Here is a 144,179-nt window from a genome sequence, read left to right as displayed (position 1 = left end):
TCAGACGCTCCCCCACTCTGCCCCACCTCAGGAAGAGCCTCAAGACCTGGCTCTTTGGTCGACCCGGAGCTGCACCCCCCCAGCGACTTGAGACCCTCACGGGTGAGTTACCACGTCACGATCCCTTAATGATTGATTGATTGAGGGTTCATGTGAACCATGCACAACTACGGTTGTGCATGGTTCACATGACCTAAACCAACCAAAACCAGGCAAAGAGAAAGATTTGCAACTAAATACATTGGACAAAACTTGCACAATCTACAACAAAGAGCTTCTTACAAACACCACCGGTAGATGGAACAAAAGTGGTCACTTCGTAAGCGATTTACCCCGGGGCAGGTAGGTGTAAGCATGAATTAATATTCTTATATTTAGGATAGCTTGTAAACATCACTGTCCTTCTCTGTGAAACATATTCAATTTCTCTTGTAGGGAAGGATAAAAGTACAAGTCTATTCATGTGGATAATGAAATGTCACAAACAAGATTTAGTCCGAGGCCTAACTTTTCTAAGTTAGGCAGAGTTTGAGTTTTCATTAATGACCAGTGGCGGCCCCTCCATATTGGCGGAGGAGTGTCGCCTCACTCCGTGCAGTATAAAAACAACCTATCATACAATTTTATGATCATTTTATTTTTCACTCGGCCAATGCTGCCGAGTCTAGGGTGGGCGGGGCCAGGCAATTCATTGCTGACAGGGCAGGGATTGGGCACTTGTAAAGGCGCATGTCGATTTGCTCGCCATCCTCGTCCGGCCAAGCAGACATGTGTCCTTTTAGGTTTCTCCAGCCCAGATGTATTCCACAGCCGGGTTGGAGAAAGAGCCCACACCTGATGGAGTGTCAAACCAGCCCGCTTTGGCCAATCCCCATGCTGCTGTTACTTCCCAGTGTAAGAATTGGCTTGGTAGTTTGGTTTGCCCTGTTCCCATCATGCACTGGGACAGGAACAGACTAATTTGCATATAGCCAGGTTCTGAACTGGGATGGTGCAGTGAGCTAAAAAACGGTGTTGGATCTAGCCCTGATCTCTTGACTGGGTGAGAGTATTCTGCTTAATTCAGAAACTCTGTCCATCACCACCCCTTGTTGTTAAATATTTTGTCCACCCTAAGCGTGGAAGGGTATACTCAGATGTGAATCCCTTGCTCATTGCACCATCAGGATTCAAGCAAGCCGGGCCGACGACGCCTGAAATGGCAGAAACCGGTCCCCGGAAGCTTGTTTCCTTCCCAGTGTAAGAATTGGCTTGGTAGTTTGGTTTGCCCTGTTCCCATCATGCACTGGGACAGGAACAGACTAATTTGCATATAGCCAGGTTCTGAACTGGGATGGTGCAGTGAGCTAAAAAACGGTGTTGGATCTAGCCCTGATCTTTTGACTGGGTGAGAGTATTCTGCTTAATTCAGAAACTCTGTCCATCACCACCCCTTGTTGTTAAATGTTATAGCATGAGAGCAGCCTCTGGATTGGATGGGGAGTCCGTGATGGGAATGCTGGAAGCAGGAAGAACAGAAGAGCACAGAGGCGCGAGGTGGCCGGCCGGTCCGCATCAGGTACTTAAAAAAAATATTAATCTCCCCACCGCTGCTGGCCCGGTGTCCCCCCACAGGACATTGGCAGCAGCCGCGAGTATTAATGACAAGCATTGCATACCAGGGACGCAGCTGCACCACAAGTCCCTCTGAGCTGCTGATGCCCGCGTGCAATCCAACACTGTGGGGAGATGGTGATAGTCTGGGCCGGCGGGGCGGGGCTGGAGTCACTGCTGCAGGCAGGGGCGTAACACAGGCCCCTACAATCCCTCGCAGTGAAGGAGCCCCCACCCTTCCGGACCCCCCCAGTCTAAGGCCTGTGGATATCTGCAAGATATGAAAGCCAGAGGAGGCTCCGATCACATATTCCACCCGCCTCATGGTTTCACAGTACGCAACGCAACTCAGATTGGCTAACGTTAGAGGCGGGAACTCAAGCGACGCAATCAGACAGGACAGCACGCAATCAAGGGCGGGCGTAACTCTGGTAAATCCATGTAGCGTAATCACAGGGAATTGCCTAAGAATTCCATGAGATTACGCTGAACCACGCGAGATTTAGCACGATTTATTACTGAAACAAATTACAACCCAAAGCCAAAATGGATGAGAGGAAATAGCACTGAATGCAGCAGAACACGACTGGTGGCACAAGTGCAGCTCGCCTAATGTGCTCTCGCGACAGGAATATTCCCCCAAATTACACAGGCAGGAATAGTGTGTAATTATCAGTTAATCTGTCTCATAGGGTAATGCAGAACTAACAGAATAACTCTGTTTACTCCAGCTATATTTAAAATTTCACCTAGTCCTAGAAGCAAAGCACTAAAAACTACAGCAAAGAGCAAAGGAAAGTTCAAACAAGCGCATCACTTAAGGACATTCACAGCAAAACTCCTGACGGAAACTGCAAAATGAGCGTACTGGGACGGAAACTGCAAAATGAGCGTAATGGGACGGAAACTGCAAAATGAGTGTAATGGGACGGAAACTACAAAATGAGCATAATGTGACGGAAACTGCAAAATGAGCGTAATGGGACGGAAACTGCAAAATGAGCATAATAGGTCGGAAACTGCAAAATGAGCGTAATGTGACGGAAACTGCAAAATGAGCGTAATGGGACAGAAACTGCAAAATGAGCGTAATGGGACGGAAACTACAAAATTAGCGTAATGTGACGGAAACTGCAAAATGAGCGTAATGGGACGGAAACTGCAAAATGAGCATAATGGGACAGAAACTGCAAAATGAGCATAATGGGACAGTAACTGCAAAATGAGCGCAATGGTTCGGAAGCTGCAAAATGAGCTTAATGGAACAGAAACTGCAAAATGAGCGTAATGTGACGGAAACTGTAAAATGAGCGTAATGAGACAGGAACTACAAAGTGAGCGTAATGTGTGACCGAAACTGAAAAATGAGCGCAGTGGGACGGAAACTGCAAAATGAGCAAAATGGGACGGACACTCTCAATTAGCAAAATGGGATAGAAACTGCAAAATGAGCGTAATGGGAAGGAAAGTGCAAAAATTGGGGTAATGGGATGGAAACTACAAAATGGGCATAATAGGACTGAAACTGCAAAACGAGAGTAATGGGACAGAAAGTGCAAACATTGAGGTAATGGGGTGGAAACTACAAAGCGGGTGTATTGGGACAGAAACTGCAAAATGAGCGTAATGTGATGGAAACTGCAAAATGAGTGTAAAGGGACAGAAATTGCAAAATGAGCGTAATGGGATGGAAACTGCAAAATGAGCGCAGTGGGACAGAAACTGCCAAATGAGCATAATGGGACAGAAACTGCAAAATGAGCGTAATGGGACGGAAACTGCAAAATGAGCTCAGTGGGACAGAAACTGCCAAATGAGCAAAATGGGACGGAAAGTGCAAAAATGTGGGTAATGAGATGGAAACTACAAAATGGACGTAAAAGGACAGAAACTGCAAAAGGACCGTAATGATATGGAAACTGCAAAATGAGCGTAGTGGGACCGAAACCCAAAATGAGTGTAATGGGACGGCAACTGCAAAAATTGGGGTAATGGGATGGAAACTATAAAAAGAGCATAATGTGACGGAAATTGCAAAATTAGCGTAATGGGAGGGAAACTGCAAAATTAGCGTAATGGAACGGAAACTGCAAAACGAAATTAGTAGGACAGAAAGTGCAAACATTGGGGTAATGGGATGGAAACTACAAAATGGGCATCATGTGACGGAAAATGCAAAATGAGCGTAATGGGATGGAAACCGCAAAATGAGCGTAATGGGACGGAAACTGCAAAATGAGCATAATGGGATGGAAACTGCAAAATGAGCCTATGGGGATGGAAACTGCTAAATGAGTAGGCCCGGGCGGTAAATTTCATTCCGCTCGCGGATTGCTGAATTTGGGTAATTTTTCATTCTGTGGACAATGCGTAATTGCCAAAAATTCCATGATCCACAGCTTCGCAGAATATTTTGCCTGTTAGCGCTTTCAAAATGCGTGTTCATGAGATATTCAGTCAATCAATCAATCAAGGAATTTATAGAGCACGCTACGTACCCGTGAGGATCTCAAGGCGCTGGGGGGGCTGCTACTGATCGAAGAACCAGGTCTTGAGAAGTCTTCTGAAGGTCAGCAGGTCTTGGGTCTGTCGTAGGTTGGTGGGGAGGGTGTTCCAGGTCTTGGCAACGAGGTGGGAGAAGGATCTGCCACCGGCGGTTGTTTTCCGGATGCGTGGGACCGCGGCGAGGGCAAGGCTGGCTGAGCGGAGACTGCGGGTGGGGGTGTAGAAGCTGACTCGTCCCTTGAGGTATGCTGGTCTGGTGTTGTGTAGGGCTTTCTGTGCGTGGATGAGGCGTTTGAAGGTTATCCTCTTGTTGATGGGGAGCCAGTGTAGTTTTCTCAGGTGGGGGGTGATGTGGCTGCGTCGGGGGATGTCGAGAACCAGTCGTGCTGAGGCGTTCTTGATGCGTTTCAGTCGTCTCAGGAGCTTGGTTGTTGTTCATGGGTAGAGGGCGTTTCCGTAGTCCAGCCTGCTGGTGACGAGGGCCTGGGTGACAATTTTTCTCATTTCGGAGGGGATCCACTTGAAGATCCTGCGGAGCATTCGGAGGGTGTTGAAGCAGGATGTGGAGACAGCATTGACCTGCTTGGTCATGGAGAGGGTGGAGTCAAGGATGACCTCCAGGTTGCGTGCGTGGTTGGTGGGTACTGGGGCTGTTCCCAGCGAGGTAGGCCACCAGGAGTCGTCCCAGGCTGAGGGGGTGGAGCAGACAATGAGGACATCCGTCTTGTCAGAATTTAGCTTCAGCCTGCTATCCTTCATCCATTCCGCGATGGCCTTCATTCCCCTATGGAGGTTGGCTTTGGCGGTTAGAGGGTCTTTTGTGAGGGAGATGATCAGCTGGGTGTCGTCGACATAGGAGATGATGTTGAGGCTGTGCTGACGGGCGACGTGGGCGAGTGGAGCCATGAATATATTGAACAGCGTTGGGCTGAGAGCGGATGCTTGAGGTACGGCGCAGATGATCTCGGTGGTCTAGGAGCGGAACGGTGAGAAGCGGACCCTCTGGGTTCTGCTGGAGAGGAAGAATGTGGTCCAGGCCAGGGCCTCCTCTTGGATTCCAGCATCGTGGAGGCGTGCTGTTAGGGTGCGGTGGCAGACCGTGTCAAAGGCAGCTGAAAGGTCCAGAAGGATGAGGGCGGCTGTTTCTTCTTTGTCCATCAGGGTCCTGATGTCGTCGGTGGCGGCGATGAGGGTGGTTTCGGTGCTGTGGTTGCTGCGGAAGCCGGACTGGGATGGGTCCAGGATGTTGTTGTCTTCGAGGTATCGGGTCAGTTGTCTGTTGACAATTTTCTCTGTGACTTTCGCTGGGAACGGGAGCAGGGAGATGGGCCGGAAATTCTTGAGGTCCGCCTTGGGTTTCTTCAGTAAGGCGTTGATCTCGGCGTGCTTCCAGCTTTCCGGGAAGGTTGCTGTCTTGAAGGAGATGTTGATCGTTTTCCGGAGGTAGAGGGTGGTGGCTGTGCTGGCTTTGTTGAAGACGTGGTGTGGTCATGGGTCAGACGGGGATCTGGAGTGGATGGAGTTCATGGTCTTTATGGTGTCTTCATAGCTGACGTTGGATCAGGCGGTCAGGCGGTTGGTGCGGATGTTGGTAGCAGGGGTGGTGGGCTAAGCGGTGGATGTGGGGTGTCATGGCATTGAAGCTTTTGTGGATGTCGGCGATCTTGGGGTGGAAGAAGGTGGCCAGCGAGTCGCTCAGGTTTTGAGAAGGGGGAATGTCGTTGGTGTCGGCGCTGGTGTTGGAGAGTTCTTTCACGATAGTGAAGAGCTCTTTGCTGTTGTGTGCGTTGTTGTCCAGTCGGTCCATGAAAGCGGTCCTCTTGGGGGTCCTCATGAGATATTTCTCCCCGAGCATGCAAACAGCATACGCGAACAGGAAAAAGGGATTTTGAATGGGTGGAACAAGCAATTCCGCGTGTTCGCTGAACTTTTGCGTGCTTGCAGAGATTCTTTAGAGTTTTGCAGAGGCTTTTTGTAGTGCGACTACGCAAATTCTGCCCGCCCCTGAAAATGAGCATAGTGGGACGAGTCCCAAAATGAGCGTAATGGGATGGAAACTGCAAACTTTAGGGTAATGGGATGGAAACTAAAAAATGGGCGTAATGGGAAGGAAACTGCAAAATGACCGTAATGGGACAGAAACGGCAAAATGAGCGCAATGGGACGGAAACTGCAAAATGAGCATAATGGGATGTGAACTGCAAAATGAGCCTAATGGGATGGAAACTGCAAAATGAATAGGACTGGGCGGAAAATTCCATTCCGCTCGCGGATTGCGGAATTCGGGTAATTTTGCATTGCGCGGAGAACACGGATTTGCCAAACATTTTGCGATCCAGAGCTTCGCTGAAAATTTGGCTTGTTAGTGCTTTCAAAATGGGTGTTCGCGAGATATTTCTCCCCGAGCATGAAAACAGCATACGGGAACAGGAAAAAAGCAATTTTAACGGGTGGAACAAGCAATTCTGCTTGTTCGCTGAACTTTTGCGTACTTGCAGAGATTTTTTACTGTTTCGCAGAGCTTTTCGCAGTGCTTTTACGCAAATTCCGACCAACCCTAAAAATGAGCATAGTGGGACGGAAACCCAAAATGAGCATAATGTGACGGAAACTGCAAAATGAGCGCAGTGGGACGAAAACTGCAATATGAGCATAGTGGGACGGAAACTCAAAATGAGCAAAATGGAATGGAAACTGCAAAATGAGCTTTGTGGGACAGAAACTGCAAAATGAGCGTGATGGTACGGAAACTGCAAAATGGGCGTAATGGGAAGGAAACTGCAAAAATGGGGGTAATGGGGTGGAAACTACAAAATGGGTGTAATGGGATAGAAACTGCAAAATGAGCGTAATGTGACAGAAAGTGCAAAAATTGAGGTAACGGGATGGAAACTACAAAATGGGTGTAATGGGATGGAAACTGCAAAATGAGCATAAAGGGATGGAAACTGCAAAAAAAACGTAATGGTATGGAAACTGCAAAATGAACGTAGTGGGACAGAACCCGAAAATTAGCTTAATGGGACGGCAACTGCAAAAATTGGTGTAATGGGATGGAAACTACAAAATGGGCGTAATGTGAGGGATACTGCAAAATGAGCGTAATGGAACGGAAACTGCAAAATGAGCATAATGGGACGAAAACTGCAAAATGAGCCTAATGGATGGAAACTGCAAAATGAGTAGGCCTGGGTGGTTAAGTCCATTCCGCTCGCGGATTGCGGAATTTGGGTGATTTTGCGCTGCGTGGTGAACGTGGAATTGCCAAAAATACTGCGATCTGCAGCTGCGCAGAATATTTTGCTTGTTAGCGCTTTCCAAATGCAAATTCCGCCCAACCCTATAAATAAGCGTTGTGGGACGGAAACCCAAAATGAGCGTAATGGGGTGTAAACTGTAAAATAAGCGTAATGGGACGAAAAATGCAAAATGAGCGTAATGTGACGGAAACTGCAAAATGAGCGCAGTGGGACGAAAACTGCAAAACGAGCAAAATGGGACGGAAACTCAAAACGAGCAAAATGGGATAGAAACTGCAAAATGAGAGTTGTGGGACAGAAACTGCAAAATGAGCGTAATGGTAGGGAAACTGCAAAATGGGCGTAATGGGAAGGAAGCTGCAAAAATTGGGGTAATGGGGTGGAAACTACAAAATGGGTGTAATGGGACAGAAACTGCAAAATGAGCATAATGTGACAGAAAGTGCAAAAATTGAGGTAACGGGATGGAAACTTACAAAATGGGTGTAATGGGATGGAAACTGCAAAATGAGCATAAAGGGGTGGAAACTTCAAAAAAAACGTAAAGGTATGGAAACTGCAAAATGAACGTAGTGGGACAGAACCCGAAAATTAGCTTAATGGGAAGGCAACTGCAAAAATTGGTGTAATGGGATGGAAACTACAAAATGGGCATAATGTGAGGGATACTGCAAAATGAGCGTAATGGAACGGAAACTGCAAAATGAGCATAATGGGACGAAAACTGCAAAATGAGCCTAATGGATGGAAACTGCAAAATTATTAGGCCTGGGTGGTTAAGTCCATTTCGCTCGCGGATTGCGGAATTTGGGTGATTTTGCGCTGCGTGGAGAACGTGGAATTGCCAAAAATACTGCGATCTGCAGCTGCGCAGAATATTTTGCTTGTTAGCGCTTTCCAAATGCAAATTCCGCCCAACCCTATAAATAAGCCTAGTGGGACGGAAACCCAAAATGAGCGTAATGGTATGTAAACTGTAAAATAAGCGTAATGGGACGAAAACTGCAAAATGAGCGTAATGTGATGGAAACTGCAAAATGAGCGCAGTGGGACGAAAACTGCAAAATGAGAAAAATGGGACGGAAACTCAAAACGAGCAAAATGGGATGGAAACTGCAAAATGAGCGTTGTGGGACAGAAACTGCAAAATGAGCGTAATGGTACGGAAACTGCAAAATGGGCGTAATGGGAAGGAAACTGCAAAAATTGGGGTAATGGGGTGGAAACTACAAAATGGGTGTAATTGGACAGAAACTGCAAAATGAGCATAATGGGACGGCAACTGCAAAAATTGGGGTAACGGGATGGAAACTACAAAATGGGTGTAATGGGATGGAAACTGCAAAATGAGCATAAAGGGATGGAAACTGCAAAAAAACGTAATGGTATGGAAACTGCAAAATGAACGTAGTGTGACAGAAACCGAAAATGAGCGTAGTGGGACAGAACCCGAAAATGAGCTTAATGGGACGGCAACTGCAAAAATTGGGGTAATGGGATGGAAACTACAAAATGAGCATAATGTGAGGGATACTGCAAAATAAGCGTAATGGAACGGAAACTGCAAAATGAGCGTAATGGGACGAAAACTGCAAAATGAGCATAAATGGACGGAAACTGCAAAAGGACCGTAATGGTATGGAAACTGCAAAATGAGCGTAGTGGGACAGAAACCCAAAATGAGCGCATTGAGAGGGTAACTGCAAAATGAGTAGCTATGGTTGGTTAAGTCCATTTTGCTCGCAGATTGTGGAATTTGGGTGATGTTGCGCTGCGCGGAGAACGTGGAATTACCAAAAAATCTGCGATCTGCAGCTGCGCAGAATATTTTGCTTGTTAGCGCTTTCCAAATGCTTGTTCACAAGATATTTCTCCCTGAGCATGTAAACAGCATTTGCGAACAGGAAACAAGCATTTTGAATGGGTTGAACAAGCAATTCCGTGTGTTCGTGGAACTTTTGCACGCTTGCAGAGATTTTTTACTGTTTTGCAGAGCTTTTCGTATCGCAAATATGCAAATTCCGCCCACCCCTAAAAATGAGCGTAGTGAGACGGAAACCCAAAATGAACGTAATGGGATGGAAACTGCAAACATTGGGGTAATGGGATGGAAACGACAAAATGGGCATAATGGGAACGAAACTGCAAAATGAGCGTAATGGGATGGAAACTGCTAAATTAGCGTAATGGGACGGAAACTGCCAAATGAGATTAATGGGACAGAAAGTGCAAACATTGGGGTAATGGTATGGAAACTACAAAATTAGCGTAATGGGAAGGAAACTGCAAAATGAGCGTAATGGGATGGAAACTGCAAAATGAGCGTAATTGGCCGGAAACTGCAAAATTAGCATAATGGGATGGAAACTGCAAAATTAGCCTAATGGGATGGAAACTGCAAAATGAGTAGGCCTGGATGGTAAATTTCATTCCGCTCGCAGATTGCGGAATTTGGGTAATTTTTCATTCCGCGGAGAACATGTAATTGCCCAAAATTACGCGATCCACAGCTTCTCAGAATATTTTGCCTGTTAGCGCTTTCAAAATGCGTGTTCGCGAGATATTTCTCCCCCAGCATGCCAACAGCATACGCGGACAGGAAAAAAGCATTTTGAACGGGTGGAACAAGCAATTCCATGTATTCGCTGAATTTTTGCGTGCTTGCAGAGATTTTTTATTGTTTCGCAGAGCTTTTCGTAGCGAGACTACGAAAATTCCGTCCTCCCCTGAAAATGAGCATGGTGGGACGAAAACCCAAAATGAGCGTAATGGGATGGAAACTGCAAACATTGGGGTAATGGGATGGAAACTACAAAATGGGCGTATTGGGAAGGAAACTGCAAAATGAGCGTAATGGGACAGAAACTGCAAAATATGCCTGATGGAATGGAAACTGCAAAATGAGTAGGCCTGGGCGGTAAATTCCATTCCGCTTGCGGATTACAGAATTTGAATAATTTTGCATTGCGCGGAGAAGGCATAATTGCCAAAAAGTCAGCGATCAACAGCTTTGCAGAATATTTTGCCTGTTAGCGCTTTCAAAATGCGTGTTCACAAGATATTTCTCCCCGAGCATGCAAACAGCATACGCGAACAGGAAAAAAGCATTTTGAACGGGTGGAACAAGCAATTACGCGTGTTCGCTGAACTTTTGCGTGCTTGCAGAGATTTTTTACTGTTTCGCAGAGGTTTTTGTAGCGCGACTACGCAAATTCAGCCCACCCCTAAAAATGAGCGTAGTGGGACGGAAACCCAAAATGAGCGTAATGGGATGGAAACTGCAAACATTGCGGTAATGGGATGGAAACTCCAAAATGAGCGTAATGAGAAGGAAAGTGCAAACATTGGGGTAATAGGATGGGACTTCCCCTCTTGTGGGGGTTTCTCTCTTTGAAGAGTGTCTCTTTGGGTGAGTGTCCCTTGTGAGGAGCCTTCCTCTTGTTGGCAATGTCTCCCTCCTGTGGGGAGTGCCTCTCTAGTAGGCAGTGTCTTTCTTGTGAAGAGTGTCCCTCTTGTATGTAGTTTCCCTCTTTTAGGGAGTGTCCCTCTTGTGGAGAGTGTCACAATCTTATGAGGACTGTCCCTCTTGTGAGGAGTTTCCTTCTTGTGAGTAGTGTCCCTCGTGTGGAGAGTTCCCCTCTTGTGGGGACTGTCCCTCTTGTGAGCAGTGTCCCTGGGAGACATGACCCTCTTGTGAGTAGTGTCGCTCTTGTGAAGAGTGTCCTTATTTGGGGGGGTGTCCATCATTAGGACGGTCCCTTTTGTGGTGCATTTATCTTTTGTTTGAAATGCTCCTCTTGTGAGGAGTGTCCCTCTTGTGGGGAAAGTGTCCCTCTTGTGGGGAGTCTCCCTCCTGTGGGGAGTGTACCTCACATGGGGAGTGTTCTTGTGAGGAGTGTGTCTTTTGTGGGGAGTGTCCCTTTTGTGAGTGGTGTCCCTCTTGAGAAGAGTTTCCCTCCTGTGTGGGTTGTCCCTCTTGTGGGGAATGTCTCTCTTGTTAGAGTGTATCTCTTTTTGCGAGAAGTGCCCTCTTGTGGGGAGTGTCCCTCTTTTGAGGAATTTACCTCTTGGGAAGATGTCCATCTTGTAGGAAGTGTCCTTCTTCTGAGGAGTGTACCCCACATACGAATTGTCCCTCACATGTGGAATGTCCCCTTTGTGAGTAGTGTCCCTCTTGTGAGGAGTGTCCCTCTTGTGAAGAGTGTCACTGTTCTGGAGAAGTGTCCTCTTGTGAGTAGTGTCCCTCTTATGAGGAGTGTCCCTCTTGTGAAGAGTGTCACTCTTGTGGGTAAGTCCTCTTGTAAGGAGTGTCCCTCTTGTGAAGAGTGTCCCTCTTGTGAGGACTGTCCCTCTTTTGAGTAGTTACCTCTGGTGGGAGGTGTCTCTCTTGTGGGGAGTGTCCTCTTGTGAGTAGTGTCCCTCTTGTGAATAGTGTAACTCTTGTGGATACGTCCTCTTGTAAGGAGTGTCCCTCTTGTGAAGAGTGTATCTCTTGTGGGGAGTGTCCTCTTGTGAGTAGTGTCCCTCTTGTGAAGAGTGTCCCTCTTATGGAAAGTGCACCTCTTGTGAAGAGTGTCCCTCTTGTGAATAGTGTCACTCTTGAGGGTAAGTCCTCTTTTAAGGAGTGTCCCTCTTGAGAAGAGTGTATCTCTTGTGGGGAATCTCCTCTTGTGAGTAGTGTCCCTCTTGTGAAGAGTGTCCCTCTTATGGGTTAGTGCACCTCTTGTGAAGAGTGTCCCTCTTGTGAAGAGTGTCACTCTTGTGGGTAAGTCCTCTTTTAAGGAGTGTCCCTCTTGTGAAGAGTGTCCCTCTTGTGAGGACTGTCCCTCTTTTGAGTAGTTACCTCTGGTGGGAGGTGTCTCTCTTGTGGGGAGAGTCCTCTTGTGAGTGGTGTCTCTCTTCTGAAGAGTGTCACTCTTGTGGGGAAGTGTCCCTCTTGTGAGTAGTGTCCCTCTTGTGAAGAGTATCTCTCTTGTGGGGAGTGTCCTCTTGTGAGTAGTGTCCCTCTTGTGAAGAGTGTCACTCTTGTGGGGAAGTGTCCTCTTGTGAGTAGTGTCCCTCTTATGAGGAGTGTCCCTCTTGTGAAGAGTGTCACTCTTGTGGGTAAGTCCTCTTGTAAGGAGTGTCCCTCTTGTGAAGAGTGTCCCTCTTGTGAGGACTGTCCCTCTTTTGAGTAGTTACCTCTGGTGGGAGGTGTCTCTCTTGTGGGGAGTGTCCTCTTGTGAGTAGTGTCCCTCTTGTGAATAGTGTAACTCTTGTGGGTAAGTCCTCTTGTAAGGAGTGTCCCTCTTGTGAAGAGTGTATCTCTTGTGGGGAGTGTCCTCTTGTGAGTAGTGTCCCTCTTGTGAAGAGTGTCCCTCTTATGGAAAGTGCACCTCTTGTGAAGAGTGTCCCTCTTGTGAATAGTGTCACTCTTGAGGGTAAGTCCTCTTTTAAGGAGTGTCCCTCTTGAGAAGAGTGTATCTCTTGTGGGGAATGTCCTCTTGTGAGTAGTGTCCCTCTTGTGAAGAGTGTCCCTCTTATGGGTTAGTGCACCTCTTGTGAAGAGTGTCCCTCTTGTGAAGAGTGTCACTCTTGTGGGTAAGTCCTCTTTTAAGGAGTGTCCCTCTTGTGAAGAGTGTCCCTCTTGTGAGGACTGTCCCTCTTTTGAGTAGTTACCTCTGGTGGGAGGTGTCTCTCTTGTGGGGAGAGTCCTCTTGTGAGTGGTGTCTCTCTTCTGAAGAGTGTCACTCTTGTGGGGAAGTGTCCCTCTTGTGAGTAGTGTCCCTCTTGTGAAGAGTATCTCTCTTGTGGGGAGTGTCCTCTTGTGAGTAGTGTCCCTCTTGTGAAGAGTGTCACTCTTGTGGGGAAGTGTCCCTCTTGTGAGAGTGTCCCTCTTTTGAAGAGTGTCACTCTTGTGGGTAAGTCCTCTTGTAAGGAGTGTCCCTCTTGTGAAGAGTGTCCCTCTTGTGAGGACTGTCCCTCTTTTGAGTAGTTACCTCTGGTGGGAGGTGTCTCTCTTGTGGGGAGTGTCCTCTTGTGAGTAGTGTCCCTCTTGTGAATAGTGTAACTCTTGTGGGTAAGTCCTCTTGTAAGGAGTGTCCCTCCTGTGAAGAGTGTATCTCTTGTGGGGAGTGTCCTCTTGTGAGAAGTGTCCCTCTTGTGAATAGTGTCCCGCTTATGGAAAGTGCACCTCTTGTGAAGAGTGTCCCTCTTGTGAGTAGTGTCACTCTTGTGGGTAAGTCCTCTTTTAAGGAGTGTCCCTCTTGAGAAGAGTGTATCTCTTGTGGGGAATGTCCTCTTGTGAGTAGTGTCCCTCTTGTGAAGAGTGTCCCTCTTATGGGTTAGTGCACCTCTTGTGAAGAGTGTCCCTCTTGTGAAGAGTGTCACTCTTGTGGGTAAGTCCTTGTTAGACGGACCGGGAGGGTCGGCCGAGGATAAGGGGAGAGGTCTCCGGGGAGAGCCGTCTCCAGTGAATCGTACAGACAAGTAACTCCCCCCCCACAGACGGACACCACACAATGATAAAGTTCAACGATACTTTATAGGCAATTCTTCAAGTACGGTAGAATGGTACAAGGAGGTCTGGACTCAGGGGTCCCCTCTATTCTGGTCTCTGTTTGGGAAAAGGGTAGCGGGACAGTCTTGTTATCAAAGAGATGGAAATAGCTCTCAATCCTCGAGCTCGGTGGTGTAGATGAACGGGCCGCGGCGGAGCCAGCAGGTCCCGTGATGGATGAAGGAAGACGACGGTCCGCGGCAGAGCCAGCAGGTCCCGATGAAGGTGGTGGTTATAAACGGTCCGCGGCCACGCCAGCAGGTCCCGACGACGATGAAGGATAGGGTGGTTCCCAAAGCCGCGGCAGCGCCAGCAGGCAAGACGAGGGTGCACAAGACAGAGCTACGGCAGCGCCAGTAGTCCGTCAAGGATGAGTTCTTCTTTGCGTCTCTCGACTCCAAGATACAACTCCCGTCCGGCTCCGGAGCTGCCCCAGTTATAGGGCTGGTGTGCTTTGATGTCCGGACCCTCGCACTTGGAGGTCGGGAGGTCCGGGATGAGGGGGTTCAGACACCCAGCAGGGGGGTGGAGCCAGCGCCCGGGGAGGCGATGGGCGAGCGGTACTTGGCGGGGGAGAGCCATCGACACCTCTTGCTCCCATTGACTGACCAAGTAGCCCGCTCACCTCCTGGGTGGATGTTGGTGCCGGAATGTCTGAGGCCTGGCCAGGCCCAGGGTTGAGGTCGATCGGGGGCCAGGCGGCCTCGTGGTGGAGTGTCCAAGATGGCGCCCAGGATGGGCGCGCAGGCCGGTAGTGGGTCGGCCTACGTGGTCAACAGGTTCGAGTGTAGGGGTCCCTGCGGGGACGGTGGACGTGTAATGGTGGTGTGTGGTACTTGCGTGGCTGGTTCGGGCCTGGTTGGGCCGGGGGAGAGCGGCCCTTCATGTGGCCTGTCCAACATGCGTCCCCCCCAGCTGAAGGCGGGGAGAGTTACCCATTCTCTTGGGGACTCTTCTCGTCGAGGCGGAAGAACCGGGACAGGCCATCTGCGTTGGCGTGATCTGGCCCAGGCCGATGTTCAACTGTGAAGTCCATCCCTTGTAGGGAGATGGACCAGCGTAGTAACTTCGGGTTTTCCCCCCGCATCTGCATCAGCCACTGCAGGGGTCGGTGGTCGGTCTGTACCCGAAAGGGTGTGCCAAAAAGGTAGGGCCGGAGCTTCTTGAGGGCCCATACCACCGCAAAGGCCTCCCTCTCTATGGTGCTCCAGCGTTGTTCCCGTGGTAGGAGTCGCCGGCTGATGAAGGCCACCGGCTGATCACGGCCTTCGGTGTTCACTTGAGACAGGACTGCCCCAATGCCATGGTCGGAGGCATCCGTCTGGACGATGAACTCCCGGCTGTAGTCGGGGGCCTGGAGCACAGGGGCGGAGCACATGGCGGCTTTCAATTGTTCAAATGCAGCTTGACACTCTGGGGTCCAGTTGACTTTCTGGGGCTGATTTTTTGACGTGAGCTCTGTGAGGGGCCTCACGATAGTACCATAGTCTTTCACGAACCTTCGGTAATAGCCCGTGAGGCCCAGGAAGGCCCGTACCTCGGTCTGGGTAATTGGGGGCTGCCAGGACTGGATGGCGGCAATTTTTAGCTGCAGAGGGGCCACCAGGCCGCTTCCCACCTGGTGCCCGAGGTAGGTTACAGACCCTTGCCCAATTTGACATTTGCTGGCCTTGATCGTGAGGCCCGCTTGCTGAAGGGCGTGCAGCACTGCTCGGAGGTGGCGGAGGTGCTCGGACCACTGGTTGCTGTATACAGCGATGTCGTCTAGGTAGGCGGCGCTGAATCCTTCGAGCCCCGCCAGGACCTGATTGACGAGTCGTTGGAATGTTGCTGGGGCATTCTTCATGCCGAAGGGCATGACTGTGAAATGGTAATGGCCATCGGGAGTGGAGAAGGCAGAACGTTCTTGTGCCCGGGGTGTGAGGCCGATTTGCCAGTAGCCCGCCGTCAGGTCGAAGATACTGAGGTAGCGGGCAGCTCCCATGCGGTCGATTAGTTCATCTGCCCGGGGGATGGGATGTGCGTCTGTCCTGGTGACCGCATTCAAGCCCCGGTAGTCGACGCAGAACCGGAGTTCTGGTGTGGTGCCGGGGGCAGCTGCTTTGGGGACCAGTACTACAGGGCTGGCCCAGGGGCTGTCTGAGGGCTCGATGACCCCGAGCGTGAGCATTTTGGCTACTTCCTCCTGGATGCAGGCCCGTACCCGATCTGGCACGCGGTAGGCCCGGTGGCGGATAGGGGGGCTGTCCCCCGTGTCCACATCGTGCGTACACCAGGAAGTGACACCTGGGGTGAGGGAGAACAGGCTGGCGAATTGTGACAGGAGAACTTGGCACTCCTGGCGTTGCTCTCGGGTGAGGGCCTCTGAGAGTCGGACCCCCTCTACGGAACCATCTTTCTCCCGCGTTCGTAGGAGGTCCGGGAGGGGCTCGGAGTCCTCTTCAGCCCCATTGTCTGTGGCCATCAGGAGGCTGAGTTCTGTCCGTACAAAGTGCGGTTTCAGTCTGTTAGCGTGGAGGACCCGGAGGGGGTTCCGGGAAGATTCCAAGTCGATGAGATAGGTAGCCGGACCCTTGCGCTCGACCACTTTGAAGGGCCCTGTCCACTTGTCTTGTAGGGCGCAGGGTTCGGTGGGGGACATCACCCATACCTGTTGCCCAGGTTCAAATTCGATGGAGGAGGCATTCCGGTCATACCACCTTTTCATGTCCTCTTGACTGGCCTCTAGGTTGGCTTTTGCTAGTCCTCGGAATCGCCGGGTCTGGTTGCGGAGTGTTAGGAGGTAGCGGAAAACATCTGGTGGGTTCTTTAGAGGGGGCATCTCCCAGCCTTCCTTAACTAGGCTGAGCGGCCCGCGCACGGGGTGTCCATATAGCAGTTCAAATGGGCTGAAGCCCAGGGACTTCTGGGGAACCTCTCGATATGCGAAGAGGAGGCACGGCAGCAGCACATCCCACTGGCGACGGAGGGGCTCTTCCAACCCCCCGATCATCCCTTTGAGCGTGCGGTTGAACCGCTCAACGAGGCCGTTTCCTTGAGGGTGATAGGGGGTCGTGAACCGGTAGGTAACCCCGCACTGTTGCCAGAGAGATTTCATATATTTCGAAATAAAGTTCGTGCCTCTGTCACTGACGACCTCCCGGGGGAAGCCCACCCGGGAGAAGATCCCCATCAGAGCCCGGCCGACTACCGGGGCTGTCACAGTCCGCAGGGGAACAGCCTCCGGGTAGCGGGTGGCGTGGTCCACTAGCACCAGGATGAATCGATGGCCTTGTTTTGTGCGTGGGTCCAGGGGCCCTACGATATCGATTCCGACCCTCTCGAACGGGGTGGTGACCACGGGAAAAGGTTGCAGGGGGGCTTTCAGTTTGCGGCCGCTCTTCCCACTGGCTTGGCACGTGGGGCAAGATCGGCAATGCTGGTGTACATTGTCCCTCATTTTGGGCCAGAAGAAGTGGGTCACCAGGCGGCTATAGGTTTTGTCTTGACCCAAGTGTCCTGCCAGGGGGACATCGTGGGCCAGGTTTAGCAGAAAGTCTCTAAAACGGAGGGGTACCACTAGGACTCGGCTGGCCCCCAGCTCCGCGATTCTTTGCTCACTGTACAGCAGATCATTGTCCCAGTAGACCCAGTGAGTTCCGGAGGTATCCCCTGCGCTTAGGGCTAGCGCTTGCTGGCGGAGTCCCTCGAGGGAGGGACAGGTCTTTTGTTCTTGGCGAAATTGTTCTTGCGTGGGCCCCCCCTCTTGAGGCCACTGGTCGAGGTTAGCGAGGTCTGGAGGTTGAGCTGGTTCGGGGGGGACGTCACGGTCGGTGGTTTCGGCGGGGGCGACCGGAGGCGGTGGCGCCGGCCATTCGAGTTCCTCTGGGCGGGTGTTGGCACGGGCGGTCATGGACCGGGTGGTGACGCACGCCCAGTCCGGGACGCCCAGCATCCCCAGGTGCTCTTTTCGTTCGACTGCTGCCCATGGAGAGCTTTCCAGGTCATTACCCAGGAGGCAGTCTACGGGGGCATCATCTCGGACCGTCACCTTCAACATGCCGGAGACCCCTCCCCATTCGAAGGGGACGCAGGCCATCCGACACAGACTTTCTGAGTTATCGGCTGAACGTACAGGGCAGAGAATGTTGGGTAAGTATTGTTCGGGGGTCACCAGGTGACAGCGGACGGCTGTTACACTGGCCCCAGTGTCACGAAGGGCTTCAGCCCGGCGTCCATTGATGCCCACCCATTGGCTGTACTTCTGGGTATTAGCGGGTAGGGGGACCCGCGGGACCATGTCTCTCCCCCCTAGGCAGGCGAGAGCCATGGCGGCTGGCTCCCATTCTTGGTGTTCCTGTTCATATTCTTCTTGTTCCTCTGAGATCTGTTCCTCCCCCAGAGCAGCAGCGGCTACTTGGCGGGGTCTTGGGCCCTGGTACTGGGGGCAGTTTGGGTCGTTTGCATAGTGTCCGACTCGTTGGCATCGATGGCAGGTAACATTGGCTCGATGTCCCGGTCGCGCTGGGGTGCTGCCCCGGTTGGCCGGGGGGGTGGGGCTGGTAGTGAGGGTGACCGGAGCGTTGCTTCTTCCACGTCCTTGGCCTCCACCTCCTCGGGGACGGTGCTGACCATTGTTGTTCCGGTTCTGTTCGGAGGACCCATTTCGACTCACTCTGGTGATCTCCCACCGGTCTGCTTCGGCTGCGAGCTGCCGGGGATCCGTTAACTTGCTGTCGAGGAGGTGCTGACGAAGTTCAATGAAGCAATTGTTTGACAGATGCTCCCATACCATAAGATTGAACAGTTGTTCGTAGGTTGTGACCCTGCTTCCTTTGATCCAGCCCTCGAAGGCTCGGCTGAAGTAATTGACATAGTCCACCCAAGTTGTACCTGGGATGCGGGTGCAGTCTCGGAACCTCTGACGGTACATCTCGGGTGTGAGGCCATAGCGGGTGAGGAGTGCAGCTTTCATATGGTCATAGGAGGTCATCTGGTGGTCCGGGAGTTGCAGCAGGGCGTCGCGGCCCTCATTGAGGAATCTCCCCCACAGACCGGCCCCCCAATCGCTTCTATCGATCCGGTGTGCAGTCATAGCGATTTCGTAGGCCTTAAACCATTGCTGGATGTCGTCCTCTCGGAAGTATTCTCGAACGACATCCTTGGGGATGTGTACCTTCTTCTCTGTTGCCCCTGGAGTGTGGGGTTGCTCGGGCACCCCTGCTTCTTTATTCTGTTTGCGTAGGTCGATTTCAGCTAATTTCCGCTCATGTTCATATGCCAGTTTCTTTTCCTCGAGCTCCCTTTGTCTCTGTTTCTCCTCTCTTTCTTCTCGGAGACGCAGGTGCTCTAAGTTGATTTTCTGTTCGGCCAACTTTAGTTCAACGTCCATTTTGAGCCGGGCCATTTCCAGCTCGTGTAGTCGGGTTCTTTCTCGTTCCTGGATCTCGTCTGGCGAGAGACCCGTTCTTCGTTCTTCAGGGGCCATGGGGGTTTGTGCTGTGATGTCTTGATCGGGGGTTCCGGCAGCCCCGGTTTCTGCCCAAGATTCCAGGGCCTGCTTAAAGTCATCTTTGGTATTTAGTCCGGTGGTAGCGATACCTAATTCGATACAGAACTGTTTAAGTTCACGATGGCTGTACTCGTCCAATTTCTCCATCTGGAATTTCTCCGTTGATCCGCTGTCTTTAGTTGACATCGTGATTCGCCGTGGGGTGAGCTACTCTCTGTACGGTTTATGCGGTGATTCGGATCCCGTCGCTGGCCACCAATGTTAGACGGACCGGGAGGGTCGGCCGAGGATAAGGGGAGAGGTCTCCGGGGAGAGCCGTCTCCTGTGAATCGTACAGACAAGTAACTCCCCCCCCACAGACGGACACCACACAATGATAAAGTTCAACGATACTTTATAGGCAATTCTTCAAGTACGGTAGAATGGTACAAGGAGGTCTGGACTCAGGGGTCCCCTCTATTCTGGTCTCTGTTTGGGAAAAGGGTAGCGGGACAGTCTTGTTATCAAAGAGATGGAAATAGCTCTCAATCCTCGAGCTCGGTGGTGTAGATGAACGGGCCGCGGCGGAGCCAGCAGGTCCCGTGATGGATGAAGGAAGACGACGGTCCGCGGCAGAGCCAGCAGGTCCCGATGAAGGTGGTGGTTATAAACGGTCCGCGGCCACGCCAGCAGGTCCCGACGACGATGAAGGATAGGGTGGTTCCCAAAGCCGCGGCAGCGCCAGCAGGCAAGACGAGGGTGCACAAGACAGAGCTACGGCAGCGCCAGTAGTCCGTCAAGGATGAGTTCTTCTTTGCGTCTCTCGACTCCAAGATACAACTCCCGTCCGGCTCCGGAGCTGCCCCAGTTATAGGGCTGGTGTGCTTTGATGTCCGGACCCTCGCACTTGGAGGTCGGGAGGTCCGGGATGAGGGGGTTCAGACACCCAGCAGGGGGGTGGAGCCAGCGCCCGGGGAGGCGATGGGCGAGCGGTACTTGGCGGGGGAGAGCCATCGACACCTCTTGCTCCCATTGACTGACCAAGTAGCCCGCTCACCTCCTGGGTGGATGTTGGTGCCGGAATGTCTGAGGCCTGGCCAGGCCCAGGGTTGAGGTCGATCGGGGGCCAGGCGGCCTCGTGGTGGAGTGTCCAAGATGGCGCCCAGGATGGGCGCGCAGGCCGGTAGTGGGTCGGCCTACGTGGTCAACAGGTTCGAGTGTAGGGGTCCCTGCGGGGACGGTGGACGTGTAATGGTGGTGTGTGGTACTTGCGTGGCTGGTTCGGGCCTGGTTGGGCCGGGGGAGAGCGGCCCTTCATGTGGCCTGTCCAACAGTCCTCTTTTAAGGAGTGTCCCTATTGTGAAGAGTGTCCCTCTTGTGAGGACTGTCCCTCTTTTGAGTAGTTACCTCTGGTGGGAGGTGTCTCTCTTGTGGGGAGAGTCCTCTTGTGAGTGGTGTCCCTCTTCTGAAGAGTGTCACTCTTGTGGGGAAGTGTCCCTCTTGTGAGTAGTGTCCCTCTTGTGAAGAGTATCTCTCTTGTGGGGAGTGTCCTCTTGTGAGTAGTGTCCCTCTTGTGAGGAGTGTCACTCTTGTGGGGAAGTGTCCCTCTTGTGAGAGTGTCCCTCTTGTGAAGAGTGTCTCTCTTGTGGGGAGTCTCCTCTTGTGAGTAGTGTCCCTCTTGTGAAGAGTGTCCCTCTTATGGGAAGTGCACCTCTTGTGAAGAGTGTCCCTCTTGTGAAGTGTCACTCTTGTGGGTAAGTCCTCTTGTAAGGAGTGTCCCTCTTGTGAGGAGTGTCCCTCTTGTAAAGAGTGTCTCTCTTGTGGGGAGTGTCCTCTTGTGAGTAGTGTCCTTCTTATGAAGAGTGTCACTCTTGTGGGAAGTGCACCTCTTGTGAAGAGTGTCCCTCTTATGGGAAGTGCACCTCTTGTGAAGAGTGTCCCTCTTTTGAAGTGTCACTCTTGTGGGTAAGTCCTCTTGTAAGGAGTGTCCCTCTTGTGAGGAGTGTCCCTCTTGTAAAGAGTGTCTCTCTTGTAAGGAGTGTCCCTCTTGTGAAGAGTGTATCTCTTGTGGGGAGTGTCCTCTTGAAGAGTGTCTCTCTTGTGGGGAGTGTCCTCTTGTGAGTAGTGTCCCTCTTGTGAAGATTGTCCCTCTTATGGGAAGTGCACCTCTTGTGAAGAGTGTCCCTCTTGTGAATAGTGTCACTCTTGTGGGTAAGTCCTCTTGTAAGGAGTGTCCCTCTTGGGAAGAGAGTATCTCTTGTGGGTAGTGTGATCTTGTGAAGAGTGTCTCTCTTGTGGGGAGTGTCCTCTCGTGAGTAGTGTCTTTCTTATGAAGTGTGTCACTCTTGTGGGTAAGTCCTCTTGTAAGGAGGGCCCCTCTTGTGAAGTGTGTATTTCTTGTGGGGAGTGTCCTCTTGTGAGTAGTGTCCCTCTTGTGAAGAGTGTCCCTCTTATGGGAAGTGCTCCTCTTGTGAGTAGTGTCCCTCTTGTGAGGAGTGTCACTCTTGTGGGGAAGTGTCCCTCTTGTGAGTAGTGTCCATCTTGTGAAGAGTGTATCTCTTGTGGGGATTGTCCTCTTGTGAGTAGTGTCCCTCTTGTGAAGAGTGTCACTCTTGTGGGTAAGTCCTCTTGTAAGGAGTGTCCCTCTTGTGAAGAGTGTATCTCTTGTGGGGAGTGTCCTCTTGTGAGTAGTGTCCCTCTTGTGAAGAGTGTCACTCTTGTGGGTAAGTCCTCTTGTAAGGAGTGTCCCTCTTGTTAAGAGTGTATCTCTTGTGGGTAGTGTCCTCTTGTGAGTAGTGTCCCTCTTGTTAAGAGTGTCCCTCTTATGGGAAGTGCACCTCTTTTGAAGAGTGTCACTCTTGTGAATAGTGTCACTCTTGTGAGTAAGTCCTTTGTAAGGAGTGTCCCTCTTGTGAATAGTGTATCTCTTGTGGGGAGTGTCCTCTTGTGATTAGTGTCCCTCTTGTGAAGAGTGTCCCTCTTATGGGAAGTGCACATCTTGTGAAGAGTGCCCCTCTTGTGAGGAGTGTCCATTTTGAGGGGGCCTCCTTGAATTAAGGGGTGGCGAAGCGTGCCCCAACCCTAGTTCAACCGCCACAGACCTGGGGTCCTGGCGCTCTAGTCTGCCATGAGCACATCTGCTGACGTCATCAGAGGGTCAGAATCTCAGAGTGACCATGGCTGCCCCGCTGCACTCTTAGCATAGGGGCGTCTCCTGCCCCAGAACTGATCTCTGCCCCCGCTGCACTCTAAGCATAGGGGCGTCTCCTGCCCCAGAACAGGTCTCTCCCCCCGCTGCACTCTTAGCATAGGGGCGTCTCCTGCCCTAGAACTGATCTCTGCCCCCGCTGCACTCTTAGCATAGGGGCGTCTCGTGCCCCAGAACTGATCTCTGCCCCCGCTGCACTCTTAGCATAGGGGCGTCTCCTGCCCCAGAACTGACCACTGCCCTCCTCTGCACTCTTAGCATAGGGGCTTCTCCTGCCCCAGAACTGACCACTGCCCCCGCTGCACTCTTAGCATAGGGGCGTCTCCTGCCCCAGATCCGATCTCTGCCCCTAAGGCACTCCTAGCATAGGGGCGTCTCCTGCCCCAGAACTGACCACTGCCCTCCGCTGCACTCTTAGCATAGGGGCATCTCCTGCCCCAGAACTGGTCTCTGCCCCCCGCTGCACTCTTAGCATAGGGGCGTCTCCTGCCCCAGAACTGATATCTGCCCCCTGCTGCACTCTTAGCATAGGGGCATCTCCTGCCCCAGGACTGATCTCTGCCCCTGCTGCACTCTTAGCATAGGGGCATCTCCTGCCCCAGAACTGATCTCTGCCCCCTGCTGCACTCTTAGCATAGGGGCATCTCCTGCCCTAGAACTGACCACTGCCCCCGCTGCACTCTTAGCATAGGGGCGTCTCCTGCCCCAGTACTGACCACTGCCCTCCGCTGCACTCCTAGCATAGGGGTGCCTCCTGCCCCAGAACTGATCTCTGCCCCCGCTGCACTTTTAGCATAGGGGCATCTCCTGCCCTAGAACTGACCACTGCCCCCCGCTGCACTCTTAGGATAGGGGCGTCTCCTGCCCCAGAACTGATCTCTGCCCCCGCTGCACTCTTAGCATAGGGGCGTCTCCTGCCCAGAACTGATCTCTGCCCCCCGCTGCACTCTTAGTGTAGGGGCGTCTCCTGCCCCAGAACTGACCACTGCCCCCCGCTGCACTCTTAGCATAGGGGCGTCTCCTGCCCAGAACTGATCTCTGCCCCCCGCTGCACTCTTAGTGTAGGGGCGTCTCCTGCCCCAGAACTGACCACTGCCCCCCGCTGCACTCTTATCATAGGGGCGTCTCCTGCCCCAGAACTGATCTCTGCTCCCCGCTGCACTCATAGCATTGGGGCATCTCCTGCCCCAGAACTGATCTCTGCCTCCGCTGCATTCTTAGCATAGGGGCGTCTCCTGCCCAGAACTGATCTCTATCCCCCGCTGCACTCTTAGCATAGGGGCGTCTCCTGCCCAGAACTGATCTCTGCCCCCCGCTGCACTCTTAGCATAGGGGCGTCTCCTGCCCCAGAACTGATCTCTGCCCCCCGCTGCACTCTTAGCATAGGGGTGTCTCCTGCCCAGAACTGATCTCTGCCCCCGCTATACTCTTAGCATAGGGGCGCCTCCTGCCCCAGAACTGATCTCTGCCCCCCACCGCACTCTTAGCATAGGGGCATCTCCTGCCCAGAACTGATCTCTGCCCCCGCTATACTCTTAGCATAGGGGCGCCTCCTGCCCCAGAACTGATCTCTGCCCCCGCTCCACTCTTAGTGTAGGGGCTTCTCCTGCCCCAGAACTGACCACTGCCCTCCGCTGCACTCTTAGCATAGGGGCGTCTCCTGGCCCAGAACTGATCTCTGCTCCCCGCTGCACTCTTAGCATAGGGGCGCCTCCTGCCCAGAACTGATCTCTGCCCCCCTGCTGCACTCTTAGCATAGGGGCATCTCCTGCCCCAGAACTGACCACTGCCCCCTGCTGCATTCTTAGCATAAGGGCGTCTCCTTCCCCGGAACTGATCTCTGCCCCTGCTGCACTCTTAGCATAGGGGCATCTCCTGCCCCAGAACTGATCTCTGCCCCCTGCTGCACTCTTAGCATAGGGGCATCTCCTGCCCTAGAACTGACCACTGCCCCCGCTGCACTCTTAGCATAGGGGCGTCTCCTGCCCCAGAACTGATCTCTGCCCCCGCTGAACTCTTAGCGTAGGGGCATCTCCTGCCCCAGAACTGATCTCTGCCCCCCTACACTCTTAGCATAGGGGCGTCTCCTGCCCCAGAACTGACCACTGCCCCCCGCTGCACTCTTAGCATAGGGGCGTCTCCTGGCCCAGAACTGATCTCTGCCCCCGCTGCACTCTTAGCATAGGGGCGTCTCCTGCCCCAGAACTGACCTTTGCCTCCGCTGCATTCTTAGCATAGGGGCGTCTCCTGCCCCAGAACTGATCTCTGTCCCCCTGCTGCATTCTTAGCATAGGGGCGTCTCCTGCCCCAGAACTGACCTTTGCCTCCGCTGCACTCTTAGCGTAGGGGCGTCTCCTGCCCCAGATCCGATCTCTGCCCCTAAGGCACTCTTAGCATAGGGGCATCTCCTGCCCCAGAACTGATCTCTGCCCCCTGCTGCACTCTTAGCATAGGGGCATCTCCTGCCCCAGAACTGACCACTGCCCCCCGCTGCACTCTTAGCATAGGGGCATCTCCTGCCCCAGAACTGATCTCTGCCCCACTCCACTCTTAGTGTAGGGGCGTCTCCTGCCCCAGAACTGACCACTGCCCCCCGCTGCACTCTTAGCATAGGGGCGTCTCCTGGCCCAGAACTGATCTCTGCCCCCGCTGCACTCTTAGCATAGGGGCGTCTCCTGCTCAGAACTGATCTCTACCCCCCGCTGCACTCTTAGCATAGGGGCGTCTCCTGCCCCAGAACTGACCTTTGCCTCCGCTGCATTCTTAGCATAGGGGCGTCTCCTGCCCCAGAACTGATCTCTGTCCCCCTGCTGCATTCTTAGCATAGGGGCGTCTCCTGCCCCAGAACTGACTTTTGCCTCCGCTGCACTCTTAGCGTAGGGGCGTCTCCTGCCCCAGATCCGATCTCTGCCCCTAAGGCACTCTTAGCATAGGGGCGTCTCCTGCCCCAGAACTGATCTCTGCCCCCGCTGCATTCTTAGCATAGGGGCGTCTCCTGCCCCAGAACTGATCTCTGTCCCCCTGCTGCATTCTTAGCATAGGGGCGTCTCCTGCCCCAGAACTGACCTTTGCCTCCGCTGCACTCTTAGCGTAGGGGCGTCTCCTGCCCCAGATCCGATCTCTGCCCCTAAGGCACTCTTAGCATAGGGGCATCTCCTGCCCCAGAACTGATCTCTGCCCCCGCTGCATTCTTAGCATAGGGGCATCTCCTTCCCCAGAAGTGATCTCTGCCCCCGCTGCACTCTTAGCATAGGGGCATCTCCTGCCCCAGAACTGATCTCTGCCCCCTGCTGCACTCTTAGCATAGGGGCATCTCCTGGCCTAGAACTGACCACTACCCCCCGCTGCACTCTTAGCATAGGGGCGTCTCCTGCCCCAGAACTGATCTCTGCCCCCGCTGCACTCTTAGCGTAGGGGTGTCTCCTGCCCCAGAACTGACCACTGCCCCCCGCTGCACTCTTAGCTTAGGGGCGCCTCTTGGCCCAGAACTGATCTCTATCCCCCGCTGCACTCTTAGCATAGGGGCGTCTCCTGCCCCAGAACGGATCTCTGCCCCCCTGCTGCACTCTTAGCATAGGGGCGTCTCCTGCCCCAGAACTGATCTCTGCCCCTGCTGCACTCTTAGCATAGGGGCGTCTCCTGCCCCAGAACTGATCTCTGCCCCCGCTGCACTCTTAGCATAGGGGCGACTCCTGCCCCAGAACTGTTCTCTGCCCCCCCGCTGCACTCTTAGCATAGGGGCGTCTCCGCCCTTGAACTGATCTCTGCCCCCTGCTGCACTCTTAGCATAGGGGCGTCTCCTGCCCCAGAACTGACCACTGCCCTCCTCTGCACTCTTAGCATAGGGGCTTCTCCTGCCCCAGAACTGACCACTGTCCCCGCTGCACTCTTAGCATAGGGGCGTCTCCTGCCCCAGATCCGATCTCTGCCCCTAAGGCACTCTTAGCATAGGGGCGTCTCCTGCCCCAGAACTGACCACTGCCCTCCGCTGCACTCTTAGCATAGGGGCATCTCCTGCCCCAGAACTGGTCTCTGCCCCCCGCTGCACTCTTAGCATAGGGGCGTCTCCTGCCCCAGAACTGATCTCTGCCCCCTGCTGCACTCTTAGCATAGGGGCATCTCCTGCCCCAGGACTGATCTCTGCCCCTGCTGCACTCTTAGCATAGGGGCATCTCCTGCCCCAGAACTGATCTCTGCCCCCTGCTGCACTCTTAGCATAGGGGCATCTCCTGCCCTAGAACTGACCACTGCCCCCGCTGCACTCTTAGCATAGGGGCGTCTCCTGCCCCAGAACTGACCACTGCCCTCCGCTGCACTCCTAGCATAGGGGCGCCTCCTGCCCCAGAACTGATCTCTGCCCCCGCTGCACTCTTAGCATAGGGGCATCTCCTGCCCTAGAACTGACCACTGCCCCCGCTGCACTCTTAGCATAGGGGCGTCTCCTGCCCCAGAACTGATCTCTGCCCCCGCTGCACTCTTAGTGTAGGGGCGTCTCCTGCCCCAGAACTGACCACTGCCCCCCGCTGCACTCTTAGCATAGGGGCGTCTCCTGCCCCAGAAGTGATCTCTGCCCCCGCTGCACTCTTAGCGTAGGGGCATCTCCTGCCCCAGAACTGCTCTCTGCCCCCGCTCCACTCTTAGTGTAGGGGCATCTCCTGCCCCAGAACTGACCACTGCCCCCCGCTGCACTCTTAGCATAGGGGCGCCTCCTGCCCAGAACTGATCTCTATCCCCCGCTGCACTCTTATCATAGGGGCGTCTCCTGCCCCAGAACTGATCTCTGCTCCCCGCTGCACTCTTAGCATTGGGGCATCTCCTGCCCCAGAACTGATCTCTGCCTCCGCTGCATTCTTAGCATAGGGGCATCTCCTGCCCAGAACTGATCTCTGCCCTCCGCTGCACTCTTAGCATAGGGGTGTCTCCTGCCCCAGAACTGCTCTCTGCCCCCGCTCCACTCTTAGCATAGGGGCGTCTCCTGCCCCAGAACTGATCTCTGCCCCCCGCTGCACTCTTAGCATAGGGGTGTCTCCTGCCCAGAACTGATCTCTGCCCCCGCTATACTCTTAGCATAGGGGCGCCTCCTGCCCCAGAACTGATCTCTGCCCCCCACCGCACTCTTAGCATAGGGGCATCTCCTGCCCAGAACTGATCTCTGCCCCCGCTATACTCTTAGCATAGGGGCGCCTCCTGCCCCAGAACTGATCTCTGCCCCCGCTCCACTCTTAGTGTAGGGGCTTCTCCTGCCCCAGAACTGACCACTGCCCTCCGCTGCACTCTTAGCATAGGGGCGTCTCCTGGCCCAGAACTGATCTCTGCTCCCCGCTGCACTCTTAGCATAGGGGCGCCTCCTGCCCAGAACTGATCTCTGCCCCCCTGCTGCACTCTTACCATAGGGGCATCTCCTGCCCCAGAACTGACCACTGCCCCCTGCTGCATTCTTAGCATAGGGGCGTCTCCTTCCCCGGAACTGATCTCTGCCCCTGCTGCACTCTTAGCATAGGGGCATCTCCTGCCCCAGAACTGATCTCTGCCCCCTGCTGCACTCTTAGCATAGGGGCATCTCCTGCCCTAGAACTGACCACTGCCCCCGCTGCACTCTTAGCATAGGGGCGTCTCCTGCCCCAGAACTGATCTCTGCCCCCGCTGAACTCTTAGCGTAGGGGCATCTCCTGCCCCAGAACTGATCTCTGCCCCCCTACACTCTTAGCATAGGGGCGTCTCCTGCCCCAGAACTGACCACTGCCCCCAGCTGCACTCTTAGCATAGGGGCGTCTCCTGGCCCAGAACTGATCTCTGCCCCCGCTGCACTCTTAGCATAGGGGCGTCTCCTGCCCCAGAACTGACCTTTGCCTCCGCTGCATTCTTAGCATAGGGGCGTCTCCTGCCCCAGAACTGATCTCTGTCCCCCTGCTGCATTCTTAGCATAGGGGCGTCTCCTGTCCCCGAACTGACCTTTGCCTCCGCTGCACTCTTAGCGTAGGGGCGTCTCCTGCCCCAGATCCGATCTCTGCCCCTAAGGCACTCTTAGCATAGGGGCATCTCCTGCCCCAGAACTGATCTCTGCCCCCACTCCACTCTTAGTGTAGGGGCGTCTCCTGCCCCAGAACTGACCACTGCCCCCCGCTGCACTCTTAGCATAGGGGCGTCTCCTGGCCCAGAACTGATCTCTATCCCCCGCTGCACTCTTAGCATAGGGGCATCTCCTGCCCCAGAACTGATCTCTGCCCCCTGCTGCACTCTTAGCATAGGGGCATCTCCTGCCCTAGAACTGACCACTGCCCCCGCTGCACTCTTAGCATAGGGGCGTCTCCTGCCCCAGAACTGATCTCTGCCCCCGCTGAACTCTTAGCGTAGGGGCATCTCCTGCCCCAGAACTGATCTCTGCCCCCCTACACTCTTAGCATAGGGGCGTCTCCTGCCCCAGAACTGACCACTGCCCCCCGCTGCACTCTTAGCATAGGGGCGTCTCCTGGCCCAGAACTGATCTCTGCCCCCGCTGCACTCTTAGCATAGGGGCATCCCCTGCCCTAGAACTGACCACTGCCCCCGCTGCACTCTTAGCATAGGGGCGTCTCCTGCCCCAGAACTGATCTCTGCCCCCGCTGAACTCTTAGCGTAGGGGCATCTCCTGCCCCAGAACTGATCTCTGCCCCCCTACACTCTTAGCATAGAGGCGTCTCCTGCCCCAGAACTGACCACTGCCCCCCGCTGCACTCTTAGCATAGGGGCGTCTCCTGGCCCAGAACTGATCTCTGCCCCCGCTGCACTCTTAGCATAGGGACGTCTCCTGCCCCAGAACTGACCTTTGCCTCCCCTGCACTCTTAGCATAGGGGCGTCTCCTGGCCCAGAACTGATCTCTATCCCCCGCTGCACTCTTAGCATAGGGGCGTCTCCTGCCCCAGAACGGATCTCTGCCCCCCTGCTGCACTCTTAGCATAGGGCCGTCTCCTGCCCCAGAACTGAACTCTGCCCCTGCTGCTCTCTTAGCATAGGGGCGTCTCCTGCCCCAGAACTGATCTCTGCCCCCGCTGCACTCTTAGCATAGGGGCGACTCCTGCCCCAGAACTGTTCTCTGCCCCCCCGCTGCACTCTTAGCATAGGGGCGTCTCCGCCCTTGAACTGATCTCTGCCCCCTGCTGCACTCTTAGCATAGGGGCGTCTCCTGCCCCAGAACTGATCTCTGCTCCCCGCTGCACTCTTAGCATTGGGGCATCTCCTGCCCCAGAACTGATCTCTGCCTCCGCTGCATTCTTAGCATAGGGGCATCTCCTGCCCAGAACTGATCTCTGCCCTCCGCTGCACTCTTAGCATAGGGGTGTCTCCTGCCCCAGAACTGCTCTCTGCCCCCGCTCCACTCTTAGCATAGGGGCGTCTCCTGCCCCAGAACTGATCTCTGCCCCCCGCTGCACTCTTAGCATAGGGGTGTCTCCTGCCCAGAACTGATCTCTGCCCCCGCTATACTCTTAGCATAGGGGCGCCTCCTGCCCCAGAACTGATCTCTGCCCCCCACCGCACTCTTAGCATAGGGGCATCTCCTGCCCAGAACTGATCTCTGCCCCCGCTATACTCTTAGCATAGGGGCGCCTCCTGCCCCAGAACTGATCTCTGCCCCCGCTCCACTCTTAGTGTAGGGGCTTCTCCTGCCCCAGAACTGACCACTGCCCTCCGCTTCACTCTTTGCATAGGGGCGTCTCCTGGCCCAGAACTGATCTCTGCTCCCCGCTGCACTCTTAGCATAGGGGCGCCTCCTGCCCAGAACTGATCTCTGCCCCCGCTGCACTCTTACCATAGGGGCATCTCCTGCCCCAGAACTGACCACTGCCCCCTGCTGCATTCTTAGCATAGGGGCGTCTCCTTCCCCGGAACTGATCTCTGCCCCCTGCTGCACTCTTAGCATAGGGGCATCTCCTGCCCTAGAACTGACCACTGCCCCCGCTGCACTCTTAGCATAGGGGCGTCTCCTGCCCCAGAACTGATCTCTGCCCCCGCTGAACTCTTAGCGTAGGGGCATCTCCTGCCCCAGAACTGATCTCTGCCCCCCTACACTCTTAGCATAGGGGCGTCTCCTGCCCCAGAACTGACCACTGCCCCCAGCTGCACTCTTAGCATAGGGGCGTCTCCTGGCCCAGAACTGATCTCTGCCCCCGCTGCACTCTTAGCATAGGGGCGTCTCCTGCCCCAGAACTGACCTTTGCCTCCGCTGCATTCTTAGCATAGGGGCGTCTCCTGCCCCAGAACTGATCTCTGTCCCCCTGCTGCATTCTTAGCATAGGGGCGTCTCCTGTCCCAGAACTGACCTTTGCCTCCGCTGCACTCTTAGCGTAGGGGCGTCTCCTGCCCCAGATCCGATCTCTGCCCCTAAGGCACTCTTAGCCTAGGGGAATCTCCTGCCCCAGAACTGATCTCTGCCCCCACTCCACTCTTAGTGTAGGGGCGTCTCCTGCCCCAGAACTGACCACTGCCCCCCGCTGCACTCTTAGCATAGGGGCGTCTCCTGGCCCAGAACTGATCTCTGCCCCCTGCTGCACTCTTAGCATAGGGGCATCTCCTGCCCTAGAACTGACCACTGACCCCCCTGCACTCTTAGCATAGGGGCGTCTCCTGCCCCAGAACTGATCTCTGCCCCCGCTGAACTCTTAGCGTAGGGGCATCTCCTGCCCCAGAACTGATCTCTGCCCCCCTACACTCTTAGCATAGGGGCGTCTCCTGCCCCAGAACTGACCACTGCCCCCCGCTGCACTCTTAGCATAGGGGCGTCTCCTGGCCCAGAACTGATCTCTGCCCCCGCTGCACTCTTAGCATAGGGGCGTCTCCTGCCCCAGAACTGACCTTTGCCTCCGCTGCACTCTTAGCATAGGGGCGTCTCCTGGCCCAGAACTGATCTCTATCCCCCGCTGCACTCTTAGCATAGGGGCGTCTCCTGCCCCAGAACGGATCTCTGCCCCCCTGCTGCACTCTTAGCATAGGGGCGTCTCCTGCCCCAGAACTGAACTCTGCCCCTGCTGCACTCTTAGCATAGGGGCGTCTCCTGCCCCAGAACTGATCTCTGCCCCCGCTGCACTCTTAGCATAGGGGCGACTCCTGCCCCAGAACTGTTCTCTGCCCCCGCTATACTCTTAGCATAGGGGCGCCTCCTGCCCCAGAACTGATCTCTGCCCCCCACCGCACTCTTAGCATAGGGGCATCTCCTGCCCAGAACTGATCTCTGCCCCCGCTATACTCTTAGCATAGGGGCGCCTCCTGCCCCAGAACTGATCTCTGCCCCCGCTCCACTCTTAGTGTAGGGGCTTCTCCTGCCCCAGAACTGACCACTGCCCTCCGCTGCACTCTTAGCATAGGGGCGTCTCCTGGCCCAGAACTGATCTCTGCTCCCCGCTGCACTCTTAGCATAGGGGCGCCTCCTGCCCAGAACTGATCTCTGCCCCCCTGCTGCACTCTTACCATAGGGGCATCTCCTGCCCCAGAACTGACCACTGCCCCCTGCTGCATTCTTAGCATAGGGGCGTCTCCTTCCCCGGAACTGATCTCTGCCCCTGCTGCACTCTTAGCATAGGGGCATCTCCTGCCCCAGAACTGATCTCTGCCCCCTGCTGCACTCTTAGCATAGGGGCATCTCCTGCCCTAGAACTGACCACTGCCCCCGCTGCACTCTTAGCATAGGGGCGTCTCCTGCCCCAGAACTGATCTCTGCCCCCGCTGAACTCTTAGCGTAGGGGCATCTCCTGCCCCAGAACTGATCTCTGCCCCCCTACACTCTTAGCATAGGGGCGTCTCCTGCCCCAGAACTGACCACTGCCCCCAGCTGCACTCTTAGCATAGGGGCGTCTCCTGGCCCAGAACTGATCTCTGCCCCCGCTGCACTCTTAGCATAGGGGCGTCTCCTGCCCCAGAACTGACCTTTGCCTCCGCTGCATTCTTAGCATAGGGGCGTCTCCTGCCCCAGAACTGATCTCTGTCCCCCTGCTGCATTCTTAGCATAGGGGCGTCTCCTGTCCCCGAACTGACCTTTGCCTCCGCTGCACTCTTAGCGTAGGGGCGTCTCCTGCCCCAGATCCGATCTCTGCCCCTAAGGCACTCTTAGCATAGGGGCATCTCCTGCCCCAGAACTGATCTCTGCCCCCACTCCACTCTTAGTGTAGGGGCGTCTCCTGCCCCTGAACTGACCACTGCCCCCCGCTGCACTCTTAGCATAGGGGCGTCTCCTGGCCCAGAACTGATCTCTATCCCCCGCTGCACTCTTAGCATAGGGGCATCTCCTGCCCCAGAACTGATCTCTGCCCCCTGCTGCACTCTTAGCATAGGGGCATCTCCTGCCCTAGAACTGACCACTGCCCCCGCTGCACTCTTAGCATAGGGGCGTCTCCTGCCCCAGAACTGATCTCTGCCCCCGCTGAACTCTTAGCGTAGGGGCATCTCCTGCCCCAGAACTGATCTCTGCCCCCCTACACTCTTAGCATAGGGGCGTCTCCTGCCCCAGAACTGACCACTGCCCCCCGCTGCACTCTTAGCATAGGGGCGTCTCCTGGCCCAGAACTGATCTCTGCCCCCGCTGCACTCTTAGCATAGGGGCATCTCCTGCCCTAGAACTGACCACTGCCCCCGCTGCACTCTTAGCATAGGGGCGTCTCCTGCCCCAGAACTGATCTCTGCCCCCGCTGAACTCTTAGCGTAGGGGCATCTCCTGCCCCAGAACTGATCTCTGCCCCCCTACACTCTTAGCATAGGGGCGTCTCCTGCCCCAGAACTGACCACTGCCCCCCGCTGCACTCTTAGCATAGGGGCGTCTCCTGGCCCAGAACTGATCTCTGCCCCCGCTGCACTCTTAGCATAGGGGCGTCTCCTGCCCCAGAACTGACCTTTGCCTCCGCTGCACTCTTAGCATAGGGGCGTCTCCTGGCCCAGAACTGATCTCTATCCCCCGCTGCACTCTTAGCATAGGGGCGTCTCCTGCCCCAGAACGGATCTCTGCCCCCCTGCTGCACTCTTAGCATAGGGCCGTCTCCTGCCCCAGAACTGAACTCTGCCCCTGCTGCTCTCTTAGCATAGGGGCGTCTCCTGCCCCAGAACTGATCTCTGCCCCCGCTGCACTCTTAGCATAGGGGCGACTCCTGCCCCAGAACTGTTCTCTGCCCCCCCGCTGCACTCTTAGCATAGGGGCGTCTCCGCCCTTGAACTGATCTCTGCCCCCTGCTGCACTCTTAGCATAGGGGCGTCTCCTGCCCCAGAACTGATCTCTGCTCCCCGCTGCACTCTTAGCATTGGGGCATCTCCTGCCCCAGAACTGATCTCTGCCTCCGCTGCATTCTTAGCATAGGGGCATCTCCTGCCCAGAACTGATCTCTGCCCTCCGCTGCACTCTTAGCATAGGGGTGTCTCCTGCCCCAGAACTGCTCTCTGCCCCCGCTCCACTCTTAGCATAGGGGCGTCTCCTGCCCCAGAACTGATCTCTGCCCCCCGCTGCACTCTTAGCATAGGGGTGTCTCCTGCCCAGAACTGATCTCTGCCCCCGCTATACTCTTAGCATAGGGGCGCCTCCTGCCCCAGAACTGATCTCTGCCCCCCACCGCACTCTTAGCATAGGGGCATCTCCTGCCCAGAACTGATCTCTGCCCCCGCTATACTCTTAGCATAGGGGCGCCTCCTGCCCCAGAACTGATCTCTGCCCCCGCTCCACTCTTAGTGTAGGGGCTTCTCCTGCCCCAGAACTGACCACTGCCCTCCGCTTCACTCTTTGCATAGGGGCGTCTCCTGGCCCAGAACTGATCTCTGCTCCCCGCTGCACTCTTAGCATAGGGGCGCCTCCTGCCCAGAACTGATCTCTGCCCCCGCTGCACTCTTACCATAGGGGCATCTCCTGCCCCAGAACTGACCACTGCCCCCTGCTGCATTCTTAGCATAGGGGCGTCTCCTTCCCCGGAACTGATCTCTGCCCCCTGCTGCACTCTTAGCATAGGGGCATCTCCTGCCCTAGAACTGACCACTGCCCCCGCTGCACTCTTAGCATAGGGGCGTCTCCTGCCCCAGAACTGATCTCTGCCCCCGCTGAACTCTTAGCGTAGGGGCATCTCCTGCCCCAGAACTGATCTCTGCCCCCCTACACTCTTAGCATAGGGGCGTCTCCTGCCCCAGAACTGACCACTGCCCCCAGCTGCACTCTTAGCATAGGGGCGTCTCCTGGCCCAGAACTGATCTCTGCCCCCGCTGCACTCTTAGCATAGGGGCGTCTCCTGCCCCAGAACTGACCTTTGCCTCCGCTGCATTCTTAGCATAGGGGCGTCTCCTGCCCCAGAACTGATCTCTGTCCCCCTGCTGCATTCTTAGCATAGGGGCGTCTCCTGTCCCAGAACTGACCTTTGCCTCCGCTGCACTCTTAGCGTAGGGGCGTCTCCTGCCCCAGATCCGATCTCTGCCCCTAAGGCACTCTTAGCCTAGGGGAATCTCCTGCCCCAGAACTGATCTCTGCCCCCACTCCACTCTTAGTGTAGGGGCGTCTCCTGCCCCAGAACTGACCACTGCCCCCCGCTGCACTCTTAGCATAGGGGCGTCTCCTGGCCCAGAACTGATCTCTGCCCCCTGCTGCACTCTTAGCATAGGGGCATCTCCTGCCCTAGAACTGACCACTGACCCCCCTGCACTCTTAGCATAGGGGCGTCTCCTGCCCCAGAACTGATCTCTGCCCCCGCTGAACTCTTAGCGTAGGGGCATCTCCTGCCCCAGAACTGATCTCTGCCCCCCTACACTCTTAGCATAGGGGCATCTCCTGCCCCAGAACTGACCACTGCCCCCCGCTGCACTCTTAGCATAGGGGCGTCTCCTGGCCCAGAACTGATCTCTGCCCCCGCTGCACTCTTAGCATAGGGGCGTCTCCTGCCCCAGAACTGACCTTTGCCTCCGCTGCACTCTTAGCATAGGGGCATCTCCTGGCCCAGAACTGATCTCTATCCCCCGCTGCACTCTTAGCATAGGGGCGTCTCCTGCCCCAGAACGGATCTCTGCCCCCCTGCTGCACTCTTAGCATAGGGGCGTCTCCTGCCCCAGAACTGAACTCTGCCCCTGCTGCACTCTTAGCATAGGGGCGTCTCCTGCCCCAGAACTGATCTCTGCCCCCGCTGCACTCTTAGCATAGGGGCGACTCCTGCCCCAGAACTGTTCTCTGCCCCCCGCTGCACTCTTAGCATAGGGGCGTCTCTGCCCTTGAACTGATCTCTGCCCCCTGCTGCACTCTTAGCATAGGGGCGTCTCCTGCCCCAGAACTGACCACTGCCCTCCTCTGCACTCTTAGCATAGGGGCTTCTCCTGCCCCAGAACTGACCACTGCCCCCGCTGCACTCTTAGCATAGGGGCGTCTCCTGCCCCAGATCCGATCTCTGCCCCTAAGGCACTCTTAGCATAGGGGCGTCTCCTGCCCCAGAACTGACCACTGCCCTCCGCTGCACTCTTAGCATAGGGGCATCTCCTGCCCCAGAACTGGTCTCTGCCCCCCGCTGCACTCTTAGCATAGGGGCGTCTCCTGCCCCAGAACTGATCTCTGCCCCCTGCTGCACTCTTAGCATAGGGGCATCTCCTGCCCCAGGACTGATCTCTGCCCCTGCTGCACTCTTAGCATAGGGGCATCTCCTGCCCCAGAACTGATCTCTGCCCCCTGCTGCACTCTTAGCATAGGGGCATCTCCTGCCCTAGAACTGACCACTGCCCCCGCTGCACTCTTAGCATATTGGCGTTGTTGGACAGGCCGCATGTTCGAGCTGTCCCCCCTCCCCGCAATGGGACCAGGACCCTGGCTCTCCCTGCATCCCCAGCCAGAGTCCACAAACGACCACCCGAAGTACCCTGCAATCCCTCCACTACAAGACACCAGCTCCGGACCCAGCTGGCCCGGGTCACCATCTACCCCACGACATCGACCCGGCCGCCATCTTGGGGCACTGCAGCACGAGGCCGCGTGGCCTCAACTCGACCCTAACCCCGGGCCCGGCCGGCCCCGACATCGAGGCCCCACCATCCTCCCAGGAGGCAGAGTGACCACTTGGCGAGTCAATGGGAGAAGGAATCGTCAACGGCTCTCCTCCGCCAGGTGTCGATCACCCCAGGCCGCCTGGGCGCTGGCTCCACCCCCCTGCTGGGTGTCTGGACTCCCTCATCCCGGACCTCCCGGCCCCCAGGCGCGAGGGTCCGGACATCAAAGGGGACCAGACCTATAACTGGGGCAGGGCCAGACCAGGAAGGCAGTTGTATCCTGGAGTCGAGAGACCCGAGAAGAACTCATCCGTGACTTGGCCTGCTGGCGCTGCCGCGGCCCTCTGCCTCGTGAAACCATCGTCTTGGCCTGCTGGCGCTGCCGCGGCCCTCTGCCTCGAGAAACCATCGTCTTGGCCTGCTGGCGCTGCCGCGGCCCTCTGCTCGTGAAACCATCGTCTTGGCCTGCTGGCGCTGCCGCGGCCCTCTGCTCGTGAAACCATCGTCTTGGCCTGCTGGCGCTGCCGCGGCCCTCTGCCTCGTGAAACCATCGTCTTGGCCTGCTGGCGCTGCCGCGGCCCTCTGCCTCGTGAAACCATCGACTTGGCCTGCTGGCGCTGCCGCGGCCCTCTGCTTTATGAGACTATCACCTTGGCCTGCTGGCGCTGCCGCGGCCCGATCCACAGACCCTCCAGCTCGAGGATTGTGAGCTCGCCTTTTACCACTACCTGTACCGATCCGGTACCAAGACTGTCCCGCTACCCCCTTTCCCTACAGAGACTAGAAGTGAGAGGACCCCCGGGTCCAAGTTATCCTGTATCGCTGATATCCTTGCCTTAAGAACCTTATATAAAGCCTTGAACTCGACTTGGTGTGGTGCCTGTTTGTGGGGAGGGAGGGTACTTGTCTGTACGATCGCCGGAGACGGTCCCCCTCGGGGATCTCTCCCTCGGTATCCGGCCGACCCTCAGGGTCCCCGTCTAACATTGGTGGCCAGCGACGGGATCCGAACCTACGCATAATCGTACAGAAAGTCACTCGCCCCACCACACACAACAACCATGTCAATAGAGAGCGGAACAACGGAAAAATTTCAGATGGAAAAATTGGAAGACTACAACCACCGGGAACTGAAGCAATATTGCATAGAACTTGGACTTCCAACCACAGGTCTTAGCACAAAGGAAGACTTCAAACGAGCCCTAGAAGCTTGGGCAGAAACGGGTACGGCCGTACCCCGAACACAAACAACCGAAACGAGCCCCGCACCAACTAAAGAAAGAGCGGATCTCTCCCTGGAAGAGATCCGAGAAAGAGAAAAAACCAGACTCCACGAATTAGAACTTGCCCGACTTCGCTTGGATGGGGAACTCAAGCTGGCAGAACAAAAAATAACCCTGGAACACTTACGGCTCAGGGAAGAGCGGGAAGACAAGCAAAGACAGAGGGAGCTAGAGGAAAAGAGACTAGAGTACGAACATGAGCGCAATCTCAAAGCACTGGAGATTCAGAAACAGAATAAAGACCTCGGGCTCCCCGAACGACCGACCCCGTCTGCCTCGACCGAGCCCAAGGTTCACATCCCCAAAGATGTCATCCGGGAATACCACAAGAACGATGATATCCAGCAGTGGTTTAAAGCCTATGAGGTGGCAATGACCTCCCACCGGATTCCCCGAAGCGATTGGGGAGCCGGATTATGGGGGAGGTTTGTCAACGAAGGGCGGGACGCCCTGCTGCAACTCCCGGACCAGCTAATGACCTCCTACGACCACATGAAGGCCGCCCTCCTCACTCGATACGGGCTCACACCTGAGATGTACCGCCAACGGTTCCGCGACTGCAAACGGATTCCGGGTACAACTTGGGTGGAGTACGTGAACTTTTTTAGCCGAGCCTTCGAGGGGTGGATCAGGGGCAACAAAGTAACCACCTACGAACAACTCTTTGACCTTATCGTATGGGAACACCTGTCGAACAACTGCTTCGTGGAGCTCCGGCAACACCTCCTGGACAGCAAGCTAACCGACCCTCGACAACTCGCCGCCGAAGCCGACCGGTGGGAAAGCACCCGAGTTGGCCGGAGCGCACCCAGCGAAGTATCCAGATCGTATCGCCCCCGAGGGGGAGGAGGAAGTCAGGGTCGGGGGAGAGACCCCGGCCCCTCGTCACCCCCCAGAAACCCCTCGACCCCGGTTGGCCGGGGAAGCCCTGCCGTCCGGGCCGGTTTCCGGGCCAACATTACGTGCCACAGGTGCCAGCGACCCGGCCACTACGCCAGTGATCCCAACTGCCCAAAGAATCCGAACACGACTCCCCGCCAAGTTGCAGCGGCGGCCCTAGGGGAAGAAATAATCCCGGAAGACCAAGAGGAGTACGAGACCGATCCCTCGGAATGGGCACCCGCCGCCATGGCACTGGTCTGCTTAGGGGAGAGAGACATGATTCCGCGGGCCCCCCTTCCCGCCAACACACAGAAGTACGGTCAATGGGTTAACATCAATGGTCGCCGGGCGGAAGCCCTCCGCGACACCGGGGCCAGTGTAACGGCGGTCCGACGCCACCTCGTCACTCCAGACCAAATCTTGCCGAACATTCTTTGCCCTGTTCGATCAGCCGACAACTCCGAAAGCCTATGCCACATGGCCTGCGTCCCCTTCGAGTGGGGAGGAGTAACAGGGATGTTAAAAGTAACTGTCCGCGATGATGCCCCCGTGGACTGCCTCCTAGGAAACGACCTTGAAAGCTCTCCCTGGGCAGCTGTCGAACGGAGGGAGCACCTGGGGATGCTTGGCCTCCCCGAATGGGTCTGCGTCACGACCCGGTCCATGACCGCCCGCGCGGTCCCCAGCCCAGAAGAGCCCGAGTGGCCAGAACCTCCTCCCGCGCTCATCCCAGAGGAGGCCGCCCCAGAAGCCATTCCCTTGACCCAAACCGAAGAAGGACCCGACCAGCTTCGGGACGTCCCTGACCTGGCACAATGGCGGCAGGAGGGAGGCCCCACGCAGGAACAATTCCGGGCCGAGCAAAAAACCTGTCCTTCTCTCGAAGGACTCCGGCAGCAAGCCCTGGCCCAGAGCACCGGGGATACCTCGGGGGCCCACTGGATCTACTGGGACCAAGACCTGCTCTACAGCGAGCAGAAAATTGCAGAACTAGGGGCCAGTCGGGTGCTGGTGGTGCCCCTTCGCTTCCGAGACTTCCTCCTGAACTTAGCCCACGATGTCCCCCTTGCCGGACACCTGGGGCAGGATAAAACCTACGACCGCCTGGTGACCCATTTTTTCTGGCCCCACATGCGGAAGGATGTCACCAACCACTGCAAGGCCTGCCCCACCTGCCAGGCCAGCGGAAAAAGTGGCCGAAAAATCAAAGCACCATTACAACCCTTTCCTGTCGTCACCACCCCGTTTGAACGAGTGGGAATAGACATTGTGGGGCCCCTCGACCCTCGAACAGCCCAAGGACACCGGTTCATCCTGGTCCTTGTAGACCACGCCACCCGCTATCCCGAGGCCATCCCTCTTCGGACTGTGACGGCCCCCGTGGTGGGCCGGGCCCTGATGGGGATCTTCTCCCGGGTGGGGTTCCCCCGGGAGGTCGTCAGTGACAGGGGCACAAACTTTATCTCCAGATATATGAAGTCCCTCTGGCAGCAATGCGGGGTCACCTACAAATTCACGACCCCCTATCACCCGCAAGGAAACGGACTGGTCGAGAGATTCAACCGCACCCTCAAGGGGATGATTATGGGTCTAGAAGAACCCCTTCGACGCCAGTGGGACGTACTGCTTCCATGCCTCCTGTTTGCCTATCGGGAGGTCCCGCAGAAGTCCCTCGGCTTCAGCCCCTTTGAACTACTGTACGGGCACCCCGTCCGGGGCCCCCTCAGCCTAGTCAAGGAAGGTTGGGAGCAGCCTCCCCAGAAAACTCCCCCGGACATCTACCGGTATCTCCTGGCTCTCCGCAACCAGACCCGGCGGTTCCGAGACACCGCCAAAGCCAACCTCGAGGCCAGTCAGGAGGACATGAAGAGGTGGTACGATCAGCACACGTCCTCCATTGAGTTCGAACCTGGACAACAGGTCTGGGTGATGTCCCCGGTTGAGCCCTGTGCCCTCCAAGACAGATGGTCCGGGCCCTTCAAGGTAATCGAACGCAAGGGGCCCGTCACCTATTTAATCGACATGGAGACTGCCCGGAACCCCCTACGGGTCCTCCATGCCAACAGGCTCAAACCCCATTTTGTGCGATCCGAACTCAGCCTCCTGATGGCTACCGATACTGGGACAGAAGAAGACTCCGAACCCCTTCCGGACTTACTGAGGGCCCTCGAGCAGGATGGCTCAGTGGAAGGGGTCCAGCTCTCCGAGGCCCTGTCCCCGGAGCAACGCCAAGACTGCCAAACGCTCCTGAGGCAGTTCGCCTCCCTGTTCTCCCTCACCCCCGGAGTCACCCCCTGGTGCCTCCACGATGTGGACACCGGGGACAGCCCTCCTAGTCGACACCGAGCATACCGCGTACCAGACCGGGTACGAGCCTGCATCCAGACCGAGGTGTCCAAGATGCTGACCCTAGGAGTGATCGAACCCTCAGACAGTCCCTGGGCGAGCCCGGTCGTCCTGGTTCCCAAGGCAGCTGCCCCGGGCGTTGCCCCTGAGCTCCGGTTCTGCGTGGACTATCGAGGGCTGAATGCAGTTACCCGGACCGACGCTCATCCCATCCCCCGGGCAGACGAGCTACTTGACCGGATGGGGGCCGCCCGCTACCTGAGCATCTTCGACCTAACAGCGGGTTACTGGCAGATCGGCCTCACCCCTAGGGCCCAAGAACGATCCGCCTTCTCTACCCCAGACGGGCACTACCACTTTAAAGTCATGCCCTTCGGCATGAAAAACGCCCCGGCGACGTTCCAACGGCTGGTAAACCAGGTACTGGCGGGCCTGGAAGACTTCAGCGCCGCCTACCTGGACGACATTGCTGTGTACAGCCACCAGTGGACCGACCACCTCCGCCACCTGCGGGAGGTTCTACACGCCCTCCAGCAAGCCGGGCTCACCATCAAGGCCAGCAAGTGCCAAGTTGGCCAAGGGTCCGTGACCTACCTGGGACACCAAGTGGGAAGCGGGCTGGTGGCCCCTCTCCAACTCAAGATTGCTGCCATCCAGGCCTGGCAACCCCCTACGAGCCAAACGGAGGTCCGGGCCTTCCTGGGGCTCACCGGATACTACCGGCGGTTCGTGAAGGACTATGGCAGCATCGTGGGGCCCCTCACAGAGCTCACCTCCAAAAAGAGCCCCAAAACCGTCAACTGGACCCCGGACTGCCAATCAGCCTTCGAGAAGCTAAAGACCGCCATGTGCACGGCCCCCGTGCTCCAAGCTCCCGACTACAGCCGGGAATTCATTGTGCAGACGGACGCCTCCGATCATGGTGTGGGGGCCGTCCTCTCCCAACTCAACACCGAAGGGGTCGACCATCCGGTGGTCTTCATCAGCAGACGCCTCTTGCCCCGAGAACAGCGCTGGAGCACCATTGAGAGGGAGGCCTTCGCCGTAGTCTGGGCACTCAAAAAGCTCCGGCCATACCTCTTCGGCACCCACTTCCGGGTGCAAACAGACCACCGACCCCTGCAATGGCTGATGCAAATGCGGGGGGAGAACCCGAAGCTGTTGCGCTGGTCCATCTCCCTGCAGGGGATGGACTTCACGGTGGAACATCGTCCAGGCCAGGACCACGCCAACGCCGACGGCCTGTCACGCTTTTTCCGCCTCAGCGAGGAGAGTCCCCAGGAAGATGGCTGACTCTCCCCGCCTTCAGCTGGGGGGGACGCATGTTGGACAGGCCGCATGTTCGAGCTGTCCCCCCTCCCCGCAATGGGACCAGGACCCTGGCTCTCCCTGCATCCCCAGCCAGAGTCCACAAACGACCACCCGAAGTACCCTGCAATCCCTCCACTACAAGACACCAGCTCCGGACCCAGCTGGCCCGGGTCACCATCTACCCCACGACATCGACCCGGCCGCCATCTTGGGGCACTGCAGCACGAGGCCGCGTGGCCTCAACTCGACCCTAACCCCGGGCCCGGCCGGCCCCGACATCGAGGCCCCACCATCCTCCCAGGAGGCAGAGTGACCACTTGGCGAGTCAATGGGAGAAGGAATCGTCAACGGCTCTCCTCCGCCAGGTGTCGATCACCCCAGGCCGCCTGGGCGCTGGCTCCACCCCCCTGCTGGGTGTCTGGACTCCCTCATCCCGGACCTCCCGGCCCCCAGGCGCGAGGGTCCGGACATCAAAGGGGACCAGACCTATAACTGGGGCAGGGCCAGACCAGGAAGGCAGTTGTATCCTGGAGTCGAGAGACCCGAGAAGAACTCATCCGTGACTTGGCCTGCTGGCGCTGCCGCGGCCCTCTGCCTCGTGAAACCATCGTCTTGGCCTGCTGGCGCTGCCGCGGCCCTCTGCTCGTGAAACCATCGTCTTGGCCTGCTGGCGCTGCCGCGGCCCTCTGCTCGTGAAACCATCGTCTTGGCCTGCTGGCGCTGCCGCGGCCCTCTGCCTCGTGAAACCATCGTCTTGGCCTGCTGGCGCTGCCGCGGCCCTCTGCCTCGTGAAACCATCGACTTGGCCTGCTGGCGCTGCCGCGGCCCTCTGCTTTATGAGACTATCACCTTGGCCTGCTGGCGCTGCCGCGGCCCGATCCACAGACCCTCCAGCTCGAGGATTGTGAGCTCGCCTTTTACCACTACCTGTACCGATCCGGTACCAAGACTGTCCCGCTACCCCCTTTCCCTACAGAGACTAGAAGTGAGAGGACCCCCGGGTCCAAGTTATCCTGTATCGCTGATATCCTTGCCTTAAGAACCTTATATAAAGCCTTGAACTCGACTTGGTGTGGTGCCTGTTTGTGGGGAGGGAGGGTACTTGTCTGTACGATCGCCGGAGACGGTCCCCCTCGGGGATCTCTCCCTCGGTATCCGGCCGACCCTCAGGGTCCCCGTCTAACAGGCGTCTCCTGCCCCAGAACTGACCACTGCCCTCCGCTGCACTCCTAGCATGGGGCGCCTCCTGCCCCAGAACTGATCTCTGCCCCCGCTGCACTCTTAGCATAGGGGCATCTCCTGCCCTAGAACTGACCACTGCCCCCGCTGCACTCTTAGCATAGGGGCGTCTCCTGCCCCAGAACTGATCTCTGCCCCCGCTGCACTCTTAGCATAGGGGCGTCTCCTGCCCAGAACTGATCTCTGCCCCCCCGCTGCACTCTTAGTGTAGGGGCGTCTCCTGCCCCAGAACTGACCACTGCCCCCCGCTGCACTCTTAGCATAGGGGCGTCTCCTGCCCCAGAACTGATCTCTGCCCCCGCTGCACTCTTAGCGTAGGGGCATCTCCTGCCCCAGAACTGCTCTCTGCCCCCGCTCCACTCTTAGTGTAGGGGCGTCTCCTGCCCCAGAACTGACCACTGCCCCCTGCTGCACTCTTAGCATAGGGGCGCCTCCTGCCCAGAACTGATCTCTATCCCCCGCTGCACTCTTATCATAGGGGCGTCTCCTGCCCCAGAACTGATCTCTGCTCCCCGCTGCACTCTTAGCATTGGAGCATCTCCTGCCCCAGAACTGATCTCTGCCTCCGCTGCATTCTTAGCATAGGGGCATCTCCTGCCCAGAACTGATCTCTGCCCTCCGCTGCACTCTTAGCATAGGGGTGTCTCCTGCCCCAGAACTGCTCTCTGCCCCCGCTCAACTCTTAGCATAGGGGCGTCTCCTGCCCCAGAACTGATCTCTGCCCCCCGCTGCACTCTTAGCATAGGGGTGTCTCCTGCCCAGAACTGATCTCTGCCCCCGCTATACTCTTAGCATAGGGGCGCCTCCTGCCCCAGAACTGATCTCTGCCCCCACCGCACTCTTAGCATAGGGGCATCTCCTGCCCAGAACTGATCTCTGCCCCCGCTATACTCTTAGCATAGGGGCGCCTCCTGCCCCAGAACTGATCTCTGCCCCCGCTCCACTCTTAGTGTAGGGGCTTCTCCTGCCCCAGAACTGACCACTGCCCTCCGCTGCACTCTTAGCATAGGGGCGTCTCCTGGCCCAGAACGGATCTCTGCTCCCCGCTGCACTCTTAGCATAGGGGCGCCTCCTGCCCAGAACTGATCTCTGCCCCCCTGCTGCACTCTTACCATAGTGGCATCTCCTGCCCCAGAACTGACCACTGCCCCCTGCTGCATTCTTAGCACAGGGGCGTCTCCTTCCCCGGAACTGATCTCTGCCCCTGCTGCACTCTTAGCATAGGGGCATCTCCTGCCCCAGAACTGATCTCTGCCCCCTGCTGCACTCTTAGCATAGGGGCATCTCCTGCCCTAGAACTGACCACTGCCTCCGCTGCACTCTTAGCGTAGGGGCGTCTCCTGGCCCAGAACTGATCTCTGCCCCAGCTGCACTCTTAGCATAGGGGCGTCTCCTGCCCCAGAACTGACCTTTGCCTCCGCTGCATTCTTAGCATAGGGGCGTCTCCTGCCCCAGAACTGATCTATGTCCCCCTGCTGCATTCTTAGCATAGGGGCGTCTCCTGTCCCAGAACTGACCTTTGCCTCCGCTGCACTCTTAGCGTAGGGGCGTCTCCTGCCCCAGATCCGATCTCTGCCCCTAAGGCACTCTTAGCATAGGGGCATCTCCTGCCCCAGAACTGATCTCTGCCCCCACTCCACTCTTAGTGTAGGGGCGTCTCCTGCCCCAGAACTGACCACTGCCCCCCGCTGCACTCTTAGCATAGGGGCGTCTCCTGGCCCAGAACTGATCTCTATCCCCCGCTGCACTCTTAGCATAGGGGCATCTCCTGCCCCAGAACTGATCTCTGCCCCCTGCTGCACTCTTAGCATAGGGGCATCTCCTGCCCTAGAACTGACCACTGCCCCCGCTGCACTCTTAGCATAGGGGCGTCTCCTGCCCCAGAACTGATCTCTGCCCCCGCTGAACTCTTAGCGTAGGGGCATCTCCTGCCCCAGAACTGTTCTCTGCCCCCCTACACTCTTAGCATAGGGGCGTCTCCTGCCCCAGAACTGACCACTGCCCCCCGCTGCACTCTTAGCATAGGGGCGTCTCCTGGCCCAGAACTGATCTCTGCCCCCGCTGCACTCTTAGCATAGGGGCGTCTCCTGCCCCAGAACTGACCTTTGCCTCCGCTGCATTCTTAGCATAGGGGCGTCTCCTGCCCCAGAACTGATCTCTGTCCCCCTGCTGCATTGTTAGCATAGGGGCGTCTCCTGCCCCAGAACTGACCTTTGCCTCCGCTGCACTCTTAGCGTAGGGGCGTCACCTGCCCCAGATCCGATCTCTGCCCCTAAGGCACTCTTAGCATAGGGGCATCTCCTGCCCCAGAACTGATCTCTGCCCCCGCTGCATTCTTAGCATAGGGGCATCTCCTTCCCCAGAAGTGATCTCTGCCCCCGCTGCACTCTTAGCATAGGGGCATCTCCTGCCCCAGAACTGATCTCTGCCCCCTGCTGCACTCTTAGCATAGGGGCATCTCCTGCCCTAGAACTGACCACTGCCCCCCGCTGCACTCTTAGCATAGGGGCGTCTCCTGCCCCAGAACTGATCTCTGCCCCCGCTGCACTCTTAGCGTAGGGGTGTCTCCAGCCCCAGAACTGACCACTGCCCCCCGCTGCACTCTTAGCTTAGGGGCGCCTCCTGGCCCAGAACTGATCTCTATCCCCCGCTGCACTCTTAGCATAGGGGCGCCTCCTGCCCCAGAACGGATCTCTGCCCCCCTGCTGCACTCTTAGCATAGGGGCGTCTCCTGCCCCAGAACTGAACTCTGCCCCTGCTGCACTCTTAGCATAGGGGCGTCTCCTGCCCCAGAACTGATCTCTGCCCCCCACCGCACTCTTAGCATAGGGGCATCTCCTGCCCAGAACTGATTACTGCCTCCGCTGCACTCTTAGCATAGGGGCATCTCCTGCCCCAGAACTGATCTCTGCCCCCGCTGCACTCTTAGCATAGGAGCATCTCCTGCCCCAGAACTGATCTCTTTTCCCCCTGCTGCACTCTTAGCATAGGGGCATCTCCTGCCCCAGAACTGATCTCTGCCCCCCTGCTGCACTCTTAGCATAGGGGCATCTCCTGCCCCAGAACTGATCTCTTTTCCCCCTGCTGCACTCTTAGCATAGGGGCATCTCCTGCCCCAGAACGGATCTCTGCCCCCGCTGCACTCTTAGCATAGGGGTGTCTCCTGCCCCAGAACTGATCTCTTCCCCCGCTGCATTCTTAGCATAGGGGCGTCTCCTGCCCCAGAACTGATCTCTACCCCCTGCTGCACTCTTAGCATAGGGGCGTCTCCTGCCCCAGAACTGACCACTGCCCTCCGCTGCACTCTTAGCATAGGGGCGTCTCCTGCCCCAGAACTGACCACTGCCCTCCGCTGCACTCTTAGCATAGGGGCATCTCCTGCCCCAGAACTGATCTCTGCCCCCGCTGCACTCTTAGCATAGGGGCATCTCCTGCCCCAGAACTGACCACTGCCCCCCGCTGCACTCTTAGCATAGGGGCGTCTCCTGCCCCAGAACTGATCTCTGCCCCCACTCCACTCTTAGCGTAGGGGCGTCTCCTGCCCCAGAACTGATCTCTACCCCCTGCTGCACTCTTAGCATAGGGGCGTCTCCTGCCCCAGTACTGACCACTGCCCCCTGCTGCACTCTTAGCGTAGGGGCGTCTCCTGCCCCAGAACTGATCTCTGCTCCCCGCTGCACTCTTAGCATAGGGGCGCCTCCTGCCCAGAACTGATCTCTGCCCCCCGCTGCACTCTTAGCAAAGGGGCATCTCCTGCCCCAGAACTGATCTCTGCCCCCCGCTGCACTCTTAGCAAAGGGGCGTCTCCTGCCTCAGAACTGATCTATGCCCCCACTCCACTCTTAGTGTAGGGGCGTGTCCTGCCCCAGAACTGACCACTGCCCCCCGCTGCACTCTTAGCTTAGGGGCGCCTCCTGGCCCAGAACTGATCTCTATCCCCCGCTGCACTCTTAGCATAGGGGCGCCTCCTGCCCCAGAACGGATCTCTGCCCCCCTGCTGCACTCTTAGCATAGGGGCGTCTCCTGCCCCAGAACTGAACTCTGCCCCTGCTGCACTCTTAGCATAGGGGCGTCTCCTGCCCCAGAACTGATCTCTGCCCCCCACCGCACTCTTAGCATAGGGGCATCTCCTGCCCAGAACTGATTACTGCCTCCGCTGCACTCTTAGCATAGGGGCATCTCCTGCCCAGAACTGATCTCTGCCCCCGCTATACTCTTAGCATAGGGGCGCCTCCTGCCCCAGAACTGATCTCTGCCCCCCGCTGCACTCTTAGCATATGGGCGTCTCCTGCCCCAGAACTGATCTCTGCCCCCGCTGCACTCTTAGCATAGGAGCATCTCCTGCCCCAGAACTGATCTCTTTTCCCCCTGCTGCACTCTTAGCATAGGGGCATCTCCTGCCCCAGAACTGATCTCTGCCCCCCTGCTGCACTCTTAGCATAGGGGCATCTCCTGCCCCAGAACTGATCTCTTTTCCCCCTGCTGCACTCTTAGCATAGGGGCATCTCCTGCCCCAGAACGGATCTCTGCCCCCGCTGCACTCTTAGCATAGGGGTGTCTCCTGCCCCAGAACTGATCTCTTCCCCCGCTGCATTCTTAGCATAGGGGCGTCTCCTGCCCCAGAACTGATCTCTACCCCCTGCTGCACTCTTAGCATAGGGGCGTCTCCTGCCCCAGAACTGACCACTGCCCTCCGCTGCACTCTTAGCATAGGGGCGTCTCCTGCCCCAGAACTGACCACTGCCCTCCGCTGCACTCTTAGCATAGGGGCATCTCCTGCCCCAGAACTGATCTCTGCCCCCGCTGCACTCTTAGCATAGGGGCATCTCCTGCCCCAGAACTGACCACTGCCCCCCGCTGCACTCTTAGCATAGGGGCGTCTCCTGCCCCAGAACTGATCTCTGCCCCCACTCCACTCTTAGCGTAGGGGCGTCTCCTGCCCCAGAACTGATCTCTACCCCCTGCTGCACTCTTAGCATAGGGGCGTCTCCTGCCCCAGTACTGACCACTGCCCCCTGCTGCACTCTTAGCAAAGGGGCATCTCCTGCCCCAGAACTGATCTCTGCCCCCCGCTGCACTCTTAGCAAAGGGGCGTCTCCTGCCTCAGAACTGATCTATGCCCCCACTCCACTCTTAGTGTAGGGGCGTCTCCTGCCCCAGAACTGACTACTGCCCCCCGCTGCACTCTTAGCATAGGGGCGTCTCCTGGCCCAGAACTGATCTCTGCCCCCGCTGCACTCTTAGCATAGGGGCGTCTCCTGCCCAGAACTGATCTCTACCCCCGCTGCACTCTTAGCATAGGGGCGTCTCCTGCCCCAGAACTGACCTTTGCCTCCGCTGCACTCTTAGCGTAGGGGCGTCTCCTGCCCCAGAACTGATCTCTGTCCCCCTGCTGCATTCTTAGCATAGGGGCGTCGCCGCCCCAGAACTGATCTCTGCCCCCGCTGTACTCTTAGCATAGGGGCGCCTCCTGCCCCAGAACTGATCTCTGCCCCCCACCGCACTCTTAGCATAGGGGCATCTCCTGCCCAGAACTGATTTCTGCCCCCGCTATACTCTTAGCATAGGGGCGCCTCCTGCCCCAGAACTGATCTCTGCCCCCGCTCCACTCTTAGTGTAGGGGCTTCTCCTGCCCCAGAACTGACCACTGCCCTCCGCTGCACTCTTAGCATAGGGGCGTCTCCTGGCCCAGAACGGATCTCTGCCCCCCGCTGCACTCTTAGCATAGGGGTGTCTCCTGCCCAGAACTGATCTCTGCCCCCGCTATACTCTTAGCATAGGGGCGCCTCCTGCCCCAGTACTGATCTCTGCCCCCCACCGCACTCTTAGCATAGGGGCATCTCCTGCCCAGAACTGATCTCTGCCCCCGCTATACTCTTAGCATAGGGGCGCCTCCTGCCCCAGAACTGATCTCTGCCCCCGCTCCACTCTTAGTGTAGGGGCTTCTCCTGCCCCAGAACTGACCACTGCCCTCCGCTGCACTCTTAGCATAGGGGCGTCTCCTAGCCCAGAACGGATCTCTGCTCCCCGCTGCACTCTTAGCATAGGGGCGCCTCCTGCCCAGAACTGATCTCTGCCCCCCTGCTGCACTCTTACCATAGGGGCATCTCCTGCCCCAGAACTGACCACTGCCCCCTGCTGCATTCTTAGCATAGGGGCGTCTCCTTCCCCGGAACTGATCTCTGCCCCTGCTGCACTCTTAGCATAGGGGCATCTCCTGCCCCAGAACTGATCTCTGCCCCCTGCTGCACTCTTAGCATAGGGGCATCTCCTGCCCTAGAACTGACCACTGCCCCCGCTGCACTCTTAGCATAGGGGCGTCTCCTGCCCCAGAACTGATCTCTGCCCCCGCTGAACTCTTAGCGTAGGGGCATCTCCTGCCCCAGAACTGATCTCTGCCCCCCTACACTCTTAGCATAGGGGCGTCTCCTGCCCCAGAACTGACCACTGCCCCCAGCTGCACTCTTAGCATAGGGGCGTCTCCTGGCCCAGAACTGATCTCTGCCCCAGCTGCACTCTTAGCATAGGGGCGTCTCCTGCCCCAGAACTGACCTTTGCCTCCGCTGCATTCTTAGCATAGGGGCGTCTCCTGCCCCAGAACTGATCTCTGTCCCCCTGCTGCATTCTTAGCATAGGGGCGTCTCCTGTCCCAGAACTGACCTTTGCCTCCGCTGCACTCTTAGCGTAGGGGCGTCTCCTGCCCCAGATCCGATCTCTGCCCCTAAGGCACTCTTAGCATAGGGGCATCTCCTGCCCCAGAACTGATCTCTGCCCCCACTCCACTCTTAGTGTAGGGGCGTCTCCTGCCCCAGAACTGACCACTGCCCCCCGCTGCACTCTTAGCATAGGGGCGTCTCCTGGCCCAGAACTGATCTCTATCCCCCGCTGCACTCTTAGCATAGGGGCGTCTCCTGCCCCAGAACTGACCTTTGCCTCCGCTGCATTCTTAGCATAGGGGCGTCTCCTGCCCCAGAACTGATCTCTGTCCCCCTGCTGCATTCTTAGCATAGGGGCGTCTCCTGCCCCAGAACTGACCTTTGCCTCCGCTGCACTCTTAGCGTAGGGGCGTCACCTGCCCCAGATCCGATCTCTGCCCCTAAGGCACTCTTAGCATAGGGGCATCTCCTGCCCCAGAACTGATCTCTGCCCCCGCTGCATTCTTAGCATAGGGGCATCTCCTTCCCCAGAAGTGATCTCTGCCCCCGCTGCACTCTTAGCATAGGGGCATCTCCTGCCCCAGAACTGATCTCTGCCCCCTGCTGCACTCTTAGCATAGGGGCATCTCCTGCCCTAGAACTGACCACTGCCCCCCGCTGCACTCTTAGCATAGGGGCGTCTCCTGCCCCAGAACTGATCTCTGCCCCCGCTGCACTCTTAGCGTAGGGGTGTCTCCTGCCCCAGAACTGACCACTGCCCCCCGCTGCACTCTTAGCTTAGGGGCGCCTCCTGGCCCAGAACTGATCTCTATCCCCCGCTGCACTCTTAGCATAGGGGCGCCTCCTGCCCCAGAACGGATCTCTGCCCCCCTGCTGCACTCTTAGCATAGGGGCGTCTCCTGCCCCAGAACTGAACTCTGCCCCTGCTGCACTCTTAGCATAGGGGCGTCTCCTGCCCCAGAACTGATCTCTGCCCCCCACCGCACTCTTAGCATAGGGGCATCTCCTGCCCAGAACTGATTACTGCCTCCGCTGCACTCTTAGCATAGGGGCATCTCCTGCCCAGAACTGATCTCTGCCCCCGCTATACTCTTAGCATAGGGGCGCCTCCTGCCCCAGAACTGATCTCTGCCCCCCGCTGCACTCTTAGCATATGGGCGTCTCCTGCCCCGGTACTGATCTCTGCCCCCGCTGCACTCTTAGCATAGGAGCATCTCCTGCCCCAGAACTGATCTCTTTTCCCCCTGCTGCACTCTTAGCATAGGGGCATCTCCTGCCCCAGAACTGATCTCTGCCCCCCTGCTGCACTCTTAGCATAGAGGCATCTCCTGCCCCAGAACTGATCTCTTTTCCCCCTGCTGCACTCTTAGCATAGGGGCATCTCCTGCCCCAGAACGGATCTCTGCCCCCGCTGCACTCTTAGCATAGGGGTGTCTCCTGCCCCAGAACTGATCTCTTCCCCCGCTGCATTCTTAGCATAGGGGCGTCTCCTGCCCCAGAACTGATCTCTACCCCCTGCTGCACTCTAAGCATAGGGGCGCCTCCTGCCCCAGAACTGACCACTGCCCTCCGCTGCACTCTTAGCATAGGGGCGTCTCCTGCCCCAGAACTGACCACTGCCCTCCGCTGCACTCTTAGCATAGGGGCATCTCCTGCCCCAGAACTGATCTCTGCCCCCGCTGCACTCTTAGCATAGGGGCATCTCCTGCCCCAGAACTGACCACTGCCCCCCGCTGCACTCTTAGCATAGGGGCGTCTCCTGCCCCAGAACTGATCTCTGCCCCCACTCCACTCTTAGCGTAGGGGCGTCTCCTGCCCCAGAACTGATCTCTGCTCCCCGCTGCACTCTTAGCATAGGGGCGCCTCCTGCCCAGAACTGATCTCTACCCCCTGCTGCACTCTTAGCATAGGGGCGTCTCCTGCCCCAGTACTGACCACTGCCCCCTGCTGCACTCTTAGCGTAGGGGCGTCTCCTGCCCCAGAACTGATCTCTGCTCCCCGCTGCACTCTTAGCATAGGGGCGCCTCCTGCCCAGAACTGATCTCTGCCCCCCGCTGCACTCTTAGCAAAGGGGCATCTCCTGCCCCAGAACTGATCTCTGCCCCCCGCTGCACTCTTAGCAAAGGGGCGTCTCCTGCCTCAGAACTGATCTATGCCCCCACTCCACTCTTAGTGTAGGGGCGTCTCCTGCCCCGGAACTGACTACTGCCCCCCGCTGCACTCTTAGCATAGGGGCGTCTCCTGGCCCAGAACTGATCTCTGCCCCCGCTGCACTCTTAGCATAGGGGCGTCTCCTGCCCAGAACTGATCTCTACCCCCCGCTGCACTCTTAGCATAGGGGCGTCTCCTGCCCCAGAACTGACCTTTGCCTCCGCTGCACTCTTAGCGTAGGGGCGTCTCCTGCCCCAGAACTGATCTCTGTCCCCCTGCTGCATTCTTAGCATAGGGGCGTCGCCGCCCCAGAACTGATCTCTGCCCCCGCTGTACTCTTAGCATAGGGGCATCTCCTTCCCCAGAACTGATCTCTGCCCCCGCTGCACTCTTAGCATAGGGGCATCTCCTGCCCCAGAACTGATCTCTGCCCCCTGCTGCACTCTTAGCATAGGGGCATCTCCTGCCCTAGAACTGACCACTGCCCCCCGCTGCACTCTTAGCATAGGGGCATCTCCTGCCCTAGAACTGACCACTGCCCCCCGCTGCACTCTTAGCATAGGGGCATCTCCTGCCCTAGAACTGACCACTGCCCCCGCTGCACTCTTAGCATAGGGGCGTCTCCTGCCCCGGAACTGATCTCTGCCCCCGCTGCACTCTTAGCGTAGGGGCATCTCCTGCCCCAGAACTGCTCTCTGCCCCCGCTCCACTCTTAGTGTAGGGGCGTCTCCTGCCCCAGAACTGACCACTGCCCCCGCTGCACTCTTAGCATAGGGGCGCCTCCTGGCCCAGAACTGATCTCTATCCCCCGCTGCACTCTTAGCATAGGGGCGTCTACTGCCCCAGAACGGATCTCTGCCCCCCTGCTGCACTCTTAGCATAGGGGCATCTCCTGCAAAGAACTGATTACTGCCTCTGCTGCACTCTTAGCATAGGGGCGTCTCCTCCCCAGAACTGATCTCTGCCCCCGCTGCACTCTTAGCATAGGGGCGTCTCCTGCCCCAGAACTGATCTCTGCCCCCCACTGCACTCTTAGCATAGGGGCATCTCCTGCCCAGAACTTATCTCTGCCCCCGCTATACTCTTAGCATAGGGGCGCCTCCTGCCCCAGAACTGACCACTGCCCCCTGCTGCACTCTTAGCGTAGGGGCGTCTCCTGCCCCAGAACTGATCTCTGCTCCCCGCTGCACTCTTAGCATAGGGGCGCCTCCTGCCCAGAACTGATCTCTGCCCCCCTGCTGCACTCTTAGCATAGGGGCATCTCTTGCCCAGAACTCATTACTGCCTCCCGCTATACTCTTAGCATATGGTCGCCTCCTGCCCCAGAACTGATCTCTGCCCCCCGCTGCACTCTTAGCATAGGGGCATCTCCTGCCCCAGAACTGATCTCTGTCCCCTGCTGCACTCTTAGCAGAGGGGCATCTCCTGCCCCAGAACTGATCTATGCCCCAACTCCACTCTTAGTGTAGGGGCGTCTCCTGCCCCAGAACTGACTACTGCCCCCCGCTGCACTCTTAGCATAGGGGCGTCTCCTGGCCCAGAACTGATCTCTGCCCCCGCTGCACTCTTAGCATAGGGGCGTCTCCTGCCCAGAACTGATCTCTACCCCCCGCTGCACTCTTAGCATAGGGGCGTCTCCTGCCCCAGAACTGACCTTTGCCTCCGCTGCACTCTTAGCGTAGGGGCGTCTCCTGCCCCAGAACTGATCTCTGTCCCCCGCTGCACTCTTAGCATAGGGGCATCTCCTGCCCCAGAACTGATCTCTTCCCCCTGCTGCACTCTTAGCATAGGGGCGTCTCCTGCCCTAGAACTGATCTCTGCCCCCCGCTGCACTCTTAGCATAGGGGCGTCTCCTGCCCTAGAACTGACCACTGCCCCCCGCTGCACTCTTAGCATAGGGGCATCTCCTGCCCTAGAACTGACCACTGCCCCCCGCTGCACTCTTAGCATAGGGGCGTCTCCTGCCCCGGAACTGATCTCTGCCCCCGCTGCACTCTTAGCGTAGGGGCATCTCCTGCCCCAGAACTGCTCTCTGCCCCCGCTCCACTCTTAGTGTAGGGGCGTCTCCTGCCCCAGAACTGACCACTGCCCCCCGCTGCACTCTTAGCATAGGGGCGCCTCCTGGCCCAGAACTGATCTCTATCCCCCGCTGCACTCTTAGCATAGGGGCAACTACTGCCCCAGAACAGATCTCTGCCCCCCTGCTGCACTATTAGCATAGGGGCATCTCCTGCACAGAACTGATTACTGCCTCCGCTGCACTCTTAGCATAGGGGCGTCTCCTCCCCAGAACTGATCTCTGCCCCCGCTGCACTCTTAGCATAGGGGCGTCTCCTGCCCCAGAACTGATCTCTGCCCCCCACTGCACTCTTAGCATAGGGGCATCTCCTGCCCAGAACTGATCTCTACCCACGCTGCACTCTTAGCATAGGGGCGTCTCCTGCCCCAGAACTGATTTCTGTCCCTGCTGCACTCTTAGCATAGGGGCGTCTCCTGCCCCAGAACTGATTTCTGTCCCCCTGCTACACTCTTAGCATAGGGGCGCCTCCTGCCCAGAACTGATCTCTGCCCCCGCTGAACTCTTAGCATAGGCGCATATCCTGCCCAAGAACTGATCTCTGCCCCCGCTGCACTCTTAGCATAGGGGCACCTCCTGCCCCAGAACTGATCTCTGCCCCCTGCTGCATTCTTAGCATAGGGGCGTCTCCTTCCCCGGAACTGATCTCTGCCCCTGCTGCACTCTTAGCATTGGGGCATCTCCTGCCCCAGAACTGATCTTTGCCCCCACTGCATTCTTAGCATAGGGGTGTCTCCTGCCCCAGAACTGACCACTGCCCTCCGCTGCACTCTTAGCATAGGGGTGTCTCCTGCCCCAGAACTGACCACTGCCCCCCACTGCACTCTTAGCATAGGGGCGTCTCCTGCCCCAGAACTGACCACTGCCCCCCGCTGCACTCTTAGCATAGGGGCGTCTCCTGCCCCAGAACTGATATCTGCCCCCGCTGCACTCTTAGCATAGGGGCGTCTCCTGCCCCAGAAATGATCTCTGCCCCCGCTGCACTCTTAGCATAGGGGCGTCTCCTGCCCCAGAACTGATCTCTGCCCCTGCTGCACTCTTAGCATAGGGGCGTCTCCTGCCCCAGAACTGACCACTGCCCTCTGCTGCACTCTTAGCATAGGGGTGTCTCCTGCCCCAGAACTGATCTCTGCCCCCCACCGCACTCTTAGCATAGGGGCGTCTCCTGCCCCAGAACTGACCACTGCCCTCTGCTGCACTCTTAGCATAGGGGTGTCTCCTGCCCCAGAACTGATCTCTGCCCCCCGCTGCACTCTTAGCATAGAGGCGTCTCCTGCCCCAGAACTAATCTCTGCCCCCGCTGCACTCTTAGCATAGGGGCGTCTCCTGTCCTAGAACTGGTCTCTGCCCCCGCTGCACTCTTAGCATAGGGGCGTCTCCTGCCCCAGAACTGACCACTGCCCTCGGCTGCGCTCTTAGCATAGGGGCGCCTCCTGCCCAGAACTGATCTCTGCCCCCGCTGCACTCTTAGCATAGGGGCGCCTCCTGCCCAGAACTGATCTCTGCCCCCGGCTGCACCCTTAGCATAGGGGCGCCTCCTGCCCAGAACTGATCTCTGCCCCCCTGCTGCACTCTTAGCATAGGGGCATCTCTTGCCCAGAACTGATTACTGCCTCCCGCTATACTCTTAGCATAGGGGCGCCTCCTGCCCAGAACTAATCTCTGCCCCCGCTGCACTCTTAGCATAGGGGCATCTCCTGTCCTAGAACTGGTCTCTGCCCCCGCTGCACTCTTAGCGTAGGGGCGTCTCCTGCCCCAGAACTGATCTCTGCTCCCCGCTGCACTCTTAGCATAGGGGCGTCTCCTGCCCCAGAACTGAACTATGCCCCCCGCTGCACTCTTAGCATAGGGGCGTCTCCTGCCCCAGAACTGATCTCTGCTCCCCGCTGCACTCTTAGCATAGGGGCGTCTCCTGCCCCAGAACTGAACTATGCCCCCCGCTGCACTCTTAGCATAGGGGCGTCTCCTGCCCCAGAACTGATCTTTGTCCCCGCTGCATTCTTAGCATAGGGGCGTCTCCTGCCCCAGAACTGACCACTGCCCTCCGCTGCACTCTTAGCATAGGTGTGTCTCCTGCCCCGGAACTGACCACTGCCCCCTGCTGCACTCTTAGCATAGGGGCGTCTCCTGCCCCAGAACTGACCACTGCCCCCCGCTGCACTCTTAGCATAGGGGCGTCTCCTGCCCCAGAACTGATATCTGCCCCCGCTGCACTTTTAGCATAGGGGCGTCTCCTGCCCCAGATCTGATCTCTGCCCCCGCTGCACTCTTAGCATAGCGGCGTCTCCTGCCCCAGAACTAATCTCTGCCCCCGCTGCACTCAGGGGCTTCTCCTGTCCTAGAACTGGTCTCTGCCCCCCGCTGCACTCTTAGAATAGGGGCGTCTCCTGCCCCAGAACTGACCACTGCCCCCTGCTGCACTCTTAGCGTAGGGGCGTCTCCTGCCCCAGAACTGATCTCTGCTCCCCGCTGCACTCTTAGAATAGGGGCGTCTCCTGCCCCAGAACTGACCACTGCCCTGCGCTGCACTCTTAGCATTGGGGCATCTCCTGCCCCAGAACTGATCTCTGCCCCCGCTGCACTCTTAGCATAGTGGCGTCTCCTGCCCCAGAACTGACCACTGCCCTGCGCTGCACTCTTAGCATAGGGGCGTCTCCTGCCCCAGAACTGATCTCTGCCCCCCACCGCACTCTTAGCATAGGGGCGTCTCCTGCCCCAGAACTGATCTCTGCTCCCCGCTGCACTCTTAGCATAGGGGCATCTCCTGCCCCAGAACTGATCTCTGCTCCCCGCTGCACTCTTAGCATAGGGGCGTCTCCTGCCCGAGAACTGATCTCTGCTCCCCGCTGCACTCTTAGCATAGGGGCGTCTCCTGCCCCTGAACTGAACTATGCCCCCCGCTGCACTCTTAGCATAGGGGCGTCTCCTGCCCCAGAACTGATCTTTGCCCCCGCTGCATTCTTAGCATAGGGGCGTCTCCTGCCCCAGAACTGACCACTGCCCCCTGCTGCACTCTTAGCATAGGGGCGTCTCCTGCCCCAGAACTGACCACTGCCCCCCGCTGCACTCTTAGCATAGGGGCGTCTCCTGCCCCAGAACTGATATCTGCCCCCGCTGCACTCTTAGCATAGGGGCATCTCCTGCCCCAGATCTGATCTCTGCCCCCGCTGCACTCTTAGCATAGAGGCGTCTCCTGCCCCAGAACTAATCTCTGCCCCCGCTGCACTCTTAGCATAGGGGCGTCTCCTGTCCTAGAACTGGTCTCTGCCCCCCGCTGCACTCTTAGAATAGGGGCGTCTCCTGCCCCAGAACTGACCACTGCCCCCGCTGCACTCTTAGCGTAGGGGCGTCTCCGCCCAGAACTGATCTCTGCCCCCGCTGCACTCTTAGCATAGGGGCGTCTCTTGCCCAGAACTGATCTCTGCCCCCGCTGCACTCTTAGCATAGGGGCGTCTCCTGCCCCAGAACTGATCTCTGCCCCCGCTGCACTCTTAGCATAGGGGCGTCTCCTGCCCAGAACTGATCTCTGCCCCTGCTATACTCTTAGCATAGGGGCGCCTCCTGCCCCAGAACTGATCTCTGCCCCCGCTCCACTCTTAGTGTAGGGGCTTCTCCTGCCCCAGAACTGACCACTGCCCTCCGCTGCACTCTTAGCATAGGGGCGCCTCCTGCCCAGAACTGATCTCTGCCCCCCTGCTGCACTCTTAGCATAGAGGCGTCTCCTGCCCCAGAACTGATTACTGCCTCCCGCTATACTCTTAGCATATGGGCGCCTCCTGCCCCAGAACTGACCACTGCCCCCCGCTGCACTCTTAGCGTAGGGGCGTCTCCTGCCCCAGAACTGATCTATGCCCCCGCTGCACTCTTAGCATAGGGGCGTCTCCTGCCCAGAACTGACCACTGCCCCCCGCTGCACTCTTAGCGTAGGGGCGTCTCCTGCCCCAGAACTGATCTATGCCCCCGCTGCACTCTTAGCATAGGGGCGTCTCCTGCCCAGAACTGATCTATGCCCCCGCTGCACTCTTAGCATAGGGGCATCTCCGCCCCAGAACTGATCTCTGCCCCCGCTGCACTCTTAGCGTAGGGGCGTTTCCTGTCCCAGAACTGATCTCTGCCCCCGCTGCACTCTTAGCATAGGGGCGTCTCCTGCCCCAGAACTGAACTATGCCCCCCGCTGCACTCTTAGCATAGGGGCATCTCCTGCCCCAGAACTGATCTCTGCCCCCGCTGCACTCTTAGCGTAGGGGCGTCTCCGGTCCCTGTGCCAGCAGCTTCTCTTCTTCGGCATTGAAGCCCGCTCTCCCTCCCTCCTCTGAGCCTCTCATGCACATGGACTGATGCCCAGAGGGCGTGTCCAGCTGGTGGAGCTAAGACGTCCACATCACTTCTCAACCAGATGCGTCCTGTGGTCCCTCCTCCTGGGCGGGGCAGCCTATTTAAGGCCCAGCACACAGTGCTCCCTTGAAGCTCCTGCAGGGTGTGCAGGTCAGGCAGACAGATGGACGGACAAGCAATGGCTCCTTTGGTAACTCTGCTGCTTCTGGCCCTGGCGGTGCAAAGCTCAGGTGAGGGCCCCATCCCAAGCTGTGAGTGTGGCTTCGGTTGACAGGATCACACAGAAGCTTCGACAGACCCACCCTTTTCATCAGTGGGACCCCGCCGGCTGCCATTAGGGGGGTTTAGTCCACCTCTGTACTACAGGCGTATGTACAGGTGACCTGACCCGCCATTGCATCATTTTCTGTTACGTTCCGATGGCAGAGCCTCTCAATCATACCTCTGAGGTGAGCGAAGCCACCCTTCGGGTCTTTGCCTGGCCTCACACCTATGGACCTAGGCAAGGTAGTGCAAAGCGCCGCGCTGCCTTGTTCTGCATCCGTGGGCTGTGCGGTGGGTGTTCCAACGCAACACTCATGGATTCTGACGGTGCCCCAGATTTACAAAATCATGCAACCCTGGGAGAGCAGCAAAACTTTATACCTTCCTAAAAAAGGCATAACGAAGAGAAACGTTTTCATTTCTCTTAGTGTTTTTCCTCTTTCCATGTGTGTTGTATTTTGAAGCACACATAGAACAAGGAAAAAGCATGTAAATGTAAATGTGTGGGATTTGTAAAGCGCGCAGCTGCCCGTAAGCGTCCCGGCACTGAAGACCGCTGGGGAACCCGTCCTGGCTATCCCTGTGGGATGGTCCCTTCTGGGTATCTCCAAGGTGAAACCAGGCATCCCCGCCATCTGTGGGGGGCCGTTGTAGAGATGAGGCAAGCTAATGCCCAGAGTTGCCGAGTGTGATCCCTGGTTAGAGTAGGCACCGAGGCGAGAATTATCGAGTCCGCTGACCCTGGTCCACGACCCTGCCGCGTCGGGAATTGAACCCTGGTCCCGGGCCGTTCTCTACTTCCGGGTCTGCCGCCTCTAACCAGTAAGCCACACCACTCCACTCCGCATCTAAGGATTGTTTTGTGCAGGAAGGGGCCCCTTCCTGCACAAAATCAATCCTGCCTGCCAATGAGTCACAAGGGTGTCTGTGTTAGTGCTCGGCAACAAATTGTGCACCAGCGCCGGGGGAAAGGACAGGAATGCATGAAATGTATTTCATAAAGATGGTCCATTTGTGCCCTTCATATTGGCCCACAGCAGCGCAGACTTGCTACACCGCCCCACACAAACTCATTGTAAATGAGGCCCTAAATCTGCGATAGTTCTCATATATGTATCATAATTCGACTTGTGGACAGTTCACTGCAGGGCAAACAATAGATGCCTACGATGCCAGTGTTTTCCCCGCAGTGGTTGCCTTTTTTTCTCTGTTTTAAGGGGGGTGCTCTCTGTTTCCCCTTCCTCTCTGCACCCTGCCCATGGACTTTTTGCCACCTCTAGCTGCAGTGCTGTTTATTTAATGCTGCAGCGCAGGCAGGGATAGGTTTATCAGCAAAATAATTGTGGCATAAGTCCGCAAACCTCGTAATTCGCCGTTTTGATGGTCTCAATGTATGTATGGTTCATGATGTACAAGTTTCTCACCGCATCAGTCCCCAGCGCATGGGACAAGAGGGGTCATATTTATGAGCTGATTTGCGTCTTTCTTGTGCCACACAACGTGGTGCAAAAGTGACACACCTTAAAAATTAAATTTATAAAGTCGCACAAGGTCACCGTGCATGGCCCAGAGGAGCCTTGAGTAATGCAACGCGTCACAAATCGCTACGTTGCTTTACACCACTCCAGGGAGGCTCTCCCATGGGTGTTGCGTGGGTATTCCCATGCAAGACCCATGGATTCTGATGAATTCCCAGGTTTACAAGATGCAGACGACCTAGGGATGCGCCAAAAGCCTACGCCTTTCCAGGGGCATAACGAGGAGAAATATCTTCATTTCTCCTTGGTATTGCCTCTTTCGAAGCCGACACGCATGCACCAGTACACCATGGTGCAAGGGTGCCTACGTCGGTGCCAGGCTGCCCAAAGGGCACCAGCACTTGGGGGAAAATCAGTAATGCACCATTTTGACTTAAATACAGCATATCCCTGTCCTTTCCCTCTCATGCAGCGCAGCTCGACAAGCTGACATGCTGCGCTACACTGTGTGACTCGGCCATGAATATGGCTCGAGCTTTGTGGAATTTTAGTGGAATCCATCAAGGGCACTATTGGAAATGGCCCTTTTTGCAGGGTTATCCCAAATCATTTTGCTTCTTCCTCCTATCTTTTCCTGACCTGTGTTTGTTGGTTTTAGTACTTTGGGCACTTTACCACTGCTAATCAGTGCTAAAGTGCATATGCGCTCTGTGTACGTTGTGCTATGGATTGGTGTTTCCATGATTGGGTATGTGATTTACTTGTTAGTCCCTAGTAAAATGCACTGAGTGTGCCAGGACCTGTGAATCAAATGTTACTCGTGGGCCTGCAACACTGATTGTGCCACCCACGTGAGTAGCCCTGAAAAGGTACATCAGACCTGCCATTGCAGAGTCTGCACGCCGTTGGTAACTGCCATGTTGACTTGGGCCAGTGCACACACTTGTGAGTCCCTAACCTTCCCTTTTCTTATAAGTCAGGCCCCTCTAAGGAAGGCCCAAGGTACCCCTGTGGCCAGGATACAGTGTTTGTGAAAGGTAGGACATGTCCTGGTGTGTGTGGCATGTCCTGATAGTGAATTACAGCCCATTTCGTTTTTCACTATTGCAAGGCTACCAGTTCCCTATAGGATAGAATGGGAGGTCTGTTTATAACATCATATAAACATAACTCGCCCGGGGATTCAAGTAGGGAAATAAAGTTTAGTATGCCAAAAATCAGAATCTAAAAATGCATCTTTTAGTGAAGGTGATTTTTACATTCTGTGTTTGAAAATACCACTTTTAGAAAGTAGGTATTTTGTTGCTCAGTCATCCTGTGTGCCTCTGCTGGAATGTGGATTGCCTGTCTGGATTTTGGACGACAGATGACTAGGGAGCAAGGGTGGCTCCCGATAGTCTAGGTAGGTCAGGAAATGGCTGAGTAGACCTGGGCTGTGATGGAGAAGAGGGAGCAGATTTCCTTGCACCTCAAAGGTTCAGGTCTGCCTCTGACAATGCTGTCTCCCCCACTGCCAGGAACTCACACAAGAGAAGGCAGAACTGGTTCTGCCCGGGCACAGACATCCTCTGCCTAAAAGATCAAAGGATTTTTTTATACAAATACTGGGGCCCTGACCCCTGAACTTTAGAACTCTTTTGGATCAAGAAGACTGCTAAGAAGAAGAGCCAGAGAAGCTGTGAGGAGGTACTACCACTTTGCTGTGTGCTTTGCTGGATTAGCCTGCAGTGTCTGCTTATGTCTTGGGCATTGAAAGGACTGGACTGAACTTTCTGCATCCCACTTCGTGAGTTTCTTCAATGGCTTGAGGTAGAGCTTGCCCCCTGTTCAAGAAGTTTCAGGAACAGCAAATACTTCAATCTCTTCAGCCCACAGCAAAGGGGACTGTGTGTTTTGTGCTGTAACAGAGGGAAAGCAACTTGACGACATCTACGATAACGCTGCAGACTCTGTATCCTGACGGCACCGCATAGTGCACTGCCGCAACGCCGCAACGCCGCAACGCTGCAACGCGACACTGGTCTCACTGACGATGCCTGCTGACATTGCCACGACTTGCTGCTTGCACCGCGACCTATCGACACCGTACTCTACACCGCCTTGCTTCACGCCTAAGCCTAGACACCGTAGAGAGCATCGCCGCAACGCCGGACCGCGACCCTGGTCTCACCGACGACGCCTGCAGATGCCACCAGTGAGCCGATACTTCCCCATGACCTGTGGGCACCACACTCCGCACCGTTTCACAGCAATGACGATGTAGCTGTTTGCACGGTGACCTGCTAGCACCGTGACGAGCACCATCTACATCACTCACCGCGACCCTGGTTTCACCGGCGACACCATCTGATGGCACCACCGAGCCGCTGCTCGCACCTCGACCTGAGGACGCCGCACTTCACACCACAGCGTCCGATGCCTGCCGACGCCAGCGTTCCTGATCTCAACAGAGAGGAGATCCACCTGCAATGCGTGGGACTTCGAAGGCCCCAACGATTCCTACATCGACCTCCAGAACCGACGCCTACTGTCGCCGTGTTTTCAGAAGCTCAACGAGAGGTCGCCGACGCCCTGCATTTCTAAAAGGTACTGTTTGTGAGTCTTCCCAACACCATAGCTGGCCAGCGACACCGCAGTCGGCCAGAACTGTTTTGATTTGTTTGCTCATGATGCTGTGATAGCCCCGGACGGAGCTATCGGCATCAAGGAACTGTTTTTACAGCGTATTTTGATAACTGGATTTTTATCGTTTTTGGTCTTGTATATAAAAATATTGGCTATTTTTCTAAACTAGTGTGGTGTCCTTTAGTAGTGCTTACACTGTATTACTGTTGGTTATGTGCAAATGCTTTACACACTGCCTCTGGGATAAGCCTGACTGCTCATGCCAATCTACCTAGGGGATGAGCAGGGGTTACCTTCAGCGTGTAACTCCCTTGCCCTGACTAGAGTGGTGGTTTCTGCCTGGTTTTGACGCAAACCTTAGCTAAACAGAAATCCCATTTCTAACAGGCACCATAATGTATTTACTACAGTTTATTTATAATCCTGACCATCAGCTGTATGAAATGATGTCTGAATCATAGTGTTCATTTTGCAGACAGGATTCTTAACCAGGAGGAAGACATCATTAGTGCACATCGATAAGAGCAAGCTGCGTTTCTTTCTCTTTTGTGATGATATTCTCTTAGTAGACACACCAGTGTATCCATTACCAGGGCAAATAGGAACGCGGATAATGGACATTCCTGTGTTGTCTTACTAGACAAAGTGTAGTTATAGTTAGGCGAGAGTTTCCACAGTAACATAATTTTTCATTTCTCTCATAATGTTGGTGCTATTTAACAAATCTTCACAACACTTTCCCGCCAAATGTTTACGCACCTAAACTTCCTGGAACATTTTGTGCCAATCTGCCAAGGGGAGGTCGAGGAAAAAGGGTCCCAAAACATTCATTTCCCTTGCTAATTCCCATGGAAAACTTCTGTTGCAGCTAAGAAAAGACTGCCGAAAGGAATTACACTAAGTTTGGCAGAAAGTTAGGGGCATATTACCAACGATTAGCGATATTTGTCACTAACTAGGCTTAGCAACGAATTTTTGATCACTAAGCATTCGCCGGAAATATCGCTGAGATAGCGTGCTATTAGCAACGTTTATCTCCAAAGCGATACATTTTCCGGCGATAGCGTGAATATCGCTGAGAATACAGCGATATTCACGCATTAGCGTCAAAATGCTCTTAGCCATGTTATCCACCTCCCTTTGGATAACATGGCTAAGAACTGGTCAGAGCAGGCGTTAGTTTTTGGTGATAGCGGGAATATTTCCATCACTACGCCTGCCTTGCTAATTTTCGATAGCGACGTTAACGACTGCTTTGAGTCGCTAACAGGTTGGGTACGCCCACTTTGCATGTCATTAGTGATAAATATCGCTGACATGCAAAGCGGGCCCCAAACCGCTCACTATCGCCTACAAGCTGTCGCTAACTGCTGTTAATGACAGGTTGCTAATAGAGCAATAGGATTATCGCCGCTTAGTGGCCGAAAACGGACGCTAAAGTGGCTATAATTGCCTATCGCCCTGCTTGGTAATATGCCCCCTAAAACCTTACTCAGACGTGTGCTTTTTGTGGTTTTGTGAAATTCTGTTCAGACTGTTTTGAAGAATGTGCACATAAAGAAGTGTTCAGGATGGGCTTGAAAGGGGTAACATAGCATATCTGAGCAGTTTATCCAGCGGGCCATCACTTAAAACTGGGACTTTGTGACTGTGCCGCAGAGCTTTTTCTCGCTTGGTCTTTTTTGTTACCCTGGACCAGGACCGGTGCTTTGGTACCAATCAGGAGGGGCGGGGGCAGCACACAGAGAACAGAGGGCTGGAGAGAGGGGGCAGGGGTGACAAGCTGTCCATGGAGGACAGGCAGATGTGGCAACTAATGGAGCACAGAGGACAGGCAGGAGCGACAGCAGACAGAGCTAGTTCCTGTCTCATTTCAACACCTAACTTTAACCCTTATTTTTTCAGTGATTTCTTGTTTTTTTTATTTAAACAAAAGCTAATAATTGTTTACCACACCTAATTATAACGTTTCTTTTTTACTTTTTGTGAAAAATGTATTTTTGTATCATCCTCAAAGTTGAGCATATGCCGGTCCTCCTTAGGAAAGCCGTGCCCAAACACCCGGCTTCACACAGCATTTGGCCAGATTCAGCTGTTGGGTTGCTCACAGAGCCTGGTATAAATGTAACATACAACAATGTCTCTGAGAGTGTTAGTTAAAGGTCAATTTCAAACAGCACAATTAACTGCTGGGAGCGAAAGGAGAAACCAGGGAGACAAGAACATTTTTGACAGCATGGAGTAGAGTTTAGTAAATGCATACATTTATCATATTTAACTTTATATAGTCAAACAAGTGCTCGTGAAAAATGGTGATGGCGCAAGTGACATGTAAGCAAGTATGTACAGCGACAGAAAGAGGCACAACAAAAAAACAAATAATGGTGAGATTTACATAGTTGGGATACCCAGAGAATAGATGATAATACATATAAAAGGAGTCAAGATGGGTATCCTTGAGGAAATAGTTCCAACATTTTCACTGTAAAAGTCGACGTGTTTCGGCCTGTTGAAGTGTTTAGGCCACCATCAGGACCAGGTTACTGTTATTTCTATAGCAGTGGCAACGTATTGTGATTGGGTTCCCAATCGTGATAGAGGAGGATCCCAGAGCAGTACAGGTACAACCTGGGGCCCCTCTGGTGGTCAGGGGGGTTAGCGGGAGGAAAAAAGGGAGGTCCCTGGCGGGTGATCTAGAAAAGATACAGTAATTATTGCACTGAGTTGCGGTAAGACAGAAGCTGCGGTAAGATAAAAGCTGCGGGGCGTGGTATTTAGTTTTGTAGTGTCAGTCTTTCGACAGCCGATTCAACAGCTGACTCCTCAAAACTAAGGGCCATATTACCAAGAACGGCGATAACATTATCGCCGCTTTAGCGGCAGGAAATTGCAGCTAAAGCGGGGATAAGGGGCTTGATAATATGCCCTTGTGAATTCCCATAGAAGCCCAGGTTTGATGTCCTTCACACCAGAACCTGGGCTTCTATGGGAATTCACAAGGGCCTATTATCAAGCCCTTTATCGCCACTTTAGCTGCAGTTTCCTGTCGCTAAAGCGTTGATAATGTTATCGCCGTTCTTGATAATATGGCCCACAGTACCATGCCAGCAGCTTATGTCTTACCGCAGCTTGGTGCGATAATTCTTTATTCTGTTTGAAATTGACCTGTAACTGACACCCTCAGAGACATTGTGTATGTTACAGATGTTCGCCCAAGTCTCTACAGGCTTTATGGGCTACCTCCTGTAGTATAATACTAAACCTGGTATAAAGCCAGACCTTACTGCCAACCTCTCCGGGTGCCCGAATCTTTTGCCAGGCTTTGTAATCTTTCCCCCACATTTGCCCCAATCCCTGCTTCACATAGCCTTTGGCCGTGCAATTTCAGGAACTGCACCCGACCCTCCAGAGCTGCCCAGCCTCTTGCAAGTGTTCAAAACTGCGCTATGCATGACACGGTGCACAGTGGGGCTTTTGGTGCCCACATCCTTCACCCAACCGCCCACAGGTGCTGAGCTCCTGCTGCTCATTGCTTTGGTAGGGCACAGTAGAAGGTTGGGCATGGGACCTAGCCTATGGCTAGACACTGTACATATCCTCCCGCAGGTGCCTAACCTCTGCTACTTATGGATGTTGGCATGGAGCAAGAGAGGGTTGGCCATAGGACATGGCCTACGGCTAGACACTGACCCGATCCTCCTACAGGCACCTACTCTCTGCTGGGCACCGCCGTCGGCAGCGCATAATAGAAGGTTGGCCGTAGGACTTGGCCTATGGCTAGACACTGAACCTATCCTCCCACAGGTGCCTAATCTCTGCTGGGCACCGCCGTTGGCAGTGCGTAATAGAAGGTTGACCTTAGGACCTAGCCTTTGGCTAGAGCCCTGAACCTATCCTCCCACAGGTGCCTAATCTCTGCTGGGCACCGCCGTCGGCAGTGCATAATAGAAGGTTGGCCGTAGGACTTGGCCTATAGCTAGATACTGAACCTATCCTCCCACAGGTGCCTAATCTCTGCTGGGCACCGCCGTCGGCAGTGCATAATAGAAGGTTGGCCGTAGGACTTGGCCTATAGCTAGATACTGAACCTATCCTCCCACAGGTGCCTAATCTCTGCTGGGCACCGCCGTTGGCAGTGCGTAATAGAAGGTTGACCTTAGGACCTAGCCTTTGGCTAGACACTGAACCTAACCTCCTACAGGTGCCTACTCTCTGCTGCGTTCAGCCTTTGGCGGTCCGCAATGGAAGGCTAACCTTAAGACCTAGCCTATGGCCAGACACGCTACCCATCCATCCGTGCATAAATCCATTACCGGCAATGAACCCTCTGTGATCCTGCCGATGCTTCAACTGTATCAGGTCTCTCGGACACTTATATCCAACAACAAAAAACTTTTGACAGTTCCTAGAATCCATCGGGCACGTATGGGTGGTCGACATTTTTCTCTCCATGCGGCAAAATGATGGAACCGGCTCCCCGATCCAGTTCGCCTTGAACCTAATTATCTCCTCTTCAGGAAACTGCTGAAGACATTTCTCTTTCCATGAGTAGCTGAAAAGTTCTAGCAGTCTTAAATGCGCTGGGATGCCCCAGGGTAGCCATGCCCTATAGAAATACGTATTCATTCATTCATCCACCCACAGGTGCCGAACCTCTGTTGCACATGGCCATTGGCAGTGCACAGCAGGAGTGTGGCACTGGCCTGGCCCCCAAGCATGGTCTGCGCCCAACCCTCGTGAGCCTCCAAATTTGCGTCAGGCCATGTGTAGCAGGAGTTTGGGTGCCTAATGCCCAGTGGTTGATCCACTGCCCATTGCTCATGGGCGTTGGTTGTGCACCGTAGAGGGATGGCTGAAGAGCCTGACAGGTGGCTGGGCACTTACCCTGCCTGCTTTGATTGCCCAAATGCCAATGGGCACTCAACCCCCGCTGTACACAGCCTTCAGCCTTGCGCATCGGTGGGTTGGACCCTCGCCATACCCACTCCAGGCAGCCAATCCCACTGCACCCATTCTACAGCGTGCAAAATGGCAGTTGGCTCATTGCTTTTTTTAAACTGTTATTGGTGCATTGGTGTATATTTAATTTTGGCCCTGGGATTGGTTCACGCTGCGTCCACCTTGTCCCTTATATGTTTTTTCATTTTTGTTTCAGGATTCCGGAACTGAGCATCTGAGTCCTTTATTAACTCCTAACTTTAAGACGTTCGGTATTCACAGAAGGCATTTAGGACTCCTAACTTCTGTGAATAGCAAAATAAGTAAGTGCCTTCTGTGAATACCAAAATGGTAGTATGTTTAGGATTTTGTCTTAAGTTAGTTCTGTGAATCGGGCCCCCAGTGCTTGGGTGTGTCAGAGGGGGTTATTTGGGATCTGAGTTAGATCTCTGTATTAAACAGTATGAGATTGTGGTCCGACCAGTCAATAGGAGTGATGGATCGAAGTGAGACAAGATCATGTTTGGTGATAATCGCATTCGGAGTGGCGCCTTTGATATAAGTCGGTTCATTGCAAAGGTGGTTGATATTGTTAATTTCACAAAAGTTAGTCAGATTGCGTACTGTGGTATGTTCACCATTGTTCCAGTGAATGTGAAGTCGCCCAAGAAGACATCCTTCGAGCCAGCTAGTAGGAACCGTGTCAGTAGGTCAGTTATTTCTTCGACAAAAAGGGTGCGATCACCAGGAGGGTGGTAGATGGGGCAAAATTTGATGGAAGAGGAGCCTTTGGCAGTGAGTTCTACTCCAAGGTATTCAAAAGTCGAATATTTTGCGGTCTTGAAGGTGGAAAAATTGACTCCATCTTTGTGGATGATTGCTAGTCCGACTCCTTTCCTCTTTAGTCTGTCCCGTCTAATGACGGAGTATCCAGGAGGTGCTAGCAGGTCAAGTGTGGGGGTGGAGTGCTCATTAAGTTAGAGACCCAGGTCCATTATTAGTGGTATCAATTGTCTGAATAGTGGTGTATTGAGCGGGTGGTCTGGGCGAGGTGATCATTCAAGGGATTATATTAGGTCCCACGGTAACTGCAATTGTAGATGAGGCTCGTAGACCATTTTCTGGTTCATTGTAATGTTGGATTCGCAGAGTGCATCAGCTTCACGAGCTGATACGGAGCTAGGGACGATGTCTGTGGGACGATCGACTCAAGGGAATAGAGGTCCAGTGGGTATGTTGGCGGACAATTGGAGAGCCTATAAGGGGAGACAGCTTCTCCATGCCCAGGGTGTGGTAGTGGGTACACTTGGCCTGGATCACAAGCTCTTTCTTTACTTGTGAGAAGTCAAGTTTTTGTTCTAGTCGTTCCAGGAGCTGGGTGATTCTGTCAGTGAAGGTTTCAGTTCTGAAAGTGGACTGAGAAGCGTCCGGTCTAGTATTAAAGGAAGGAGAGTGAGCTATGCTCTAGGGAGGGTGAGTACCATTGAGGTTGGAAAGGCAGTCAGTTTGTGTGGACAGAGACATGTCTGCATCAGGAGAGACGGCCAAGACCCCAGGGGAATCTGTTGTGGAAGGTCTTAAAGCGAGTTGAGTTACCGTGTGTTCGTTGGTTACGGTGGGTTTGATTGAAGTTATTTTAGATAAGACTTGTTGAAGGCACTCTTCCAGGGGGGCCGTCAAGTTGCTCATCTTGTCAGAGGGTGCAGCAGTGGTGCATAGCGAGTCAGTGGAGGCAAGGAGGCGAGAAGGATTGGGGTTGTTGTTCGGGATGTAGGGGGAGGCAACTGTGGGGCACAAGGGCATGTTTGGTAAAAGAATCGAGAAATGAGGGAAAGTGTCGGTCAACGATGGTGAGGTGACGGTCTGAAGTTTGCATAAGTATGTTCCCTGTCCTGAAAATAGAGATGGAGATTTCCCCTGCAAAGGTTTGTGAGGGGGAAACTGTAAGGTTGATTCCATAGGGGGTTGTTATAGATTTAGTAATTTGTAGGTGGAGAAGGAAGGTGTTTCTCCACTTTGCAGACCATTTAGTGTAGAAGACAAAGTCGGTCTTCTTGTTGCCATTGCTCCCACTTTGGTAGGTATCGACTATTAGGGTTTCTGGAAGACGTTTGCGTAGTCTTTGTTTGAAATTATTTTTTGCATTCTTGGAGAGGTTTTTAGGATAGCTTCTGAGTGCAGTGTCTCTGGGTTTGTAGCGGAGCATTATAAGAGATGTTAACAGACTTGATATTGATAACTTCCAGGCCGGTAGGGGCCGCTGCGAAGGAGTAATGCTTCACCGTGGAACCATAAGTTTAAATAATATAATGAACCTAGGCAATTACAAAAGTGAAAATAACTTACTAGATCGTCAACAAGGGATGGGTAACTGTGGAGACGATATCCACTTGCTATTCTAGTATTTCTATATACCACCTGCTAAATGTTGATAAGCTATCACAAATGAATACAAAAAAGCATATAGATAGATCCAGACAAAGGGATAACAAAGGGATAACCTCTTCCGTGTTACGGTGGTCGTGTGCTCATAACGAGCTGAGCTCGTCATGAGCCGTGCAACGCTTGCACGTGCGTCTAATTCCCCCACTGTGCTGAACGTTCGAAAAACGGGCACGGTCATGACGAGCTGAGCTCGTCATGAGCACAGCGCCACCATACTGCGTGATGAGCTGAGCTCATCACGAGCACCGGGGCGCTATGTGCTCCCCCCAGCACAGCGGGGGAATTACCCCCGCTGCGAAGGGGGTTAAAGGAAATAAGATGAAAAGGAAAACAGTGTGGGTCGACATTCATAATTAGGTCACAAGGTGGAGCTCCAGGCTAAAGCAGGATCAAATAATTCTTTTCGTTTTCTGTGAAAAACAGATCTAGTCTGGTGTAGTTTGTTTCCTGAAAAGTAAGGAATAGCCGTCTGATTTTTCAGCAGTTCATCAGGCTCGTCCTGCATTCCTCCAGCACAGCAGCCAGGGCCGGCGCTAGGCATGGGCAATGTGGGCCGCTGCCCGGGGCCGGCGCTAGGCATGGGCAGTGTCGGCCGCTGCCCGAGGCGGGCGCTAGGCTTGAGCAGTGTTCGGGCTGGACTCTTCCCATGAGGCACAGGGTCAGACTGATTTGCATATGGCCATGTCTGAACTGGGGTGGTGGAGTCAGCTAAAGAATGATGATCGATTAAACCCAGATCTCTTGACTGGGGGTGAGTGCTTGCAATGTTCAACACTCCGTCTATCATCCCCTTTGGTTTTGCAGTGTGGGCAGCTGCCCAGGACTCTGTCAGCCCCCGCCATGGGACCCCGCACCAGTGCGACAGTCAGACCACGGCAGGAAAAGTGACACTTTGTAAGTGCACAACCATAGGAGGCCCCCTCCCCTGGCCTCACCGCTTCACAGTTTCAAACTCAGGTTTGTCCCGCAGTTAGGCCTCCACCCCCCACCCAGCAGAGGCACCGCAGGAGGGCTACTGCCCTGCTGTTGTTAGCTCCTTGGCAGTATGGGGGTAAGCAACCCTCACACCTTCAGACCTTCAGACCTTGATGAGCTGTTGAGAGGTGCTTGAAAATGGCTGAGGGGGGGTGGGGCGAGGTCAAGTCAATGCAAATTAGAAGGGCCTCGCACTTTCCCTTTCTGCCCAGGGCCCCAAAAGTCCAAGAACCAACTCTGACAGCAGCACTCACCATCAATGTACAGTTTTGATTTTTTCCTCAGTCTTTCATTATCTTAATGCTGCAATGAGGGTTCAGTTGGGTAGAAATCAATTCTTATTAATGAAGACAACGCCCAACCATCACGTAACGTTTTAAACTCCGAGTTTGTGCTTAAACTGGACTGTCTACCAATAGGGGTGACATGTCAATCCTACACCCTATAGTCAGTCCTCTGCCTTATATAACATTCCCTATACACTGATCTACACATGTATGAGTCACTGTCTCTGTGTGATATGTGTGTGTGTAAAGTGCTCAGACACCCTGCACTGGTATGAGTGGGGAATCTGTGGCGAAGGATGTCCGAGGGGGCATCGACAAGCATTGTCGCACGGGGCGCCTCCAGCGCCAAAGCCGGCCCTGCCCACAGAGGAACTCAACAAATGCAACTCTCTGCCAACCACGGTAAACACACATTACAACGCATTTTTTACAACGCACTACTATTACAACGGAACTTTTACAACGCAAATACCATTACAACGCATTTATTTACAACGCATGTTTTTACAACGCAGGTACTTTTACAACGCATACCATTACAACGTAAGTATTGGTAAGTATATAATTATATTTAAAATGTTATATGTTAGGTTTTTTTTAAAGGGGTATTTTTAGGGTTTAGGGTCAGTTTTGGGTTTTTGGGTAAAGGGGTATTTTTAGGGTTCAGGGTCAGTTTTAGGTTTTTGGGTAAAGGGATATTTTTAGGGTTCAGGGTCAGTTTTGGGTTTTTGGGTAATGGGGTATTTTTAGGGTTCAGGGTCAGTTTTGAGTTTTTGGGTAAAGGGGTATTTTTTGGGTTCAGGGTCAGTTTTCAGTTTTTGGGTAAAGGGGTATTTTTAGGGTTCAGGGTCAGTTTTCAGTTTTTGGGTAAAGGGGTATTTTTAGGGTTCAGGGTCAGTTTTGGGTTTTTGGGTAAAGGGGTATTTTTAGGGTTCAGGGTCAGTTTTGGGTTTTTGGGTAAAGGGGTATTTTTAGGGTTCAGGGTCAGTTTTCAGTTTTTGGGTAAAGGGGTATTTTTAGGGTTCAGGGTCAGTTTTCAGTTTTTGGGTAAAGGGGTATTTTTAGGGTTTAGGGTCAGTTTTCAGTTTTTGGGTAAAGGGGTATTTTTAGGGTTTAGGGTCAGTTTTGGGTTTTTGGGTAAAGGGGTATTTTTAGGGTTCAGGGTCAGTTTTGGGTTTTTGGGTAAAGGGGTACAGGGTAAAAATAAAATAAAATTAAATTTAAATTAAATTAATTAAATGAAATTAAATTAAATTAAATTAAATTAAATTAAATACAATTACATTACATTATATTAATTTTAAATAATATACAATTAAAAAAAAAATATATACTTACCAATACTTACGTTGTAATGGTATGCGTTGTAAAGGTACCTGCGTTGTAAAAAAATGCGTTGTAAATACATGCGTGGTAATAGTATTGGCGTTGTAAAAGTCCCGTTGTAACGGTATGCGTTGTAAAAACATGCGTTTTAACGTCATATATCCGCCAACCACACAATCTCCAACGGTGTATCATGCCGCCTGTAGGAAAATGCCCCTTCATCAGGGTGTAAAGCCCTACATATTACGGGGCAGATTGACGAGCCCCTTGAACCACCTTTGCACCGCTGTTGCATCACTTCTGTGATGCAGCGGCGGCGTAAACCATGCGCCACATTGCGCCCTATTTAAAACATGACGCATCTAGAGGGGGAGGGGGTGTTCCGGAGCAGTAAAGCCTCAGTAGAGTGCATGAGTGAAATGTACAAGATTCCACTCAGTCACTTTTCCGACGCCGCTGCGTAAAACCCTTGCCCCTGCTTGAAGCAGGCGTAAGGGGTAACACACCTTGTTTTATATGGACAGCTCACAAGTATTGCTGGAGTTGCGTCGCACTTGCGACACAACTCCAGCAATGCGCCACCCTTCTGACGGGAGATGCGTCACGAATCTGTCTATCCTTGTGCCACAATGAGCCGCATAGTAAATGCGACGCCTGTGTGGTGGCGCAAGGGTAAACTTGCGTGACGCATCATACCTGGCGCATCCCTGCTGATTTGCAGGGACTCTCCAGTCATCATAAATCTGGCCCTACAGGTGTAATTTATGATTATAATATTTATATATCCTTCTCAGTGAGCCAGGAGGCACCTTTTATAATTGTAATTGCATCTCTCGTAAACCTGAGTTGCACAGCGAACACTACAGCGTCATCTCACATTGATAAGCATCAAACTTGGGGGCATATTATCAAGGGGGTTTATCTCCGCTTTTTTGGCTTTAAAAGCCAAGAAAGCGGAGATAAAATTATCTCCCTATTACCTAGCTGTCGCTAACACCAGTTAGCGACAGCTAGTAGGAGATAGCGACCATCTTGGGCCCCGCTTTGCATGTCAGTGATATTTATCACTAATGACATGCAAAGTGGGCGTGCCAAGATGTTAGCGACTGGAAACAGTCGCTAACATCGCTATCTCCTATTACCAACTTTTGGAGATGTTCGCGCTAAGCGCGAATATCTCCAAAAGCGAACACCTGCCCTGAGCAGTTCTTAGCCATGTTATCCAATGGGAGGTGGATAACATGGCTAAGAGCATTAGCTCGTTAATGCATGAATATCGCTGACTTTTCAGCGATATTCATGCATTTCGGCCGATTTTTATCACTTAGGAGATATACCTTGATAATAGCAAGGTTCCTAAGCGATAAAAATCGCCGCAGCTCGGCGATAAAAATATCGCCGATAAACCAACATAGCGATAATTATCGCTAATTGTTGGTAATATGCCCCTTAGTTTTTATCTCCAAGATGCTCACGTGCACGGTGCATTAACAGCAGTTAGATGCACTGAGGGCATTCTGCTTTGTACGTCACACCCTCTTCATCCCTGGCCATCAAGGCAGAACCAATTCCTTTGAAAGAGAAGAAACACACTGAACGCAAACATGTCGTAATAAGCATGAATGATAGAATAGCCATGGGTCTCAGTGGTGCCTACGTCTAGGTGTAAAAGCTGAGGAGTTGTATGTCTCAGCCACCCTTGAACTCCAGTAACACAGCTCAGCTCCACTCAGAACTTCTCCCCATGAGGCCAGGGGCAGTAATGTTGGTGATGGTGGTAATGGTGGTATTCAATGGTAGTGATAGTAAATATTAAAAACAAAATACAGACATGGTGCTTTCTGCTTGAAATGCAGGTAGGAGTTATAGGATTGGGACCGTAATGAGTGAGCGTATGTTGCACAAAATAATGAGTTCCTCAATAATCCAAACACTCTTCAGGAAGAGAAATGTTCATCAAACAGCTGATAGCATGAGGTGAGGCGGTATTACTCACTCCATGTCTATTTTAAAGAATCCTCAACAAAAGGCAGCTTTTTTGTCTGTAATTCTGTGCTCAGCTCCCAGGTGTCCTCCCCCTCTTCTCACCCTGTAGGTGCTGATGCAGATCTGGTCTGCGATGCAGTCGAAGGGTCCATGGTGCAGGTTGATGCCGGCAATGGCCAGGTCTTTGGATTGAATGCAAGTGGAAATGCCTTCACCCTGAACAATCTGATCTGGACTCCGCTCGTGGGACAGTTCCTCCACGTCACTGTCGGCTTAGCCGGAGTGTGGGCCGCCGGCACCGGCAACCATCCCTTCAAGATGATTGGCGGAGACTGGGCCAGGATCAATGGAGGTGGGTGGAACCTTATTTACATGTATACTCAATGACCAGCAAGAACCCCTTACAACTGCAGCCAGCTGGTGGTCGCAGGCTCAAGCATGACAAACTCAAACTTCTATCTTACCAAGGTTAATAATTTGATTATAATAAAATTGGTTATTGTTACACATGCTATTTGTAAACCTTAAAAAGAATAAAAGTGCAGTATGAATCTCTGTATAAAAAAGGTATTGTCCAAATTCTTAATCTTATTCTTATTCATGATTGGTATTCATACTCCCAATCTTATTCTGAGTCATTGTTTTTATTCTTATTCCTATACTCATTCTTATCCTCATTCTTATTCATATTTTAATTTTTATTCTTACTCTTCTTCTAATTCTAGTTCTTTTTAGTCTTAGTCTTATTCTAAATCTAACTTTAACTCTAACTCAAATTCATATTCATCATCTTACTATCACAGGTATTAGTGTGCTTTAGGAATTATATTTTCATTTAATTTAATTTCATTTCTTACTTTTATTCTTCTTATCCTTATTCTTACTCTTATTCATACTCTTATTCTTATTGTTGTTATTGTTTTTATTCTTATTCTTACTGTCATTCTTTATGTTTGTATCCTTACTCTTACAATTATTTTTTATTCTTGCTATTCTAACTCTTATTCTTACTCCTAGTCTTATTATACTTTATCTTTATCTTAAGCTTACTATCATTGTTAATATTTAAAATGTTATTCTTACTATTATTCCTTTTAGTTTTAGTCTTACTTTTACTCTAAATCTAACTTCAACTTGAATCTTACTGATATTCCTATTATTCTTATTCACACTTTTATTCTTACTCCTAATATTATTCTTATTCTATTTATTCTTACTCTTATTCTTATTCTCACTCCACTATTTTATTTATACTTAATGTCAATCTTACATTTACTATTATTCTTATCATTCTTATTCTTACCCTTATTATTTTTCCTATTCTCATTCCAATTCTTGTTCTAATTCCTATTTTTAACCTTAATATATTTTTATTCTTATTCTTACTATTATTATTAACATTCTTATTCCGTTAATTCATACTCTTGTTCCGACTCCTACTCTTATTCTTAAGCTTACTATTATTCTCACTATTATTCTTATCCTTCCTTTTGCGCTTAGTCTTACTCGAACTCTTATTCTACTCTAACCAACTACTAGTCTACTCTAACTCTAAATCTCATTATTACTCTAACTGTCCTTCTTTTTCTAAGTCTTACTGTTGTTCTTTCTTTATTTCTAACTTTTACTATTCTTCTCATTCTTATAATTATTCTTGTTATTTTTAGTCTAACTCTCACTGTGAGGATTGTGACTTATTATACAGTAGGGTTGTCCAGTTATACTGTGTAATAAACTCAAAAAGCTGTCTTGGGTCTAATAAATCATTTGAAAAATCTTTAGCTCAACCCTGAGTACCTGCAGCTTCGAAAGGTGATACTTAAACAACATAACTAGTGTAAAGCATTAAGAAGCACCAAACAAGGAAATAAGAAAGTCACACAACATAAAAGAAATCTGACACACATTTATAAAAATAGATCATATTTTTATGAATATTTAGGCACAGAAATTAGCAAATTCTACCACAGGGTTCCGCAAATAAAACATTTCAAGCAAAATGTAAACCTCAGCTTTTTTGTCCAAAGTGCAAACACGCATTGGGAACTATAAAGTTTAGAAACTTTCGAAAAGTTTGAAAGAGCTCTGGCGAAAGTGGGGCAAGTAACTCTGACAGGGAGAAGGTTAGGAGAGGGTCCACTAAGACGAATTTGAACAGCTACCTGGTCACCAAAGCAATCTCAGGACCAGTTCCACACTGTACTTACAGATCGCCTAAGACTTTAATGGAGTTGTCCTGATGCTGAGGATGAAGAATGTTGAGGATTGCGAAAGATGATCTGGGTGCTGTGTGGTCGACGAGGGTGTCTTTGCTGTTACTCGTTCAAAATATAAGATGGGGCAACTTTGGCAACAGGAGTCGGTGCCCCTGGAACTCCTTTTTGAACCAGTAGAAAGCCTGCTGCGGTTGTGCTACCAATCTCCCTCAAAGTAGATCCAGCGGTATCCATTGGCAAAAGCTGGTGTCCCTCTTTGATGACCAATCTGGAGTCAGGAGACACTCCCGGGAGAGCAGACTCAGGTACAGCTTTTGGCGGTAAACATCCTTTACAACGCAACTTTTACCACGCAGTGCCTTTACGACGCAACTGTTACAACGCATGTCATTACAACGCATAGCGCTGGGGGGCGCTCTAGGATAGGGAATAGATTTAATTTACTATCCAACACCTTCCCTACTATCCACGGGGACTGGAGATGGAATAGTAAATTAAACTATTCACTATCCAGCACCCCTTAACGCTATGCGTTGTAACAGCATGCGTTGTAAAAACTGCGATGTAAAGACATGCGTGGTAAAACCATGCGTTGTAATGTCGTACAACCCTTTTGGCTGTTGAGGATCGGTCTCTTGTGGAGCCCAGCGGCTGTCAGTGGCGATTTGCAGAAAGTAGCTGCGGACATGCCAGAATGGGACACTCAAGCTTTGATGGCCTGGGGCCGGTTCCAGGAGGGCAGGCCGCTGACCCGTAGAGTCACTTTGTTGGTCTCGCTCAGGAGGAATTTTTTTTCACAAGCCAGCATGTCAGCTTAAACCAACTGGGGGTAGCTAATTCAAACTTCTGATCACCAGGAGTTTGGACCCTGGCGTTGAGGTCTGGTTAGCAGGACTCACTTCATTCTCAGAGTCAAAAAACCAGCAGCATCAGTCCAAAACTTGGACGTGATCAAGCACAAAGAAGCATTTCCTTACTCTCACTGTAACCCTGTAACTCTCTAACTGTAACTCTAACTCACTCTAACATTCTAACTCTAACTCTAACAATTCTAAGGGCATATGTACTAGCTCGTATCACCACCACAATGCACTTTTACCGACGGTGTGGTGGCAATAGGGGCAGCGCCTAATTTACAAGGCAGCGTTAAACTACTTAGCGTGGTTTGACACTGCCTTGTACATACGGCCCCCTTTCAGGCTATGGTCAGCATGAAAGGGGAGGGCAATGGGTGTTGCGATGGGCATTCCACCGCAAGACCCATTGCGTTTGATGCTGCACCTATGTCCACGGGTGGCGTAGATAGGAGGCAGCAACAAAATTAAGACCAGGAAAGTCCTGGTCTTAAGTTGGCGAAACGGGGGAAATGCATTATTTCTCCTCGTCTTTGCTTTTTCATGTGTGCTGCCTCGTGCACCACACATGGAAAAAGCAAAATTCCTTGGATTGTTTATGTATAGGAAAGTTTCCCTTCCTGTACATAAACATTCTTTAAAAAAAATGCAATTTTGTCACTTTCATGTGCTGCATGAAGCAGCACACATGAAGTGACAAAATGGTATTTTAGGATTGTTTATGAGCAGGAGGGGACACCGTCCTACACATAAACAATACTCCCCTGCACACAGACACCCTTGCACTGTGGTGCAAGGGTGCCTACGTTGGCGCTAAGTTGCTTAACTAATATGGAGCAGCCCTGCGTTTCCCCCTGCGCTGGTGCTACACTTAGAAGCCTAGCTCCAACACAGGCACCCTTGCACTATAGTGTAATGGTGTCTGCATGCATCGGAAGCTTGTGCATGTGCGTTTCCCCCTGTACTGATGCGACACTTAGCATCCTAGAACCAGGGCAGGCACCCTTGCACCATAGTGCAATGGCGTCTGCAGGCATTGGAAGATTTCTTTTCTTTACATGTCATTTTGTATCGTCAACGTATGCTGCTTAATGCAGGACATGCAGAAGTTGCAAACCAGCATATAAAAAATATATTGTTTATGTGCAGGAAGGGGGACCTTCCTGTACTTAAACAATCACTGGCCTTTTGCTGTTTTCCTGTTTGCTGCACAAGACCATTTCTCCTCATTGCTCCAGAGTAAGACCAGGTTTTCTCTGGTCTTAATTCTGGCGCTGCCTCCTATTTATGGCTCCCTTGTAAGGGGCAGCATCAGAATCAACGGGTGTGGAGTGGTGTGGCTCACTGGTTAGAGGTGGCAGACCCAGAAGCAGAGGTCGGCCCGGGACCAGGGTTCGATTCCCGACGCGGCAAGGTCTTGGGCCATGGTCAGCGGACTCGATAATTCTCGCCTCGTACCTACTCCAACCATTGGTCCCACTCAGCAACTCTGGGCAATAGCTTGCTTAATCTCTACTAACGGCCCCATCAGCGCCGGGGATGCTTGTCTTCACCTTGGAGATGCCCAGGAGGGACCATCTCACAGGGAAAGCCAGGATGGGTTCCCCAGCGGTATACAGCGCCGGGACGCCCCTTTGCTGGGGCAGCTGTGCGCTTTACAAGTATACGACATTTAACATTTGTTGCATGTGGAACGCCCACCGCAACACCCACTGCCCACCCCTTTCACGATAAGCATAGTCATTCAGTCAGTCAGTCATAAGCTCTATTTCGTCCGCAGGCCATAAAAGCAGTATACCGGTAAGAACACAGTAAAAAAAAAAGAAACATGACATTAAAAAAAGGGAGTGAACTGTACAGGTAAACTGAGTTATGACAATAAAATCCTTTAAAATCATTAATAAAAATGTTATTAGAAGTTGATCACAAAAGTCTAGTACATGGTTGAAGGCATTGGATACAAAACATAGAGGCTAGGTTTGAATATCTGATATCTTCTCTTATCACTTGCCAACCCCACCTCATTTTATGAAATAAACTACCGAGACGTTGAGCAGAGGATCTTACGCCTGAAGCCTAGCCCTTCTTTGACACCACATATAAAATAAAAATCTTGAGGTCGCAAATACCATCAAGGGGGTGGGGTCAAATCTTAAAATACGCTACACTTCCTGATAATTTGTTATGCCAACATTTTTACAAAGTTGTAAGATCCATTTGGCTCTGGGAGTGGCGTAGGAGGGGCAGAAGAGCGGAACATGTGAGTCTGATTCTACACTAGCTGAGCAGCCTGGGCAGCCCTTGGGTGTAGAATTTGCTCCAGCCCACTTGTTAGTAAAATCCCTTACTGGAAGCGCTACGTGTCTGAATTGCACGTAAAGTTTTTTTGCAAGGGGTAGCTGGATGGTGTCCAGAAATTGTTCAAAGCGGTACGTGCATTTGACTTCCAAAAATCTAGAGCTTAGCGCCCCTACGTCGCCATTCCGATGTAGAATGGCCAGGTGGTGATCTTTGAGCGCTGAAGCAAGAGATTTATTGGAAATACAGGGACAAGACTGTTCAGGAGTGAGCCGTAGGTCAGCCCTTCCCAGGGACTGGCATAGGTGTTTAATATGCATAAGCCAGGGTATCTTCCCTTCCCGCTGCGTGAGTAGGAAGTCCTTCAATTCCTCCCTGTAAGGACTAAGCTCTGGGGTACTCCAGAGTCGTCTCCAATAGAGTAAGGGGCGATCAGTGATGGTGTCCCTAATGGGAGTCAGGCCAACGTCTAAACGTAGGGGGAGTAGGGGAATGCTTTGGGGGAGATGTAGTAGGCGTCTCAGGAAGCTGTTCTCGGTCGCTTCCAGAGAGCCTACGTTAGTGTGGCCCCAGAGTTCTACTCCATGGAGCGCTCCTACCCTTGCTCGGGCCTTGTATATTTCTATTGGAGGCGCTAAGATTTTTTGAGGCCAGTCATTATGTACCTTTAGGATACCCCCTGATACCTGAGCTAGTTTGAGGTTGGCTTTGCCCACGTGAGACCGCCAATCCATTCGATCGTTCAGGGTGATGTGACCGCCAATCCATGCGATCGTTCAGGGTGATCCCCAGAAAGTCGAATGTGGAAGTTCTTCCCAGGGCCTTGACCTTCAGTTGGGGGCAATGTTCCCTCTAATTATTTTCCTCTGTGTGCGGCAGAGTAAGGTCTCTGTGCGCTGCAGCCAAGGCTATGTGCGCCAAGAACCTGACCGCGCTTGTAGACCAGGGCTTTGAGTGGGATGAAAATACTCGGGGACCTTTCAAAGGGGCGTAACCAATGCAATTAAGGGTGTGGCTTCAAAGCAATTAAGCTAAAAATGAGTGCATCATATAGTGTGCCACCCTACTGATATTTTGCTGCTTCTGTCATTGCCTCCCCTCATTCACCCCTTGGATGCGATTGCATCAGAGAAGCCAGCATTCTGAATGGGCTCCGATCTCACCCCAGAGAGGCCAAGGAGTGAATGTGTGGCTCCATTTGCTCCAATTATCGATCTCCCGGCAAAATAAGTGGGGGGATGCTGTCCACCCGCGTGGTACCCCGACTTGAGCCCTGGCCAAGACAATTGGCTTTATCAATAGTTGTTTTTTGAATCAAGTTGTATATAATAATGAAAATGCTTCCGCTCTTGTGGTTGGGGTTGTGGCTTAAGGCTTGAGCTGTCGATTTTGGAGATGGGTTTTTAGTCTCAGGTCAGCCTAAAATCCTGTGATTCTGGGCAAATCAATTAATCTCCCCATGCATACAAAAAAATATATAATAATAAATCATGTAAAGCGCTGCAATACTTTTTCGGTTGACTTCGCACTATATAAAAACTTGCTGCTTTTCTTTTCTCCATGTTGTGTGCTGCAAACAAGACCCAAAACCCCTTCATAAATATACTCCTAAGTATCTCTCATTACTTTTTCACTCGAGGGCTTACTAGCATAAATAAATTATGTGAGGGACCAGCGAGCACAGCGCAGGTGATTTCTCCCTGCATGCATAATTGACCTAAACTTGAATAATATAACATTTTGAAAACTTTAGTAAATTTTGCACAATGTTGGATCAAAAAACTTCAGACATTTTGGCTGGTCTCAATAAAGTTTCACCCTGGACTACTTTTGTTACATTTTTGATAATAACTGCTGCATCTTCTTTCAAAATAATTACTAGAATTACTTGGAGTATGACAAATACCGCTAACTTTGAGTACGATGAGCTTTGCCTCAAGAATTGGTTGATGGGATATACTGTCTTTTACAAATAAATATAAAACATGTTCCTTAAGGGATGTATGACATTACAACGCATGCTTTTACCACGCATGCCTTTACAACGCAGTTTTTTACAACGCATGCATTTACAACGCATAGCGCTCAGGGGTGCTGGATAGTGAATAGTTTAATTTACTATTCCAACTCCAGTCCCCGTGGATAGTAGGGAAGGTGTTGAATAGTAAATTAAATCTATTCCCTATCCTAGAGCGCCCCCCAGCGCTATGCGTTGTAATGACATGCATTGTAATAGTTGCGTCGTAAAGGCCTCCTTTAGTACTCTGATACCAAGAGATGAAATACATTTCAAGAGAAAACAATGCAGTACAAATAAAATATATCACATAAAGGGAAACTGCCGATAGTAATTCAGTTTGACGGGACAGCTTCTGTGCCAGTGTAATTTGGTAACATGTCTAACGGCAGAACGATTCTTAGCCTTCCTGGGGATGACAAAGAAATTTCTGTAAATGGCTGCCTTGCGGCTTGCATTTACTTATTTATCCTTTCGAGGTGGCCAGTCAGCAATCCTGGCCCGAACTCCCATCTTAGGAACACCGGGGGTGGCAGAAATATGATGGGAACTTTCACTATGTGGCGGCCCAACAGGAAACATTGCTGAAGACCCTAAAGTGCCATTCTGTGACCTGAAACGTCTCTTCTAAAAACCATCGGATCGGGCTTTGGAAGATACATCTGCACCAATAGCCTGTGCCACACTAGCAACTGCTCTATCAGTCTGGGACCGCTTTAGGCTGGTCATGATGTGAAAACGTGCTTCGTGCTAGTGTGCTCCAGCAGAAAACGCAGTCATTTTGGCTTCCCGAATGCCCAATCCCCTTTTGGAGCAAAGCCTCCAGCAAACAAAATGGTAGCATGGGAACTCAGAAGTGTTCATCTAGCATAGATTAAAATGTTGCACTCTTGTCTGTGCACGCTAGGTTTGTAAATTGGTACTGCCCAGAAGTCTCTTTAACTTCTTCATAATTGCTGAAGCTCCACGTTCCAAAGTGCATCACCTGTACACATGTATGTTGTTCGATGTATTGCTGGACCTGTTTGGAGATTTAGACAGGAGTCATCCTAGATCTTGTACAATGGTTGTCCTTCTCTGCAAACTCCTCGAAGTCTCGTGCGTGGGCTTTCATATTTATACGCTTGTTGGACCCGTACTCGATGCTCGCCGACGTCTGATGGCAGGCTGCAGATTCCTTCACATCATGCCTTGTTTCACTTTGTTTTGCGTGTCAATCCAAACAGTTCCCAGGTGTGACGACGGGTGGCACCGTGGGGCGGAGTTGTTCCTGCTTGTCCCAGTGGGTGTGACGAGGCTGCTCATGTGTCCCCGAGTTTGGAAGGGTGTGGGTGGTCAGAAGGGGGTTTGGGCTGCAGCTGGAGCCCGTCCAGCTGTAGGGTGTGTTTATGTGTGTGGGGGCTGTAGCGTTACTGCTCCATGCATCTCCTCAACACAGCTGTGGTACTGGGAGCCCTCAGCCCCTCTCTCCCCGATGCTCCAGGCCGGTGAACCGGGCCTTGCTTCCCTCACATGCCCCCCCCCCCCCCCCAGCTGGACCGCAACCTGAGACCCCCTTAGCAATTCCAGAAGGTTCCCATGGAGAGGGAGGCGAAAACCTATTGTGAAAGTATTCCTGTTAATCACAGCGCCCGTTAGCCGCTGTGATTAACAGGAATACTTTACAAATGCCCTTAATCCGCCCGCAGCCTCTCTCTATTCAGAAAAGACACGCATCAATTCCAAAAGCATGACGTGTGCTTTACACGTCATGCTTTTGGACTTGCTGCATTTCTTTTCTAAATAGACCACGGCTGGGTGCTGATTGCGGGCCGTTGTGAAAGTATTGCTGTTAATTGCAGCACTGTCATGTGCTGCAATTAGCAGGAATATTTTCACAATGGGCCACAATCAGCACCCTGCTGCGCTCTATTTAGAAAAGAAATGCAGCAAGTCCAAAAGCATGACGTGTAAAGCACACGTCATGCTTTTGGAATTGATGCGTGTCTTTTCTGAATAGAGAGAGGCTGCGGGCGGATTGAGGGCATTTGTAAGGCCTCAGGCAACCAGTAAATTGCCGTTTTTCGCCGCTCGCGTTGTGAAAGCGGGCAGCGGTCAGAACGTGTGCGCGCTTCACAAGAGGCACTGCGCGCTCGGGGTAGGGTGTTGAAATATCGATTACAAAAATATCGTTGACAAAATTATCGTTGGAAAAATATCGTTTACAAAAATATCGACACCCTATACCTAAACAGGTAAGTACATAAATATCGACTCAAAAATAGCGTTGTAATAAATATCGTTGTAAAAAATATCGAATTTTTAAATTAATTAAAATTACATTCAATATTAAATAAATATAAGTACTATTAACAAAATAAATTACATTACTTTTATTTTTTGACTATTGAAAACAAATTAAATACACTTTTTCATTATAAACTTAATAAATGTGTACATATACATATATTTAACACATTACTTTATATAACAACAATAATACATACATATAATTAAAATATAAAATATATTATTAATTAAAACATTTGATAGTGAAGGGGTAAAAATTACTATTCCCACTCCAGAGGGTGCAACAGTAGGGAAAGCGTTGGATAGCGTAGGGGTTTAAATTACTATTCCCACTCCAGAGGGTGCAACAGTAGGGAAAGCGTTGGATAGCGTAGGGGTTTAAATTACTATTTCCACTCCAGAGGGGATGTATGACGTTACAACGCATACTTTTACCACGCCTACCATTACCACGCATTTTTTACAACGCAGGATCCATGACAACGCATACCATTACCACGCATGTATTTACAAAGCATATACCTTTACAACGCATACAATTACAACGTAAGTATTGGTAAGTATATAATATTTTTTAATATTTAATTTAATTAAAATTAATATAATGTAATTTCATGTAATTTAATTTAATTAATTTAATTTAATTTAATTTAATTTAATTAATTTACTTTAATTTAATCATTTTAATTTAATGTAATTTAAATTTAATTATATTTAATTTTTACACTGTACCCTTTTCCCAAAAACCCAAAACTGAGCCTGAACCCAAAAAATACCCCTTTTACCCAAAAACCCTAAACTGACCCTGAACCCTAAAAATACCCCTTTACCCAAAAACTAAAAACTGACCCTGAACCCTAAAAATACCCCTTTACCCAAAAACTGAAAACTGACCCTGAACCCTAAAAATACCCCTTTACCCAAAAACTGAAAACTGACCCTGAACCCTAAAAATACCCCTTTACCCAAAAACTGAAAACTGACCCTAAACCCTAAAAATACCCCTTTACCCAAAAACTGAAAACTGACCCTGAACCCTAAAAATACCCCTTTACCCAAAAACTGAAAACTGACCCTAAACCCTAAAAATACCCCTTTACCCAAAAACTGAAAACTGACCCTGAACCCTAAAAATACCCCTTTACCCAAAAACTGAAAACTGACCCTAAACCCTAAAAATACCCCTTTACCCAAAAACTGAAAACTGACCCTGAACCCTAAAAATACCCCTTTACCCAAAAACTGAAAACTGACCCTAAACCCTAAAAATACCCCTTTACCCAAAAACTGAAAACTGACCCTGAACCCTAAAAATACCCCTTTACCCAAAAACCCAAAACTGACCCTGAACCCAAAAAATACCCCTTTACAAAAAAAAACAAATAATATTTTTAATAAAATAATATACTTACCAATACTTACGTTGTAATGGTATGCGTTGTAAAAGTACCTGCGTTGTAAATACATGCGTGGTAATGGTATGCGTTGTAATGGATCCTGCGTTGTAAAAAATGCGTGGTAATGGTAGGTCGTGGTAAAAGTTGCGTTGTAAAGGTTGTATACCCTCCAGAGGGTGCAACAGTAGGGAAAGCGTTGGATAGCGTAGGGGTTTAAATTACTATTCCCACTCCAGAGGGTGCAACAGTAGGGAAAGCGTTGGATAGCGTAGGGGTCAAAATTACTATTCCCACTCCAGAGGGTGCAACAGTAGGGAAAGCGTTGGATAGTGTAGGGGTTAAAATTACTAAATGTATTTACAATGTTTAAAAATTAAAAAATCTTTATTTTTATTTAATTAATCATTAATTAAATAATTATTCAATTAAAATGTAATTAATTCACTACTTTTTCACTTAAAAATTCAACTACACACACCTAAAATTAATTAAACAATTAACATAACTAATTTACATAATTATTAATCAATTAACGAATTGAAATTAATTAACTATTATTTATTACACTATTTATATTCAATTAACACATTCATTAATCAATTATTTTATTATATTTACAATGTTTAAAAATTAACAAATCTTTATTTTTATTTAATTAATCATTAATTAAATATTTATTCAATTAAAATGTAATTAATTCACTACTTTTTCACTTAAAAATTCAACTACACACACCTAAAATTAATTAAACAATTAACATAATTAATTTACATAATTATTAATCAATTAACTAATTGAAATTAATTAACTATTATTTATTACACTATTTATATTCAATTAACACATTAATCAATTATTTTATTATATTTAAATTACTTCCCACCCTACTCCCCTATAAACCCACAACCCGCTACGGAACTATTAACACTAAATTCAACATAAAATACGGTATTAACTAATAAAATAGTACAAAAAATACTACTTTGACAACCAATACTCATTAAAAACACTTAATTACTTATTATTATTTAAAAAATGATATTTTTGTAAACGATGTTTTTGTAAACGATATTTATTACAACTATATTAATGTTAACGATATTACTTACCTGTCTGTCGATATTCTTGTCAAACTATATTTTTGTCATCGATATTTCTTCTTGTCGATATTTCTGTGACGATATTAATGTTAGTCGATATTTTTACGACGATATTCCCGCTCTGTACCATTAGATTGCCCCACTCTGGATGAGCCCGTTTGGAATTGATCCCATCCACGTTCCACGAGGTAAGTCTAAAAGTGGGAAGCTCCTGCTGTGGTGCTATGCGGGCCAAAGGAGGGCCAGTCCCATGGTTTGGGGGAGCCGGGTCAGTGGGATTGGTATCGCTTTGCATATGGAGACTGAATGCGGGGCAAGATTGTGTCGTTTCTGTCCTCCCAGCGTTACCATTGTGCTAATACGGAACTCCCGCAGAGGGGCTCCCTCCATCTCCTGATTAGAGCCTTGGCCTGATGTTACTGGATTGCTCTTGTGGGGAGGAGATGAGTTTAGTCAATCTACAGTATTCAAAGAACTGAATCTGTTTTCTGATGGGAGAACAAAAGCTTTTCCCGGGGGTCCACAAGGATGAGAGTTTCTGGGACTGAAGCTATTTCTAAAATGTACTGTGGGGGGATAAAAGTATGCGAGGGGGAGGGTGTGTATTGGCCCTTGTGTGTCGACATCAAAGTGGTCCCATTTGAGAATGTATTTAACTACTCGTCTAATTATACAAAACAACAAGGGCACCCAATCGAGTCAGCACAGGACCTCGGGGAACATATTAATGAAAACAACAGTGGTCCCATGCACAAAGGAATTTAGAGTACAGAATAAATATAGACACACTGGAAACTATATTAAGTACTGACTTGTCCAGCCGGACAGAGGTCCCATTTTTACTTTAGACAACAAATGTTATGAAAGGATACTACTCGTCTGTCCCTAATATGTATTACCACACAGTCCCCGTCTATATCTTTGTTTTTGCGCCTAGCTACCGACTCTGCGGGAAAATAATGTAATGTAATGTAAAAAATTCTTATAAAGCGCGACTTACACCGGACGGTTTCTTGGCGCTGAAATAACATTTCTCCTTGCCCTTGTCCTGTCAGTGGTCTGTTCCTGCCTAGCCAGTGTTTAATTTTGTTTTTAAGCTCTGCGTAGGTTTCATCCCTATCTGAGGAGAGTGGAGTTACCCCTGCAAGAACAACTACGTAAGGAGTAGCTGCGGGTGGAAGATGTAGGCCCGGTAGTGTGTCCCGCGGGGCGCTAGGATTCATCTGTGAATTACTGGTTGGAGTCATCACCGGCATTTCGTTTTGCCTAGGGTGACTATGCTGGAAGTGCCTTCCCTCATGTATATGCTTTGTTAGCGTAACCAAGTTAGTAGGGGTGGGAACTATTTGATTCTTGTTAGTGATGCTTAAGTGCGTATTGTCCTCAGTTGTGTTGGGTGCAGAGTTAGCTGTGGGGCAACAGTTATTGTTATGGGAATTGATAGGAGTGGGGGCAATGCGGTTCGGGGCGGTGGTGTCCGTGCTGGTCCTATTATTCAACAGAGAAACAACCCTTTCAATTCTGCTGTTGACGCACTTGAACTGGGTCATGATTACTTTCTCTAACTGTTTTTGCATATCAAGAAGAAGATGGGTAGCCCAGAGAGGGGGTTGTGGGGTGTGGTCTACGGGAGTCAGGAGAGCTAGTGAACCCTCAAATTGACCGGATGCCTCCGAGTAGACTATTTTAGTGACTTCCATTCTCCTAGGTTTGGTATGTTATGTTATGTTATGTTAATAACACTTCTATAGCGCACAGCTGCCCCAGCCAAGGGGGCGTTTGTGTTGTTTTGCACAGGATCGCGAAACTCCTGTTTTGCACAGGAGGGCGTTTGTGTTGTTTTGCACAGGATCGCAAAACTGGGGGGGGTGATAGGGAAGGGCAGGGGTTATCATAGTGTGGGGACGGGACGCTGGGAGATGAGTTAGGAAGTGTGTCAGGCAAAGCAACTGATATGTCCAGGGACGGCACTAGTGGAGACCCTTGCAGTGGTAGAGTTTCGGCGAGGCCGGGAGTGATAGAAAGGCGTCGCTCAGTATTCTCTATCTCCGAGGATACTGCGCCAATTGCCTTCTGCAGCATTTTATCAATGGCTGTTACGCTAGGAGATTTGGTTGATAGTAGGGTCTTTTGCCTCGTCTGCGGTCTGCTGGTCAGTGGGTTAGGTTTCCCCATGGTCAGGCAATATTAGAAATACTTATTTATTAAACTTATTTTACTGTGGGGAAAGAGATTAATGCAAGTCTTGCTCAGACACTGGGGATTGTGCTAGACACTCACACACTGCTTGGCCTGGTAAACATGGTTTGAACCAATTTCCCAAGGTAAGTAGCAGTAAAAAAGTCTTGTTACAATACCGGGTATTAAAGGGGGTAGCCCAGTTCAGTCACTCCAGTACACGAACAGGCACAAACAGGCCCGCCCTTTGTCCCGGGCTTCGTCCCGGCTACGGCCTGCGCCGCGGTCCGTGCCGCGGGTCTGGGGGGGTTGCTTATGTGTGCGGTGTCCACACCTCCCCCTGAGCCAGATCAGGTGTGCGGTCCAGGTGTACCCTGGGGAGTGTGGTCCTATCCCCGGGTGCAATCGCCGTGGAGTCCGGAGCGAAGCAGCAGGCGGCCCCTGTGTCCCTCGGTTTTCCTCGCTCCTCACATCCTCAAGGATGGAAATTTGGCAGGAACCTAAGCATAGTATGAAAGGAGGCCTTATTTGGAAGGCAGCGTTAAGCCACGTTAAATGTTTTAACACCATCTTGTAAATAAGATGCAGCCCCCATTGCCACAGGAACATCACAAAAAGTGACATTCTTGCGGCAATATGGGCTTGTAAATCTGCCCCTTCCTCTCAAACTCAACTCTGCCTCTAACTCTTGGAATCTAACTCTAAGGGGCATATTTACAAGAGTTTATCGCCACCATAATGTCACTCTTTATGACATTCCTGTGGCGATTAGCCCTTCGCCTTATTCACAAGGCATAACGTGGTGAGCGCTGCCTTGTGAATAAGGCCCCCTTTCACGCAGCAATGAAACTCTCTAAATCTCTCACTCTTAACTCTCAAACTCTAACTCTAATTCGTCTGAAACTTTATCATATTTATTTCTTCAAAACCACATTTTCAGCCCCAAGATGTTATTTAGAAAATAAGTACCTTTTATGAGCTTATACATTTCATAACCATGAAACCAACTCAGCTACAAGCGCTTGTAAAGACTGATATGCAAGAGGAGGGTGGCGGAGTACAAATCCGGGGACTTGAAGCCCCATGGTCAACCTAGGTTTATTGGAACATAATCTAATCTTTCTTAAATATTTGCCAATAAAGCAGTAAATGTATTCATAGATCGGTCAGAGTAGGGACCGCTCCACCAGTCCACACCTTAGATCTCAGCGACGGAGTCTGTTGAGTATATGATCCTCTTTCATACTGTACCACCACCCGATTCTGCACTTATGTAAATGTTTTTGAGCTTGTAAAGTGCACTGCTACCCGTCCGTAGGTTTCCTGATGCTGTGTAACTCTGGGGAACCCATCCTGGCTTCCCTGTGGGATGGTCCCTGCTGGGAGTCCCCAAGGTGGAGCCAGGAATCCCCGGAGTTGATGGGGCCTTTGTGGAGGTTAGGCAAGCTAATGCCCAGAGTTGAACCGCTGATTAGAGTAAGCACCGAAGCGAGAATTATCGAGTCTGCTGACCCAAGTCCACGACCCTGCCGCGTCGGGAATTGAACCCTGGTCCCGGGCCGACTTCTGCTCCCGGGTCTGCCGCCTCTAACCAGTGAGCCACACCACTCCACCCCCCTTAGGGGGTCATACCACCACCACCAGCAGCTGCAGTACGACTCTGCCCGATCTCCTCCTGGTGCACAGCCATGCCCTGGTGACTCGTCAAGGAATAAGGTTTTACATCACCGCCTTCCTGCAAGCTGAGGGGCATAGTTACAAGGGACGTGGCGGAGTGAGGCGTTAGCCTTCCTGCCTTAACACATCACTCCGCACTGCAGAAACACAGGGCTGCACCATGTTTACAAGAATATGTCGCAGCCCTGCGTTTCCCCCTTTGATGGTGCTACACTTAGTAGCCCAGCGCCAACGCAGGCACCCTCGCACAAAAGTGCAGGGGTGTCCGGGTGCAGGGGAAGATTGTTTAAGTTCAGGAAGGTCCCCCTTTCTGCACATAAACAATTTTTAAATGCCTTTTTGTAACTTCTATGTGTGCTGCCTAATACAAAACGGCATTTTAAAAAAATGATCATTGATGTGCAGGAAGGGGGACCTTCCTGCACATAAACAACGATTGGCCTTTTGCTGTTTCAGTGTGCTGCACAAGGCAGCACACGTGAAAACTGCAAAAACACATTTATCCTCTTAGTTCAAGGGTAAGACCAGGTTTACCCTGGTCTTAATTTTGGCGCTGCCTCCTATGTATCCTGCCCTTGTACATAGGGGGCAGCGTCAAAATCAATGTGTGTTGAGGTGGAACGCCCCCCCACAACAACCACTGCCCACCCCTTTCACACTAGCCATAGCATGAAAGGGGGCCTTATCTACAGGGCAGCTTTAGTCTACTTTAAGTGGCTTAACACCGCCTTGTCAATGAGGTGAAGACCCTATCGCCACTGGAATGCCTTAAAAAGTGACGTTCCCGAGGCGATGCCCCTGAATCTCTTATCTGAGGAAGACAAGAGACACTTCAGTACTTTCACTTTGTGTTTAGTACATTTATGAAGAGCGACAACATAAAATAACGCTCAAACCTCAAGGTGCCTACAAGTATCACAAGTCGATGTTTAACTCACACATAATTTTATTTCATTTTCATAAAAATGCACACACTCGGATCAAGAAACATTGACAACACTATGATTTGGAGAAGTGTGGCTCAATGGTTAGAGCGGCAGACCCTGATGCAGAGGTCTAACCCGGGACCAGGGTTCAATTCCCCGCCTCGGTGGGTCTTGGACTCAAAATTCCACGGACCTGATAATTCTCGCCTCGGTGCCTATTCCAATCATGGAGTCCCACTCTGCAACTCTGGCAATAGCTTGCTTAATCTCCACAACGGCCCCCACAACGCTAAGGATGCCTGGCCTCCACCTTGGGGGTGCCCAGGAGTGGACACCTCACAGGGAAAGCCAGGATGGGTTCCACAGCGGTATTCATACAAGCGCCTTGAGACCCTTGCGGGTGAGTAGTGCGCTATACAAGTATCAATTTACATTTATGATGAAAGTAGTCAGATCAATAAAGGTAAGGTGGGTGGTAAACTTTATGAGTTATGAAGTGTTTTAAAAATTGACATAAAGTGCACACAGACTTGTGGCATCCTGTTAGTGACATGAAACACACAACAAGCCTTGAAAAGTGTTGAATTGCTGTTTTCAAGTGGAAAGTAACTGAACATGACCATGTTTATGTTCACGAAATATGGAAATGTTCATGTTCATTTGTTTCTTAAGCACGCTGGTCGACATGTTTCGATCCATTCTTGAAAGCAGAGAAGCATGCTGCAGGATAAATACAATGCAGTCACTTCTGTAAGGTATAAATGGTGCCCTTAAAGATACCAAAGGAAAGTGCAAAATGAAATATAAAATTCCAATATAGTTACGCATATAATAATCATTACAATAATTAATATATTAATTCCTACGGTGATATTATTATAAATCCTTTACATGATTTAAAAAATAATCTGGCAGATGCATCAAAGTTATGTTTTGCGAGTCCTTAATAGCGAATTTTAAGGAATCGCTATTAAAGACTCGCAAAACGGGATGCATGTAGGAATCGCAAAGGACACCCTGTTGCACCCCTGAAATGGACCTGTGCACAAATGTTACACACATACATGCCCTAAGGGCATGTGTGTGCACAACATGTAACTTTGAAAAATGCACAAAAGTGCATTTTTCAAAGTTTTAGCAAATTACCACGAAGTTCAACTTCATGGTAATTTTCTCCCCCTATTAGCGAATTCGCTATTTTTTTGGGTTTCATGCATTGCATTTAAGGAATCTCATTTTGGGATTCCTTAAATGCAAGAGCAATTTAAGGAATCACTATTTAGAGATTCCTTAAATTGCGATTTCTGCATTTGGGATGATGCATCCCAAATGCAAAAATACCGGGAGCAAACGGCCAGATTCTGAGAATCTGCCCGTTTGCTCCCGGTATTTTCTTTGATGCATCTGCCTGAATATGTTTTATCTTAGTTTGACTGTTAAACAAAACTTCTATCCCTCGTTGCAGCGTGCTAGTGTTCCTGCTTTCCCTGCCTTAGCATGCTTAATTTTCAAACATTTCAGAAATGTTGTTGCACTGTCATGTACCAAGTTTTTCTACAATATGATTTACAACGTTGCTAAATAAATACAAGAACGTGCAGTCGGAAGCCAGATAACTTGTATGCGGTGGTTGCTGTCATAAAATGAAGAGCCTGACTCACTTGATGTCTGTCACAAGTTACAGTATGACGCATCATGTCACAAGGAGTTACAGATATGTCAGTATTTCTGACGTATCTGTAGGCGCAAAAGTGACGCATTTCTGGAGTGTGTCACAAAAATGATGCAACTCCAGCAATATGTCCTTTCACATGGGGCAAGACCCATGTGAAAGGGCTTGCATCAGTCTTACGATTCAGAAAAGGGGTGGTGATGAACAGAGTGTCTGAATTAAGCAGACCACTCTTACCCAGTCCAAAGATCAGGGCTTGATCCATCACCGTTATTTAGCTCACTGCCCCATCCCAGCTCAGAACCTGGCTATATGCAAATTAGTCTGTCCCTGGCCCAGTGCATCATGGGAACAGGGCAGACCAAACTACCAAGCCAATTCTTCACCAGAAAGGAGACAAGCTTCCGGGGACCGGTTTCTGCCATTTCAGGCGTCGTCGGCCCGGCTTGCTTGAATCCTGATGGAGCAGTGAGCAAGGGACTCATGTCTGAGTATACCCTGCCACACCTATAGTGGCCAAAAACGATTCAGAAAAGGGGTGGTGATGAACAGAGTGTCTGAATTAAGCAGACCACTCTTACCCAGTCCAAAGATCAGGGCTTGATCCATCACCGTTATTTAGCTCACTGCCCCATTCCAGCTCAGAACCTGGCTATATGCAAATTAGTCTGTCCCTGGCCCAGTGCATCATGGGAACAGGGCAGACCAAACTACCAAGCCAATTCTTCACCAGAAAGGAGACAAGCTTCCGGGGACCGGTTTCTGCCATTTCAGGCGTCGTCGGCCCGGCTTGCTTGAATCCTGATGGAGCAGTGAGCAAGGGACTCATGTCTGAGTATACCCTGCCACACCTATAGTGGCCAAAACGATTCAGAAAAGGGGTGGTGATGAACAGAGTGTCTGAATTAAGCAGACCACTCTTACCCAGTCCAAAGATCAGGGCTTGATCCATCACCGTTATTTAGCTCACTGCCCCATCCCAGCTCAGAACCTGGCTATATGCAAATTAGTCTGTCCCTGGCCCAGTGCATCATGGGAACAGGGCATATCAAACTACCAAGCCAATTCTTCACCAGAAAGGAGACAAGCTTCCGGGGACCGGTTTCTGCCATTTCAGGCGTCGTCGGCCCGGCTTGCTTGAATCCTGATGGAGCAGTGAGCAAGGGACTCATGTCTGAGTATACCCTGCCACACCTATAGTGGCCAAAAACGATTCAGAAAAGGGGTGGTGATGAACAGAGTGTCTGAATTAAGCAGACCACTCTTACCCAGTCCAAAGATCAGGGCTTGATCCATCACCGTTATTTAGCTCACTGCCCCATCCCAGCTCAGAACCTGGCTATATGCAAATTAGTCTGTCCCTGGCCCAGTGCATCATGGGAACAGGGCAGACCAAACTACCAAGCCAATTCTTCACCAGAAAGGAGACAAGCTTCCGGGGACCGGTTTCTGCCATTTCAGGCGTCGTCGGCCCGGCTTGCTTGAATCCTGATGGAGCAGTGAGCAAGGGACTCATGTCTGAGTATACCCTGCCACACCTATAGTGGCCAAAAACGATTCAGAAAAGGGGTGGTGATGAACAGTGTGTCTGAATTAAGCAGACCACTCTTACCCAGTCCAAAGATCAGGGCTTGATCCATCACCGTTATTTAGCTCACTGCCCCATCCCAGCTCAGAACCTGTGAGGCAGGCGTTAGATATTGATGCATTTTCACCCTAGAAGTGGTAGATTTCACTGCATTACTTCTACGAGGCTTACTTATTTGGGAACGCCCACCCTGTGTACATTATACCTGACGCAGGTACATAATGTAGAGCAGGGGTTTACAAAGTGACGCATCTGCTTAGAAGCGTCACTTTGTAAATAGGGTGCAACAGGAGGCATATTGTATGCCACGTCACAAAAAGTGACGCAACGGAAGCGCAAAACTGTCGCAATGTTGTAGCAGGCCTCAGCTAGATCCACTAGTGCAAGGGGTTCGCCCTTCTCTGTACAAAGTCCTCAGACCGAATAGGAAGAAGTTGGCACAGAAACTGGAATAGAAAAAGTAACATTTATTACACCTCATGAGGTGGTGCCACGGTTCAAACAGTACCCTTCGGTATTGCAAGAAGTAGCACCACGAGCTAAGAAAGCATGGTTTATTTATACCCGCACAGGGGCTCAAAAGAAGGCGGTACAAACACAAAAGCATGAATTATGTACATATAAGGTAATATCGAGAGGCACAATCGATCAGTGGGAGGAGCTAATGGTTTTGGGGACTAATACACAAGAGTTCCTTTGTGGAGTTAATCACTAACAGATGTGGACCCTTTTGGACATGTGCAGAAGTGGGGGATGCTAAATATAACTTGTTGCCGAGCAGATTTCAGGCGCCGTAAACAGGAAGATAGGACAAAGCACATGGTCGGCACGAGGCAGCATGTAGCAGACAAGATGGCTGCCGTAAATACAAAATGGAGTCCGCTAAATGTCAAGATAACAGCTAGAACTAAGATGTCTTCTGCTAATGCTTAATCTAATCGCTGTCAAATTACAACAGCAAGGCCTCATAAATAAGGCCCTATATCTTTCTTCCCACAATGGGGAATCATTCTTAGCTTTGGCAGGGTGTTTAGTTGGGGATTGCATGAAATGCATTGACCAACCTTCCGTTTTAACTCACACGCTTTCTCCTTCACTCCTTTTCAGACAAGATAAAGCAGGTCGATGCCGGTGGAGATGGGTTTCTAGCCGCTGTCGGTGACAAAGGTGAAGTGTTCTGCTTGCGTCGGAGCGAGACGGTGGCCACAAGGTACCACACTGAGCTGCGCTGGGCCCAGATTGAAGGCAAGCTGAAGTACTACACCTGTGGTCTGAAGGGCTGCTGGGGCGTGAATGACACCGACAGCATCCACTACCGGGTGGGCACCAAGCGAGGTGAATGCGGCGGCACCGATTGGGAGGTCGTGGATGGAAAACTGGCCATGGTGGAGATCAGCACTGAAGGTTCTGTGTATGGGGTGAGCGACAACGGGACCCTGTTCCAAAGGTAAAGGCCACTTTGATCTAAGCAATGGTACTATCATTAACATGTACATGGATAGCGCCTGGAAAGGTAAGTAATGACTCCAGGCAGCCACGCCTACTCCTCTCTTGACTCTGTTCTGAGATGCAAAAGATGTGACACTATCCGTTTCCAAGCAGTATCTCCTTGGGGGGGGGGGGCATTTGCAGGGGGTTGGGCTCAGAGCCTGGTGGAAATGAGAGGCCAAGCCCAGAGTTCTGTCCCCCTGCACTATGTTAGTTACATAGTAGGGTCCTCATTTATGGGAAGTTTTGCATTCCTGCGAGAAAGCAGCGATGCGGCACTGTACAGTGTGTCCTCCTTGCGACATGATGGATGTGCCATATTAACTGCATGACACATCATGTCGCAAGGAGTTACAGATAAGTAGGTATTACTGACCTGTCTGTCGGCGCAAAAATGGCACATTGCTGGGGTGTATCTGAAAACAGACCCAACTCCAACAATGCGTCCTTTCGGATCGGCCTGTGTCACCCAAAATCCTGCCATGAGGCAGCCGTAAGGTTTTGATGCAATGGCGTCCTAGACGTGGTGCACAGAAATCTCCTAGATTACAATGCACCACTTCTAGGGGGAACGCCAGCCCTGCATACATTATACCTGATGCTGGTATAAAGTGGCGCAGGGGTTTACAACGTGAGACATCTGCCTTGATGCGTCACTTCGAAAATATGGCACAACATGGTGCATTATTTACACCGCCGCAGCGACACAAAAATTGATGCAACGGTGGCATAAATGTGACACAAACCTTCATAAATAAGGCCCTAGAGGTATATTGAGGTATTGTACCCTGGCTCCCCTTTGAGAGGGTTGTGATGTGCCCCCTCTCTACTATAGACATACAGAGGTTGAGTGAATTATTTTACCCTCACACTCCTCCACACGAGTGAGCAGTTGTTCCTTTGCAGCGCTATTAGCACACACAAGAGGTGGTTTGAAGTGTTTGACCCTGACACTACTCTGAGAAGGGGGGTCTGTGCGTCTCTGCCCACTGCAGATATACACAAGAATTATTGTACCCAACACTACTCTTACAGAAAGTTTGTATTGAAAACCCTTAAATCATTAAATAAAACAAAACGTCTTCTGGAGAATCACATCTAGTAACCGATTAGGGCTCATTTAAGTAAAGACGGTTGCGAAAAGACCTTCCTACTCACAACCCACAAACTCTGCAGGAAATCAAAAGACATAAACACAAAATTAGTACAAAACAAGTCCTTAACAGACAATTCGTTCGTTGAATGTTCTCCTTTCCCTGAGCATCTTGCCTTGTTCTTGCACTGGTCCAGTCTTCAGTATGATACATACCTTCACATCACTGGTACAGCTCTTCAGCACGATGCATGCCTCCACATCACTGGTCAATCAATCAGGCATTTGTTAAGAGCGTGACTACTCACTCGTAACGGTTTCAAGGCACTGGGGGTTGAAGGGAGTGCGGGGGTGCAGGTTCCAGTCCACCATGGAGGGGATCTATCGAAGTGCCAGGTTTTGAGGTTTCTTGCGAAGATGAGAAGCAATGTTATCTGTCGTAAGTGGAGCGGAAGGAGAAGGAGCTGCCTCCCGAGCTGGTATTTCTGGTTCAGGGGACCACGGGGTAGGAGAGCTGGGCTGATTGTAGTGTCCTTTGGGGTGCATGGAATTTGAGTCGGCTGTTCAGGTATGCTGGTCCGGTGTCGTGGAGGGCCGTGTGTGCATGGGTGAGCGTCTTGAACGTGACTCTGACCTTGATGGGGAGCCAGTGGAGTGTGCACAGGTGCTGAGAGATGTGGCAGTGTCTTGGCAGGTTGAGGACCAGTCTTGCAGTGGTGTTTTGGATGTTCTGTAGTTTGCGGGTGAGGTTTTTGTTTATTCCGGCAGAGAGTGTGTTGCTGTAATCGAGTCTGCTGGTGACAAGGGCGTGAGTGACGGTCTTTCTGTGTTCAAAGGGGATCAATTTGAAGGTCTTACGTAGGAGGCGGAGGGTGTGGAAGCAGGAGGATGAGACAGAGTTGATCTGGTGGCCCATTTTGAGCTCGGAGTCCAGGATGATTCACAGGTTGCGTGCGTGGTCAGTGGGGCTGGGTGTGTTTTCGATGGTGGTGGGCCACCAGGTGTCGTTCCAGGCATCGGGATTTGGCCCCATGATGAGTATTTCTGCCTTATTGTTGTTTAGCTGTTTTTCATCCATTTAGCGATGGCTTCCATGCCTTCTCAAAAGTTGTGTCTGGCGGTGTTGGGTACGTTGGATAGGGAGAGGATGAGTGGGGTGTTGTCTGCGTTTGACACAATGTTGAGTCCGTAGGTTCTGATGATGGGGGCAAGTGGAACGATGTAGACATTGAAGAGCATAGGGCTGAGGGAGGACCCCTGAGGGACTCTGCAGGTGGTTGGTGTAGGGTTCGAGAGGAAAGGGGGGAGTCTGACCTGCTGTAGGAAGCAGCAGATCCATTCTAGGGCCTTGTCCTAGATCTCTGCGTCGAGGAGTCTGCGAATATGGGTGCGGTAAGAGAATGTGTTGAATGCCGCTGAGAGGTTGAGGGGGATGAGGGCTACTGTTTCTCCTTTGTCCAGTAGGGTCTGGATGTCATCTGTTGCGGCGAGGAGGGCGGTTTCCGTACTGTGTTATTTTCTGAAGCTGGATTGAGAGGAGTTGAGGATGTTGTGCTCGTCAATGAATGTGACTAGTTGGCTGGTTATGGCTTTCTCGATGACTTTCACTGGGAACAGGAGCAGGGAGCTGGGTCTGTAGTTTTCAAGGTCGGTGGGGTCCGCCGAGGGTTTCTTCAGGAGGGGGTGGACCGTGGCGCGTTTCCAGTCAATTGGGGAACTAGGTGGTCGCCAGGGAGCGTTTGATGGTGTGGCGGAGTATGGGTGCGAAGATGTCGTGGCTCTGTTGAAGATGTGGTGGGGCAGGGGGTCCGTGGGGGCCCGGAGTGGATTGACTTCATTGTCTTCAGTGTATCTTCGGTGGTGATGGCTGTCCAGTTGTAATTCGCTGGCTTCAGGGTGTCGGGGTGTTTGGCGGGGATTCAGTGTGTTGGCTGTCTTTGCCGAAGTTGTCGTAGATACTCTTTGTGGTGAAAGAAGGTGCTGAGTTTTTTGCAGAGGTCTTGTGCGGGAGAAATTTCTCTCGACTCGCTAGTGGGTTGGGCGAACTCCTTGATGGTGTTGAAGAGTTTTTTGCTGTTGTGTGCTCACTTTTTTTCTTGTTTTTCTGGTTAGTTTTGTGGGCGTTGGTAGCGGCTCTGAAGTTGTTGTGTGCTTCTGGGGATTTGGTTGTTTCTCCTGGCCTTTTCGAGGCGGAAGCAAGTGCGTCTGGCTTTCTTGGCATGGGTGTTGTTGTTTTTTTGAGGGGGCAATGGTTTTGGAGCTGTCAGAGATCCATCTGTGCAGGGTTCGTGCTGCGGTGTTGGGGTCATCGTCTCCCGCGATGGTTGGGGTGGAGTTGCTGAGTGAGGAGGTAAGCTGGTTGTTGTTGATTCTGGTCCAGTTTCTTCGTGGGAGCAGGTGCTGGTGTCTGTGGATGGTGAAGTAGACGCATCGGTGGTCAGTTCACAGGAGTTTGGTGGTGTGGCTGAAGGTGATGGAGTTTCCTGTTTTGAAGAAGGTCTTGAGGGTGTATCCTGCTGAGTGCATTGGTTCGGTCATGATTTGGTGGAATCTAAGGTTGTGGAGGTTGTCCATGAGGGATGTGGTGTTGGAGTCCAGATGGTGGTTGAGGTGGAAGTTGAGGTCTCCCAGCAGGGTGTAGTTGGTGGATGCTATGGCATTCAGGGAGATAATGTCCGTGATGTAGTTGGTGAATGGTCCGCGTGGTCCAGGGGGCCGGTGGATGAGGGTTCCTCAGAGCGTGGTGGTAGGGCTGGTCAGTAACTTGAAGTGAAGGTGTTCCATCAGGTCTGTGATTTCATCGGGGAGTGTGCCCTGGTGGAGGGTGGATTTGTAGACCATGGCGTTTCCTCCTCCCTGGCGAGTGGGGCAGTCCTTCCTGGAGATCTTGCATCCTTGGGTAATGGCGATGGGGATGTTAGGCCCCGAGGTGGTGTTGGTCCAGGTTTTGGTGAAGAATGCTACGTACGGGGTGGTGCTGTTGAGGAGGTCCCAGATTGCGGTGGCGTGTTTGTGGAGGGATTGAACGTTGAGGAGGATACATTGCAGGATCTTCTGTATGGGTCTGTTCTTGCAGTCAGATTGTGCTGGGTCCGTGTTCCTAGCGGTGCTGTAGGTTTGTCGGCAGCGGTGACAGCTGAAGGGTCCGTGGGTGTCGGTAGTTGTTGTTGCAGCCTGGGTGGAGTGCGTGGAGTGCTGCTGGGTGCAACTCATCAGTACAATACATACCTTCACATCATTGGTCGAGATCTTCAGCACGATACATACCTTCACTTCACTGGTAAACTCATCAGCACATACACAGCTTCACATCACTGGTCCAGCTCTTCAGCACAATACATACCTTCACATCACTGGTCCAGTCCTTCAGCATGATACATACCATCACAACACTGGTCCAGCTCTTCAGGGTGATACATAAATTCACATCATTGGTGCAGCTCATCAGTAAAATACTTACCTTCAACAGAATACACACCTTCACATCACTGGTCCAGTCCTTCCATATGACATATACCTTCACATCAGTGGTCCAGCTCTTCAGCACAATACATACCTTCACATCACTGGTCCAGTCCTTCAGCCCAATACATACCTTCACATCACTGGTCCAGCTGCAGCACGATATATACTTTCACATCACTGGTCCAGATCTTTAAACACAATACATACCTTCACATCACTGGTCCAGTCCTTCAGCACGATACAAACCTTCACCTCATTGGTCCAGCTCTTCAGCACAATACATACCTTCACATCACTGGTCCAGTCCTTCAGCCCAATACATACCTTCACATCACTAGTCCAGCTGCAGCACGATATATACCTTCACATCATTGGTCCAGTCCTTCTGCACGATACATACTTTCACATCACTGGCCCAGCTCTTCAGCATGATACATACCTTCACATCACTAGTCCAGCTCTTCAGCAGGATACATACCTTCAGATCACTGGTCCAGATCTTTAAACACGACACATACCTACACATCACTGGTCCAGTCCTTCAGCACGATACATACCTTCACATCACTAGTCCAGCTCTTCAGCATGATACAAACCTTCACATCACTAGTCCAGCTCTTCAGCAGGATACATACCTTCACATCACTGGTCCAGTCCTTCAGCACAGTACATACCTTCACATCACTAGTCCAGCTCTTCAGCAGGATACATTCCTTCACATCACTAGTCCAGCTCTTCGGCAGGATACATACCTTCACATCACTAGTCCAGCTCTTCAGCAGGATACATACCTTCACATCACTGGTCCAGATCTTTAAACATGATACATACCTTCACATCACTAGTCCAGCTCTTCGGCAGGATACATACCTTCAGAACACTAGTCCAGCTCTTCAGCAGGATACATACCTTCACATCACTGGTCCAGATCTTTAAACATGATACATACCTTCACATCACTGGTCCAGTCCTTCAGCAGGATACATACCTTCACATCACTAGTCCAGCTCTTCAGCAGGATACATACCTTCAGATCACTGGTCCAGTTCATCGGCATGATACATACCTTCACATCACTAGTCCTGCTCTTCAGCAGGATACATAACTTCACATCACTGGTCCAGTTCTTCAGCAGGATACATACCTTCACATCACTAGTCCAGCTCTTCAGCAGGATACATACCTTCAGATCACTGGTCCAGCTCATCGGCATGATACATACCTTCAGATCACTAGTCCAGCTCTTCGGCATGATACATACCTTCAGATCACTAGTCCAGCTCTAGAGCACAATACATACCTTCACATCAGTAGTCCAGCTCTTCAGCAGGATACATACCTTCACATCACTGGTCCAGTCCTTCAGCACGATACATACCTTCACATCACTGTTCCAGCTCTTCAGCGCGATACATAAATTCACATCATTGGTGCAGCTCATCAGTAAAATACTTACCTTCACATCACTGGTCCAGTCCTTCAACAGAATACACACCTTCACATCACTGGCCCAGTCCTTCCATATGACATATACCTTCACATCAGTGGTCCAGCTCTTCAGCACAATACATACCTTCACATCACTGGTCCAGTCCTTCAGCCAAATACATACCTTCACATCACTGGTCCAGCTGCAGCACGATATATACCTTCATATCACTGGTCCAGATCTTTAAACACAATACATACCTTCACATCACTGGTCCAGTCCTTCAGCACGATACAAACCTTCACATCATTGGTCCAGCTCTTCAGCACAATACATACCTTCACAACACTGGTCCAGTCCTTCAGCCCAATACATACCTTCACATCACTAGTCCAGCTGCAGCACGATATATACCTTCACATCATTGGTCCAGTCCTTCAGCATGATACCTACCTTCACATCACTGGTCCAGTCCTTCAGCCCAATACATACCTTCACATCACTAGTCCAGCTGCAGCACGATATATACCTTCACATCATTGGTCCAGTCCTTCAGCACAATACATACCTTCACATCACTGGTCCAGTCCTTCAGCCCAATACATACCTTCACATCACTGGTCCAGCTGCAGCACGATATATACCTTCACATCACTGGTCCAGATCTTTAAACACAATACATACCTTCACATCACTGGTCCAGTCCTTCAGCACGATACAAACCTTCACATCATTGGTCCAGCTCTTCAGCACAATACATACCTTCACATCACTGGTCCAGTCCTTCAGCCCAATACATACCTTCACATCACTAGTCCAGCTGCAGCACGATATATACCTTCACATCATTGGTCCAGTCCTTCAGCATGATACATACCTTCACATCACTGGTCCAGTCCTTCAGCCCAATACATACCTTCAGATCACTGGTCCGGCTCTTCAGCATGATACATACCTTCACATCACTGGTCCAGATCTTTAAACACAACACATACCTTCACATCACTAGTCCAGTCCTTCAGCACAGTACATACCTTCACATCACTGGCCCAGCTCTTCAGCAGGATACATACCTTCACATCACTGGTCCAGTCATTCAGCACAGTACATACCTTCACATCACTAGTCCAGCTCTTCAGCAAGATACATACCTTCACATCACTGGTCCAGTCATTCAGCACAGTACATACCTTCACATCACTAGTCCAGCTCTTCAGCAAGATACATACCTTCACATCACTGGCCCAGCTCTTCAGCAGGATACATACCTTCACATCACTAGTCCAGCTCTTCAGCAGGATACATACCTTCAGATCACTAGTCCAGCTCATCGGCATGATACATACCTTCACATCACTAGTCCAGCTCTTCGGCATGATACATATCTTCAGATCACTAGTCCAGCTCTTCGGCATGATACATACCTTCACATCACTGGTCCAGATCTTTAAACATGATACATACCTTCACATCACTAGTCCAGCTCTTCGGCATGATACATACCTTCACATCACTGGTCCAGATCTTTAAACATGATACATACCTTCACATCACTAGTCCAGCTCTTCGGCAGGATACATACCTTCAGATCACTAGTCCAGCTCTTCGGCATGATACATACCTTCACATCACTGGTCCAGCTCTAGAGCACGATACATACCTTCACATCACTGGTACAACTCTTCAGCACGATACATACCTTCACATCACTGGTCCAGCTCTTCGGCAGGATACATACCTTCACATCACTGGACACGCTCTTCAGAATGATACATAGCTTCACATCACTGGTCCAGCTCTTCAGCAGGATACATACCTTCAGATCAATAGTCCAGATCTTCAGCAGGATACATACCTTCACATCACTAGTCCAGCTCTTCGGCAGGATACATACCTTCACATCACTGGTCCAGCTCTTCAGCAGGATACATACCTTCAGATCACTGGTCCAGCTCTTCGGCATGATACATAACTTCACATCACAGGACAAGCTCTTCAGCACGATACATACCTTCACATCACTGGTGCAGTCCTTCAACACAATACACACCTTCACATCACTGGTCCAGCTGCAGCACGATATATACCTTCTCATCACTGGTCCAGCTCTTCAGCAGGATACATAACTTAACTTCACATCACTGGTGCAGTCCTTCAACACAATACACACCTTCACATCACTAGTCCAGCTCTTCAGCATGATACATACCTTCACATCACTGGTCCAGATCTTTAAACACGACACATACCTACACATCACTTGTCCAGTCCTTCAGCACGATACATACCTTCACATCACTAGTCCAGCTCTTCAGCATGATACATACCTTCACATCACTAGTCCAGCTCTTCAGCAGGATACATACCTTCACATCACTGGTCCAGTCCTTCAGCACAGTACATACCTTCACATCACTAGTCCAGCTCTTCAGCAGGATACATTCCTTCACATCACTAGTCCAGCTCTTCGGCAGGATACATACCTTCACATCACTAGTCCAGCTCTTCAGCAGGATACATACCTTCACATCACTGGTCCAGATCTTTAAACATGGTACATACCTTCACATCACTAGTCCAGCTCTTCGGCAGGATACATACCTTCAGATCACTAGTCCAGCTCTTCAGCATGATACATACCTTCACATCACTGGTCCAGGTCTTCAGCAGGATACATACCTTCACATCACTGGTCCAGCTCTACAGCACGATACATAACTTCAGATCACTAGTCCAGCTCTTCAGCAGGACACATACCTTCACCTCACTGGTCCAGCTCTTCAGCACGATACATACCTTCACATCACTAGTCCAGCTCTTCAGCAGGATACATACCTTCACATCACTGGTCCAGCTCTTCAGCAGGATACATACCTTCACATCACTGGTCCAGCTCTTCAGCAGGATACATACCTTCACATCACTGGTCCAGCTCTTCAGCAGGATACATCCCTTCAGCTCACTGGTCCAGCTCTTCGGCATGATACATAACTTCACATCACTGGACAAGCTCTTCAGCATGATACATACCTTCAGATCACTGGTACAGCTCTTCAGCACGATACATGCCTTCACATCACTGGTCCAGCTCTTCAGCACGATACATACCTTCACATCACTAGTCCAGCTCTTCAGCACGATACATACCTTCACATCACTAGTCCACCTCTTCGGCAGGATACATACCTTCAGATCACTGGTCCAGCTCTTCAGCACGATACATACCTTCACATCACTAGTCCAGCTATTCAGCAGGATACATACCTTCACATCACTGGTCCAGCTCTTCAGCACGATACATACCTTCACATCACCAGTCCAGCTCTTCAGCAGGATACATACCTTCACATCACTGGTCCAGCTCTTCGGCATGATACATACCTTCACATCACTGGTCGAGCTCTCCAGCACAAATCATACCTTCACATCACTAGTCCAGCTCTTCAGCATGATACATACCTTCACATCACTGGTCCAGTCCTTCAGCACAGTACATACCTTCACATCACTAGTCCAGCTCTTCAGCGCGAATCATACCTTCACATCACTGGCCCAGATCTGACCAGTGGTCATCATGTATGAGGTCAAAGATAACCTTTAGAAAGCTATTCTTGTGGTATCAATGGGGAGCAGCCTTCAGGCTTAATCTTGAATTAATGTAAAGCAGCTTGTTTTACTAGAATATCACCTCCTAAATGACTAAATGAAAGGAGAACCACACAGTAGTTATATACAAATATCAATTTATTAATATAACACTCTCTACTAGTCTCTGTACGAGACTAGGGCACAAAGTACACAATACTGAATCAATAGAACATTTGTAAATAGCAAATTACACAGCGGGCTCCAGGGGGAGACCGAACCCTATACTAAAAAAATTGTATAACAACAACGACTTGACTATACACAGTGCCTAGCGCACGTAGAATTGCTGGGACCCCAAGGAACCACCCAGAGGAGGGACACAGGGAGCCCAAGGAGTTCGGGTGCAGTGAAGAAACACAACTGCATGCTCGGTACATTTCTATGCCAGGAGGACGAAGAGTGTCCGGTGGAATAAAAGATTATGGGTGAGAAGAACCTGAAAGTATAGGGGACAGAGTCTGGGCCACTTCAGGTGACCAGGGGCTCGGTAGTCGAATGCCCACCGATGTCAGATGCTTCAGGTGCGAAGATGGGTTGCTTGACTCTGCAGCCACGGGGACACGGAGGAGTCGAGGATGACCAGGATCTGAAGGTGAGCTGTCCCATAAAGGATGTCCAGTGCTGAGGGAGTTGTTGTCTGGCTGGAGCACCAACAAGTCTTGACAAATGCAACCCGTGTAGTTAGAGTAAACAGGTTACGGTGTAGACCAGCAAGGTAACCAGGTAGGCCCAAGAACAAACAAGGTGACCCTCGCCTGGACCCATAGGCCAACGGACCAGGGATTTTGAGGAGACCACAAGCTAGTTTGCAGAGTAACAGTCCACAGGACACTCGGAAGCTGGATATCTTCAGTGCAAATATTGCTCGGTGTCAGGACTACGTGGATTCCAATGCACAAGCTTGGGAATCATCAACAAGCATATGCAATTGCAAATGTATGCAGTGCACAGGGATTCGGGTTGATTGGTCACCACAAGGGATACTGGTCTCAGAGTTGCTGAGAAGGCAGATCTACCACAGGGACCTTCGGGAACCCACCTCCTGTGTTGCTGATATCTTCGGAGTCCTCGGGAGCTCGGGAGAAGCAAACCGGTCAGATGCATTTGGGTGCCTGCTTCAGCAGGGGAGTAACTCCTTTACTCCATGGAAGATTCTTCAGTTGACCAGCGTCATGCAGGCAGTCAAAGTACTTGGTTTCTTCTAAGCATAATCTTGTCCAGTTAAAGTCTAAAGTCCTGTAGCCAGGTAATCCACTTTATACCCATGGGAAGGGTTTGGAAAGATTCTGTGGACCCTCCTAGGGGAGGGTCAGGACAGGGGGGTGGCTACACCCTTGTCCTTTGTCCAGTTTCGTGCCAGAGCAGGAGCCAGTGGCTCCCGGAACTGGTTTGAGCTGGACTATGCACAGGGACACCAAATGTGCCCCCAATGCAGACTTTCTGACACTCTTAGAGTGCACCCACCAAGCCCCAATACACTAAACCCTGTCTGGGAGGTTGTCACACCTCCCTGTGACAGGATGCCTATTGTCATGCCTTTCTCTGCTTGAGCTTGGCTCAGCAGAAGGAGAGCAGGATCGTGTCTGTGGCTGGCAGTGTCCATTTTGTGCAGCCCAGGCCGAGAAAGCTGGTACCGGGATAGACCGCGGACCCACATATGTCCCTTTGGAAGGGTGGAATCGTACCACCCATACCAGTTACTAGTGTGGAGGTATGATTCCAAGGTGGTTGACAACAAACACAACATGTTTATTAGCAGCCATTTTAACATTAGCATTTGATGTGAGGTTATAATGCACTTAAACATATATGTCTGGCTGCATCACAGACAACTTTGTTGTGATTATGAATCACTGAAGAATGCGCTCATTCGCCTTGAAACATCAAGGTTTCTTCACTTCTTTCAAATTATTTCATTATCTGAAAATGAGTTGATTGTCTTCTTTAATTATCAAAGGCAATCTTATATATATTTCTTCACTTTTCATTAATGTTTATGTCTTTTGACGCAATGGTTCACCATACCCAATGCATTTCGGGTCTCAAGAAACGACCCTTCCTCAGGGGTCTGTGGAATAAGAACAACATACAGGACCTTAGCATTATCAAAAATTATAGAATGTTAGTCAACAATGCGTCAGAATTGATAAACAATTAATCATATCAACTATGCAAATTATGTGTATATCATAAAATAAGCTGAAACAAAATCTAAAACATTCAGGTGACACGTTAATACGAAAATGTGTGTTTTAAAGGAGCTCAACAGATCAAATACTATTTGAGAAAAACGTAAACCGATGTATCAATCAAATGCATGGGAACTATCCTAAGATAGGAACGGGTTAACATGCTCCGTGAGTATGACAACCGTGTCTCTCCAGGATCCGCGTTGGAAACAATGTATTACTAGTACTCGAGCTTTCAGGTGAATTTTCAAGTGAATTTGCTAATGTATAAGTGGGTGAACCCACTCGAGGTGGTTAATTATGTGACAGAGAAAAGTTTAGTACGTGACAGAGAAAAGTTTAAAGTTTAAACATGCTCGCTTGGAGCTCAACAAGATGGGTAAACGCCATTACGATATGGTGATACGAACGAATGAGCGTGCTCCGTGCATGCAACAACAATCGACCTGGGAAATATCAGTACTTACTAGTGGCGACCACTCTAGTCAGCGTACTCAGTCTACTGTGTCCCAAATGCAAACGCTGTGAACGCTAGTTGGTGGGTGTGTCAGTAATAGTAAATGATCTGATGATGGTGTGCCGGAGGTGCGCCAGAGGTAAGCACGTCTTCGCTCGTCCGCGCTAGGCAGAGCTCAGAGCTCGAGACTATGAGAGGATTAAATCAGGCCCCACTTAAATACTATAGAGAGGCCCTGATACACATGAAACCGAATGTAGCTATCCCCTGCCTACACTCTATGTCAGGGGAAAGTCTCTCCACCTATTGCCCCCACTGCCCCTATAGGTTCAAGCTAGACGGGCCTTGCCGAGATATCTTTATCTCATTTCGCATGGCCCTAGTCAATTGCAGATCGCTTCCTAAACACGCCGAAGAAATGTACCATATCCTAGACGACCTCCCGTTGGAAATCCTCTTCCTAACAGAAACTTGGTTAGGACCCGACTCAGGTCCTGACATCAGTAAATCTCTCCCTCCAGGCTATCTCATTCAGCATTTAGATCGATCAAAAGGGAAAGGAGGGGGAATCGCCATTATTTACAGGGACCATCTCTCCTGCCGTTTTCAGGGCAGCCCACTCTCTGACTGTGAAAATGTTCTATTTATGTTTCAAGTCTCCCCATGCAAATCTCTCTCGGGACTTCTCATCTATCGCCCACCTGGCCCAATAGGACAATTTTGTGGCTCACTCCTAGAACAGTCAGGCATACTAGCCGCCACCCACTCTAGCTTTATGATCTTAGGGGATCTTAACATCCAGTTTGATAAGGGCGACGACAAACTAGCCTCTGAGCTGCTCCTAGACCATGAAACCCACCAGCTTAAACTGGAAAGTCGGTGTCCCACCCATATGTTAGGGCACCTCTTGGACCCTATTTTTTCCAACATCACCGACCTTACAATCTTAGGTCCTACCTCGATACCATGGTCCGACCACTTTCTAATAACACTGAACTGGCGATTTTCCATCCTCGCCCACCCCAGACCACCATCCAGTAAACTCACACGCTCCTGGGCTAAATTAGACCCAGAAAAATGGAAGTATAACTTGGAGCTATCCGCCCCACCCTTAGCCTCGGATCCTGCATTAGCAGATGCAGATTTCTCTAAATGGGTTCGAGAGACGCTAGATAAAACCCTCCCTAAAAAATCCACCTGCAAACCACAAGATAAAGTCACCTCGCCCTGGTTCACCGAGGAAGTGCGCCTCGTAAAAAAACTTTGTAAAAAAACTGAAAGAGAATGGAGAAAAAATGTTGACCCCATCAAAAAGGTAGGATATAAACTCATGATTCTCAAATACAAAAAAGTCCTTGAAGCAGCACAATCCAATTACTTCAAAGCAAAAATTAGGCTATCTGCCAATTCTTCTAGGGAGACCTTCCAAATTGCAAAACAACTCTTAAAACCCCCAATCCTCCTTCCCCCGGAGAACCTTCTGTGAGCCGGTGCAACGAACTAGCCGAGTTTTTTGACTCCAAGGTCAAAAAAATTCTTAACTCCCTCCCCCCACAATTACCAGACAAACCACCCCCTCACGACCTACCCAGACCAACACCCCAAGCTCTGGAGCCCCGGCTGAATCGGTTCCTCCCACGACAGTAGAGACGCTAGACCCAATATTACAATCAATAAAAAGTGGATCCCCATTGGACCCCGCACCCTTTAACATCTTAAAATCAGTTGCCCCAACCATCCTGCCTCTTATGGTAAATCTGATTAACTCCTCGCTTTCCCATGGCACTGTTCCACTTAGCTGGAAAAAGGCAATTATTAAGGCCCTGATCAAAAAACCACACCTAGATCCCCTTGACCTAAGTAATTTTCGACCAATCTCCCTCCTACCTGGCGCCAGTAAGATCGCAGAAAAATACGTAAATCGCCAACTTTCCGACTACCTGGAAAGCAATGGCCTTCTTAAACCCTCACAGACCGGCTTTAGACCAGGCCAGAGTACGGAGACCGCAATGTTGGCGTGGTCGAAGAGGCAAGAAAGATCATTGATTCAGGAGGATCAGTGGCAGTGATCCTCCTGGACCTCAGTGCGGCCTTCGACACCGTCAACCACTCCACACTGGTCCATAGGCTCAAGGAGTTGAGTATCTCAGGGCCTGCCCTATCCTGGCTGGAATCCTTTTTGAGGGACCGTTCCTTTCAGGTTGCGGATGGAAATTTCACCTCCAAGCCAAGATCCATACACTGTGGGGTCCCTCACGGCTCATCTCTGAGCCCGACCCTTTTTAATGTGTACCTGTCTCCCCTCTAAAGGATTGTCGCCCCATTCGGGATTAAGCTTTTAACCTATGCGGACGACACCCAGTTGGTGGTATACCTTAATCAGCAAGACCTTTCTCCCACTGATCTTTATACCTGTCTTAGTGACATAACAAAATGGATGGACAGATCACACCTTAAGCTCAATAGTGAAAAGACAGAGATCATGGTTCTGGGCAACCAGTCACACTTTCGCCCAAAGTCCCTGTGGCCTCCCTGTATGGGCACGCCCCCTATCCCTAAACACGAAATCAAGAGTTTTGGGATTTGGCTGGACGAGGGCCTCAACTTTTCCACCCAAGCGAGAAAAACAGCTGGAATTTGCTATGGTCTTCTACGGACCTCCAGAAGGCATTTACTAGTAGTAAAGTTAAGATTGTGTCTTAAGTCTATCTTAAGGCTGTCCTAAGTCTGTCTTAAATCTGTCTTAATTTTGTCTTAAGTTTGTCTTAAGTCTGTCTTAAGTCTGTCTTCAGTCTGTCTTAAGTCTGTCCTACATTTGTCTTAAGTCTGTCTTAAGTCTGTCCTACTACTTTTGGTATTCACAGAAGGCATTTAGTAGTAGTAAAGTTAGGATTTTGTCTGAGGTTTGACTTAAGACAGACTTAAGACAGTCTTAAGACAAACTTAAGACAGACTTAGGACAGACTTAAGACAGACTTAAGACAGACTTAAGACAGACTTCAGACAAACTTAAGACAAACTTAGGACATACTTAAGACAGACTTAAGACAAAATCTTAACTTTACTACTATTAAAAGCCTTCTGTGAATACCAAAAGTAGCAAGTTTAGGATTTTGTCTTAAGTTAGTTCTGTGAATCGGGCCCATTGTTTTCTATACAACGATTACCAGGCTGAAAGAATACACATTGCAGTAATGTCTGATCCCACAGATCTGTGAAATTTTTCCACCATGACCTCATGTTAGATCTGGGGGTCTCTAGTTGGCAATGGTTATCACCTTTGTCCAAATAGGGACCCTTAATTCTAAGTCAGGATAAGGGGATTACACTCCTTGATAACCTCTGCTCACCCCCTTGGTAGCTCGGCACAAGCAGACAGGCTTATCCCAGAGGCAGTGTGTTAAGCATTTGTGAATATACACAGTAATACAGTGAAAACACTACAGATGGACACAACACAGGTTTTATAAAAATAAGCATTCTTTATATAGACTTAAACACAAGACCACAAACAACAAAAATCCACAATACAACACTTAAGATTACTTAAAAGATGATTAAAGTCTCTTAGATCAAGTTGCTGTTAAATGCGACAAAGTTCTCAACAAAGCACCTGGATGCGTAACGCAATAGTGAACAAAAGGCTCGCAAAAGGGGAGATGCGTCGGTTCCGTGATCCGGGGAGACGGTTGCGTCCTGCCTCAATGCTTGCGCAGAGTAGGGGACTCGTCGTGAGCCTTACCGGCAGAGGTGATGCGTAGATTCTCGGCTTGCAGGCCCGTTGCGATGCGCAAGATGGCGCCTCGATGCGATGCGATGATCCAGTTGTGATGCGACAATGTGATGACTATGCGATGACGCACTGGCAGCATTGCGACAACTCAGTACTTTGGAGCCACGACAGGCCCTGCGACACGCTTCTCCGGTGATGCGATGGCGACTCTCACGACGGCGTCACGCTTCTCCGGTGATGCGACAGCAGACAGCTTCGATGAACACACGCTTCCAGGGAGATGCGGCAAATGCTCGCTTTTCCAGCGTTGCGATGATTTCAGCTGCAGCGGCGACATGCTTCTTCTCGATGCTTCGCGCTTCCAGCTCCCAGCGGCATGCAAGTGACCGGAGTAAGAATTCCCAGCAAGAAAATTCAGGAGGGAGCTGGAGGTGAAGTCTTTTGTCCCTGAGATTTCAACAGGAGGCAAGCACAGTTCAAGCCTTTGGAGAATATTCTGTAGATAAAAGTCCTTACAAAGTTCCTTCTCCTTTCCCTTGGCAATTAAGCAACCACTACAGGCCAACCCAGCAAACAGCACACTGGCAGAGGGGCAGTCCAAACTCCTGCAGCTTCCTTGGCTCTTCTCCTTGGCAGAAAGTTTCTTGTTCCAGAAGTGATCTAAAGTCTGTGGGACTGGGTCCCAATATTTATACCCCAAAGTCCTTTGTTCTCTGAAGGCAGAAAGGCCTCTGCCTAGTTCAAACCAGTTCCTGAGCACTTTGTTGTCATGACTCTTCTCTTCCTTTCACTGTGCAGGGCAGAGACATCAGACTCCCCACAGGAGGTGGAGCCAACACAGGGGAGGGAAGATCCAGCCCTGGAGCAGTCTGTTGACAGGATTCCTCTTCTCCTTTCACTGTGCAGGGCAGAGACATCAGACAAGCCACAGGGGTGGAGCCAGCATTGTAGAGGGAAGGCCCAGCCCTATTCAGGTCTCAGGTGCACTCTCCCCCTCCCATCTGGATGTAAATCTCTCTGTTCACCACCGGGCTGTCCCAGACCGTCTCCTGGAATTTCCCCAGCCTTGTCACACGCAAACCCAGACAAGGAATACACAAACCAGCAGAGGCAGGCTCAAATGGTTAGGCAAGCAAATACCTTTTTTCTAAAAGTGGTATTTGCGAACACAGTATATTAAAATGAACTTTACTAAAATATTTATTTTATTATTCTGAGTTCAGGCATACTAAATTCGAATGTCTACCATATTCCCTGAGTCAGTTAGGATTATAAGAATGTCATAATCTCTACTGCCCATTCTGGCCTATGAGAACAGGTAGCCTTCAAAAGGTGAAAAACAAAAATGGCTGTGGTTCACTATTAGAACATGTTACACACATCTGAGCATGTCCTACCTTATACTTACAATGCACCCTGCCCTTGGGCCTACCATAGGGGTGCATAATATGAAGCAAAGGGAAGGTTTAGGGACTGGCAAGTGGGTGCACTTGGCCAAGTCGACATGGCAGTGCTAGACTGCACACAGGCCTTGCAATGGCAGGCCTGAGACACACTTTACAAGCTGATTCTGTGGGTGGCACAACCAGTGCTTCAGGCCCACCAGCAGCATTTGATTTACAAGCCTTGGGCACACATGGTAAATAAATAAATGCATAAATGCATTGATTGACATGGTGCACTGTACTAGGGGCTGACAGATAAATCAAATAACCCAATCATGGAATCCAATCAGTATATCAAATTAACATAGGGATCACTTGCACTGTGGCACTGATTAGCAGTGGCACAGTGCCCAAAGCATAAATCCAGCAAAAACATATTAAATCAGAGGAGGCAATCCATCAAAAAATGGAAGAGAGACTCACGCCAATGATGTCAGGTCTAACACCTCAGATAGCAGAGCACCCAGATGAAATGCAGCAATTGATTACAAGGCCATGTGGGCTTCAGGACACCCACTCAACATCACTTTCATTTTCAGACATTTTTTAATTTGATGGGTATTAAAGTTTCAAACTCTTTCCACAGATCATTTGAGTAGAATGTGTGTTTATTACTATTTGCTGAATGTGGGGCTTTATTGCACAGTATCTGTCTGCGGGTATGTGGTATGCCAAATGTCTGCAGCCAGGGTGCAGAAGCCTCTTGGGGGGTGGTTGAGGGCTTGAGGTGTCCTGATGGTTCATCTACTGTAAATGTTGATTCTGTGCCAACAGATCTCTACAATAAGCATCTTCTGACCTCTTCTTAGGGCTGGAATAAGCAATGAAAACCCTGTTGGGACAGGCTGGGATGAGATGGAATATAAATCACACGTGTTCCGACATGTGTCAGAAGATCTGGGCCGACTCTGGTTGGTCACCAAGGATCAGAAGGTCTTCACGTGCGCTCTCTAAATCCAAGGAGAGTGAAGAGGTCCCAGCGTCTCCAACCACCAACAAGATTCACACTGCCCTTGACATGTCCTCCTCTCTCTTGCTCCAGGTCACATGTCTCTCTCATGGATCCTCTGTCCCTGATGCCTCTTTCTCTTTCCTCCACACTCCATTGCCTCCCTCTTTTTCACATCCTTACACCGTCTCTTCAACCGCCTGAGTGTTCTTGACTCAATCAATTGCCTTTGCAAAATCTCACTTACACCGCCAGATGTTGTGTTCATGAATTCTGCAATGGAAAATCTCAAATATTTCAAAAATAAAAGTCACCATTAAAGTCTCTTGCAGAAGGAGTACTTCTTACCAATGAACCTGTGTGTCTCAAGATCTTTCACTTTTATTGCTCCCTCTTTGTTCTGACTTCCACTGTGCGCATGGGTAAAAGCAGTTTATAAGAACACCAGACCGGATCTTCAGATGACCATCATCAGAGAGTCCACCGGAGGCGGGTGGAGTGTTGTGAGCTCTCTATATAGAAGTACGTGATGAGATTGGTATACCTCACACCTTTAGTGACGTAGGAAGGAGACAGTGGCATGAGAATAGCCCCCACAGCCCCTGCGGTGCAGCAGCATCCGAGCTCCGGGGATCCCTCTGGCACTGTGCGCTTCGGGGCCTGAGAGTTCCTGACTAGACATTCAGATGACCCTCATCAGAGAGTCCAGTGGAGGGGGGTGGAGTGTTGTGAGGCCTCTACGCAGAACCACATGAGGAGATTGTGACACCTCAAATCTTCATTTTAAAATGGACAAGCCGATCCTGATGACCTATGACAAGAGCAGTCGAGTCTCTCAATATCCTGTCAGTGTAATCCTTGCTGGTGGAAACATGGCTGACAACCATGAGAAACACTTGACACCTGTGACAGAGGAAGGAGGCTGCTGCTTTTCTGCAACCAAAGATTAGTTGGAGCCATTTTACTTCTTTTGTGGAAGGAGAGGATTGATCATATTAAGAAATAAATTCACAGGGAATGAATCCACAGGCACAAAGAAGTGCCAACCAAAGGGGCTGCTAGAATTGTAGGCATGGTCCGGGCTGGACTGGCCATTGTGCCACACTGGCATATCCTTGGTATGTTCCATGCCCAGGGCTGCTATAAGATCATAATGAGTTGCCACCACCTAACCATGTCCCCAGGGCCCCAGCATAGTCACTGCCCCCATAGGGTCAGTCTGGTTTGACCATTTTTGCCAGGATTGATTTTTGGTTTCAATCAAGTCCTGAGCAGTGTCTCTTTTCAGGATAGCTCCAATATTGTAGAAATGTCCCTTTTTACTCCCAGGATAACATGTTTTGTGCACCACACTGAGGTCTTTGACCTTTTAGCTGAGAATGATCTCGACCTACTCTTTGTTACTGAGACTTGGATGACTGACTCCTGCTCGCCGGTAGTCGAGTTAGCTATCCCTCGTGGTTTCAGAATTTGCAGAGTAGATCGCGCTGCTGAGGTGGGAAGAGGAGGGGGGGTTGCCGTGATCTACAGGGATCATTGGTCTCTCACCTGCGAGCATCTGGACAAAATCAAAGAAGCTGAACTTCTCCATTTCTGCCTGGACCTTAGTCCGCATTTTACCTTAGGCGGCACACTACTGTATCGACCGCCAGGCTACGTCGGAAATTTTATTGGATCTTTGGAGGAGGTTATCCTGCCACGAGCCTTACGCTTCTCTCGCTTCTTACTGCTGGGCGATTTTAATATACATGTGGATTCTGCTAACACCACTGAGGCTACTCGTCTTAGTGAGACTTTCAGCATGGCTCACCTCTCCCAATGGGTCGACGCTCCCACACATGTGGGAGGTCATGTTCTTGACTTAATCTGCACTAATTTTGATATCAGTCTGTCCCCCCCAATGCCTATGGTGTGGTCCGACCATTATATGATCAAGTTTGCCTGGCAGCTAGATGAGGGTTTGAGGAAAACTCCTTCTATGGTACACCATCCCCGGATTAATGTGTTGTCCTTATCTAAGTCTCTTTCCGACACCCGTCTGGCCCCAAGGATGGAGCTAGAAGCGACTGTTGATGCATTCAATTCCTGGATAGCGAACGGTGTCGCCACCTCCACTAATGTGGGGGGTGTCCGGCGAATGCGGTCACGACCCTCCCAACCATGGTTCACGCATGCCCTGCGAGAACAGAAGCTGGTCTGCAAAAAACTAGAGCGAGCATGGAGACAAGCCTACCTGCCTGCCGCAAAGAAAGCTTTACGAGCAGCCCAAATGGACTATTATGCTGCGATCAAGACAGCTAAAAGTAGGTATTATTCGGACAGAATTGAGAAGGCGGAAAACAACAGCAAAGAGATCTTCTCAATTGTCCAAAACTTTCTATCTCCCTGTGCTGCCCAACCCCAGCTCCCTTCTTCAGCCCAATGGTGTGAAGAACTGTCCTGCTATTTTACGGACAAAATTGCAAAAATACAATCGGACTTAGAAATGGCTCAAAAGTCCCTTACGACTCCTCCTGTCCTACTTGGATCGGATAGACTATGTCTACAGGACCAACTCGTTGCCTTCCTCCCGGCCTCGGAACTGGACATACGGCAATTTCTGACCGCTTTAAAGTCTGGATCTCCCTCAGACCCCTGCCCAGCCAGGGTTTTGGGCGGGATAACGGACACCATTATTCAAGAGGTGACGTACATCATTAACCTCTCCCTGTCCATGGCCATGATCCCGAGAAGTTGGAAGGAGGCAAAGCTGCTCCCTTTATTAAAAAAGGCCGGTTCAGACCCAGCACTACCATCGAGCTATCGGCCCATTTCACTGCTGCCAGCTCTGGCGAAGGTGTGTGAAAAGGTGGCCTTTAAACAACTGGACAGCTTCATTGAGTCCTCTCACGCCCTACATCCTGCTCAGTCAGGATTTAGAGCTGCCTACAGTACCGAAACAGCTCTAGTTGAGGTTTTGGAGGCTGTTCGTGAGTGCCTGGACGGAGGTGGCAGAGCGGTCCTGATTTTATTGGACCTCTCTGCCGCCTTCGATACGGTCCCACATGCCTTACTGATTGACAGATTGCGTGCTGTTGGCATCTCTGGGTTGGCCCTTGACTGGCTGTCATCATTCCTGAGTGATAGAACTCAACAGGTCTGGATGCCCCCCTATTCGTCGGCCCCGAAGAGACTGTCAACTGGAGTCCCGCAGGGTTCTACGTTGAGCCCTTTATTGTTTAACGTTTATATGACCCCTCTACTTTATCTGGCGGAACATCTGGGAGCCAAGATAATAGTATATGCTGATGACACTCAGCTGCTATTCACATGGCCTAAGGGTGTGTCCGATCCATCAGCAGTCCAGCATTGTCTGTCGGAAGTTTTCAGGTGGCTTGCACAAGTCCAACTTAAGTGCAACGAAGATAAGTCCGAGGTCTTATTCTTCGGCCCCTTTCCTGTCAACTTCAAGGACCAGATTTGGCCCCCGGACCTGCCCTGTCCCAGTGCGACGGGAGGCCCAGCTAAGAATCTGGGGGTCTGGTTCGGTCAGGATCTAAAGTTTGCGGATCACATAAAAAAATTGACCGGCATCTGCTTTGGCACCTTGCGTGCCCTGAGGAAATTCTTTCCTCTTTTGCCTAGGGCAGCCAAGGAGTCTGTCCTTCGAGCTCTGATCCTTTCCCGGCTCGACTACGCCAATGCCTTATTCAGTGGTCTACCTGCGTACATGGTTCACCGCCTGCAGGTGATACAAAACGCTGCAGTACGTCTGCTTTTCTCTCTCCCAAGGAGGTCAAGCGTGCGCAGCCACTTACGCAGTCTGCACTGGCTACCAGTACCACATCGAATTCTGTTTAAAATCCTTGTGTTGGCATTTAGAGCAGTCCATGGCCAGGGACCAACATATCTGCAGAAAAGGTTTTCATTTTACACTCCCAACCGTGCCCTTCGATCGGCCAATCTATGTCTATTAACCACCCCTAAATTCAAATATGCACGAATGGGAGGCCAATCCATCTCAGTTAAAGCAGCCTCTGCCTGGAATGCCCTCCCCCTTCCCCTCAGAGCCTCACCAACCATTTCTGTGTTTAAGAAAGATCTCAAGACCCACTTGTTCAATGCCCCTCTCTTGTAGTTCATCCAGGCTTTGCTCCAGCACTTATGTTCTCAATTCACTCACCGCGCCAGGATACCCCGTGGTAACAGAGCGCGCTATAAAAGTTTTAATAAACAATAAACAATAAACAATAAACACACAAGGGTTCACTCAGCAGATTACTAACTGACAAGTGATAACTTCATGTAACAAGACACGTCCCTCTTTTATTCTTTCTAAGATATATTTTACAACTGATTTTCATTTATTTTGTCAGGCTACACTATGCCTCCAAAGAGCAAATCATTTTATTTAAAAGTAGCTTGTGTGACATAGACATACCTTTCATGTGTTTAATGTATGTGTCACACTGGCAGGCTTGAATACATCAGACCTTAAAAAACATAATATTTTTCTGATTTTTCTGTAATTCCAGGTTTCTTTTCTAGCACCTTAGGAGCTAGTAAACAAACCTCCCCAGTGCTGCGCTGTCCATTATCCAGTGCTGAACTGGACGTCCAGCGGTCGCACGCAGCACTGGGGAGGTAGTGCCCGTGACGACCGTTGGCCGACGGCAGCACCTAAAGGGTTATAGCTGCTGTTTTCACAACAATATCCTTGTTTACACCTGGATTTATATAGTCATTTTATTGAACTCGTCATCTGTTTGAGGTAGTTGCATTTTCTGGTAATATCTACAACTTACATAGCAGTGGGATGAATATTTGGCAGGTGTGACGAGTCCATAATGATGCAGAACATGCAAACCCACACACTCCTGCAGCAGTGATAGCAGCAGTGATAGCATAGAGGACACAACAAGAGAGATAGTGGGATTGGTGGAAGAGGGTACGGAGGCGCAAGGATATAATCAACATCTGCCTTGAAGTCCAACTTTAGGAACTTGAAGTGAGCTCCGGGCTTGGTAGGACGCCACCGCTTCTGTTTCTGAAAATTGAAGATGGAATATAGTCATGCTGCTATGTCGTTCATTTTTTGGAGGCATATTTGGAAGGCGCTCAAAACTACAAGTGATGAATATATTAATCAGTAACTTGGTGGTGTAGAGAGGGAAGCAATGGCAGAATAATTTTTAAGTCTGATGCATCCAAATTTGAGTGGCAAATGCCCCCAGGTTGACTTTGAAATGTTATGTTATAACATGAAGAGTGAACACCGAGGGGCTTAGGATCTGCCCTCTTCAGCCATTGGTTGCTTTGGTTCAGCCTCGTCAGCCGTTGGTTGCTTTGGTTCAGCCTTGTCAGCCATTGGTTACTTTGGTTTATCCTCGTCAGCCATTGGTTGCCTGGTTCACCCTCGTCAGCCATTGTTTCCTTTGGTTCAGCCTCGTCAGCCGTTGGTTGCTTTGGTTCAGTCTCGTCAGCCGTTGGTTGCTTTGGTTCATCCTTGTCAGCCATTGGTTCCTTTGGTTCAGCCTTGTCAGCCGTTGATTGCTTTGGTTCATCCTCGTCAGCCATTGGTTGCTTGGTTCAGCCTTGTCAGCCGTTGGTTGCCCTGGTTCAGCCTCATCAGCCGTTGGTTCCTTTGGTTCAGCCTCGTCAGCCATTGGTTCCTTTGGTTCATCCTCGTCAGCCGTTGGTTCCTTTGGCTCTGCCTCGTCAGCCGTTGGCTGCTTTGGTTTATCCTCGTCAGCCATTGGTTGCTTTGGTTAAGCCTCGTCAGCCATTGGTTCCTTTGGTTCATCCTCGTCAGCCGTTGGTTGCTTTGGTTCAGCCTCGTCAGCCGTTGGTTTACTTTGGTTCATCCTCGTCAGCCGTTAGTTGCTTTGGTTCATCCCTGTTAGCCAGTGATCTTCTTTAGTTATTGCTTGCGAGGGTCAGCTCTTTTCGTGGTTTCTTATTTTACACATCTTTATTTCTTTTCTTTTATTTTATTTCTGTAGTTTTATATAACACTGACATGGCCCGAAGGCATCATAGTCCTTTGCAGCAGTAGCATAATATGGGGGTACAGCAAGTTACAGTTACAATGATTACGTTCAGGCATATTGCTTTGGAAGCTGCGACCAGGACAGATGCAGCCGTTGGACAAGGGACGCACATGGTTCATGCATGGTTCAAGCATTGATTACAATGGTGGTGACACACAGTGAAGGTAGTTTGTCTCCTGGATAGAGTACTTGGGTCCGGTCGAGGATGATTAACCCAAGTGTCTGTCAAACAGGAGGAGCTTGGGGTCCTTTTTGAAGGTGGCTATGCAGTGTTTTAGGTGAAGGGAGGGAGTTAAAGGAGCTCCAGTTTCTTGTGGCGCTACCAGTGAATGACTGGCTCATGTGTCATTCTTGACTGAAGGTGGGGGGTTCCAGAAGCAGGGAATGGACATTTCTCAAACCCCTATTAGCTCACCAGATTTTTTGTTTCTAAATTAGATAGGAGGGTGAAGGAGTACAGGAGTGCAGGAGTGCAGAGCTGTGTGGGTAATGCAGGTTGTTTTGAATTGAGCCTGAGCTTAAATGGGAAGCCATTGGAGGGTTAGTAGGGCCGGGGAAAGATGGTCACATTTCTCTAGACCTAACACAAAAGCACGGTGCTGGATGTAGAGTTGCTCTCAGAGGGCCTTTATGAACTTTGGGAATGCCTGGGAGAAGGGCAATACTGTAATCTAGTCTAGAGAGGATGAGAGACTGCACCACTATTTTGAGGTTTTGTTCCAGGATCAGTTGTCTGACGCCCCACCGCTGCATGAGTCAGTGTTGTGCACTTTCGGTCATGGCTGTGATGTAGCTGTGGAGGTTTAGATGATTGTCAAAGTTGATACCAAGGGATCCAGCACTCTGGACAATGGCGGGACAGCCATGCAGGGCGGAAAAGTTGTACAAAAGGGGGTGGTGATGGACAGAGCATCTGAACCAATCAAACACTCACACCCAGTCAAAATATCTGGGTTTGATCACCATTCTTTAGCCCACTCTGCCACCCCAGTTCAGACATGGCTATATGCAAATCAGTCTGACCCTGTGCCTCATGGGAACAGTCCAGCCCGAACTGCCAAGCCATGCCTTCCCTAGACCGGAAACAAGCTTCCGAGGACCGGTTTCTGGCATTACAGCCATCTTCAGCCCGGCTTGCTTGAATCCAGTGGCAAAGTGAGCAAGGGACTCACGTCTGAGCATACCCTGCCACACTTATGGCGGCCAAAGCGGTACAAAAGGGGGTGGTGATGGACGGAGCATCTGAACCAATCAAACACTCACACCCAGTCAAAAGATCTGGGTTTGATCCATCACCGTTCTTTATCCCACTCTGCCACCCCAGTTCAGACATGGCTATATGCAAATCAGTCTGACCCTGTGCCTCATGGGAACAGTCCAGCCCGAACTGCCAAGCCATGCCTTCCCTGGACCGGAAACAAGCTTCCGAGGACCGGTTTCTGGCATTCCAGCCGTCTTCAGCCCGGCTTGCTTGAATCCAGTGGCAAAGTGAGCAAGGGACTCACGTCTGAGCATACCCTGCCACACTTATGGCGGCCAAAAGCGGTACAAAAGGGGGTGGTGATGGATGGAGCATCTGAATCAATCAAACACTCACACCCCGTCAAAAGATCTGGGTTTGATCCATCACCGTTCTTTAGCCCACTCTGCCTCCCGGAAAAGTTGGCCATCCACTCCTGTACCAGAGATTTTGCTTTTTAGAGGTGAGATCAAAAGAAATTCTGTTTTAGTTAGGTTAAATTTTAGATGATGGTTAGACATCCAGTTCTGAATCTTTAGGACCATGATTGAAAGGAGGGCACGGTCTACAGGGGAAGATATTTTAGTGTATATTTTAGTGTCGTTAGCGTAGAGGTGGAAGAGAATCCCAGAGTTTCTGAAAATACCACATAGTGGTTCAAGGCACAGGTTAAAGAGGGTCGGAGAGAGGATCGAGATTTGAGGGACATTGACTGGTCTCAAGTACGAGTTGCCCCTTTTCTCCATTTGGGAGCATTTGCTTAGGTAAGAGGAGACCCAGTTGAGGAGTGTGCCTCCACAGCCCATGAGATGTTGAAGAGTCTTTCACATCTTTCACATTTTAGGTCACCCGACGGGAGCGTTGAAGTTTCACTTTTTTCAGAAGTGATTGGGGAAATGTAGTCTGGATCCAGGATTGACTGCTGGATTTTGAATGTTTGCACTGATTACACTTTGAGGTGTGTCTGTGATTTTGAAAACTTGTTGCTGTGCCGTAAGCTCTCCCAACGCTACAGTGACAGCATTAGGAGATCATATGGGAACGCATCACCTGGTGATGCACTGTGAGCCTCACGTCTCTCTCCGTAGGCTGGAGTCAATGATGGTGCCAGTGTTTGCCCCATCCCTCCTTTCCTTCAAGAGCTCCTGACCTCCACTGACAGTGCTGGTCAAAGACCAACCACCACATCATGTCCATGCATCAGGCAAAAGACTAATCATTGGCAAAGACAGTAACACTTTCCAAATGGTGATTGTTGATCGATTGGCTTTGCCAATACTAGTTTGCATTGACATTTTGAAAAAAGAAAATCAAAAAAGTCTGCCAATGCATTACAAAGCATTGAGCGGTGGCGGCTGGTGTGTCAAATGCACGTGCACATTATAGGGGGCCATCTTGAAATGGTTCTTTTTTATGAGACTAAACATCCCATGATAGTCGCTGGTGCTTCCCAATCTGTGTGAACACAAAGTTGAACGTCTCAAAAATGCATGTGAATGCTTGTTGAAAAGACTATCAAAAGCCAAAGGGAACATACAGTTTGCATGTGAGGGCTAAGAGAAAGAAGCTAGAAGCCCAGTCAGTACAGTGTGAGCTGCTGGGCCCTGTCACAAGCAAGTCTAAAAAACTTTACAAATAATAATAATAATAAAGCAGGAGTTGGGACGGAGTGAAGCAGAGGAGCAAAGGGTGAGCAGTAAACTAGGGGTGAGGGGAAATAAGTAGATGGATGGGAATCATGCAGAGGTTGTGGAGAACATCTGCGCAGGTGTGATGCCTTGATGCTAAGGAAGGGGAGATTACTTTTCAAGCCACTTTGCAAAGTGTAGCCAGGACACCATCAGCAGGCATGTGCCTGCAGATGGAAACCACTAGGAAGGAGGAAAAAGCACCAAAAAAAAGTTAATAGGGCAGAGGTGAACTTGAGACACTGTAGCAATACTAACTACAAGGAAAAAACACAATGAGCTGAAAAACATGCAAAGCAAAAACACACAAAGCAAATACATACCCATAACCTGAAAATAGAAGGTGACTCCCACCAACCATCAACCTGCATATTTAGGTTGGACAAGATTATGGTTGGAACTTTGTGGCACCATCTTGGATTGGGACCAAAAGATATTATCAAAATGGCACCCATACTCACAGAAACACCAAAGCACCCACTCCTGCAGAAGAATGATAGAGAGCACACGGAGGCCGGAGGCACACTGCTGGACAAAAAGAAGAGTATACCTCCCTTTCAAAGATATGGGTTTCTCAGGATGTCTCAATAAAAACCTGCAAGCCAAAATAGGAGCATGAACAACAGTACCTGGTTTTCAAGATTTTCTGAAAATAAGATACCCTTCCAACCTGGCCAGAAATTGAAGCATGCTGCTGAAGAAACAAGAAGTAACTATTTTTCAATCATCACTGGAGGCGGTGGAGGAGAACTTTCAGCGCTCCCATCTTTGACATGAGGTTTGATCTGAGATACATGAAAAGTGGAATGTGCCCTCAAGGTAGACGGTTATACTAATGTGACAGTAGCTGCGTTGATTTTGCATACCACAGCAAAGAGATTCTGAAAACAAGGTCTAAAATTGTCTGCTCTTGCTTTGAAAGGATGATAACGAAAAGATAGCAGATCCTGTTCCCAATCTGATAATCCTGCTCTTGCTGTCTGTGTGCATCTGCTTACAGCCTCATCTGTTTAATGCTGTTCTTTAAATTCTCTGAAACTAATTTCCAAACTTTGGTTTGTTCATGAGGTAATTCTGTTACTGTTGAAACATAAGTAGGGTATGCCAATGTATCAGGAAATATCATGGAAAGAAAACACTGCATGCAAAAAATAGGAGTTACCTTAATGACATAATGTACGCTCTGATTATAAGCATATGCTGCATACGGCAACAATGAAACAAAATGATCACTATTTGCATTACATAAACATCTTAATCATTTCCCCAATGTTTGTTTAGTTTTCTCAGTAATCCCATTGGTCTGGGGATGGAATCCAGAGGACAGTGCTTGTAAAAATGGTGGGCCCTATCAAAACTATAGTCTTGAGTACTCCGAAGGGTATATTCTCAAGACGTGCGATAATCATCGCCAAAATAGCAATATTACCATTTCAAGAGCTTTATTTGACAATTTACAGTCATAAAAGCATTTCGGCAAAATACAAATGGAAATAATTATATAAAAAGATGAGTCATTAAAAGACCTACATTAAAACACATAGATAAAACTACTTCACATTCCAAAATTATGTGATTCATGGATTAAGTTAGTAGATTACACTCTTGAGCAAACCTCCTTTGAGGGCTAGTCGTGTTACTAGTATAGCAAGATCTCTTATTCTGATAATGAAAATCTCATTAGAGAACAACATGAAAATAATTAAAATATATACAAGACTCATCACTAGATATTGTACCATTATGAATTAATTTGTTTCTGCAATATGCAACTATATAATGCACAGTGGATCACTCGCTATATTCCACCATAGCCTACTCAGTGGTATAATCATTAGTTTAGAGGGTCTCAGTTTTTACTCTCGCTCTGGGTTATTAGGCGAGCCCTCTAAGTCTAGAAATGTTGCCATGGCTATTGCAATGGGCAGTGAGGTGTCGGTCCGCAGAATGTGTTCTGCTTCTGCTGCACGCCTCGAGCCCAGGACCCTTCAGATTGGGAGCAACCATGCCGGACGCGGGGCAGCATATGATCTCACCGGGAGCGTTCCCACCCTGAACTGGAAGTACAACTTACGGTCCAATGGTTTAGTTATTATGTTCCAGTAAGATTCCAGCTTCGGGGTGGCTTTATGATCCAAGAAACAGCTAGTAAGGGTAGATGACTCCCTTTTCCTAATGTTGTTAACCTGGAACTGATAGAGCGCGCGAGGTCACCCAGCCAATGTTTTCGCCGTTCCGGCTTCAGGGCCCATATACTTTCAATTCATACTATTCATTGACCAGGCGACTTCACGGGCTGCTACCAATTTGTGTGTGTTCCCTACCGGTATTCCTCCGTGTACCCGACTTACCATCCACCGACACGGGTACCTATGACCTCAACGGATCAGGGGCCTAGCTGTAAAAGGAAAGGCAGCAAAATACCAACTCAAATGACATTCAATATTGTTGTGAATGACCACGGACAACTGGAAGTTTTAAAAGCTTTATCTAAAGTTCGTTTTCATTAAGCATCAGGTTTACAAGAATAAGGCAATCAATAATCAAGATAACGAAAAGTACATAACTATAGAGAAATAAAGTCAGGGTAATCATAGAAATGCTAATATGAGATGCAACTAGTAACGCTATGCATTCAGGGCAATAATTCTTTAAACAGTTTAAGTAAGGCCGTTCTAGACCATATCAGGAAATGACAAACTGCAATGCAAAATATGATTTCTAAAAGGTAGGGTAACATGGGAACATATTAAGAAATATGCAAATGACTTTACGTTTCAATAGTTGCGGCAAAAGCATGGAAAAATCAACATATGCAAAGGTGTCTCTTTATTAAAAGCAAAAGACAGAAAAATAGAAAGGTGCAAGTTTACAGAACTTAGATCAATATTTACCTAGACTGATGTGGAAACCAAACCCTGGCCAAGGGTCAGATAAGGACAGGAAACCCTCAAGGAAGGATACCCCTCAAAGGACAGCAGGTGCAGAATGGACACCCAGGACAGGACAGGATACCCTCAGATTAGGAATCAGGACAGGACCTCAGGACAGCAAACCCTCAGGACAGGACCGCTCAGGACAGGACCGCACCCGCATTTTGGAAGCAACGCCTGCGCTCCACCCTCTCTGCAGTTATCGATCAAGACCCCGATTGGGTCAGCGAACTCCCAGCAAAGTGCTTCGCCAGCACTTTTAAGGCTCAGTAGAACCTTAGTCTATGGTCAATTTCGGACAGAGTGCTCCGCAGCGCTCTGTATCTTCAGTCACCTATTGAGTATGATGGGTCAGTGACAGGTCAGCTAAACCAGACAAGTCGGACAATTCCCTAGGTGAACCCAGGGTAGATATACTCTTTTGGGACGGTGTACCACCCCCCAATGTTGCAAAGTGTCAGAATCCCTCAATTTGGATTGGTCCTAAGGTAGGCTTTGGGTAACACACCAATCATAACACACTATTTGGATGCTTCATTTACATATCTGGGTACCGCCTAGCGAGATTGGGGTTCCCATGAGAAACTGCGCAGAAATACAATGACAATTGTACAATGTAACGGAACAGGGACAAATGACTTCGTCCAGCCGAGTTCGCAGGTCAGTTCTCAGGAGCATCTTGCCCATCACTGCCAACTGGCGGTGTTCCAGCAGCCAAGGTTGTCGGTGCCCCAGAAAGTCGCACATGCGTAGAAGGGACCTCCAAGATGGCTTTTGGTGCCGTCAAACCCCCATTCCCCGGGGTACATGAAAAGCAAGCGAAAACAAATTAATATATAGAAATAACATTATGAAAACACATCACAGGGTTTGTACTTTCAACTTATTACTAAGAAATATACTTATGCAGTCTAAATGTTAGCTACACATAACAGGTACGAGAGCAGTGGCACGAGCAGCACCACGTTATAGGCAAAGCTATGTATTACGCATGCGCATAAATTTCCCTCCAACTCTGCAGACACGTCAGGACACGTGAGTGTGGCTGACGCATGCGCAGTAAGTAAATACAAGTGGCGGCCATGTTTAAGTACACGGATTAAATGCATTAGAAATACACATAGGCAAGCTTCATAAACTTTACTCAAACCTAAAATAGACGTTAGTAAGACGTACAATTATTACCTTGTTACACATAGACGAGGTTCATGAATACAGCAAGTCGCAAAATATGCGAAGCTTTGCTTCATCAATCCCCTCTTTGATGATATTTACTATCATCACAAAATAAATGGAACCAGATGCCAACTTTCTTTCACACTTTATACAGCTCTATCTCTTCCAGCAATCGCTCCAGCTTTTCTCTTTCAGTTTTGGTAGGGTGAGAGTTCTTCACCTTTTTATAGATCTGATTATTCATCTCTTCTAATTCAAGCTCATCCACACTCCGTTTTACTCCTCTTGCATTCACTTCATGCTTTCTGGTGTGCTTCCGACATTTGCAACAGACAAATATGAAGAATAGGATGAGACCTATAATTCCAATTGGCATCAGTACTTTGAACAATAAGCTTTTACCTACGCCAGCAAGCCAATGACCTACATTTGAGAGACCATCTACCAGTCTCTTCCAGGCACTATCAACCTCGAGTGGTTTGAGTTCCTTTGCCAAATTAGTAATATTTTTCACATACCTTTTGAGCTGTACGCTTTTATCCGGAATATAAGTGCAACAATGTTGCGCCTTCAACATCCGGCAGACTCCGCCCTCTTTCGCCAATAAGGTATCAAGAGCAAGTCGATTCTGCAAAACCATTGATCTGATCGCAACCATTTCAGTATTGACCAGCAGAAATCTATGAGCTGTCTCAGTAGACAACACATCTACTATAGTAGACAATTTGCAAATTCTGTGAGTGTTCAGAACCACTCCCACTCCAGGTATCAGTGCACTGAAAATACTACCCATAATTTCACCTATACTTTCTCTTTTACTACGCACTAAGCCATTAGTATTTTCACTGCTTCCAGCAACTCCATTCACATGGTATATTTTCGGGAAGACAATGCCAAAATAGCAGCTTCCATACCAGTAATCCGGCAATTTGAAATAAGCCTTGTCCCCACAAATATAATAAATTCCAGGAAACACAGGCTCTGACCCATTTTTGAAACCCCAACCTCCAATTACCTTGTAATTATGTTCGCATTCACTGGAACCAATGAAAATGTTATTATAATAGCTAGTCTTCTCGCGGTGAAGACATAGCTTGCCTTTCTTTTCAAAATCCAGCAACAGAGCAGGACCCGCCCCACCAGATGAGGTGCCTTCCATGTTCTCTGCCCATCTTGGCTTTTTCTGACTTTCGTCATTAGCCTTCTTTTGTATTTTAATTCTCCTTTTCTCTGCCATGTTCAGGAACATCTTTTCCTGCTCACGCAAAGAACAAGTCAAGTTATCTCTGTGTGCGTCAGCTATGTCGATGTTACCTATAGTCAGAAAGTAGTCCCCCATATATCGTATTACGTCACTTTTGGTATGTACAGGATTCAAGTTCCCACGTATAGGAAGTTCAGAAAAGATCACGTCATTGTTAGAGTAATAATACTGTAACGGTCCTCTTTTGTAAAATAAACTAGCTAAAATACTACAGGAGATTCCATATGTCAATGGCAAGTGATGGTATGTCACGCCTTCAGCTACAGAGGTAGGTAGCTTCATGCAGACATAGCAATCTTCAATTTCCATAGTCTCTACATAGTGTATTAACAAGTTTGCAAAAACATTCAAGTGTGTCCGGTTCTTAACTCCATGAAAATGTAGTCCTCCCTCATCTGATGCTTCTAAGTCTTGTTTTGTTTGTCTCAGTGCTCTCTCATGTCTTGCTACACTCTGTGTTGTCAGCTCCTCACTGTCAGTATTTACAATTTCAGTAGGGACAATATTAGTATCTTTACTTACAGCAAAAGGAATAAAAATTGTTAGTCCTATCCAAACTAATATCAGGACAACTACACTACAGACACATACCTTGCAGCATGTTTTGCAACAGCTGCGACTAGGTCTACCATTCACGTTTGAATCAGACATTTTGGCTCAGAAGAAGTTTCTCGACCCCTCTTTGTGACTTTACACGAGTAGCTTACTTTGTGCAAATTCACGGTGGCTCTTCTTCTTCTTCGTCAGAGTACTCAGGGACGGGCTCTCCGTCGCTTACGTCAGTTATATCAAGATCTTCAAGTTCTTCTAACACAAGTGTCCATTCAGGTGACTTGTACTTCTTGTTTTGTCTTTTTATTCGATCACTCCTTCTTTTGGAAGTACTTTCTTGTTGCTCTGCTATGCGAGCACTTCTCCTTTCTTCTGAACGTTTTTCTTCCACCGTCTTTATCCTTAGTCTTAATTTCTTTACGAATCTAGGCTCAAGATGCTTTCTTTTCTTAAGTCTTTTGATTGGTACTTGGACTTCGTTTCCTTCTCTTGCCCTTTTGTTCTCATTAACGGTTGGCAATTCTGTTTCAGTTCCTTCTTCTTCTATCTGACTAATTCCAGGACTCGCATCTATTTCTTCTGCCTGGGTACTAATCTGGCCTTGTTCAGGTAAATTATGTGTTTGCTCTTCAAGTGTCTCAGACTCTGTTTCCTGAACACGTTCTTTTAATTCTATCTGATCCTGTTCGAGCACTTCGATCTCTGGACTTTCTTCTGCTCGAATTATTACACTATGTCTAGTCTGTCCCTTTTCGATATCAGGAGTCAGTGGAGGAGTATCAAACACTTGCTCTGTATCCTTCACCTGTTCAGTATCGTGCACTGGCTCTGCAGCATCCACTTGTTCTGTATCAATTACGTGCTCTGTCCCTGTCTGACCTTCTCCTTCCTCAGTTTTGATGTGAATCTCAAGATTCTGAGGTTCTTCGCCTGTGCCTTGCTTTTCCTCTCTAGTCCACTCTCTACCTTCCCGAAGTCGTTCACCTGTTCGAATGGGGTCTTCAGTGAGATCAATCAATGGAATCCACTCCTCTGGCCATATGCTTGGCAGCTCGTCTTCAGCTACTTCCGGCTCAGTTTCTTGGACCCCTTCAGCAGGCTGGGCTCTTGGTAGTTCGTTATCAACTATTCTTGGGCCAACGTCTGCTGATTCTGCAGCTTGACTGGTACTGGGCTGTACGTCGTCAGCTACGTCCGGTCTGGCTCCTGCAGAGTCCTCTGATGGACGTCCTTCTGCTTCAGGCACCTCGTCTGGTGGTACCTTCTGGGTGTGGCTGGCGTGTACCCAGCGTGGAACTCCTGCACACTTTACTGCTGTGGTAGTTACCAGGATCACCTGACGTTTTTCTCCCCACCTTGGCTCCAGGCAGCTCTTCCGAGTATGCTTCTTTATCTTCACCCAGTCCCCTGGGACCAGTTTGTGGAGAGGAGTCGTTGGATTGAGGATGGCGTCTTCTCCGATCTGGCGAGAGATAGAACGCACTTGGTCACCCAATCTCTTGCAGTATTCAAGTACCAAATCATCAGTAATACTCAACAGTTTGCTTCCTGGCACCCATGCTTGTCTCATCACTCTTCCCATAATGATTTCATGGGGACTTAGGCCTGTCTTGCGATCAGGAACACTTCTGAGTCCCATCAGGACCAGGGGCAGGGCCTTCACCCAGGTCAATTTAGATGCATCACACAGTTTTGCTAGTCTGTTTTTGATAGTTCCATGTATTTGTTCTACTACTCCAGAAGCCTCTGGACGGTAGGCACAGTGAAGCTTTTGTGAAATTCCGAAGGCCTTACAGAGTTCGTCGATCACTTCATTATGAAAATGTGAGCCTTGATCTGATTCAATAGTGACTGGAACCCCGAACCTAGGTATCAGTTCTTTTAATAAACACTTGGCTACTGTTTTTGCGTCATTTTGGGGAGTAGGGAAAGCTTCCACCCACTTTGAAAATAAACAGACCATGACAAGGACATATCGCTTCCCTTCACAACGGGGCATGGTGATGAAATCAACTTGTATTCTCACAAAGGGACCCCCGGACCTCCCAATTTTCCCCAGTTCCACCACTGTCCTTTTCCCTGGGTTCATCTTTTGACATGACAGGCACCTCTGGCAGAGGGACTCTGCTACTTTCCTGAACTTTTTACTATACCAAGTCTGTTGGAACACTAGAATCATGGCGTCCCTACCAATGTGTGATCCCTCATGTATCAACCTCGCCATTGTGCTAAGCAGGTGTCTAGGTAACACAGGCATACCAGTTGGACCTATGATGACACCATCCACACGTCTTGGTCTACACCCATCGTCCTTCCATTTCTCTCGTTCTTGCCAAGGTGCCGCCTGCTGCCACTCTTTCACTTCATCCCATGTAGGCACTTCTTCAAACACCTGAAGTTGGCAGCTGGTTCCTGGCCCTCCTCGTTTTGGATTTACGATATACCGATCTCTGACGCACCACTGGGCCACTCAATCAGCAAAATCATTTCCCAGTGATACAAGGTCAATGCCCTTCTTATGAGCAACACATTTTACCACTGCCAGTTCCTTTGGTAACTGGATTGCCTCTAAAAGGTCTTGAACAACTTTTCCATTTCGAATAGGGGTACCCGATGAAGTCAGGAACTCCCTCTGTAGCCACAATTGGCCAAAGTCATGCACGACCCCATAACAGTACTGACTGTCAGTATACACTGTTATGCGTAGGTTTTTCCCAATTTGGCAGGCTTTTATCATAGCGATCAATTCGGCTACTTGTGCAGACTTTATATGATATAGATAACCTGCTTCTTCAATTTTGTCTAAGGAGACTACCGCATAGGCAGCACTCAGGCCTCCTTGTTCATGCCTTAGACATGAACCATCCACAAACAATTCCTTGTCATGCTCAGGCAATGGTGTTTCTTTAATGTCTGGATGTGGCTTGGTATTAAATTCTGTTAAATCAATGCAATCATGCTCATCCTCCACTCCCCCGTCCATATCCTTTGGGTCGGGGAGTAAGGTGGCTGGGTTCAGAATACTGCACCTAACAATGTTTACATTAGCAGCACCCACAAGAATCCTCTCGTATTTAGTCAGCCGACTAGGGGTGAGATACTGAGTTTTAGTTCTGGTCAATAAAATTACCACTCCATGTGGGACATACACAGTTACCGGATGTCCCATGACAATTGACTCACTCTGCTCTAAACTGGCACAGGTAGCAGCTACTGCTTTCAGACAACCTGGTAATCCAGCAGCCACTGGATCCAAGGTGGCAGAGAAATATGCTACAGGCCTTCTCGTTGTGCCATGATTTTGTGTCAGGACTGACAATGCGCAATTATCGCGAGTGTCACAGAATAGGGCAAACTCCTTGGAATAGTCTGGCATTCCCAATGCAGGGGCTGTACACAGACAATCTCGCAGTTCGGTGAAGGCTGTTAAGCTTTCATCATCCCATTCTACAATATCTGGTGTTCCTCTCTTGGTCATTTTTATCAAAGGCCTAGCTAGGACTGCAAATCCCAGAATCCACTGCCTGCAGTATCCTATCACACCCAGGAACATTCTGATCTCTTTCTGAGTACGGGGTAACTGCATCTTTTGAATTATTCTCACTCTCTCGGATGTCACTTTCCTGACACCTTTCTCTATCTGGTGCCCCAGATATTTTACTGATTTTGCACAGAACTGTAATTTGTCAGGGGCCACTTTGTGTCCCTTCTCACACAGGTGATTCAGTAGGGCAATGGTGTCAATCACACAATCCCTATGACTTTTAGATGCCACCAAGAGGTCGTCTATGTACTGCACTAAGACAGAGTTTCCAGGTAAGACCAAAGTTTCCAAACATTTTTTCAAGATCTGATTAAAGATAGAGGGGCTCTCTGTGTACCCTTGAGGGACCCTGTTCCAGCAATACACGTGACCATTGAAGGCAAATGAGAAAAGAAATTTGCTATCTGGATGCAAGGGAATGGAAAAGAATGCATGACATAGGTCTATCACAGTGAACCACTCAGCATCCCAGGGAATCTGATACAGAATCACTGCTGGGTTCGGGACAATAGGGCAGCAAGGGACTACTATCTTGTTGACTTTTCGTAGATCCTGTACTACTCTGTACTTGCCACTAGGCTTCTTGATGCCCATAATCGGGGAGTTACATGGGCTACTCATTACCTCCTGTATGATGTTTCCTTCTAGCAATTTCTGTATTTCCAGAGTAACACCAGCTTTCACTTCTGCATTCATTCTGTAGGGTTTAGTATTGGGGTATACTGCATTGTCCTTGATCGCTATCTGTATGGGGTCCACATTTTTCATTAACCCTACATCTTTCCCAGTAAAGTCCCACACCTCTGGCTTCACTGCTTCTTGGAGTTCTTTGTGCAAATCCTGTACAGTCATTCGTTTAATCTCTGAGTCCGGTCTGATCAGCATTAATTTATAAATGCCGTCTTCATCTGGGGTCTGAATTTCAACGCCTTTTGGCGTGCAAAAGATGGTACAGTTCATTTTGCACAGCAAATCACGTCCCAGTAAGTTTACTGGACTGGTGTCACAAACGACAAATCTATGCATTTCCTTAAAGTTTCCAATTGAGATCTCCATGGGCTTGGTAACAGGAGTACTAATCAATTGATTAGATACACCCACTACTTGGATGGCTTCTCCCGAGAGGGGTAGGTTTGGAACGTCCACTGTTCTCACTGTAGAACGGGTAGCGCCAGTGTCCAACAGAAAGGTGACATCATTTCCGTCAACCTTTCCTTCAATGTATGGTCCGGACTGGTCTACCGGCAAGGAGGCGCCAAGTACGCACTCCTCGTCCTCCCCTCTCAGGCCCCGTCAGTACTGGTCATCACAAAGGAAGGTATCATTTAATAGATACTGCGAAGTTGCTGCATTTCTGTTCTCATTGCTTTCCCAGACTTCTATCTCATCACCCTCTGTCGCTTTCCCCCTATGTACTTGCTTTGGTGCTCGGGGCACCTGGACTGTCTTTACCTGTGGTTGAGTCTTTCTTGGTCTTTCTTTCTGCGTCTGTGGAGTTAAATCAGATGTTTTGGGGTTATCATCTGGCAAGTAAGGACACTCATTACGCCAGTGTCCAATTTCGCCGCACTGATGGCAGGGAAATTTCTTCATAGCCTCTTCCCTGCTCATTTTGGGCCGGGGCTTACCTCCTCCCCCACCCCCAGGACCTTGGTTCTGAGTGTTTTTGACCATATTACTCAACTGTTTTTCCTGCTGTTCTGCGAGCTTCACTTGAGCCCACATCACTTTTTCCTTGAGAGCCTTTTTCTTTTCTGCCATCTCGTCCTCGCAGTACTTTGCGTACCGCAGGACCTCGTCTACCTTTTTGGTATGCCAACAGATTTTATTATCTTTTATCCACTGACAAATTTCGGGTCTTAAACCGTTTACAAACCTGTGTCATATCCTTCATCTCGATGTTATCTATACCACTGTAGGTTTTAAACACCTGCAACAGCCTTTCATAATAGGAGTGCACTGTCTCATCCCTTTCCTGCGTTGTTCTATCTATCCTGGTCCAATCAGTTTCCTTTGCGGGCACCTTTTCTTTCAAGTGCTGAATTACCTGCTCATATTTTCTCATGACTTCCTTCGAAGGTTCCCCTGTTTCTTTATCTCTTGTGTACTCCTCACTAGGCCAAGCTATGGCTATTTTACACTCGGTCCATAGATCGACCGGGACCACAATGTCGAAAAACCCATCCAGGTCTTTCCACAGGCATTTTTGCACCTTTACGAACCTTTCCACTTGCCGGTACCATTCAACCGGCTTCTCGCGCAGTTTCGGAAAATCGTTAGTAAAGGACACAATATCCTGCCTGGACCATGGAACGTGCACATACCTCCCACCTGGTACTTCACGCATGGGGCATAATGTTTCGGGCTTGTCTACTTCTCTCAAAGGGAACTCAGGGGTCGCTTGTCTGGAGCGAGCCTCATCTTTCTTTCGTGCCCACCTGCTTCTCCATCTTTCCACGTCTCCCCATTTTTGCAAAACTGCAAGCAATTCTTTAATCTGTACCTTCTTCCCTGACACATTCAGGTTCTCTAAATCCTTGTCTGAAAATTCAGCTCTGTAAGGCTTTTGTAGGGGCTTGGATCTTGAAATATCTACCCCCATACTAGCTGCGGTGTCTGTCAGCTTTTCGTGGAGCACCCTGGTACTTCTGGTAAGGCTTTTACACATAAACAGCAATTCTTCTTCAGAATAGGTGTTTAATCTGTCTAACCCCACATTTCCTGCCATCAATTCCTCTATTTCTACCCTCAGCTTGTAGAGGTCTAAAGGTTTCGTTTGTGGAGCCTGTTTTTCTAAATCACGACTCCAACTTTCAATCTCTTCCGGGGTTACCAAAGAAACACTCCTAGTACCTGTTGCTGATTCTAATTTAATTTCTTTCGCATCAAAAGGATTATGCCTCTTCTGCACTCCCTTCCCGGTCTGTTTGTTTGGCAGGTCCAAGAACACAACTTCGGACTCGCACTCACTGGACTGATCGTCTATCAGTAGGGGCTCTGGCCTCGGCGGGGCCAATATCGGGTTCATAACTGGAGGGTTCAGACCTCCTTGACTATTCCCGTACAACGGAACTACGGGTCCGATTGTTACCTGAATAGTCAAAGCTTCAGGACTGGTATTTAACTGGGAGATTTTCTGAATTATTTCTGTCCTCTGTCTAGCTATGGCCTCTTGCTCCCTTTCATCTAGCATTCTTCCTAATGTTCGTTCAGGCATTATCTGTGGTGTCAGGTGAGGAGTAAAACTCGGGGCAGTAGGATGCGTTTCACTTGGTCCCCCACCATAATTTGGTTTAGGGAACAAAGTTCCTGTGCCAAATGACCTGCGCTCCTCCCCATATGGAGGCTGCAAAAAGGGCATTCCTGAACTTATTGGCTTTTCTTCGTTCTCATAAAGAGATCTGGGGAAAAAGGCTCTTTCACGGGAATATTTTTCCTCCGGGCTCACGGGCATTCTAGGATATATATCTCGTACCTCCGTGGGTCCGGGATTCTCAAAATAGGGCAGTACCTGGCCACCTCCCCCCCTACTTAAGGATCTGTCCTCCTCCTTAATAGATGGACGCTGGGGATTCTCGCCGGTACTAGAAGGTCGGGCTCCCTCATTATAAGGGGGCTGGCTTCGCGTAAAAATGTCATCTAATAATTCATCGTCTGACTCCCCAGGCGCTCCCCAATGCTTACTCTTTTCTGTCTTTTTCTCTCCCGCAGAAGGGGCACCCGCTGGCATCATTGGAAACAGACCCTCAACAATCATGCTCTGTCTCCACTGTTTCATCCTTTTATCCCTGGTCTCTTGTTTCAGCCTTGGATACCACTTGGTCAGACCTTTGTCCAACCGGGGTTTCTCTCTTTCAAAAGCCTCAATCTCCCATTCCTCTAATGCCTCATACTGCGTTAGTCTCGGTCTGGGATGCAATTCATTCATGCGGGTTCTTAAATTAAATAAAATCCTGCCATTGAAAGTACCGTCTAACGGAAAAGCCAATATTCCGTCATCTTTTGTGTACTTTACCCAATTCTCCAACCACACACAGGTATTGTACCCTCGGTCAAACATCATGAATGAGGCGGGAGTATTCGGTGGCGGGACAATAACGCCCTCTCTAGACTTAATTGGTTTGTCCGTTTTGAAATAATTCTTTACCCTACTTACAAGGGACATTTTTCTCTTAGCTCCGTACATAATATCGTATCTATTGGCTTTCCACTGATCCCTTTCAAACCCTTGGTTTCTCGGATCGGGTCTAGTCTCTGGACAATACGAGTGCCACATACGATTTTTACGCTTAACTCTGTTTACAAAGTTACCTCCAATCAGAATGCGCCTTGCAATTCCGTGCGACCAATGAGGTGCACGCGTTCAAATATTTTCGGCCAATGGGTGCACGGCCCCTTCGTGAGACTGTCCTCACGCTCCGGCGCTTCACCCCTCCTTTACAATTCCAGCCCCGCTACCCGCCCGCTGCTTCTACCAATCCCAGCGCGGCACGGAGTGACGTCAGAGACGCTTCGCGGCTGACTCCCTCCCTTCACAAGGTAACGGAAACTTTCTTTCTTTCTAAAGTGCTCAGTGCTTGGTTATTTAACAACGAATACACATTCGCCACAGTGCTCAAGTGTCTAGACAGAAAGATTTATTTTACTGCAAGTAAACTACTTCCATTTACTTTTCACGTGCTGCGGGCAGATCTCTTCCGCCTACCCTTCACTCTAGCATCGGTGAACCTGTTATTCCCCTAAACTCATCCACTTCTCCAGGATATATCCGAGTCTAAGGTTTCCCAGCGGACCCCTCTGCTTTCACCCTAGCTCCGAGGAACCTGCTACTCTTCCGATGTGACCCTTACTAGGTTACGCCACTATGGGAATTTTGCCAATGAACCTCGTTACTGACATTTATTCACACATGTATTCAGAAAACCCTAGTTAGTGCTTCCCGGTTATCCTAACCTGCACCTAACTTTCCTTAAGCCTGCGACCTCAGGACAATGGATTCTATTCACCACTTGCCCTTTCAATTCCCCGGGGAGTTCGGACAACACAAAATAAGACGGTTTACAAATGCATGGATTAATACATATAACAAGATAAGAACAAGAATAACAATAATAAAACAGTTCATGAATTTCAGCAGCGTATTCACAAGAGAGTGATCAGGTCCCTCGGAACAGCCGCTCTTATAGCAGCATTAATGTACTAGCAGCTACCGACTTAACTAGTCTAACTAGTCCTACCTAACCTTTAGCTAGTCCCTAACCATCCTCTGATCTACCAGAAAAACTGATAGAGCGCGCGAGGTCACCCAGCCAATGTTTTCGCCGTTCCGGCTTCAGGGCCCATATACTTTCAATTCATACTATTCATTGACCAGGCGACTTCACGGGCTGCTACCAATTTGTGTGTGTTCCCTACCGGTATTCCTCCGTGTACCCGACTTACCATCCACCGACACGGGTACCTATGACCTCAACAGATCAGGGGCCTAGCTGTAAAAGGAAAGGCAGCAAAATACCAACTCAAATGACATTCAATATTGTTGTGAATGACCACGGACAACTGGAAGTTTTAAAAGCTTTATCTAAAGTTCGTTTTCATTAAGCATCAGGTTTACAAGAATAAGGCAATCAATAATCAAGATAACGAAAAGTACATAACTATAGAGAAATAAAGTCAGGGTAATCATAGAAATGCTAATATGAGATGCAACTAGTAACGCTATGCATTCAGGGCAATAATTCTTTAAACAGTTTAAGTAAGGCCGTTCTAGACCATATCAGGAAATGACAAACTGCAATGCAAAATATGATTTCTAAAAGGTAGGGTAACATGGGAACATATTAAGAAATATGCAAATGACTTTACGTTTCAATAGTTGCGGCAAAAGCATGGAAAAATCAACATATGCAAAGGTGTCTCTTTATTAAAAGCAAAAGACAGAAAAATAGAAAGGTGCAAGTTTACAGAACTTAGATCAGTATTTACCTAGACTGATGTGGAAACCAAACCCTGGCCAAGGGTCAGATAAGGACAGGAAACCCTCAAGAAAGGATACCCCTCAAAGGACAGCAGGTGCAGAATGGACACCCAGGACAGGACAGGATACCCTCAGATTAGGAATCAGGACAGGACCTCAGGACAGCAAACCCTCAGGACAGGACCGCACCCGCAGTTTGGAAGCAACGCCTGCGCTCCACCCTCTCTGCAGTTATCGATCAAGACCCCGATTGGGTCAGTGAACTCCCAGCAAAGTGCTTCGCCAGCACTTTTAAGGCTCAGTAGAACCTTAGTCTATGGTCAATTTCGGACAGAGTGCTCCGCAGCGCTCTGTATCTTCAGTCACCTATTGAGTATGATGGGTCAGTGACAGGTCAGCTAAACCAGACAAGTCGGACAATTCCCTAGGTGAACCCAGGGTAGATATACTCTTTTGGGACGGTGTACCACCCCCCAATGTTGCAAAGTGTCAGAATCCCTCAATTTGGATTGGTCCTAAGGTAGGCTTTGGTAACACACCAATCATAACACACTATTTGGATGCTTCATTTACATATCTGGGTACCGCCTAGCGAGATTGGGGTTCCCATGAGAAACTGCGCAGAAATACAATGACAATTGTACAATGTAACGGAACAGGGACAAATGACTTCGTCCAGCCGAGTTCGCAGGTCAGTTCTCAGGAGCATCTTGCCCATCACTGCCAACTGGCGGTGTTCCAGCAGCCAAGGTTGTCGGTGCCCCAGAAAGTCGCACATGCGTAGAAGGGACCTCCAAGATGGCTTTTGGTGCCGTCAAACCCCCATTCCCCGGGGTACATGAAAAGCAAGCGAAAACAAATTAATACATAGAAATAACATTATGAAAACACATCACAGGGTTTGTACTTTCAACTTATTACTAAGAAATATACTTATGCAGTCTAAATGTTTGCTACACATAACAGGTACGAGAGCAGTGGCACGAGCAGCACCACGTTATAGGCAAAGCTATGTATTACGCATGCGCATAAATTTCCCTCCAACTCTGCAGACACGTCAGGACACGTGAGTGTGGCTGACGCATGCGCAGTAAGTAAATACAAGTGGCGGCCATGTTTAAGTACACGGATTAAATGCATTAGAAATACACATAGGCAAGCTTCATAAACTTTACTCAAACCTAAAATAGACGTTAGTAAGACGTACAATTATTACCTTGTTACACATAGACGAGGTTCATGAATACAGCAAGTCGCAAAATATGCGAAGCTTTGCTTCATCAGAACCAATCCCAGTACTTATCCTTCAAAGCTTTTTTTGTTGGAAAGTGAGAGTTTTGAGGGTCTGCCTTAATCGAAATCATGCCTATATCCGCCAAAAGATCTCTGACCGCCCATAGCCATTTGATACGGTGTGAGGTATCGGCCCCTATTATTTCTAGGAAACCTTTTGCGTAGCTTGCAAGTTCTGGTGTGGTCCAGAGTCTCCTCCAATATAGGAGGGGGCGAAGTTTGGCTACTGCTGCGATCGTTTTTTTACCTAGATCAATTAATAAGGGGCACATTGGGGTACTCTGGGGTAATCTATTGATTTTTCTTAGCAACCTGTTTTCTGAGGAGGTAAGGGCTACAAGGTTCTCACACCCCCAGAGTTCCGAGCCATATAGGGCTGAGCTAACAGCTTTCACATTTTAGATTTTAGAGCTGGGCTAATGGGCTTAGAGTGGGAGAGATTATGTTCCTGATGGAGAATCCCTGAAATCTGCCTGTGTTCGAGGGACGCTAGTTCGATCTGATGATCCCACTTCATATTTTCCTGGAAGTTCACCCATAAATAGGTGAACTCATTGACTATTTCCAGCGGCCCATACTTCATTCTAAAGCCCACCAAGTGGACCTTACGAGCATTAAAAGCCATTAGCTTTGTCTTAGACACATTGACCTCCAAGCCCCTCTGTGAGCAAAAGTCCTCAAAGATTTTGAGGGCTTTCTGAAGCCCACTCAGAGTCTTGGACAAGATCAATGTGTCGTCGGCAAACATCAGTATCAGTGTTTTTTCTCCGGCTAGTGTGGGGGCATCAGTCGGCGTTACACTCATATATTCAACTATACCATTAATATATAATGAGAATAGCGTAGGAGCCATAACACAACCCTGTCTCACACCGCGTTCTATAGGGAATAATTCCGTGACTTCCCCCTCCCCCCCATCTAATCTGGGAGCTATTGTCTTCATGAATCCTTACAATCAGAGTGAGGAGATCTGGTGGGAGCCCAAGCTGTTGTAGAACTAGCCATAGCTTCCTACGGGGAACAAGGTCGAATGCCGCCTTGAGATCCACAAAGGTGGCATAAAGACTGCCCTTTCCTAACGTCACAATCTTCCAGCGTATCAAAATAAATCTGAACACCTGGTCGATGGTGCTTGTGAACGCTCAGAATCAAGCCTGCAATGGGGATAAACCCCCAGACTCCTGGATCCATTCCTGTAGTCTATTTAGCACCATCCTACCGATTATTTTCTGGAGACAATCTAATAGGCTGATGGGCCTGTAGTTCCCCGGGCTTGATTTGTCCCCTTTCTTGTAGACAGGGATGATTTCCGCACTCTTCCACCAAGAGTTGGGTATCGGGGCACCTTGTGCAATGGCATTCGATAACAAAAAATGTATCTGCACCATCTAGCTTTATCATATAGAAAGACGTCTCCTGGAATTCCATCAGGCCCTGTTGCCTTTCCGTTCAATATTGATTTCAGTGCGGTGTCTACATCAGCCTTAGTGAATGCTTCCTTCGAATACAACACACTTATGATTTCGTCTTCACCATTGTGTAGGGTTGAAGCCTATTGGGGCTTTATGTAGTTTACCCAGTCAGATTGAGAGACATGGTTTTGGGGGCGCTCAGTCTGTCCCCCGGTGGACCATTTGTAAACGTGCCAGAATTGTTTTGGGTTATTCATGGCACAGGCGTCCTTTAATTCCTGCCATCTTTTATCATCACAAGATTTCTTGGCTTTTGACTGAGTACATGTATAGAGTGACCTCGCTTCACGAACCTTTATTGGGTCACCCCCTTTGATGGCTTTCTCTAGGGCCAGGCGCACCTGCCGACAGTCAACGTTATACCAGCGCCCCTTTTTCGGGACAGATACTTTAAGATTCTTTCCCTGCTTGAAAAAGTAGGAGCGTAAAAGTTTAAAAAATGTGGTATGAATACTTGCTAAATTGGCTAGATCTCTTTTTTGCTGAACACAGGCCTCTAGTTCTTTAGTGGTGTAAACCATTCTCTGAGCAATATTATCTAGAAAGGCTGGCGACTCTATTATCTTTACCCACTTAAGCCTCCTTAGATCGTTAGTTGGAACAACCTCACCGAGATGGTGCCTATTCCTAGAGTGTGAATCCGACACTTGACAATTCAAGTGCAGAGTTCCACACAGTGGGTTACGGTCGCTTTCTAGCCTATCAATGACCTTCATGTCCACCACCAGATGCCAAGACCCTGGCTTACCAGGACATAATCAATTCTACTGGCATAATAGCCATTGTTAAAGGTGTTCGCTCCATGTCTATCTGATTTGATGCACCCATTTAGAGCCCGTAAGCCCTGCTCCATACAAATATTATTTAAATGACTGACCACATCAGTCCATTGCCTGATAGGCTTTAACTCTAGCGGTGGAACACCCCATTTGCTATCGTCTACCTCTGTCCAATAACCATCTTCCAGGGTAAGGGGTTCAAAGTCCCCCGCTATTGTCACGTTTGAAGGATCAGGTTGCATATCAAGTAGGGCTTCGAGAGCCGCAAATACTCTCGATCTTTTCCCCCTTGTGCCTCTGACATAGATGTTAAATATCACTATTGATAAATGATCGCATGTGGTCAGTCTGATTGCCTGTATATCTTCACTATGAGTGGGGATAACCTGGATATTGGCCTCAAGCTCTTGGAGAACCTAAATATTTAAACCACCCGAGGGCCTTCCTTCTGCTCCCTTGTCGGAGGCTACAAAAAAATTCAGATACCCAGCACAAAACTGGGGTATTTCAGCCCAGGTTTCTTGAAAGAGGCATATATCATGTGTCTCTACAAATGTGTGTCATTCAAGCGAGCTCATCTTGGAATTAAGACCTGCGATGTTCCAGCTCAGGATGCTGCTTTCTGATGGCGGAATTTCTAAAATCTGGGGCATTATAATAGACGGTACTGGAGGGCTGGCTGTTCCTGATACAAATGTGCCCAGGTTAATGTTAAGACCTGCAAAGTTCCTACTCGTGTCACTACTTTCAGGTAATGGAAGTACCGGGAACTGGGACGTAGTTTGATAAGGTGCTGGTGGGATGATCGTTCCTAGCACACCCTCAGCTTCTAGTGATGGTACCACAACCGTATTAAGAGAGGATATACTCTAGGCCTGAGCGGCAAATTCCATTTCGCTCGCGTAATTTGCGTAATTGCCCAAAATTCTGCGTTCCGCAACTTTGCGAAAAGTTTTGCTTGTTCGCGTTCTCAGATGCGTGTTCACAAG

At 50.4% G+C, this 144,179-nt stretch overlaps 1 protein-coding gene across 1 annotated transcript; it reads left to right on the top strand.

The window, feature by feature from the left end:
- The first annotated feature begins 58,908 nt into the window (after window positions 1-58,908).
- Window positions 58,909-115,551, top strand: LOC144826886 (fish-egg lectin-like). Its single transcript, XM_078685342.1, has 4 exons — window positions 58,909-59,041; window positions 75,245-75,487; window positions 96,455-96,794; window positions 115,104-115,551. The coding sequence occupies exons 1-4, from the start codon at window positions 58,975-58,977 to the stop codon at window positions 115,246-115,248; spliced, it is 795 nt and encodes a 264-aa protein (XP_078541468.1). The 5' UTR covers window positions 58,909-58,974; the 3' UTR covers window positions 115,249-115,551.
- Window positions 115,552-144,179: the final 28,628 nt, after the last annotated feature.

The sequence above is a fragment of the Lissotriton helveticus genome, chromosome 4_1 (genome assembly GCF_964261635.1).
Source record: "Lissotriton helveticus chromosome 4_1, aLisHel1.1, whole genome shotgun sequence".
NCBI classification, from domain to species: Eukaryota; Metazoa; Chordata; class Amphibia; order Caudata; family Salamandridae; genus Lissotriton; species Lissotriton helveticus.
The sequence above is the reverse complement of the archived record's forward strand: the minus strand, read 5'-3'. Positions and strand labels throughout refer to the sequence as shown.

Bases quoted from the DNA above. Each gene is read 5' to 3' on its own strand.
- LOC144826886 (XM_078685342.1), top strand. From the start codon at position 58,975: ATGGACGGACAAGCAATGGCTCCTTTGGTAACTCTGCTGCTTCTGGCC. The intron at 59,042-75,244 runs GTGAGGGCCCCA...CTCACCCTGTAG, and splicing joins CCTGGCGGTGCAAAGCTCAG to GTGCTGATGCAGATCTGGTC. The intron at 75,488-96,454 runs GTGGGTGGAACC...ACTCCTTTTCAG, and splicing joins CTGGGCCAGGATCAATGGAG to ACAAGATAAAGCAGGTCGAT.